This window comes from Aethalodelphis obliquidens, unplaced genomic scaffold, assembly GCF_003676395.1.
Source record: "Aethalodelphis obliquidens isolate GAN/ISIS:26980383/991018 unplaced genomic scaffold, ASM367639v1 scaffold4, whole genome shotgun sequence".
Taxonomy (NCBI): domain Eukaryota; kingdom Metazoa; phylum Chordata; class Mammalia; order Artiodactyla; family Delphinidae; genus Aethalodelphis; species Aethalodelphis obliquidens.
Genome location: NW_020837948.1, coordinates 12,933,442 through 13,077,620, shown reverse-complemented (window position 1 = coordinate 13,077,620; position 144,179 = coordinate 12,933,442). Strand labels below are relative to the sequence as shown.

The window sequence follows — 144,179 nt, the reverse complement described above, 5'->3', positions numbered from 1 at the left end:
TCCCCACTGAGGAACCTCTGAGGCAAAGTAAGTTCTGACTTGGTTGACTTTGAAAAGATGCTAATTGGTTTGGGGGAAGAAAGAGTCTGGGGACTGAATCACCAAGGGGAATAGGTTTCTGAAAGTCATGATGTAACAATAACACCGACCTCACTCAGCTTTCACCCAGCACCTTGAAAGATAAGGGAGTAGAATGGGAAAGTGACCTCCTCCATGTGATATGGAACCATCCAAGGGGATTCCAGAATGTCCTCGCCTTGCATACTCACTGCTGAAATGTGTTGTGATTGGATCGTGCTGAGATTTAAGATAATAAGACCAGAGCAAGAGAGGCCACTAGAAGAAGACAACACAGACCTAGGTGGACAGACATGTCAACCCCTGTGCTGTGCAGGGCTCAGTGGTCACACCTAAACACCTGGCCCAGCACGATGTTCAGCACCTGCTGCACTCCGCTGAACGCATCTGGGGCCCAGGGTTCCATTCCAGCTTCCCTCAGTACACAAATGCTTAGGCAGCATGCTGGCTTCCTCCCACCATCTCCAAACAGGAAGGTGTGGGTCATGTGTTCTCCCCACAGTGAGACCATCTATTTCAAAAGGAGTCATTAGTGACCATACCAGGGTAGAAAGGGCAGCAGTGCCAACATTAGCACAAGGATGACACATCTTCCCCACACCTTCCCAAAGAGAGGAGTTTGTTTTTTTTTTTTCCCGGTACGCGGGCCTCTCACTGTTGTGGCCTCTCCTGTTGCGGAGCACAGGCTCCGGATGCGCAGGCTCAGCGGCCATGGCTCACGGGCCCAGCCGCTCCGTGGCATGTGGGATCTTCCTGGACCGGGGCACGAACCCGTGTCCCCTGCATTGGCAGGCGGACTCTCAACCACTGCGCCACCAGGGAAGCCCCTTGCCTTTCCATTTTGATGTTTATACTGAAGTTTGTAAGACTTGGAATTAAAAAACAAACTCTCATCTCCATAGCTTTATTCCACTAAAGATGACTGAAAAAGAGGTGAGAGATCTTTTGAGCGTGTGAGTGTGTTATCTCTGCGCATCTCTGAGTCACCAACATATATACACAATTTTCATTTTAAATGGAAATTCTAACATGATGTTATACCTGTATATATTTTCCCAGGTTTTACCTGTGCTCTACAGAAAGAAATATTATACCAGGGGAAGCTCTTTGTATCAGAAAACTGGATTTGTTTTCATTCCAAGGTCTTTGGAAAAGACACTAAGGTTGGTATAATTTTTCAGAAAGAAAGCTAATCCTGCATTTCCTTATATATTGTGACTATTAATTGTTTTAAATGTAGCAAGTCTATAAATATTTGTGTCATTATTATTCCTTTAGACCAAGTTTCCTTTACTATAGTTCCAAATACTACAGGTTCTAAATGCCTCTAGATAACCCAAACTTCCCTTTTTCCCTAAACAGCACTCTCTCATTCATTTCCTTATATATATATATATATCTCCCACAATCCTACCTTAAATCCTTTTTACCAAGATGTCACCAGTACACTCTTAAAGGTTTTCATATGGAGAATGTGTCATAATTTGTTTCAAAGACATACATTAAACCCAAAACAATTCTTTAAAGAAATCTGAATTTTACACCATATTCACAGTTACCATCAGAAGTATCTAGGCAAACAGGCCTATAAGTAAGATACTTACTAGCACTTACTTTGTCACCAGCACAAAATGAGCAGGATTTGGAGCATTTTAGGCCTGGTCTGGGGGAGTCACATACCCTCAGTCCCCGGTGAACACGGACATCTTTTCCTTCTCACTAAACACAGATTTGGGGGAGCAGAGGCCCACTATACCTGAGCCTTTAAGGAGGATAGCCTGAAGAAGTTGGCAGTTTTCCCAGGGCACCGCCTTCTAAAACGAGGCCCTTGGGACTTTGGCATGAGAAGGGAAGAACTAATTCCACCCCACTGACATTCTTTCCCTTTGAGCTGTGATGTCACATCACACAGTTCAGTCAGGCCACCAGAACAAAGTGGCAGAGAAACACCTGGGGTTTGCGTGACCTCAGTGAGTTTTTGTTTGTTTGTTTGCGGTACGCGGGCCTCTCACTGTTGCGGCCTCCCCCGTCACGGAGCACAGGCTCCGGACGCGCATGCTCAGCGGCCATGGCTCACGGGCCCAGCCGCTCCGCGGCATGTGGGATCTTCCCGGACCGGGGCATGAACCCGCATCCCCTGCATCGGCAGGCGGACTCTCAACCACTGCGCCACCAGGGAAGCCCTCAGTAAGATTTTAATCATTCTGATTCGTGATTATGAATAAGCATCTTTTATACTCTTGAAGTTGCTGATTAAAAACTCCTTTTGTTTTGACTGGTAGATATATTTTATTTAAATATTCTCACTAAAGCCACTGGCAGTCTTATAAATAAAGACCACTTAACAAATATAATGGAAATTCTTTATTTTGGTTTTGAGTCAGCAGACTAACATCAAACATGTAATTTTTATTGTACAGAGTTATGTTTAGATAAACATAGTTGAGATTCACAGTATTATTTGAATCAGTATAATGCAAAGCAATATTGAATAGTATTGCACCATATTTCTAGATTTCTGGATTATAAGCAGTTGTTCATGAAGTGGGGAAGGGAACTGGGTGTTACTGATCTCCAATTCCATGGGATAAAGACAATTCTCAGGAATAGAGAGAGCCAACACCTCTGACCAAAGCAGCAGGGGTTGAAAACAGTAGTGAACAAAGAATTAGCCTTGGGCTTCCCTGGTGGCGCAGTGGTTAAGAACCCGCCTGCCAATGCAGGGGACACGGGTTCGAGCCCTGGACCAGGAAGATCCCACATGCCGTGGAGCAACTAAGACCGTGCGCCACAACTACTGAGCCTGAGCTCTAGAGCCCGCAAGCCACATCTACTGAGCCCGTGTGCTGCAACTACTGAAGCCCGCATGCCTACAGCCCATGCTCTGCAACAAGAGAAGCCCCGACAATGAGAAGCCCGTGCACCGCAACGAAGAGTAGCCTACACTCACTGCAACTAGAGAAAGCCCACACGCAGCAACGAAGACCCAACACAGCCAAAAAATAAATAAAATAATTTTTTTAAAAAATTAGCCTTTGTTAAAGGATGGGGAATTCACAAAGCCAGTAAGTGATTTCAAGCTAATATGATTCTAGCAATGGTTTCAAAATCCTATCTCTACCTAAGAAAGAACTGACCAAAAAAAGCTAAAAGGAGTGACCTGGTTTTTTAAAGACAAGGACATGTGGGATTGCTTTTGCATGTGCTGTCTCTAAGAGACAAGAGGAGGGTGGGAAGATAAGAACCATGATAGTGACTTGCACATTCCTTACCCACTGAGGATGGTGTCAAGGAGATGTGGGCTTCAGCTCTGCGGCAGAATTTGCTCACTGCCAGCAGACCTTGGTCCAACATGATCCAATGTGAACTAAAAACAAGCAAGCAATCTGCTCTAGGAAGGGGAATTTTCTAAGCACCCTAAAGTGTAACTTTAATCAGAACCTTTTCCTCAGCCTGTTTGTATTTTTATTTATTTTATTTTTTTATTTTATTATTTTTTTTGCGGTACGCGGGCCTCCCACTGCTGTGGCCTCTCCCGTTGTGGGGCACAGGCTCCGGACGCGCAGGCTCAGCAGCCATGGCTCACGGGCCCAGCCGCTCCACGGCATGTGGGATCTTCCCGGACCAGGGCACGAACCCGTGTCCCCTGCGTCGGCAGGCGGACTCCCAACCACTGCGCCACCAGGGAAGCCCTGTTTGTATTTTTAGATGCTAGTAAAATTAAAGGCATGTATCACATTGCATCTAGGCTCAAACAGAGAAGTGATTCATGCTTTATTTCTCAAATGTTATCTAGTTGTCACTTATACTCATGAAGCAATTGAGAGAAACTCCTTCTTAAGGGTGTTCCATGCCTTACATTCTGCAAAAATCCAAATTTATAGCCCCTTATCACTGTGTGTGTGTGTTGCTGCTGAGAAACGAAATTAGGCTCATTTTTATATCATCATCTGTCTTGGAAGATCTTACATTCTTTTCCCCAAAGTAATCCCAATTTATCACTTCTGAATTATCTCCCCAACTTCAAAAGTTTCGTGGGTAGAGTTCTTTGGCAAAATAGGTTTTTTTCTTTAGTGTTTAATTTAGATTAGCCCCTCATTCTTTTTTTTTTTTATTTAATTTATTTATTTTTGCTGTGTTGTAGCCCCTCATTCTTCATAGTCTTCCCATCAGGAACCTGGAGGGGCAGTAGAACAACTCCATCTCATAAACCTAATATGAACGCAAACGTTCTAAATTAAAATGTAAGAAAATTGAAAGCTTAGTTTTGGTCCTTCAAGCTGGCAGTACTAACATAAACCCCTCCTCTTCCCCACTGACCTTGTTGATCTCTTTCAGAATATGTGAAGCATTTTTACAAAATGTATGTTCATGTGAGTGTGTGCACCTGTGGAGGGATTCAGGCCCTTTTCTTTTTACCAGGAGTGGGGGTGACTCTCTTTTCAGGGATCAAAGTGATGTGATCCATTTTTCTTTGAGATCAAACCTGGTTGAAGGGCTGTAACATAAAAATATCAGGAACATCTACTATTCTTCGCAGCATCTGGTACATTCTTGCAGTACCTTGTATGAAAAAGAATCCCTATTTTGGATCAGATTGGTTCAAATTCTATCTTTGTAACTTATTTATGACCTTGAGAAAGTTATATACCTCTCTAAACAAACATCCTTCTCTCTTAGAATGTCTACATTATAGGACTGTCATATTTAAATGAAATTATCATCTGGTAAATAGGTATTGATAATGGTAGCTGCTGTAATTGTCATTGTTGTTATTCTTTATTGTTTGAGCCAGAAAAGAACTTAAGGGTGCTTGTATTTCACCCATCCTCTTTTTTATGAGACAGATGAGGAAATGAATGACATTTTTATTGAGTGCGAGGCATTTTCCATCTATTATCTCATTTAATCCACAGAAAATCCTGGGAAATAGGTAAGACTGTCTCTATTTTATAAGTCAGGAAACCAAGGCCAAGAAAGGATACCTTACAAGGTTGAATAAGTCATGTGGATAGTAATAGAACTGAGAATTCAGGCCCCAGACTCCCTGTTCAAAAATGGGCCTACTATATACCAGTGCTTTTCAGCCTTTTTCCCTAAGGACAGAAAAGAGGAGGGTGTGTAGAGATGAGCTCAAAGTAGATGACCACAAGCATGTAACTTCTTAAGAGCCTGGGGATTACCTTTAAAATGGCTGTACATTTTGCATTCTATTCGCATGTCCCAGGTTTCCCACCAAACCCTTCTGTAGACTTGATGATCCAGACGACCTCGGTGACACTCTTCTAAGATTCACTTTTCTTCATGGAGGCTGGAGAGCTTGCTGCTGGTTTTATCTTTTTTTATTTTTCCTTTAACATGAAGATTTGGAGTGCTGCTCTGTGAAGCCTGAACCCATGTTAACTCAGTGATTCTGTTTCAGATCTCTATTCCGGCTTTCTCGGTAACCCTGATAAAGAAAACCAAAACTGCCCTTCTGGTGCCAAATGCCCTGATTATAGCGACAGTCACAGACAGGGTGAGTACGCAGCAGGTGCGGGCACCCTGCTTTGTCCTACTCTGGGTTTCATTGCCTTAGGGGCTTCTTGCGGAGGACCAAGACCCTGAACCATAATGCCATGAATCAGGAGTTACTCTGTAAGACGAATTTTTGAAATCACAGCCTTTAGACATTTGTGTAGTGTTGTTTCCCCTGACAAGGTGATTTATTCTAATGTAATAGTTGCCAATTTTGAATTTCCTGCTGACTTCATTATACTTACTTGACCAAAGTCAAAAAAGTAAAATTCTTTCCCAACTTCCATTTCCCTAACATCTATTGGGTCAGGTCAGGCTACAGGGATATATTTCATTTCTTTATTATTATTTAAAACGCCACCATCACCACCACCTTATTCACAGGGTGCGGCAGGGCAATATGAGGGGTCCCTGGGGCGGGGTTGACCAGCCTCCCCATAACCTCCATTGGGTGCCTCCCCAGAGCCAACCTAAAGACGTAAAACTTGGGCTTGCTATTCAAGTTCAGCTTGAGGACCAGTTCCTAGGCCCTCTTTGCCTCCAGGTTGCCTTAACTACCCCTCTTCAGTACAGAAGTTCCGGAGCTGTCATTGACTGTTGGGCTACCCCAGACATGGGCAACCTGAAATATTTGCATGGAGAGCGATGTGTGTTTCACCTTGGCGAGAGAGAGAGTAGAATGGTTTGGTTACTCATGTTTCACTTGAAATTCTTTTTTAATATTTTACCTACTATTTTTATGAAAGCATAAAAGCTACAATTCATTTCTAATCATACTGAATAATTTAAAGGGGGAAGGAGAAAGAAGGAAAGATTAAAAGAGGCTATTCTGATGAGCTAGGAAATATGTTAATATGTTTCTAGATTATTATTATTTTTTAATACAAATGGCTACCAAGCATCAGGTACTTCTTGCCAGATGTACACAAAATGCTTTCCTTATATTTACACGTTTATTCCACACTACCATACCGTAAGGGGTGGGGATTGTTAAGAAAACTGAAACTAAGAGTTTGCCCAGTGTCACCCACTTGGTAGGTAACAGAGCCAAAATTTGCAACCCGGTCTGTCTAATGCCAGAACCCGTAATGTTAACTACTTTGGAATACAGTGTTTGCTCGGGAAGTGTATCGGTTTCTCTCATGGGAATGCAGGAGAGAGTAATCACAAACTTTGGAAAGGGGGTGTGAAAAGATGCTGTGGCTCAAATAGATGGAAAAAGTATGAACTTTTTTATTTCTCTACGTGTGGTTTATGGTAAAATCATTTTTCCTTGTGTTATTTGTCTCCAAATTACTTGTCTAGCTCTGACTTGACTTCTTTCCCATAACTTATTTATAAGCATTCACCAGAAAATCTCCATATTTGTACAAGAAAGAATCTGGAAGTGGCTTGAAAAAGAATGAGCCTTTTAGAGTGGCTGGGACATTTTCAATGGAAATCTAGGTCAGAGCAGAGAAAGCAGACCCTTGGGAATTGTTAAATACCTTCTAAAAGGGGGGCGGGGAAGGGAGGGAGAGGCTTAAAAGAGGACCTGGCGAATACAACTGGCCTTTCTTTACTATCCAGGTCTTTTCCATCCATGCTTGTTTGGGGCACCTATGTCAGAGCACCGGAGATTTCATTTTGCTCTACATTTCTGTATTATTTAAGTTGGGTTTGAGAGTTTTGTTGCTATTGTGGGAGAATATATTCACTTTATTCCAGGAATGGAATAAAAACTGAATGTGTGGCTGAGTGGAATGAGAATATAGACTTGGTATAGAATATAGTCTATGGTGTTTGAAAATGAAAAAATAGATAAATTTTTTAACTCTGAACACTCACTTCTAGTCGAGCAGTATCTGTTAATAATTAAATAATTATTATTTTGTTTTTCAGTACATATTTGTCTCCTTACTCTCCAGAGATTCAACTTACAAACTACTGAAGTCTGTGTGTGGACACTTAGAAGTGAGTACAACATCTCTGAGCCTCAATTGCTGTCTCTCTTCTGTATTTCTTATGGTTTTGTAGTTGATCTGGTTTTTTCATTTTGTAAAACTAATTTTGTTTTGATAATTTCAGAATACAAGTACCGGCAACAGTCCCAATCCATCTTCTCTTGAAAACAGTTTCCAGGCAGATCGCCCTTCATCTCTGCCTCTGGTGAGTTGCCTACATAACTATCTAAATGCAAAAGAAAGTGAGTAGGTCCCACAATCACACTTCTCCTTACACCATGACCAGGGTGCGGGAGGAACTTAGGACCACAGTATGGGAGGCAAAGTTGAAGAAACAGGGCATTTCTGTCCTGAAGAAGAGGGGACCATAGGAGGTCATCAACTTTTTCAGGTAATTAAAAGAGTCATCCTGCAAAAGAAAAGAAACACGATAGTGCGCTGTTTTAGCCAGTTACTGGTCCATGCAGGTATTCAGCAAATCTTGCTCTGTTTGTCTGTCAGCGTTGTTTTAGAGGGATTCACCAGTCTATTTAGGTAGGGCATGATTCATCCCACAAGTCGTTGAATGCCTTCTATGTTCAAGGCACCATGCTAGTGTACCCATAAGGACACCAGGAAAAATCAAAACTAGTTCTTGCCTTCAAAGTCTTTACAGCTTAGTAGAGAAGATGAGGGATACCCAGAAATAACTGTAAAAGAAGAAAGCTGTAATGCCCAAGAGGTAGAGATTCTTTGATTCCCTTAGACTTTCTGACTACAGAGTAAATCTCGAACGGGAAGTAGCTCCCCCAATTTGTACAAGATTTATACCTGTGATGGTATCATGCAAGCCCAAGAGAGTCCTAGCCGTGTTGTTCAAATGGTTGTTTCCAAATTGATAATCGTTAAACGTTTTAATACCTTTGGTGAAGCAGTATGAGCCCAGAATTTCAACATCTACAATTTTTTTTTTTAACTTTATTTATTTTTGGCCGCGTTGGGTCTTCGTCGCTGCGCACAGGCCTTGTCTAGTTGCGGTGAGCGGGGGCTACTCTTCGTTGCAGTGCGTGGGCTCCTCATTGTGGTGGCTTCTCTTGTTGCGGAGCACGGGCTCTAGGCGCGCAGGCTTCAGTAGTTGTGGCGCACGGGCTCTAGAGCGCAGGCTCAGTAGTTGTGGTGCACGGGCTTAGTTGCTCCGTGGCATGTGGGATCTTCCCGGACCAGGGCTCGAACCCGTGTCCCCCGCATTGGCAGGTGGATTCCTAACCACTGCGCCACCAGGGAAGCCCTACAAATCTTTTTTTTTTTGAGAGCTGTTAAAAAGTATAGGGATTGAAAACGTGTTCACACAAAAACTTAAACCAGAATGTTCATAGCTGCATTATACATCATAGCCAAAAAGTGGAAGCAACCCTGATAGCCATCAGCTGATAAATGGATAAATAAAATGTAATATATCCATACAGGGAAATATTCTTTGACCATAAAAATGAAGAACTACTGATACATAATACAACATGGACGAACCTTGAACACATTATGCTTAGTGGAAGAAGGCAGACGCAAAAGGCCACATGTTGCATGATTCCATGTATATGAAATGTCCAGAACAGACAAATCCATATGGGCAGAAAATGCATTCGTGGTTGCCAAGGGATGGGATTGGGAGTGAATGCTAACGGGTAAAGGGCTTCTTTCTGGGGGGAGATGGACGTATTGTGAAATAAGACAGTGGTGATGGTTGTACGACAATGTAATTATTCTAAAAACCACTACATTTGTATACTTAAACTGGTGAGTTTTATCTCAATTTTTTGAAAAAAAAATCTACCTTAAAAAATAGTGAGAAACAGTACAAAATAGAATGAAACACTTATGATTTGGAATCCCTCAAACATGGTTTTGAATCTGGGTTCCACCCAGCTGAGCTATGCCATGGGGCAAGCTCTTTAACTGCTCTGACTCAGCTTCCTCACCCAGTAAAATGCCAGGCTCCTGACGTGGCTGTGGAGATCAGGCACAGTCATATGTGTTTGGAGCTTTGCATACTGCCTGATCTGTAGTAGGTGTTCAATTAATTATTAAATTGAGGAGACTTGAATTTTAAAATTTTCCTTCCCCTATAAATTCTTGCATGACATTGAAATGACTATTGAAATGATCAAGAGACAGCTAGTTGAAGGTGAAAGGTTGGTAATTTGCTTACAAGATATGTCTCCTCTTCTTCACTTGGCAGCTAAATAAATTGTGAAAAGCTCGCCGAATTGTGCCTTCACCGCGAAATTTTAGTGACGCGTCTTGTCTCTTCATTTCCTAAGCACTTTGGGGAACAAGTGGGATACACAGTAAAAACATCCTGCTTTTTCCCCGACTCCTCACTCCTCTCTCACCCTTTTGTCATTTAGAAGTAATGTTACTGACCCTGTTTTGATTTGTTCGAGGGAAGAAAAAAGCTAAAACTTTCCTTTCGGTGTCTAATTTGCTAAAGCCATTTTCCCTTTTCTATTTCCAATATCTTTTTAAAACTATAATTTGAGAAAACCTTTCTCTGCATTTAGAACATGCATCTAGAACTTTCTAGCTACTTATTTGCCTTGTGTATGTCTGTTTTGGTCATGTTTTCTCATTACAAAATGCTAATGAGACTTCTCTAGCTTTACCCTAGAAGCTTTTCAAACAACAGCATCCCAGTTTTTTTCCTAGACATTTGTTATTTCAAACGAGTTGGCCACTGTTTGTTAACAGAATTCTAACTGCCCAAAAAAATCAGTAACCAGATACTCCGTGATCTGTTGAGGAAACCCAGTAGTATGGGGTAATCCTTCCTTCTTTTCCATTTTTTATAGGTCAGGCCTAAGTGAAAGGCCTGGAGGTTACAAAGTTCTGTCTGTTGAATAAAGGAAAATGGGCCTCTCTCTTCATTTCATTATTTCCCCTCAGGATTTCAACGACGAATTCTCAGATCTGGATGGAGTGGTACGGCAAAGAAGGCAGGACATGGAAGGATACAGCAGTTCTGGATCCCAGACTCCTGAATCTGAGAACTCTCGAGGTCTGGGAGATTTCTGTATCTTTACTGAAATTTAATTCTCCACAAAACATCCTTAGCTCAACCAAAAGCCAAAAACAACCAAAAAACAACACACCTTCTGAGCTAACAATTAGGAAGGGACTCTAAACAAAGGGTAGTTTGAAAGTTCAAGGAAAAGGAGTTGCCTATGTGGTAGTACGCATTCTCTTTGGGAATTCCCTGGCGGTCCAATGGTTAGGGCTCCACACTCTCACTGCCGAGGACCCAGGTTCAGTCCCTGGTCGTTGATCTAAAATCCCACAAGCCACATGGTGTGACAAAAAAGAAAAAAAAAAAAGTCTCTTAAATAGACATAATATTGGAGTGGTTGAAAGGCAGAAACATGCAGTATTTTCTTACCTCTTCTTTAGTAATATTATTATTATAGCTGAATCGTCCCCATGAGTCAGTGGGATAAGGACAGACTGCCCTTCTATCATTTTATTTTTTATTTGCTTGAACATTGGATTTCATCCCCAAACCACTCAACCAGCTCGTAAGAAGATCCATTTATATTCTTTGGCGATTATGCATATTAAGGGATTGATTTGCTTTGTGGTTGATCCTATGTGTTTAAACGCACTGGGGAGAAAGCTTACCCAGCCCCGTTTCATCTTGGTAGATTTCCATGTGACAGAATCCCAGACAGTTCTGAATGTCTCCAAGGGAGAAGCAAAACCAACTCGGGCAGATGCCCTTGTGAACAGAGTGCCTGACGGAAAAGCCAAGAGTCTCCCTGGGCATGGTGAGGAATGGATTATTTGGGGGGCAGGGGTGGGCATCTGCCTGTAATTTTTAAAGGGCCCTCATGTTTCACTTTATGACTGCCTTTGCTATTCCCTCCCCCTCCCTTCCTGCTGTAGGTCTTGGCATGTTAATTCATTTATTCACTCAACAAACTATACCCAGTTTCATGCTTTACTGTGGGGCATACAAAGGTGAACAGCCTTCGTGGAAGACCTTTCATTATTCTGAATACTTTGAGGTTGTGATTCAAAAATTACCAGTAAAACTCACGTTATTTTATTATTATTTACTGATGATTATAATAACTGCTTACCAGTTGTACTGGTAGGAGATCAAGGATGGGGTCTGTATTGTTCACCAGTCACTCCATCGCAATGCTTGGCACAGAGAAGGCTCTCAATAGATATGTATTGAATGCAACATGTGGGAAGGAATTGTAACTACTGGTTAAAATGAGAAGCAAAGGCTTTGGTTAGTATTTCCTCTGATTTTTATTACCTGGAAATAATTCTGTCTCTCAAGTACTTCTTCCCTATAGGGATACTGCTGCGCGAAGGAGATGTGTTATCATTTTTAAACAGAAGCTTTTTGTTTTCCACCCAACAGGTCAGTCAGAAACCATTGGAATCATACCCAGAGTAAAGTCTCAGAAATGTCCGACTCTCCACCATATTCTTATATTCTATGCAATTGTGTAAGTAAGTGTATTTATTATGAATGACTTAATGATTCATTTTACTACAGGAATAATGTCATCACGTTACCAAGAGCCATTGTGAATCTCAGTTGCCTCTAATATGACCCAAATCTTTTAGGGGGAAATTTTTGTCTCCTACTTCAATACCTTTTTTCTTAAACTTAGGTCACCTTTTCATATTCATCCCCTTCTTATTTAAATAAATAGTGGGAAGGAAGGAAGGAAAAGCAAAATATGCCAAATCCAGCAGAAGACTAAGTTCTAAGTAGATACTCTCAGTTAGGAAATGGTTTCCTGGATTATGCAGCATCTTCGTTCATGTTTATTTTTCCATCTATCCCGTGTCCTCTGGATAGAGACCAAAACAACTTGAAAATGTCATCCCCTTTATTGAAAACTTAGGCATTGACTTTTTTAAGTTCCCTCTCAGCTTCTAGCCTGTAACTAGCCTGTAGCTTCTAGCCAGTTGTTCTTCTGAAAATAACCTGACCCAGTTCTAGGCTGTTCCTCAGAACCAAGGAGGATCTGCAGTTTGGTTTCCAGATAAAGCAGAGAATGTGAGTCACAAGACTGGACACTCGCTGGCCAGGGCCTTCGACAGTACCTGGTGGGAGGAATGAGCACCAGCTCGGGAATCTCCATTGGCTGGCCTTGAGCGAGACTACTGAAATGCCATTATTTGTAAATTGAGGAAATAGAGAATTTTCAATATCCTTCTAGTTCTAAAGTTTAGTGCAAGCATCAGTCTGTTGAAAAAAGACCTTTGAAGTCTCTGTAGCCAAGTTATTTTGGAAAATACCTTGCCTCAAATGTACAGTGTTGCCTCTGAGGTTACTGTTTTATAAACATCAATCAGGTCCTGGCCACTAACCTATTGGGAATTTCTCTTTTATCCCTTTCCAGTGTCTGTGCACTAATCATCTCGACCTTCTACATGAGATACAGAATTAATTCTCTGGAGGAGCGGCTGGGGTCACTAACCTCCATTGTGGACACCCATCAGACTGAGTAAGACACTTCCCTCCAGTGCTGTCTTCTGCTTGCTGTTCACATTAGTATAATGTTTGACCTGAGCTTGGCATCCTTCTTAGCAAGCATTAATTGACGATACATTCTGTATGAGACATTTTGTTAAGTGTATATATGGAAAGAAATGACCTGACTCTTCATGTTCTTGAGTTGCTACAGTGTCGCCAGTGATAAGGCAAGAAACAAGCCTAATTTTACATTATCTTGTTCTCTTATCCTAAGACTCAGTTGTGACCTTGGCCCATTTATTAAGATAGTCAAGTTTATCTTCGTACAATGGCAATGAGTCAAAAGACATTCATAGAAAAGAAGCAATTTAAGTAACTCAGCACATTTCATCATATGTAACTCTTTGTATGAACTCACTTATTTACAAAACTCTTGACCACTATAAAGATCCATGTGACTAGTAATTAGTTGAATGTGTCTGTGAAGATTTTCTACCACGTATTTTCTACCATGTATTTTTAACATGCCTAACCTAATTAAATCTATTGCCATAGTGGTCTTTCCTTTAAACCCATTTACATGAGGATTTTGACACATTCTCTAAAAAGTAAAATAAAGTATTCCATGTTTAGAGCATACTTTTACCTGAAGTTTTAAAAGTAGAGATATTTCTTTACAGAGTAAGTACTGTGTGCTAGAGAGCTATTACAGTAGATCTTTTACACAGATACAGTTTCCTCTCATAACTTCACCATAACCTTATAAGATAGCTATTATTCCCATTTTACAGATGAAGAAACTGAGACTCAGAGAAATAATTTTAACAGAATCAGGTGTCAGGTCTATATGACTACAAAAACCTAGTCACCAGTGGTTGCTTACAAGGAACAGCGGAGAAGTGAGTCAGGATGTTTTCAGTGTGTATCAGAATCATCTGGATGGCTTGTTAAAACAGAATGCAGGGCCCGTTCTCCGAATTTCTGGTGCTGACCTGGGGTCTACACTTTGAGAACTATTACGCGATACAATTCTAGGGCCTTTCTTTACAGTCTTAACAGTCACCTAAAAGTCTTGTTCTATGGCTTATGCAATGCTGGTACACAGATTATTTCTGAACCATAAATATACATTTGAAACAGTAATAAGTCTAATGAATGGTTTGGGATAAATTCATACCCTGCCCTTACTCTCTCACGTGTTGTTCAAAATGTTAATAATACACTTAAAGCTAGGAGGTAGCTCTACATTATTGCAAACTATTAGTTCACTACCATATAAGGGGTTGATTTTATTAGGAAAATGTACCTCATGTCCTGTTATCATTTAATTAACGATGATGATGAGGGGGAAATTCCACTAATGGAAAGCAAATGGAATACTTATTCTACTATTTAAATAATCAATCCAGGAGGAGATACAATTTGAAAAACAACCATTTAAAGGGAAAATCACAAAGATCACATATTATATGAGGTCAGGGAATACCCATGACGGGAAGGTCTGGATTGTCAGAATTCTGTGTGGATAAATCAGTACTCTGGGTCTCAGATACCTCGTTTAGAAATCAGAAGGTTTAGATTCAGTTTCCTTTTTGGGATCTCAGATTTTGATACTATGGATCAAGGACAAAGAAAAAACCGTTTCAGAACTACTCAGTGAAAAACATCTGATTGCTTTCTAAATATTTAGATAATCATCGATAAGTTACCAAGTACCTATGTCTCAAAAAATGGATCCTATGTAAAATAAATTAGACCAGTCAATGCCATCTAAAAACTTCACATCTAAAATTAAATTACAACCAAGAAATAGAAAGGAGATACAGACCATGATTCTTAACCTTAACATGAAAATCTAATCAATGGTTTTAGAGCAGCTCTCTGGGAAAATGTACACACATCTCTAAATTTCCTACAGTTTTAGCTGGTATAGGACCCCAGTGGACCTCAGAGTAAGAGCCCATGCCTTTAACAGTCAAGTGGTAAATAGTGAATACATCGGTTATATTACTAGACAAGGGCAATTATGTTTGTACCACAGGTCTCAAAGAAGCCACTGCAAAAGTCACACATCAACAGAAGTTTGATTAAAGACATTCCTAAACATTATGAAAGTTCTAGTGTAAATGGTTGCTTCTCCTATAAACAGTACATACATGACTGAGAAGAGCAGTAAGCCTTGCAGATGCGTGCAGTTGTGGGCAGAGAGAGGGTATCGGGAGTCAGTAAAAGTAGTCTAAGAAACTGTGTGCTTGAGAATAATTGTCTGATTTGTGTTTGGAAGCTGAGGCGCAATGTAGCCACTTAAACAGAAATAGCTTAAGAGATTTCCAGCTAAGCTTTGAAGACTTAGTCCCCTAAACATCTAGTCTGAAGTTGAGGATTACTGCAGGGCCTTTCTGATGTGAACAAGGTACATGCACACTGTCTTCTATTATAACCTAGTCTTCTGGTCAGATAAATTTAAAATGTGTTCATTCCACTTCTTTCTTTGCCATCCCTGCCCACAGTAATTCTTCTCTGTGTTCTTACAGACAGACAGCACCATCCAGCCCGGGGTCACACGTACAGTTAAATGTGGAGGTCCTGTGCCGAGAGCTTACAGCCAACATAATGAGACTAGAAAAGGTGACAGGTCTCTTTCCTGGGTTGGGGGCGTCGCAGTAGTGCCTGTCCACTGCCACAGGGCAGGGGTTACACACGCATGGCTGTGCAACAGGCCACCTAAATGACCATACGCAGCCAGGGGATTTTCCACTGAGAAATAGGTTCCAACCCCATCTTCCTTGTTGGTTGACCTTGTGGTTTTCCCACTTGGTTAGAAATCATTCTCTGTGCCATAGGGCCCAATGGTAAGTGTCGGCTGACACAGGGCTCGGGGAGGGGCACGGTCAGGAGTGCCCGCAACCAGCGAGGGCAGCCCCCAGCTCCACCCACGTTAGTTGTCGCCATACAGAAAATATTTGCATTCAGTCTCTCTATGATACATGCCATTGTTCCCATCTGACAAAAGAAGTCAAGTTTCAAGTGAACTTGTTCCGGGAGACACACCCAGAGAGCTGGCAGGACTGGAATGTGAACCAGGTCTGACTTCAAAGTTGTGCTTCGAAGCCCTCTGCTTTTACTGCTCCTCAGAATCCAACCTTAGGCCTGGGGGATAAGCCCACTGAGTAGGGAGGTGAACAGGAGAAGGTAGGCACCCAGAAATATCCCCAGAGTTAAACCTAGTTAACATTTCTTATTTCTCCTTTCAGCATGTCTGTCCCTGTCTCATGCTTTATTTTGACCCTTATCCTTAAAGGAAAGGTTTAGAGTGAGTTGTTCAATTCAAATTGCTGCCACAAATGCCAAGTATTTGGTGGCTTTCCACAATGGTGCAGTTATGCTCACTTGGGGAGAAACATGAAATACAAATGAGTCAAATTATGCTTGTCTTGCAATACTAAATGGTATCTAGCATTTAACCACTGAAGTATGGAGAGCGAAGGAGTCTGCATACTTCTGTTCTAAACCAAGGCATGACAGATAATTCCCACTGAATCACTGTATCGGTGGGCAAGCTTGGAAATTTTCTTTTAAATCCACAATTAAGCTAGAGAAGGTATGGGATAGCAAAGAGAACTGTTTTCCCTTCTAAAATGTCAGTTGCTAAGAATTGAAGATAAAATTTTTTGGATGAAATGCTTAGAAATGTTTGGCTTCCGTGCTGACCTAGAGAACGGGATGGTAATTTTCTCTCTCGTTCACTCTGGCACACAGTGGTGTTCTTTGGACTGGAAACACACGGAACCCTGCTGCCCTCCCGTGCATTTCTTCCCACTCCCCTGCCGGGCCCAGCTGGGACACCACTTTCTGTAATGAGGGACAGGAAAACAGGAGAGCTCGTCCACAACAGGCAGACAGCTGGCCATGTCTTGTGCAGAGCCCAGCTACTTGGCTAGGAGGCCTATACTACCAACAGAAACCTGTGTCCCAAAGCAGAAGAAGGGAAGAGGGGATTTAGGGTCAAAAGGAATGTGTTGAAGTTGTAAAAAGTCATAAGTTGCACACATTGCTCATAGGAATCTTAGTATAAAAATAGCCACCAGGCCACACCCATGTGCTGTTGCTCGGTCTGCACCCCCAAGCCTAAGGGAAGCTAGTAGTAACGCAGCAGCGCATGGTCGGGGGACAGCAGCCGTGTGCTGCGGGAAAGTCAGAGCCAGGTCTCAGCTCTTTCTACTCAGTACCAGCAACTTCCTTCTACTCTCCTGCAGGGACTGGTCATGTCTCAGCCTCCTGATCTGCCCTCTTGTAACTTCCCCATTTCTGTTCATGGCATCACTGCCCTTTCAGTCATCCTTTTCACTTGACACTGACAGATTACGCAGGACTTTGTCAACTAATTAGCTTCAAATGTCTCCTCAGTTTCTCTAAGAGGGGCACCATTAGGCCATTCTGACCCCCTACTACCTCCTAGTCTAAGAGTATGAAGTCCAATCTCATTATGGTTTGTATTTGCATTTTCCTAACTACTACTGCGGTTGAGCATCTTTTCATATATATACTGGCCATATGGATTTCTTTCTGTAATATTCCTTCTGTAAATTGCCCATTTATCTCCTTTGTTTTACTTTTGGGGTTTTTGTCTTTGCAGGTGTTTTAAATATTTTGGATATCAGTCTTTTATTTCATTTCTTTCTCTACCTCCCCACTCCTGCTTTTCCATTCATCTTTGGTCCTGTGGGAAGCTAGGGGAGATATGAAGTAGGAATTTGGGGGATGAAGGCAATGCCTCTTACAGGTAAAGAAGTAAATACTTATTTTCTTAGTACTGGGAATGGCATTAATGGTGGAGCAGTGCAGAAGAAAGAGCATGAACTTTGGAGTCAGATGTCTGTTCTTTTCCCTACTCTGCCACTTACTGTGTGACTGGTCTTGTTACATAGCATCTCTGGCCCTTAGCTTGGTGTATAAAACCTCCCTGTGTGTGTGGTGGTGTGTGGTCAAGGTGAGCACACATGATGTTCCTGGCACATACTGATTAGATCTCTAGGACATCACAGAATGTTCTTCCAAAAGAAGACCGTTCTCTTTCTTTTGTTCCACAGGGTTCCCTACTCCCTCACAGTGTTGGCTCTTGAAAATCCCTTGCTCTGGATTCTTTAAAGTTCATTTACCCAACAAACATTTACCAAGCACATTTTCAATGCCCAACACTATACTGTGGTCTTAAGATCCACAGATAGGCAGGGTCCGTGGGAAATGTCATATCTAATAGGAGTGTTAAACATTATTTGTGGTGTTTGTCCGATTCAGACCATCACATGGGCTTTGTCAAACCCAGTTTCTTATTGTCTCTGAATGCATATGGGTCACACCTGGTGTTGCCAGGTCTTCTGTTCTGTTTCTCTTAGTCTCTACCGACATTTTCATCTTTGTGCCACTCTTTCAAAAATTTTTAGCCTGTCTTTTTTCATTTTAAAGTGGTTTGTCAAACAGAATTCTATGCCTCAATCATGCATTTATTTGCCTGATCTAAATTGAACCCATGTGTAGCTTTTTATTCAAGATAGAAGAGGTTAAGCTCAAGCATTATATAGACCATAGCAAATATGCCCTTAATATACTCCATTCTATGTAATAACAGGAGCTTTTCTCTTATTTCAAGATACAAAACAACTTACAAAAGCTACTTGAGAATGGTGACTGACCAGCCAGAAGCTTGGACCAATGCAAAAACCTCGCACTTCCCTTGAAGTAGGTGCTCCCCAGGCATTCTGGTGGAGTGCTCCCTGCTGGCCAGAGGAGCAAGCAGATGGGCAGCCCCAGCCGTGCTTGCCCTTGGAGGTCTCCAGCTCAGGAAATGGGGGAAGGGGAATAATTTTGGTTCCTGTGCAATAAAATTTGACCTTGACTCTCTGAGGAAGTTTTCAGGGCTGCTGCCTGAAAAAAACAGACCCATCTCTGGAGGTCTCAGGAAGGGCCTGGCAGACTTGGACGACTGTGGTTCAGTGGGTTATTGTGACTGTGTCAGCGGTACTGACATACTCCTCCACTCCATGCCTTTTCAGTCCTACCCACCTGCCTCTTCTCTCCTGTACACCCCTCTTAACCAACCTTCAAACTAAGGGATATATCGTGTGCCAACAAACTCGATAGGATCCTTTAAAGAATTTGCCATGACTCTCCCAAAAGACAAAAAGAAACAAAAAAGCCCTAATGGACAGACTTGCTTCAAACAAATAACATTTTAGTTTTTGGTTTTCTCCCTTCTGCTGTTATGTTCTGGTTTAAGTCACCTGTATATCATCTTAACTTCTGAGTTGAGTATTGGCAAGAGTATTGGACAAAGTGGATTAAACTATCTCATTTTATGTTTTGTTCCTCTAATAACTAATAGAACTGATTCTCACCCATCCCAGGTCAAGAATTTGTGAGACATGAGACTAAAGTACTAAATTAACTTATGTCGAAACCAAAACTAATCTTTAAACCAAAAAGTATGATAGTGATTTGATGCAGGATGAAAAACACTGCATTTTTAAGATTGTAGGTGGACTGTGTGTGTTTTGAAATAGGATGTCTGTAATTAATGCTGAAACCCATCTCAGCATGATGATAGCATGCTTTTCTCTTGCTGACTAAAATATTTAACTAGTGGTTTTGCTAACTTCTATTTACCATATGGGTTGGCTGGTTTTTATTCATAATTATTTAGGTACCCTAATATCTGTAATATAAAAGATATTCTGTTTATCTATGATGCATTTTATAATCATTTCTATGAAATGTATTTTGTTTAATCAGATAAGCTAATAAGTGAATTGGTTACATCATTTGTATTTGTTGGCCTACTGGACAAGAATTGTGCCTGGTGCACCCCTAGCTTTTAATAAATACTCATTGGTTAAAATGCCCTGCCAACGCTGTATTTTGTCAGTTTGTAAATTGTTTTAACAGAGACAATATGCTTTTTAATTGCTTCTCACCTCCTCTCTACTACTTCCAACTCACCCATACTTCTTTCCTCCCAAGTATTCACTTCCAAAAAACTGATTCAAGTTCTTGGGTTGAAATGATATAGGGGAAAGAAAAATTAACTGTGAAATCAGAAAACCAATGCTTGATTCCTGGGTCCTCATTTTATGAGTTATGTGACCGTAAGCAAAATATTTGGTCATTTCCCCCCATTTTATTGATAAGGATAAAAGTACCAGGGGAAAGTGTCATTGTGAGAATTAATGTTACAAAGTTTCTAAAGCACATCTGCCATGTGAGGCAAATTGTATACTCTCCTCTTAATAGGAACCATATTCATTATTTCTTAAAATGTTTGCATGTCTGACAGTCCAGTTTTATAAAAGTTCTATGTCAATGCTCTATAGTTAAAACTCATTAGAGATTCAAGAGTGGGTCAGCTACCTCTGGAGAGAAATTCTACAGCTGTGTGAAGAGCCTTTAAATGGTTCAAATTTCACTGAATTAGTAATCTTCTATCCAGGAATTTATACCAGAGCAATAAGCAGAGATCTAGTCAAGGATTTATATACAAGAATATTCTCTGAAGGCTTAACAGCAAAATATTAGAGACTATTCAATAGCAGAGCACTTAAATTATGACACTATTTAGAATAGTACTGTCAAAAAATGGCATAGAAAATAGCATTAAAAAGGTAAGCATATAGAGAGGATGTGGAAAAGGGAACCCTCCTACACTGTTGATGGGAATGTAAGTTGGTATAGCCACTATGCAAAACAGTATGAAGGTTCCTCAGAAAACTAAAGATAGAATTATGATATGATCCAGCAATCCCGCTCCTGGGCATATATCCAGACAAAACTATAATCCAAAAAGATACATGCACCCCAATGTTCATAGCAGCACTATTCACAATAGCCAAGACATGGAAACAACCTAAATGTCCATCGACAGATGAATGGATAGAGAAGACGTGGTACATATATACAATGGAATACTACTCAGCCTTAAAAAAAAAAAATGAAATAATGCCATTTGCAGCAACATGGATGCAACTAGAGATTATCATACTAAGTGAAGTAAGTCATAAAGAGAAAGACAAATACCATATGATATCACTTATATGTAGAATCTAAATTATGACACAAATGAACCTATCTGTGAAACAGACTCAGGCATAGAGAACAGACTTGTGGTTGCCATGGGGGAGGGGGTTGGGGGAGGGATGGAGTGGGAGGTTAGGGTTAGTAGCTAATAAGCTATTATATATGGAATGGATGGATAACAAGGCCCTACTGTATAGCACAGAGAACTATATTCAGTATCCTGTGATAAGCCATAATGGAAAAGAACATAAAAGAATTATATATATGTATAACAATCTCTTTGCTGTACAGCAGAAATTAATACAACATTGTAAATCAACTATACTCCAATTACAAAGAAAACTGTTAACTTGGTGTTGTAACTGAACAGGGCCCTATGGAGCCTTCCCATAAAAGAACCCCCACGTCCTCTGCCTGCCTCCTGCCTGTAGAAAAACCTTAGCCTCCTAGGCCTTCCCCGAGTTCCAAAGAGTAACTTTAATCAGAGAAGTGAGAAAATGCAGAAATAAGGGAAAACAGTCAAGCAAGACAATAACAGTTCAGCTATTAAACAAAGTCAAGGACCTTAGTTCCTCCTCACGGGCTATAGATAATATTCTGAGCCATGTCCTTTGAGCTGTTTTGCAGAGACTGAAACCCCCACCAGGTGGAAGAAGTTAACTGTGTGCTGCCCACGAGCACTTAGACCCCAGACCTGTTGGAACAGAAGGCTGATGACAGTGACTCCCAATTCACCTCACCACCAGCCAATCAGAAGAATGTCCAGGAGCTGATCACACATCCCATGACCCCCTCACTCACCCTGTCTTTAAAAACCTTTCCCTGAAAGCCTTCAAGGAGTTTGGGCCTTTTAAGCACTAGGTGCCTGGACTCCTTGCTTGGCCTGCAATAAACACTGCACTTTCCTTCACCACAATCCAGTGTGGTGTGTCAGTAGATTGGCTTTACTGCACGTGGGCAAGCAGACCCAAGTTTGGTTCGGTAACAGTGACAGTAAAGGGAATCAGAACACAAAGATAGCAGGGAAGTAGCAAACTCAGGTTTGGCGGGAACAAGAGCCAGGTGGCTGAAACTACCCAAGCTTAAAAGCTGGGGAGGGGCTGGGTGGAGCTGAAACTCTGCCCTCTGCAGCAGGGGCACGTCAGGTGGCGCTCATGTCTCAGAGGGGGCGTAATGAGCCTAGTTCTGCAAATGCTGGGTAAACTGCAAACTGGATCCAGCTGCTGCTCCATAAAGAAACTGCCAGTGCCAAGCCGAAGAAGTGAGCATAAGGCGACACTCACTGTAACAGGAAAAAGTTTAGCAGCTCTGAGGGAGTAAACAGAAAGGAGCAATCCCTTCTTCCCGTTCAGCGCAGTCTCTCTCTAGGGCCCCTTGTTAGCGGAATCTAACAGGGAACAGCTGGCAAAACATCAATACGGTTTGAAGTGTTGCAACCTTAGCATCACAAACTAGACACCCCGTGGGCTACGCAGCATCCATACACACCCTTTCTTGTCCTTTTTTTTTTTTTTTTTTGCGGTACGCAGGCCTCTCCCTGTTGTGGCCTCTCCCGTTGCGGAGCACAGGCTCCGGACGCGCAGGCCCAGCGGCCATGGCTCACGGGCCCAGCCGCTCCGCGGCATGTGGTTTCTTCCCGGACCAGGGCACGAACCTGCATTCCCTGCGTCAGCAGGCGGACTCTCAACCACTGCGCCACCAGGGAAGCCCCATACACACCCTTTCTATACATATTTAAACTCTCACGCAACAAGAAACACAACTCTGTTTCTAACGAGACACCACTCTACTTCATAGAAAGGAAGACAGTCTCATCCTTACCTGAAAATGATGAGATGCAAAGTCCCAACATTGGCTGTATCCATCTCTGCGATTCAGCAACTTCCACAAGCTGCTTGGAGACCCGGCCTACAACCTCCACCCAACCTCTTCCGCTTCCTCCACGAGTTCCCTGCTTCCCCCAGGTCCCGCCCCTCCCCGCGCACAGGTGTTTGGCGGTTCAAAGCTTCGGTGATCAAGAAGCCTCGAAAGGGGGCTGAGGATTTGGTTCGCTTCACGGTGCACATCTCCGCGCTCGACAGCCCCCAACTCAAGGAGTTCTTCGGGGGTGGGGAGGTGACACGGTCCTCCGAAGTGTCCAGGGACCTGCACATCCTGCCAGCCTCTCTGATCCCCATACCGCCCCCTCGATGAGCCCCGGCCCTGGGGCCATGATGTGTCCTGGTTGCACCAGCGGCTCCCCCGCAGAAAGGAGGGGCGTGGAGAGGAGGGGCCTCGACGTGTTGGAGGTGCCAACGGACCATCCCCCACGCCACGCCCTCACCATTCAGACCTGCCATCTTTAACTGTGGGAGCACCAAGGAGGCGTCCCGTGCCCCTGCGGAGCCCCGCACACCAAGGCTGAACTTGCCCTCTTGGACCCCTTTTCCAAGGAAGAAGTCTCAGGCCTCAGTCCTACCTGCATAAGTGAGTTGGTATTGATGCAGAGTCCTAAAGGCTGCACCAGGGACCCTGGGAAACAGGAAGGCAGGGAGAAGAAAAGGAAGGAGGGCCCACCACCACCTTTCTGAGCCAAGCTACAGAGCTCATCACCCAGGGCTGCGGGAGGAGAAGGCAAGCACCTACCCTGCAGCTCTGCAGGGTTACCGGGATGGGGTGCACATCCTGCTTCAGGGAGATCCCAGTGACCCATCCCCTGCCCTCAGGGAGGGTGTGAGGAAGGCAGCCAACTAGCTGAAGCGTCAGAGGCAATCCTGCACCTGTAACTGTCCTAACTCCTGCCTGAAGAAGGAGTGGCCCCTTCCCCAGGACTCCAGCACTGGCAGCTGCCTCCTTCTCCTCTCCCTGGTGCCTGGGCCTGTCTCCTCGTCTTATAATCTAGGGGCCATTTCTAGATGTAATTGGACCAAGAATGGGAAAAATAATGAATTCAAAGTTCCCCAAAGAGTTTTAATTAAAAATAAAATAATAATTAAAATAAATTAATAAAATTATTCCTCAAATTTGGTCACAGTGCCATCTGAATATTCTATCCTCTAGTGACTAAATTGTAAAGTTAGCCTCAAACAAAACTTGAGTAGAATATTAAAGGAAAGGAGGGACTTCCCTGGTGGCACAGTGGTTAAGAATCCGCCTGCCAATGCAGGGGACACGGGTTCGAGCCCTGGTCCGGGAAGGTCCCACATTCCGCAGAGCAACTAAGCCCGAGTACCACAACTACTGAGCCTGCGGTCTAGAGTCCACAAGCCATAACTAATGAGCACACGTGCCACAACTACTGAAGCCTGTGCGCCTAGAGACCGTGCTCCACAACAAGAGAAGCCACCGCAGTGAGAAGCCCGCGCACCTCAATGAAGAGTAGCCCTTTGGGCTTCCCTGGTGGCGCAGTGGTTGAGAGTCCGCCTGCCAATGCAGGGGACACGGGTTCGTGCCCCGGTCCGGGAAGATCCCACATGCCGCGGAGCGGCTGGGCCTGTGAGCCATGGCCGCTGAGCCTGCGCATCCGGAGCCTGTGCTCCGCAACGGGAGAGGCCACAACAGTGAGAGGCCCGCGTACCACACACACACAAAAAAAAGAGTAGCCCCCGCTTGCCACAACTACAGAAAGCCCGCACGCAGCAATGAAGACCCAACGTAGCCATAAATAAATAAATAAAATTTTAAAAAATAATAAAAAAGGGAAGGAAAAGAGAAAATTGTTACTATAAACAAATTTATAATACATATCATACAAATGCATACACAAAGAAAGGAAGAAAATATGCATAGCTGCTCTAGTCTTCATTCCTGTAACTAATCGCAAAGATATATTTATAATCTTCTTCCATCTTCCACTACCCATTTCATCTTTTCTTTGCCCTCAGAAAGAACCTCAGCTGGTCACAATTCTTTACCTAGTGAGGTGACCCAAATCTTTATTCCTGAAGGGTCTGAATTCCCAGAGCCTTTCTCTCTCTCTCTTCTTCCTCCCCACTCCCCTTTGTTGTTATTTGTGGTGGTGGTAGTGGTGGTGGTTTCATGTTGGTTCAATGGCTTTAATAAACCAAAAGAAATAGTTGGCAGTCTTAGCTTCCAATTCTATTGAAACATTTGTCCATTAGGAACCAACACCTCCAAACCAGCAGAGCTCAAAATGGCAGGGATGGGAAGCAAGACTCCCATAAGTAGATTATTAGCCATAATAGTGTAAGGAAGCTACTCTTAACTCCAACCTCGACTCTTGGACCCATGCCTATAGGAGAGGCACACATATGTTGGTTTCTCCATCCTGTAAAATAAAACCCCATGCTTTCAGGGTGTCTCTCCTAACTGGTAGCCTAACAGGGCCTTCATGAGGCCATGTCACTGTCTTATTAAGCCAGCAGCTGCTAAGCAAGGGAGTATGTGGTAAAAAACAGTGGATTCTGTGGGCACTAGCCCTCTACTGAAATTCTTGTGCTGTGAAATGAGCTTCTTGATCAGAAGCAATGTGGTGCATAGCGAAGTCACCATGATGGTAAGGCAGAAACATTATGGACAAGGAAGGCAGATCAATATCTAGGACACAAATCTATTCCAAAGAGAAATCTTTCCCCTCCATGCTAGAAGAGGTCCCAAGCAATAGTCTTGCCACCAAGTGGATGGCCACAGAGGAATGACACTCTATGGAAGGCTGTTGCCAGGTTACGCACTCAGCTGGGGCATCCTTGGTGAGGGGAAGTTTGTGAGGTTGAACCCAGAACAAAACTTCATGATAATATTTATTCTCTACTTAAAGATTAAAATCTGAATGGGCTCTTTTAGATTGAACAAGGACTCTAGTTCTTAGAGTTGCCCTTTGAAAAAATAGAGATATTCACAGTTTCTGGTCTGCCTCCCCATCAGCACTGGACTTGCTGTTTATTAAGTGGATGCCCAGTTAGGAAGTCAGTCCAAGCCAGTCAGCTGTCAGGGGGGTGTGAAGAAATTTCCTAGATTGCTTGGCATTGAATGGTTCTGCTGACCACTTTAGGGGAGAACAGTGGTGAGTGAGCAATGTGCATCCTTCCACTGCACATTCCCTCCTTTTTAAGGCTGTGGCAATTTCCATTCAAGGGTTAAAGCCGCCCATGGGGAAATTAAGCCATTTCTTGGTAAACAAAGAAATAAGTACAGCAGTCACATGATGATGCTGGGGCTCTGACACGGTTGATCTCCGTAACGTTGCGTGAAGGATGTGATCTGCTGTCAGCTTTACAGATAAGCATTTGTGACCCAATTATTTTGCTCCAGAGGTAGTTTACTGACAGAAGAAAAATGAAGGCACAGTACTGATTGCACAATCAAATCCGAGTGGCTGCTGAACAGAATAAAATGCTGTGTAAATCCAGAAGCCACCCTGGAGTAAAGAAAACTAAATAACAAGGAGGAAGAGGGATTCACTAGAAATGAAATACTGGGTGATTTCTACTTACATCTCCCCATAAATTTTTTTAAACTTTGGTAACTAAAATAGGTATGGGCTCTATCTTGTTAGTACTACTTAAGGTATATATTTAATTATCTTAAATGCGCTTTAATTTTATGGTTTTGATTTTAGGTTGCAAACATTTAAAACCTGCAGCAGTGAGTTCTGAGTTTTGCCAGTTCTTTCACTGTCATGTAATCATATAATCATGCCACTTGTATGACTGGTAGTCATATGAAGCAACTGTAAGCCTTTCTGAGCAATTGATTCATTTCTACATTTGAGAGGCAGAGTATTAAATTGGGTGGTAATCCAACTATGTCAAGTTGTAGTCTCCAGAAGAAGAATCTCTATATCAAATTGTACACTCCAGAAGAAGGATTTATCCAGGGAAGGAAAGAACATGACTGGCTCCAATCAGAACTAGATCTTCCATTTCTGCATGGAGCCTAAATGAAGGTTAAAAGTTTGCTAGCTTCAGATGAAATGGCAGAGTAGGAAGACCCTGAGCTCACCTCCTCCCATGGGTGCACCAAAATTACAACTATTTACAGAGCAACTATTGATGAAAACAACCTGAAGACTAGCAGAAAAGATTTTCCACAACCAAAGATATAAAAAAGGAACCACAATGATATTGGTAGGAGGGGTGGAGATGCAGTATAGTCAAGGTCCACATCCCTAGATAGGCAATCCACAAACAGAAGGACAATCACAATTGCAGAGGTTTTCCCAAAGGAGTAAGGGTCTTGAGCTCCCGCATTGGGCTCCCCAACCCAGGGTCCTGCGCCAGGAAGACAAGTCCCCAGAACCACTGGCTCTGAAGGCCAGATGGGCTTACTTTTGGGAGAGCCAGAGGGCTATAAGAAACAAACTCCACTTTTAAAGGGCTCATGCAAAATCTCACATGCTCAGAGGCCCAACACAGAGGCAGTAATCTGAAAGGAGCCTGATCAGACCCACTTGCTCATCTTGGAGAGCTTCCTAGAGCAGCGGGAGGCAAATGGGACTCCCCTTAGGGACATAAATACTGACAGCAGCATTTTGACAAGCCTGTTCTATGACAAGGACACTGGTCCTGGAAAGAGCCATTTTGGAGTCCTCTCCAGCCTATTAGCATCAGGGCTTATCTGCCCACCAGCTGGTCAGCACCTGTCCTGGAAACCCACTTGCCCCTGGACCCAGCCCTGTCCACCAATAGGCCAGCACCAACCCCAGGGCTCCCTGAGATGTGCAGCCAGCAATGCCATGACCCTGCCCCACCTGCAGGCCAGTGGCTTTTGTATGAGGCAGGGCCTGGCAGCCAACCAGACCAGGCGCCAGCCCTGCCTACCAGGGCACTAACAGTAGTCAGCCACACCATAACAGATGGGCCCATGCAGCCAACATAGGGGGCAACCCTAGAGCATATTAATCTGGTGACCCGAAGCGAGTGTGCTGCTGGGCCCCATAGGATGTCTCCTACATAAGGACATTGGTCTAGGATCAGGAAATGTAACTGATCCACCGAACACATAGAAATAAAAAGAGAAATAGGCAAAATGTGGTGACAGGGGCTTCCCTGGTGGCATGGTGGTTAAGAATCCGCCTGCCAGTGCAGGGGACATGGGTTAGAGCCCTGGTCCGGGAACTAGATCCCACATGCCGCGGAGCAACTAAGCCCGTGCGCCACAACTACTGAGCCTGCGCTCTAGAGCCCACAAGCCACAACTACTGAAGCCCACACACCTTAAAGCCTGTGCTCCGCAACAAGAGAAGCCACCGCAATGAGAAACCCGCACACCGCAACAAAGAGTAGCCCCCGCTCGCCACAACTAGAGAAAGCCCATGCACAGCAACAACGACCCAAGGCAGCCATAAATAAATAAATGAATGAATAAATGAATGAATGAATGGTGATAGAGGAGTGTGTTCCAAAAACAAAAGGAACAAGAAAAAGCCCCAGAAAAAGAACTAAGCAAAGTAATCTACCCAATAAAGAGATCAAGGTAATGATCATAAAGATGTTCAACAAACTCAGGAAAAGAAAGAATGAATACCGTGAGAAGTTTAACTAAGAGTTTGAAACTAAAAAGAAAAACTAAACAGAGCTTAAGAATACAGTAACTAAAATTAAAAATATACCAGAAAGAAAAACAGATTCAGTAGATTGGATGATTCAGAGGAACAGATCAGTGAACTGGAAGACAGAGTAGTGGAATCACTCAAGGTGAACAGAAAAAAGAAAAAATAATTTTTAAAAATGAGGATAGGGCTTCCCTGGTGGCACAGTAGTTAAGAATCCACCTGCCAATGCATGGGACATGGGTTCAAGCCCTGGTCTGGGAAGATCCCACATGCTGCAGAGCAACTAAGTCCATGCGCCACAACTGCAGAGCCTGTGCTCTAGAGCCCGCGAGCCACAGCTACTGAAGCCTGGGTGCTTAGACCCCATGCTCTGCAACTAGAGAAGCCACCACAATGAGAAGCCCGCACACAGCAACAAAGAATAGCCCCCTCTCACTGCAACTAGAGAAAAGCCTGCGCACAGCAACGAAGACCCAATGCAGCCAGAAATAAATTAATTAATTTAAAAAAAAATGAGGATAGTTGAAGAGACCTCTGGGACAACATCAAGTGTACTGACATTTGCATTATAGGGATCCCAGAAGGAAAAAAGAGAGAGAGAGGGGCAGAAAAGTTATTTAAACAAATAACAGGTGAAAACTTCCCTAACCTGGGAAAGGAAACAGAAGTCCAGATCCAGGAAGCACAGACAGTCCCAAATAAGCTGAACTCAAAGATATCCACACCAAGATACATTGCAATTAAAATGGCAAAAATTAAAGGTAAAGAATCTTAAAAGCAGCAAGGGAAAAGCAACTAGTTACATATAAAGGAACTCCCATAAGACTACCAGGTGACTTTTCAGCAGAAACTTAGCAGGCGCGAAGGGAGTGGCACAATACATTTAAAGTGATGAGAAGAAAAAACGTAAAACCAAGAATGCTCTACCTGGCAATCTACTCAGATTGTAAGGAGTGATAGAGTTTTATAGACAAGCAAAAGCTAAAAGAGTTCAGCACCACTAAATCAGCTTTACAAAAAAAGTTAAAGGGAGTTCTCTAACTGGAAAAGAAAAGACCACAACTAGAAATATGAAAATTATGAAAAGAAAAATCTCATTGATAAAGGCTAACATGTAGTAAAGGTAGTAGGTCAACCACTTATAAAGCTGGTTGGAAGGTTAAAAGACAAAAGTAGTAAAATCACCTCTATCCACAATAAGTAGTTAAGAGATATGCAGAACAAAAGGATGTAAAGAATGATGTCAAAAATATTAAGCATGGGAGACAGATACAATTGCAATGTTGTTAGAATGTGTTTGAACTTAAGAGATCATCAACTCAGTTTCCATTTCATTACTTGTGATTGGTCTGTTCATATTTTCTATTTCTTCCTGGTTCAGTCTTGGAAGGTTATACCTTTCTAAGAATTTGTCCATTTCTTCCAGGTTGTCCATTTAATTGGCATAGAGTTGCTTGTAGTAGTCTCTTAGGATGCTTTGTATTTCTGCAGTGTCTGTTGTAACTTCTCCTTTTTCATATCTAATTTTATTGATTTGAGTCCTCTCCCTCTTTTTCATGATGAATCTGGCTAAAGGTTTATTAATTTTGTTTATCTTCTCAAAGAACCAGCTTTTAGTTTTATTGATCTTTGCTATTGCTTTCTTTGTTTCTATTTCATTTATTTCTGCTCTGATCTTTATGATTTCTTTCCTTCTTCTAACTTTGGGTTTTGTTTTTTCTTCTTTCTCTAGTTCCTTTAGGTGTAAGTTTAGATTGCTTATTTGAGATTTTTCTTGTCTCTTGAGGTAGGATTGTACTGCTATAAACTTCCCACTTAGAACAGCTCTTGCTGCATCCCATAGGTTTTGGATGATCATGTTTTCATTGTCATTTGTCTCTAGGTTTTTTATTTTATAAATTTATTTATTTATTTATTTACGGTTGCACTGGGTCTTCATTGCTATGCACTGGCTATCTCTAGTTGTGGCGAGCAGGAGCTGCTCTTCATTGCGGTGCATGGACATCTCACTGCAGTGGCTTCTGCTGTTGCGGAGCAAGGGCTCTAGGCATGCGGGCTTCAGTAGTTGTGGCTTGCAGGCTCTAGAGCACAGGCTCAGTAGCTGTGGTGCACGGGCTTAGTTGCTCCATGGCATGTGGGATCTTCCCAGACCAGGGCTTGAACCCATGTCCCCTGCATTGGAAGGCAGATTCTTAACCACTGAGCCACCAGGGAAGTCCCTCTAGGTATTTTTTGATTTCCTCTTTGATTTCTTCAGTGATCTCTTGGTTATTTAGTAATGTATCGTTTAGTCTCCATGTATCTGTGTTTTTTATGTTTTTTTCCCTGTAATTTATTTCTAATCTCATAGCACTGTGGTCAGAAAAGATTAAAAAAATTCCAACAACAGAAGTCCAGGACCAGATGGCTTCACAGGTGAATTCTATCAAACATTTAGAGAATAGCTAACACTAATCCTTCTCAAACTCTTCCAAAAAATTGCAGAGGAAGGAACACTCCCAAACTCATTCTACGAGGCCACCATCACCCTGATACCAAAACCAGACAAAGATACTACAAAAAAAGAAAATTACAGACCAATATCACTGATGAATGTAGATGCAAAAATCCTCAACAAAATACTGGCAAACAGAATCCAACAATACATTAAAAGGATCATACACCATGATCAAGTGGGATTTATCCCAGGGATGCAAGGATCCTTCAATATATGCAAATCAATCAATGTGATACAAAATACTAACAAACTGAAGAATAAAAACCATATGATCATCTCAATAGATACAGAAAAAGCTTTTGACAAAATTCAACACCCATTTAGGACAAAAATTCTCTAGAAAGTAGGCATGGAGGGAACCTACCTCAACATAATAAAGGCCATATGCAACAAACCCACAGCAAACATCATTCTCAATGGCAAAAAACTGAAAGCATTTCCTCTAAGATCAGGAACAAGACAAGGATGTCCACTCTCACCACTATTATTCAACATAGTTTTGGAAGTCCGAGCCACGGCAATCAGAGAAGAACAAGAAATAAAAGGAATACAAATTGGAAAAGAAGAAGTAAAACTGTCACTGTTTGCAGATGACATGATACCATACATAGAAAATCCTAAAGACGCCACCAGAAAATTACTAGAGCTAATCAGTGAATTTGGTATAAAGTTGCAGGATACAAAATTAATGCACAGAAATCTCTCGCATTCCTATACACTAACAACGAATGATCAGAAAGAGAAATTAGGGAAACAATCCCATTCACCACTGCAAAATAAAAACCTAGGAATAAACCTACCTAAGGAGGTAAAAGACCTGTACTCAGAAAATGATAAGACACTGATGGAAGAAATCAAAGGTGACACAAACAGATGGAGAGATATACCATGTTCTTGGATTGGAAGAATCAATATTGTCAAAATGACTATACCACCCAAAGCAATCCACAGATTCAATGCAATCCCTATCAAATTACCAATGGCATTTTTTTACAGAAGTAGAACAAAAAATCTTAAAATTTGTATGGAGACCCAAAAGACCCCAAATAGCCAAAGCAATCTTGAGGGAAAAAAGTGGAGCCAGAAGAATCAGACTTCCAGACTTAAGACTGCAATACAAAGCTACAGTAATCAAGACAATGTGGTACTGGCACAACAAAAGAAATAGATCAATGAAACAGGATAGAAAGCCCAGAGATAAACCCACGCACCTATGATCAACTAATCTATGACAAAGGAGGCAACAGTATACAATGGAGAAAAGACAGCCTCTTCAATAAGTGGTGCTGGGAAAACTGGACAGCTACATATAAGAGAATGAAATTAGAACACTCCCTAACACCATACACAAAAATAAACTCAAACTGGATTAGAGACCTAAATGTAAAACTGGACACTATAAAACTCTTAGAGGAAAACACAGTAAGAACACTCTTTGACATAAATCACAACAAGATCTTTTTTAACCCACCTCCTAGAGTAATGGAAATAAAAACAAAAATAAACAAATGGGACCTAACGAAACTTAATAGCTTTTGCACAGCAAAGGAAACTATAAACAAGATGAAAAGACAACCCTCAGAATGGGAGAAAATATTTGCAAATGTATCAACAGACAAAAGATTAATCTCCAAAATACATAAACAGCTCATACAGCTCAATATTAAAAAAAACAAACAATCCAATCAAAAAATGGGCAGAAGACCTAAATAGACATTTCTCCAAAGAAGACATACAGATGGCCAAGAGGCACACGAATGTCACTAATCATATCACTAATTATCAGAGAAATGTAAATCAAAACTACAGTGAGGTATCACCTCACACCAGTCAGAATGGCCATCATCAGAAAATCTACAAACAACAAATGCTGGAGAGGGTGTGGAGAAAAGGGTACCCTCTTGCACTGTTGGTGGGAATGTAAATTGATACAGCCATTATGGAGAACAGTATGGAGGTTCCTTAAAAAACTAAAAATAGACTTACCATATGACCCAGCAATCCCACTACTGGGAATATACCCAGAGAAAACCATAATTCAAAAAGACACATGCACCCCAGTGTTTATTGCAGCACTATTTACAATAGCCAGGTCATGGAAGCAACCTAAATGCCCATTAATAGATGAATGGATAAAGAAGATGTGGCACATATATACAGTGGAATATTAGCCATGAAAAGGCATGAAATTGGGTCATTTGTAGAGACATGGGTGGACCTAGAGACTGTCATACAGAGTGAAGTAAGTCAGAAAAATAAATATCATATATTAACGCATATATGTGAAATCTAGAAAAATAGTACAGATGAACCAGTTTGCAAGGCAGAAATAGAGACAGAGATGTAGAGAACAAACGTATGGACACCAAGGGGGGACAGTCAGGGGGTGGGTGGGAAGAATTGGGAGATTGGGATTGACATATATACACTAATATGTATAAAATAGATAACTAATAAGAACCTGCTATATAAAAAATAAATTAAATTTAAAAAAAGAAAAAAAATGCTTCACAATTCACCTTTTTTTTCTTTTTACAATTGATAAGCCAGTATTGATACATTATTTTTAACTAAAGTTCATAGTTTATATTAGAGTTCATTCTTTGTGTTGTACAGTCTATTAGCTTTGAAAAATGTATCATGTTGTATATTCACCATTATAATACCATAAAAAATAATTTCACTGCCCTGAAAAATCCCCGTGCTTCATCTATTTGTCCTTTCCTCCCTCCCTCCCTCCCCAGCCCTTGGCTACCAATGATCTTTTTACTGTCTCCAGTTTTGCCTTTTCCAGAATGTCATATGGTTGGAATCATATAGTATTGTAGCTTTTTCAGACTGGTTCCTTTCACATAACAGTATGTATTTAAGATTCCCTCAAGTCTTTTCATGGCTTGAAGACTCATTAGATTTTATTGCTGAATAGTATTTCATTGTATATATGTACCACAATGTGTTTATCCATTCACTTATTGAAGGATGTCTTAGTTGTTTCCAATTTTTTTGTAATGATGAATAAAGCTGCTATAAACAACAAAAAAGAGATCATCGGGCTTCCCTGGTGGCGCAGTGGTTGAGAGTCTGCCTGCCGATGCAGGGGACACGGGTTCGTGCCCCGGTCCGGGAAGATCCCACATGCCGTGGAGCGGCTGGGCCCATGAGCCATGGCCACTGAGCCTGCATGTCCGGAGCCTGTGATCTGCAACAGGAGAGGCCACAACAGTAAGAGGCCCGTGTACCGCAAAAAAAAAAAAAAAAAAAGAGATCATCAACTTAAAATAATCACGTATATATGTGTATATTGCTATACATAAGCCTCATGGTAACCAAAACCAAACATCTGTAATAGAAACACACACAAAAAAGAGAAAGGAATCCAAACATAACACTAAAGATAGTCATCAAATTACTAGGGAAGAGAACAAAAGAAGAAGAAAGGAAAAATAACTACAAAAACAATCAGAAAACAATTAACGAAATGGCAATAAATACATACCTACCAATAATTACTTTAAATGTAAATGGACTAAATTCTCCAATCAAAAGACACAGAGTGGCTGAATGGCTACAAAAACAAGACCCATATATATGCTGCCTACAGGAGGCTCACTTCAGATCTAAAGACACACACAGACTGAAAGTGAGGGGAGGAAAAAGGGATTCCATGCAAATGAAAACAAAAAGAAAGCTGGGTAGCAATACTTATATCAGACAAAATAGACTTTAAAACAAAGACTGTAACAAGAGACAAAGAAGGACATTATATAATGACAAAAGGATCAATCCAACAAGAAGATATAATAATTGTACATATATAGGCAACAACATAAGAGCACCTAAATATATAAAGCAAATATTATCCAACATAAAGGGAGAAAGTGACAGTAACACAATAACCTTAGGGGACTTTAATATCCCAACTACATCAGTGGACAAATCATCCAGAAAGAAAATCAATAAGGAAACACTGGTCTTAAATGATACATTAGACCAAAAGACTTAATAGCTATATATAGAATATTCCATCCAAAAGTAGCAGAATACATTCTTTCCAAGTGCACACGTAACATTCTCCAGGATAGGTTGCATGCTAAGCAACAAAACAAGTCTCAATAAATTTAAAAATACTAAAATCATATCAAATGTAGTTTCCACCAACAGTATGAGACTAGAAATGAACTACAAGGAAAAAACTGCAAAAAACACAAACACGTGGAAGCTAAACAATACGCTACTAAACAACCAATGTGTCACTGAAGAAAACAAAGAGGAAATCAAAAAAATATCTGGAAACAAATGAAAACAGAAACACACAATCCAAAAATATATGGGATGCAGCAAAAGCAATTCTAAGAGGGAGGTTTATTGTGATACAAGCCTACCTCAGGAAACAAGAAAAATCTCAAGTAAAAAAATCTAACCTTGGGCTTCCCTGGTGGCGCAGTGGTTGAGAGTCCGCCTGCTGATGCAGGGGACATGGGTTTGTGCCTCAGTCCGGGAGGATCCCACATGCCACGGAGCGGCTGGGCCCGTGAGCCATGGCCACTGAGCCTGCGCGTCCGGAGCCTGTGCTCCGCAACGGGAGAGGCCACAACAGTGAGAGGCCCGCATACTGCCAAAAAAAAAAAAAAAAAAAACTAATCTGAAACCTAAAAGAACTAGAAAAAGGAGGATAAACAAAATCCAAAGTTAGTAGAAGAAATCATAAAGATCAGAGCAGAAATAAATGAAATAGAGACTAAAGAACAATAGAAAAGATTAATGAAATGCAGAGCTGATTCTTTGAAAAGATAAACAAAATTGATAAACCTTTATCCAGACTCATTAAAAAAAAGAGAGAGAGAGAGAGGGCCCAGGTAATAAAATCAGAAATGAAAGAGAAGTAACAACCAACACCACAGAAATACAAAGGATTATAAGACATTACTATGAATAATTACACACCATTAAAATGGACAATCTACAAGAAATGGATAAATTCCTAGAAATCTACAATGTCCCATGACTAAATCAGGAAGAAATAGAAAATATGAACAAACTGATTATCAGTAACGAAATTAAATCAGTACTAAAACTCCCAAGGAACAAAGTCCAGAATCAGACAGCCTCACAGTTGAATTCTACCAAATGTTTAAAGAAGAGTTAACACCTATCCTTCTCAAACTATCCCAAACAAATGAAGAAGAATAAATGCTTCTGAACTCATTGTACGAGGCCAGCATCACCCTGATACCAAAACCAGACAAAGACACCACAAAAAAAGAAAATCACAGGCCAATATCACTGATGAACATAAATGCAAAAATCTTAAGCAAAATATTAAAAACTAAATTCAACAGTACATTAAAAGAATCATACACCATGATCAAGTGGGATTCATCCCAGGGATGCAAGGATGGATCAATACCCACAAATCAATCAATGGGATACACCACATTTACAAACTGAAGAATAATGTTCATATGACTATCCCAATAGATGCAGGAAAAGCTTTTTTTTTATTTTTTAACATTTTATTTATTTATTTTTGGCTGTGTTGGGTCTTTGTTTCTACACTCAGGTTTTCTCTAGTTGTGGTGAGCGGGATCTACTCTTCATTGTGGTGTGTGGGTTTCTCACTGCGATGGCTTCTCTTGCTGTGGAGCACGAGCTCTAGGCATGCGGGCTTCAGCAGTTGCAGCAAACGGGCTCAATAGTTGTGGCTCGCAGGCTCTAGGGCACAGGCTCAGTAGTTGTGGCACATGGACTTAGTTGCTCCATGGCATGTGGGATCTTCCCAAACCAGGGCTCAAACCCATGTCCCCTGCATTGGCAGGCGGATTCTAAATCACTGCACCACCAGGGAAGTCCAGGAAAAGCTTCTGACAAAACTCAACATACATTTTTAAAAAATTTTTATTCGAGTATAGTTGATTTACAATGTTGTGTTAGTTTCACGTGTACAGCAAAGTGAATAGGTTATACATATACATATATCCACTTTTTTTTTTAAGATTCTTTTCCCATACAGGCCATTACAGAGTCAACATCCATTTAAAATAAAAATTCTCCACAAAGTGGTCATAGAGGGAACATACCTCAACATAGTAAAGGCCATATGGGATAAGCTCACAGCTAACATCATATTCAATAGTGAAAAGCTGAAAGCATTTCCTCTAAGATCAGGAACAAGACAAGAATGCCCACTCTTGCCACTTTTACTCAACATAATATTGAAAGTCCTAGCCACAGAAATCAGACAAGAAAAATAAATAAAAGGAATCCAAATGGGAAAGGAAGATGTAAAACTGTCACTGTTTGCAGATGACATGATACTATGTATAGAAAATCCTAAAGACACCACAAAAAAATTTGCGGAATTTTCTAACAGCAGGCCGATTCTAGTGTCCAGACACCTATGACAGTTCTGGCCTTCCTGCACCTCAGAAGTTTAGGTCAACCTGACTTCAGCCATGAGGGTTCCTATCTGTAACTGCCTCACCTCTCATGTCACTCAGTTCCAAATATTTCTTAATTTGGGCTTCTTTTTAAATTTATGAGTTTTTTTTTAAGCTAAGATTTCTTTAATAATATTTGGTTTCCAACATATGAGATGTTTAAGCTATTCTTCTGTTACTGGTTTCTGAGTTATTGACAATTATGGTCAGATAACATAGTCTGGATGATACTGTTCCTTTTGTAATCTATTAAGGTATATTATATGGCCTACTGCATTTTATTAGTCAGAGTTTTCCAGAGAAACAGAACCAATAGGATATATGCAGATATAAGAGATTTACTTTGTGGTCCTAGAGGTTAAGAAATCCCATCATATGCTGTCTGCAAACAGGAGAACCAGAAAAGCCAGTGATATAATTCAGTCTAAGTCCAAAGGCCTGAGAACCAAGAGCTCCAATGTCCAAGGGCAGGAGAGGAAGGATGTCACAGCTCAAAAACAGAGAGCAAATTTGCCTTTCCTCTGCCTTGTTATTCTATTGGGCCCCAAGGATTGGCTGCCCACCCACATTGGTGAGGGTGATCTACTTCACTCAGTCTACTGATTCAAATGCTCATCTCTTCCCAAGACTACCTCACAGACACACCCAGAAATAACGTTTTAGCAAGTACTTAGTCCAGTCAAGCTAACACATAAAATGAACCATCACATGAGTGGTTTATTATTTTTTTTAATATTTAGTTTTTGCTCAAAAGGATGTATTTTTCTGTTTGACATGTTTACTGCCCCCATTTTTTACTTCCTCTTGGTACCTGTATTGCCAATTCTCTGATTGTGGGTGCTGGTGACCTGGATACCACTGTCTTCATTGGTTTCCTCAAAAGATCCAGTACAAGTTTCTGGGCATATGAATGTACTGATATAAACGTGGTAATTTGAGGGGTCCCAGGGAAAGCATTCATCACGCACTGTCCAGACTTGTGGTATTGCACAGGTTTTCCTCCTCTCCCCTGATCTCTCAGAGTCTGCCCTTTGCAGAGGTCCTTGCTCACACCATGTGACCTTCCCAAGCACACACCACAGACAGCAGGGCCTCCAGCCAGCCAGCCTCTCCAGCCTGGAGGCCAACCTTCTGTCCCCAAGGGTGCTTCATGCATTGCCTCCACAAAGATGAAGTCCCCCCTACAAGGAATTTGCTTACCAGCTACAAAGTGAATAAGATCGTCTTCATAGATTGCACCAAATGATAATAACTCTAAATATCACTTTATTAGGTAACTTAAGAACTTCATTCTCAGTCAAACATACTAAAAGGGATCACAATATACCATGCCATTTGGGCATAAAAATTATTTTGCACTGAAGGCTTTTGAGTCCCTGAAATCCCTTATCTACCAAAAAGCAGAGCCTCCCAAAAGAACTCAATTGTCATAAATCCCCTCTCTGAGAAGAACTCTAATCTAATCACACCCAAACAGACATTGTTGCAAGACTAGCATACCTCCATCTAGTCTCCTAAGGGTCCCTTTATCTTTCCAAAACTTCATTTGTTTTCCCTGAATGCCTTTTCTCTCCCTCCCTTTCTCCTACTAAGCTAGGTATATAAGACTCCAAGTCTAACTGCTTCTTTGGGGTTTTCACTTTTTTTCTGTGAAGTTCCTCATACATGTAAAATTATTTACATCAGTAAAATCTGTATAGCTTTTCTCCTGTGAAGCTGCTGTTTATCAATTTAATTCGCAGGTCTCATAGACTAAACCTAAGAAGGTAGAGGAAAAGTTTTTCCCTCCTCTACAATGTCAAGTAAAGTCCATAGAAATTCATGCCATTCACCCAGTAGAACAACAGCAAGAAGAATTTTGCATTTTTAGAGCAGAACTGGCCCAGCCAAAGGGCACTGACCTTCTTGATATTCCCAGGAGTTCTTGGAAAAGAGAGATACCCATGATGACAATATTCCTAAACCCAGTGACTTGTGATCTCAAAGGCAGTTGTAAGTGTTAAAAGCATAGATTCTGGAACTCAAATCTCTACATTCAAATTTTTCTTCTGTGACTTACTAATAATGAGGTATGGCAAAGTTCCCTATCTTTTTGGCATTAGTTACATTGACTGCAATTGAGATAATGACTCACAATTCTGCAGGTTTGTTGGCAGCAGTCAGTGAGATAACGAGCACAATGTTTCAGTAACAGGGTCACCGAGTGTTTGGCATTGCTGCTGTTGATGGCATCATGGCAAGAGAGGCTGAGCCTCACCTACCAGGAATATAATATGCATAAGTCCCCCTTTATGATTTTTTTTTCCTTGATTAAGGATCACTTGTAAGAGCAGAATGACTGATGTGCCCTACCCTCCCCAAAAAAGATCAACTTCTGTTGGAATTGAGCACCTCATAATTGAATGTAATTAAAAACAAACCCGAGGTTTCTCCTTATGAGTGACAAATTATATGAACATTGTCTTCCTCACGCAAATAGTAACAGGAACTTGTTACAAAGCTCTTTTTTATATAATATGCCTTCAAGCCACAGAAAAATCTGGCCAAAAAAATTCATTCCCATACAGTATTAAAATTTTACAGATGAGGAATCTAAATTCTGAGAAGCTAGATGACTTTCCCAAGGGACTAAATGGCAGGGAAACACACTTGAATCCAGGTGTTCTGATTCAAAATCCCAGCCTCTGCCTCTACCATATGCCATGCCTCATGAGTTTATCCTAAATCCAGACTGTAAAGCCTTTTTTAAAAAATAAATGTATTTATATTTTTGGCTGCATTGGGTCTTCGTTGTTGAGCGTCGGCTTTCCTCTAGTTGCGGCGAGCGGGGACTACTCTTCCTTGCAGTGCACAGGCTTGTCATTGCAGCGGCTTCTCGTTGCAGAGCACGGGCTGTAGCACATGGGCTTCAGTAGTTGTGGCTCGCGGGCTCTAGAGCACATGCTCAGTAGTTGTAGTGCACGGGCTTAGTTGCTCCATGGCATGTGGGATCTTCCCGGTCTGGGGATCGAACCCGTGTCCCCTGCACTGGCAGGCGGATTCTTAACCACTGCGCCACCAGGGAACCCCCAGACTGCAAAGCTTTGAAAAATCTCATAACCACTAGGGAAAAAAAAACTAATTCCAAAAGACTCTCAAAATTAAAATTACTGTAGACTTCATGTTATATCATATCTCATTAAGCATCAAATATGTCACAAACCAACCATTATATGGACAAGATTAATACGACCACTCTTTAAATAACTCAGTTTGCATTTTTTGTTAAATAAGAATTTACATTTTGCGTCAAGTTATGCAAACGTCTTCCAGAAATTTTGAAATAAGTTTGATTTTGATCTTGTTGGGACAATTTGCCTTTGCAAAGTGTTGGGTCCAATAATCTTTCAAAATTCATTTAGTGCAATGATCCTATGATTTTACTGAGACCTGAAGTTTAAGCTCAATTGTATAAGCAGTATTTGTGATTATAGTGTTGCCACTGGTAACTTGCATCAGTATTATGAAGTTTAATGCACATCGAAGGCTGCTATTTTAAGGGGGGAGCAAATTCATTACAAAGTTATCTTTCATAAGAACTAACTGATGTCCACATAGTATTTTGAAATTATTATTTTCTGGATTTTAGGGAAATGTAAATCAATTCATGTATTACTGGTATCAAAAATCTCATATGAATCTGGTCCTAACACATAAGATTTAAATATCCAGATTCTATTCCAAGCATCCAGGACATTTTGTTTTGAGCTTAAAAGATTCTCTGCATCTCCCAGATAACAATGAAATTGTTCATTTGCTCCATTAGTTTCTACTCTTACATAATTCACTCATATCACCTCAGTTATCCGGATTTCAACCCTCCAAAATTCAAGCAACAAGACTATCGCAGACCCTGATAGTTCAAAGAAGGCAAGCAGTAGTGATAAAGAGGCAAAAATAAACCAAACAATTAAAAAGAGAAACAGCCCAGGGTGGGGGGAGGGGAAAGGGAGGAGGGATAAATTAGGATTTGGGGATTAAAATACACACACTACTATATATAAAATAGATAGCCAACAAGGATCTACTGTATAGCAGAGGGAACTATGTGCAATATCCAGTAATACCTGATAATGCAAGAGAATGTAAAAAAAGAATATATATAGGGCTTCCCTGGTGGCGCAGTGGTTGAGAGTCCGCCTGCCGATGCAGGGGACACGGGTTCGTGCCCCGGTCCGGGAAGATCCCACATGCCGCGGAGCGGCTGGGCCCGTGAGCCATGGCCGCTGAGCCTGCGCGTCTGGAACCTGTGCTCCGCAACGGGAGAGGCCCCAACAGTGAGAGGCCCACGTACCACACACACACACACACAAATATATATATATATATATATATATATATATATATATGTATAACTGAATCACTTTGCTGTACACCTGAAACACAACACTGTAAATCAACTATATTTCAATAAAAATTTTAAAAAATATATATAGATCAAAATCCAAAAAAAAAAAAGAGAGAGAGAGAAACAGCCTGAAGAATAACTAGAAATACAACTTTTGGAGGTTTATCAGAAGAGAAAGAGCATTCTGGTTTTCTGATGACCAGGCCTGGCTCTCTGTATAAAGGCCATAAAGCAGTGGGGAAACAGAAGATGATTAGACAAAAAGAGCAAAGGAAGTGAGAAATGGTGTTGCTGGAGAGGAAACAGTGAGGGCTGGGGAGCCAGGCAGTGTTCACTCAGCAGAAAAGAGAGCAGAGGCGCCCCACTGAGAGGGTCCCCCTCTCTGAGTGGATCACCCAGGCTTCTACCAGCCCTGTGGGTGCCAACACCAGAGCAGGGAGGTGCCCTGAACTTGGCACATAGCTTGGAGGCCAACCAGGCCCCACCTCACTTTGGGAGGAAGGCTGGGAGCCAGACCAGGCCAGGAGAGACCTCAGACCACAATGTAAGTCTGAGCCCAGAGAGGAAACGCAGAGAACATTGGCTGGAACCATCACAAAGGGTGGGTTAGGCAAAGCCATCAAAGAGACCTTAGTTCAAAGTGGCAAACAAAGGAGCTCCATGTGGCCCAGGATTGGGTCTGCCCCATAACCCTGCCACGCTCAGTAGGCCAGGAGCAGCCGTGGGCCCCTGGCCTCGGGAACCTCGGTGACGGATGTCAGAGCACAGTGGCTGGGGCCCTTGGTCCATTATGCTTTCTGCAGCTGGAGGTTTGCAAAGCACTTCCTAGTGGCCACCACGTCCCCCACCCCATTTGATAGGTAGTGAAACTGAGTCACAGAGAAATTAAGTAACTTCTCAAAGGTCAGGGCTAGTTAGTTAAAGGAGCCAGGGGTTTGACGCTCTGGTTCCAGAAGCCATGCTGCTGACCACTATGCTAGGCTGTCTCCTGTCTAAACTCACATTTTCTGCACCTTCAGAAACTGTCCAAAGTTCACAACACTGTCTTTAACAGACAACTACACATGCTTCACTGGGAAAACAGCATTCAAGGAAAAGAAGTTATAATAGTTTAAACAGACGTCCAGCAAAGCACAGTTAATAAGTTTACAAATGAACAAATTAGGAGATTATTTCCCAAGCCTAGATAGAGCAATCTAAAAAATTACACATCCAGAATGACTCCTGGGCCCATAATATGGGATAATTGAAATTACCACTCTCTCTTTTTTTTTTCCATCCCACCCTCTCTCCCCTGGCAACCACAAGTCTGTTCTCTGTCTGGTCACTATTCCTTTTTAAGAGCACAAAAACATTAGTAAACTCTACTATTTCATTAGGTTCCTCAAATCTTAGAATATCTGAAATACATTTTCATTATCTAGGACCAAATGAGACCAAACTCTGAATGACAAACCAGGTAAATAGTCCTGTATCACTGGACGAGGCTTTTCTTTGTAGGCTTGGAAACATGTCTCGCCACCCTAAGTTTACTTCCTAAAAGTAAACCTTTCTAGAAAAGGTTTCTTTTTCAGAGAAGGGACTACAGAATTGAAAGCCCTGGCAACAAATGCTGCACAAGGGCTGCCCGGGGCCTTCCATCTCATCTCGGGCTGAACTGTGTCCGCCTGCCACTTGCTGTCCGGCCCCAGCTCTGGAGGTCAGTGCGGGCACCCTTGGCTCCTGCAGCAGCACAGGGACCCTCATCTAATTCCCTCTGAGGCCGGGATTGCACAGCCAGCACCCAGTGCCCTGGAACCAAAGACGTAAGGAACCAAAGCTGCTCCTCATTTCAGCCTCACACACAGGAGTTCCAGGGGCCCAAACTTCCCATTTCTTTAGAGTCTCCTGGGAGTATAAATCCATTAAATTGTTCAAGAATCCATTAGAGTGTTCAAGTGAAAACTCCCTGGATTTTTCTAGTGGTGAGTTTCCTGTTATTGGGCGTTGCTTCTAAGTTATCCCAGCTAAGTAGAGTCTCCTGCATTTTTGGAAGCCACTCAGTGGAGAAAATCCACACTCTGGCTTCCATCCATCCATTCAGATTCTGCACCCAAGAGCGCCCACTTGGGAATTACCGCTTCCCGAGATTCTGAATCTTACAAATGGCAGGTTTCTTGTCCTCTTTCTGGGCCTCAGATTGCTTTAATAAAATATATTTCAAATGTCTTACTCCTTCCACATGGGATAGACAACCAGGAAGCTTAGGTTTTCTATAAAGAAAATGCACTAAAAGCAAAAACCTCTTTGTATTGATTTGATGGGTTTTTTTCCTTATGATAATTCAGGAAAATACCTGCCAAGAATACTGCTCCCAAATCCTCTAAATCGCAACCTGGGCTGAATCTGCAGTGCATGTGGCCACGCCCCGCCTGCCCCAACAAGTCCACACCAATCACGGAACGTACTGGGCTCCTGAGACTACAGCTGGAAACAGCTGTCCCATCTCAGATCTTAGGTTTCACCGAAAAGTGGATCAAGTGGGGAATTCCAGCTGGGTGGGGATTGTGAGTGGTTTTTCCCCTCAGACTGTGTGTGTGAGAATGTGGAGGTGTCTTTTTCTCACTATCAACCAAGCAAAGCTTTCCAACGCACAAACAAAACTGAAAAGAATTTCTCTTCTCTGACACCTGTGAAAACCCTGGGAAATCACCCACCTATTAAAAAAACATCCCTGGCTTATTTTGTTTGTTTGCTTTGTCTTGGGTAAACCTGCCATCAAGTACCACCCAAAATACGCCAGTCATTTTTGCTGTACTTGCCTCTCAAAACATTGTCTTTTTCACTTGAGTCTATGAAGTTTGACCAGTCAGGACTGGATATTGAGATTCTCAGTGCTGAAACTGAAAGCAACTCATGTCCCAGGCTGGCACATGCCATAATCCCTGTGTCCCTTTCGGTGATTATCAACTGACAATAGTGACAATGACAAAAAAAGAGCCTAGTGATGCAAAGCAAACAGACTATCTCCCCAAATGCCCCACTGATATACCAGCTGAAGGGCAGAGGGGCATATTAATTTCTCAGAGAAATCAGAGTATCACTCTGACTAAATACCGAGTTATGTGTGATTCTGAAGAAAATAAGAGCAGATAGATAATGTTATTTTAAGGTGTTACAATTTAACTAACGGTATTAATACTGTGTACAGGACTTCCCTGGTGGTGCAGTGGTTAAGAATCCGCCTGCCAATTCAGGGGACATGGGTTCGAGCCCTGGTCCGGGAAGATCCCACATGCACAGAGCAACTAAGCCCGTGTGCCACAACTACTGAGCCTGCGCTCTAGAGCCCGCAAGCCACAACTACTGAGCCTGCGAGCCACAACTACTGAACAGTAGCCCCCGCTCGCCACAACTAGAGAAAGCCAGCGCGCAGCAACGAAGACCCAACGTAGCCAAAAGTAAAAATTAAAAAAAATATACTGTGTACAAATTCAATTTTATCCTCTGTCTGGGCTTCAAAGAAGGCAGGAGACAGGCCAGTAACAAAAAAGAATCTTTTCCTATCAGGAAAATGCCCATTTGTGGGTTTTTACTCAGTTCCAGGGGAACTACTTTCATAGATGCATACACAGGAAAGTGGCAGCTTTTCTTTTTCCTAATTTGTTTTATATTGGTAGGAAAAGCTAGACTAGTTCTCTCTCTTACAAAGGCAGTAAGGGAGCAGGAAACAGGCTAGGGCTACCTAGGTAAGGACACTCGTGCATCAGAAAGACTATGGACCCAAAACACAGGTATAGATAATTTCAAAGAATAAGTCACAAATGATTATGGGTACAGAATTATTCCATTTTTGCTTTTAAAACTACATATATAATTAAAGTTCCATGGGACAGAATTCCAGCTCTCTTCCAAGTCCATGAAAGTGTGCACCACGGGTCTCAGTCCACACCCCCTGCCTCACTCCAGACCAACCACACTGGCCTCGCCTCCCTCCTCCTGGAAAGTCTGTCACATGTGCCAACCTCCTTCCTGCTGGAAGGGAGGAGGGCCTGGCTCCTCCACCATCTCAGCTTCTGTAGCTGGGGCGTATGAACCGAACAGACAAAAGAGAGATTAACAATAACAATTCCCAAAACGGCCAACCTGATGACCCAATCTGCTTTTGGGGCAGGGGCATGCAGAGGTAAAAGTTCTTATTTTAATGTTTCATGACTCCAATTAGATTGAGAAAGTTCCTAACTTCATGATTGTCTGAGCTTAATGGGGGGAAAAAACATATTACTCACTTAAAACTGAAGGGAAAGCATTTTCTCGTAGAGCCATGGCTCACAAACCTGTTCATCTAGAGGTATAGCTCACAGACTGCCCCCTCCACACTCTCTGCAAGTCACCATAGCCACCACTCCTTGAAAAACAACAGAATTTCCTTGTTCCTTTATGGTTAAGGTAAGTGAAACATAGTTTAGACAACCAGTCTATATAGGAAACAACTAGTTCACAAAATAAGGAAACCTACCATTGTCAAGAAATTCTTATTCATATGAGCTAAATTAGACTAGGCAGTAAAGAAATTCAAATCCTGTTAAGGACACCAGGAAACAGAAAATGCTTCCGATGACATAAATATAAAAGGGGAAAACCTTAAAAAAAAAAAAAAAAAAGGAATTGCTTGCTCTTTTCTTATGCCTAAGAGTGAAAAATACTAAGATGGGTATATCAGACTTCTTTGTTGCCAGTTGTCAGTGCACAGCTATTTTCAGCCTAATAGGACACATCAATATGTCAACATTTAATACACTAATTTGTTATTAATATTTCTAATCCAAAGGCTAAGAAGGAAAGAGGGGACATGATCCACATTGGTAAGTGGATAAATATGAAATAAATTACCAAAGAAAATAACCTCAGCTGAGGCTGTCATAAGATTCAGAACACCTCTAACTGGCATGGTTTTCTGTGATCATCCCAGGTAGATTTAGGTTTCTACTCCCAATCTTTCCCTCGGAAATGCAAATGTTAAACCAACATACCTGTTACAATTAGGTGTGGCTGCAAGTAATAAAATGCCAAAAATACAACAGCAGAAACAAGATAGAAGATTCTCTCTCTGTTTCAGAAGAGCCTAGGGGTTGGCCGTCCAGAGCTGCACCTAAAAGTCCTCAGGAACCCAAGCTATTTTCACACATGGCCACACCTTTTTGCAAGAGACTAGAAGATGCTGTCTGTCTTTATTCTAGGGAATCGTGCCACCACAAGAGGGAGAGGATGGATGTTGGATTAGGAAATGAGCCATCTCTACTACATCCAAATTCTACCAAAAACATGAAAGGGATCACAATATGCCACCCCAAAATATGCCACTTTGGCAGAAGGATTCTTTTGAGCTGAAGGCAGTTGAGAAAAAGTAGACAAAGGAAAAGCTCTCTGTCCATCCCCCATCTGCCTAAAAGCTTAACTTGACTTGTGAAGGTGTCCTCCTCTCTCATACCCGGAAGGAAAGAACAACTTTTATCACCAGAGGTAGAGACAGCACCCAGATGAGCCTGCATAAACTAAACCTTACTAGATAACCCTTGTCTTCCATGTTTCCCCCGTATACTTAGCATCCCACAATTTACTACGCCTAGAAGCCCAAACCCTTTTCCTTCATCTTGTCACTTCTCCACAATTTATTGCCCTTGGTTAAAATGGAATGTAGGGACTTCCCTGGTGGCACAGTGGTTGAGAATCCGCCCGCCACTGCAGGGGACACGAGTTCGAGCCCTGGTCCGGGAAGATCCCACATACCGCAGAGCAACTAAGCCCTCGAGCCACAACCACTGAGCCCACGTGCCACAGCTACTGAAGCCCGTGTGCCTAGAAACCATGCTCCACAATGAAGAGTAGCCCCCACTCGCCACAACTAGAGAAAGACCACGTGCAGCAACGAAGACCCAATGCAGCCAAAAGAATAAACAAACAAATAAATAAAAATTACAGGTACATCATAACCATGGGGGTGCAAAAAGAGGGAGCAGTCAATTTCACATTGGGGTGAGGATGATCATATAAAGTTTTCTGTAACCTTCCTTATGGTTGTTAAGGAACACAGAAGGAAAAGAAATAACAAACCAGAAGTAGACCTTATAAGTCCAATAATAACCCGGACGCGAATTTCCTGTAGTGATTCTTTGACTGTGAGCCACAGAGCGGCGGCCCTATGTTGCTTAATAGTAAACAAAGGCCAGCCAGTGAGATTTCGCTGGAGGAAATGGTCTGTCCAGTTAAAAAGCCCTTTTTGTTTCTGGAAGCTACTAAAAATCCAAGCCCTTCAAGTCATTTAGGCAATTTAGAGGGAACAATTGGGCTTTTCCCTTCTTCAGAGGATGTACTTTACAGAGATGAATCCTGCTGGGGGAGAAAGAGGACAACACACTGACTAGGTTCTTTATAAAGACCCAGGACTGAGGAGATGTCGTGACTCCAGTCACTCAGCCTGAGCAGCACATAGGCTGTGACATCTTGATGGGGGTGGGGACCCTCTGTGGTGGGGAAGCCCTGGGAGGCCAGGCGGAGAGTGCTGCCGGGAAGGCCATAGCAGCCGCAGCCAGCGTGGCTCTGAGCTTTTGTGAGAAAGAATAAAATGAAATCCCTCAAGGAGGAAAGGAGGCAGTGTGGTCACGAGAAAGTCCTTGGTAAATGTGTAGAGGTCAAACAATACAAATGGGGAATGCGGGCTCAGCTTACCGGTATTCACAGGAGATACTGGAATGAGTTGCCACTTACTTGGCAACTAAGGCCGACGGCAGAGGTAGGCAGAGGTGAGAAGACGTCTTCTCTTTGACTCCTTGCTCAGGGCAAACTGCGGGAATAAAAATTCACTGGGTCGTTCCCACAGAGTCTACGGCCCAGAAGCTGTAGAAAGCCTGGTACTTTTTCCTTAGAGGTTCTTTTCCATTTCAAGAGGTTAAAATCATTTGATCACTCTGTTTTGGATAGACAGAGTCTGGATTTAAAACACCACGAAATATTGCAATGATTATGCGTGATTTTTTTTAAGTTGGGGCAGATCATTACTTCAAGGCAAGAAAGAAAAACCTTCAATGAATTGTCTTGGTTATTCTTAACACAGTTTGTTATATTTTTTTAATGAAAGCTGTTAATTCTGAGGGAAGTAGTATAAAACTAACATCTGATTCTCCAAGTTGCAATTTGAAATAAGACAAGATGTATCCCTAAGACACTGGCCCCTCATGTTATCCCCAGAAAAGATAAGGCAATGTGTCATCTCCTCCCCAAAAAAGGACACGGGCAAAGCTTCTCACAGAACATAAGGCTCACAGGCTCTGTTTGAGATCATGAGTGAAGCGCATTTCCTGGCTCACAGCTGAATGTCCTCATGTTAATTGCATACTTAAATGATCCCTAAACTGGAGAAAATGTCTCCTCTTTCCACTCAGAAGATTTTCGCAGCTGAAAGCGGAACAATTTGAATAGGAGTTCACCAGCTCAAATCAGGTCAAAAGGAGAGAAATTCAGTGGTATGGTATTTGGCTCACTGCAATCCAAGATCAAACCAGTTCCAGTCATGGTTCTTGGGTTTCTCTCAAACGTCCTGGGCTAAGACTTCCTTAAAGAGACTCTGAGCTCATCAGAGAAAGCACTGGAGATCCCACCACAGCTACAGGAGCCCAGCCTAACATGCTTCTCTCTGACCATACACCTGAGTCATGCCCATCTGCCCCTCGTCCTTTCCAGATAGGTGTCTACTCTAATAGCCCAGGTCCTGGACCTGCCAAATAGGGGCTAACCCCCCAGACTATGTCATCTCCCCCAGACCCTATTTGCCAAAGGAATGACCTCTGAATCAGGGCTGACCCCCATCAGTCCCCCATCGGTCCAGACCACTAAGCCTCTCTTAATTAAATCAGAGCGCTTGGGCTGGCCCAGGCCTAGAACAGCTCCACACAGAACACAGGGAGCTCCATCATTTCAACCAATAATACCAGGTGTCTATTACACTTTACCCAGAAAGTTCTTGTATCCGATATTGCATTTGTATTTTACAATGGTTCTGGGAAAAGAAGTATGGTAGGAAGATTATGCCCATTTTACAGAGGAAGATGGGGGCCTTAGAAGAGATGTGGTTTTCCCAGTGTTACACGGTCCAGAGTTGGGAATCGAACCCAGCTCTTCTGACAGCCCCAATGTGGTAGATTAAGAATCCACTGAGTCAGAATAGAAAAATGGAGCAAAGAGGTAATGCAGAGGAAGCTCACATCTGGTTCCCACCCAGCCCCTCTCCCATTTCCCACTTCTCTTTTACCAGCACTGACTTTTCTAGGTCCCACTCTTTCCATTTGGCCTCTTGGCTCCCTACAGGATTGCCAATCTTTGCCAACCCTTCCTCCAACTGTCTCGTTTGTCCAAACGTATCTCTTCCACCTCCCACTCTGTCCTAATTTTGAAATTTCCCTGACTGGTTGCTTCTGGAAGCTGATTACTTCTATTTTTTTTACCAAAGGGATGAATAACGGATAGCCCTGGGAAATGATAGCAGAATCGAAATGAATTCTTAACTGGCTGATCATCAGATAGCATAAGGAAGTAAAAGGACATGTGACAGAGGATATTCCAGACAGTGGGAGGAGGAGAATATTTTTAACAAATACTGTGGTGGAAGCTGCTAATTTTCCCCCAGTATCCATTCTGTCCTCTCTCCCTCTCTCAACATAATAGAACACCCCAGTTTTGTCTGAGTACACGGCTCCCCAAAACAAAGGTTTGTTTCTCAACCTCCCATTTGGCTATATAGTATGTGCTATGTGACTAAGTTCTGCCAATGTGATGTGAGTGGAACTGAGGTATGCAACTTCTGGGTCACACCTGTAAGTGGAAGAGGGCCCTCCCCTAATTATGTAGGTGGTAGCAATGAGCCATCTTCACCAAGCAGAACAGCAACCAGAAGAAGCTTAAGGCCCAGACACCATGGGGTCACCAGTCCACCCTGGACTACTTACACCTGGACTGTTAAATAGGAGAGACAAACTACCTTGTTGAGCCTTCATTCTCTGTAGTCTGTTAGAGGAGATAAAATCATATCCTAAATAATAGCAGGGCCCTTATTGGAAGTCTATAAGCTGTTTCGCTCTTCGTGGTAGAAACACTGTCATTAGCCAAGAAGGGTTAGAGTTGGGCAAGCCTGATTCATCAGAGCCTAAAGAATAAAGCCATAGGATCCTTGGGCTGGAAGGAGATGTGTGAAACTGGAAAAGATCATCCAAGCTGTGGCCCACCTGTAGCTAACTGGCGTGCACAGCTTCCATCTGAAGAAATTTAAATTTGATTTTTTCTGAAAGCTAACTCCCAAGGATGACTCAACCACTTAACTGATTGTGGCCCATGGACACCAATTTTTTTACTTCAGATTTGGTCCAGACTATTCATTTTGCAGACAAGAGAGCTAGGGCACGGAGAGGTCAGATTACTCCTCTAAGAGCATCCAGCCCCTTAGAAGCAGAGCTGTGCCTAGAACTCAGGTGTTCCACCTCCCAGACCCGTGCCACCCATTTATCCGGCTGAACCCCTGGGCAGCTCAGCTCCCGGACAAACAAGCGAGGTGGGGGAGAGTCAAGTAACATTTTAATTCTGACTAAAAAATCTACATTTAAGGAAAGGCCAGTTCCTCTTTCTCTGCCTCATTTCTTCCAGAACAGTTCAGGCCTAAAGCCATTAGGTGGGTGAGGAGGACATCCATGCGGGAGATGAGACCAGCACCCTCAGAACCAGAAGGTGAGGGAGGTGTCCTCAGAAGGGTGGGAAACAGGTTATTCCAATGAGAAAGTACATCAAGGGTAATGAGAGGCAGTTTCTTACTATCAGAGATAAGAGCTGCAAATATTGAAAGGGAAAAAACCAAAATGAACCCTGTAATGTTGGGCTGGATGTGTAAGTTTTGATGTGAACTCCTGGCTCTCAGTATAATACAGCAGACAGATTCAGAGGTAAATATAGACACACTTGTGTGTACAGTTGACCCTTGAACAACACGGGCATTAGGGGTGCTGACCTTCTGCAGAGTGGAAAATCCACGCATAAACTTATAGTTGGCCCTCTGTAAATGAGGTTCCAATTCTGCAAGTTCAACCAACCATGGATTTTGCAGTACTGTCGTAATGACATTGAAAACAATCCCAGTGTAAGTGGCCCAGTGCAGTTCAAACCTCTGTTGTTCAAGAGTCAACCGTAGAGAGGCTTCCCTGGTAGAAAAGGGGTTAAGAATCTGCCTGCCAATGCAGGGAACACAGGTTAGAGCCCTGGTCCAGGAAGATCCCACATGCCGTGGAGCAACTAAGCCCATGTGCCACAACTACTGAGCCTGCGTTCTACAGCCCGCAAGCCACAACTACTGAGCCCATGCGCCACAACTACTGAAGCCTGAGTGCCTAGAGCCCGTGCTCCACAACAAGAGAAGCCACTGCAATGAGAAGCCCGCGCACAACAAAGAGTAGCCCCCAGTCGCCGCAACTAGAGAAAGCCCACAGGCAGCAACGAAGACCCAACACAGCCAAAAATAAATAAATTTTTTTTTTTAAAAAAAAGGAGACTCAGTTTAAAAATAAAAAAGAATGGGGCACTGAGTTTAGCACATCTGCCTGCTGAACGCAAAACCTTTTCCACGATGACTTCCTGGAGAGCAGAGTCCACACAACTCTCGGCCCTGCCCAACTGAGGCGCTTGCTCTGACCAACAGCACCACCTACAGGTCAACACCATGAGGACAATTTGATAGTATCTGATTCCTGGCCAGATTTCTAGAACCCTGGAATTGCCAGTGAAAAAGCCTTCAACCAGCAAACAGCAAACACTGAGGAATTATTGGATCTGTGTTCCTATGTTCATAGCTAATCTACCTTGGAAAATAAATGGCCTCTGCGATAATTTACACATGAGAGAAATCGAATTGACAATGACTAAAATTAAAAACCATATAGGAATAAACTTAAAATAATTTCGCTAAGCATCTTAAGTATTTGAATTCAACGTACATACCATATACCTAGATTTTAAAAAACATGAGTATTGTAAATTGATTCTTTCCTATTTATAAATCTGTGATCCCGATAAAAATCTCGAAGAACTTCACTTTTCAGAAACCTGAAAAATGCTTCTGAATTTCACTTAGGAAAATAGACAATATTTAAAAGTGCAAAATACCCCAATAACAACATTTATTGAGCTCTTACCACTGCCAGGCACTATATTACTTTTGTAATTTTTTCCTTTAATCTTTACAGTTGTTTGGGATGGGCGTTATTACCATCCCATACAGTGGGAACGCTAATCACAGCCACTCAGGTCCACTGTGGGAGCTGGGAACTCTGGCAGTAGGGCTATAACACCGGATGCAGGCAGGGCGGGGCAGACAGTCACAAGGGGCTCGGTGTAACCAGTAACCAGCAGTACAGGACTCCCGGCACCTTAAATCACATGGCCAGCAATAACACACACAAATGTAAATTTTAACTTCTGTGGTTAAAAATACTAATAAGTAACTTTCATTAAGTCAGTAAAAAACAGAGGGACATGTAAGGCCAAAATTTTTTAATAAACATCATGACAAAAAATGTCCTTGTTGCTAGAAACATTTGTAGAAAACTTGTGAATTAGTTTCAATGAAAGCTTTCAGAATCAGTTTAACTTGACTTCCATACCTAAGATTAGAGTTGCCGGTCCCCCTCTCACCAGTGTACTAGAGATTATTCCATATTGGCCACCACGGCATGGCTTTAGCAAATACACAGGAGGATGGAGAGCCTCCTCATTGGAGAGAATACATACCTGATTGGAGAGAAATTATAAATGTAAAAATTGAAAAAACACCAACACAGCTCGTGTTTCGAAATACTTGTTAAAAAATAATATGCTTGGAAAAAACAGGATATAAAAAAAATTTCAATCGAAATTAATCTCAATTTCACAAAATGAAAATAGCCAATTACTACATGGTTTCTAAAAACGTTTTAAATAGTGCTTTACTATTTTCTTCAGACATTATTATAGACACTAAAGACAGGGCTACAATACCTAACATTGTGACTTACAAAGAAAAACCACAGCAAGGTTTTTTTAAACAAGTGCCCAAACTGCGTAATTTTCTTAGGCAACTGCTTGTATTAACCTTGTATTGATACACATATACTTTTAATCTATTTTGTACTTCAACACATGGAAGGAAACTTGGCTTTCAGCACAATCCTTTCATGAGATATTTAAAGAGTCCCTAGTTGAATAAGGGGAAGCTCACAAGTGTGCAGTTTGTGTGTGCTGGGGAGAGGGGTGGTGGAAAGGGGGTTAGGAAGCCTAGGATTCCAAGCACCTGATTCTCCGACATCATTTTTTTGTTGGTTTGAATTTTTAATCAAAGTTATACATTCTCTTGATTTAAAGAGTCAAATAGCTCTATAAGACTTGTTATGGAAGATAATCCCTCCTGTCTCCATGCCCCACCCCCCATTTGCCCTCTCCTGAAGCAATGATATTTTCAGAATTTAGCTCCCTATCTTTTATAAGCCTATGTTTCTATTTCTTGCTTTTGTGATTTTAGGCATTATTGATTTTCCACTACAGAACATAAACTGCCTGCCTCTCTGACCTACCTCAAACCCTGAACTTTTCCTGCCAACATGCTCTCAGAAGGCCTATCGTCCACGTTTGGCTTAATATTCAAGGTTGACAACAGCATACCTGGGTGAACACTAGTCACAGCTGGGCCATGGAACATGTTATACCTTTCCTTCCCTGATAAATTTATAATTGCTTGGTTTTTTCATTTGCTTGCTTCTCTGCCATAACTCAACCCCAAATTCTTTGCCAGGTGTCTACATCTCTCCATATATCTTGACACATCAGGTCATCTACAGATGTCATCTTCTTGCAAGTCTTCTGTCCCAGTCCAGTCTGGCAGGAGTCGACGGGGTGGTGGCTGCTACCCATCAGGGGAGTGAAGGCTGCCAGGAAGACAGAACTGCAGGAGCCAGCGTGAGCTCGACAGGGCCCTGGGCTGAATCACTCCAGTAGCTCCCGGGCAGCTTCTGAAGAGAAGGACGTGGACTCCCAGGAAAGAAAAAGTGAACTATGCCGAGTCCACTGCGAACACATGCTGCTACACACTTGGTTATTCTGACAACAAACCTAAGGGCAACTAAGGAAGCCTAACAGCTAAAGAAGACGGTCTGAGGTTGCATAAGAAATCCAGATGTGCTCTGCATAGAATTCCACACAGTCGTCCGCAGGTGCAGGTTCTAGGTAGGGCAGGAGCAAAATCTCCATCCACCCCCCAAATTTCTTCTGTGGTGACACAAGCCATCCTGAGCGAGAGAAGCTGTGATAATGATGAATGCCCTCAGACATCTTAAACAGCAAGTTGTTCCACAGGGATACTGTGCTATGCTCCTCCATAAACAAGGGACACTCCCTTCAATCACACCCTTTCCAACACCTGCTGAGGAGGGTGACATGAATCAATACTTGCTACCGATTTCTTTACTTGCTCAGGAGACGTTCCTGCACCTCCTGACAAGGCTTCTATTTTTTCCCCTATTATGTTCTGTACTTTTCAAATTCCTACCATGGCATGCATTATATTTTTCTAAATTATAAAAATAATGCTAAAGTTTAAAAAAATCAGTAACTACTAGTAACATAAAAATCCATCGAATCTATCTTTTATTACTTAAGGCTATGTCATGAAAATTTTTATTTTTTAAAAAAGTCTCTTGATTTAGGCTTCAGAAGCATAAGGGATTAACCACTGTCAAATTCAAAATGATCCATTGATTCAAGGCAAATAGTAATTTTCTTCGTCTTCTTCAGAAGAAAGAGATGCAACAATGCCTGAAACACTTGAAATGTCAATTGAAAGCAACTTTACTGAAACTTGATTCCTTGGGCCAAAGGCAGTTCCTTACTGTAGTTGATGGTACTAAGGGGGGGAAAAATGAACAAAATTAAATGGATAGTATACACGTAATAGAGGAAATTTTATGCCATTAAAAAAATGTGTCTGATCTGCATATATTAACAAGGTCAAATATTCAAGTTATAAGTTAATGAAGAAAAAAATAAGGATACAAAAAAAATTAGTATAGATCCAGTTTTATAAAAGAAAAAATAAGAGAAATACAAAATTCTGGAAAGACACACAGCATATGTGTTAGTAATGGTTTTTAGGGCACAAGAATATGGGGATTATAACTTCATCTTCTTTATGTCTCTCAATAACTTGTACTGAATTAGGAGGAAAAATACAGATATTCCCATTCTGATAGAAATAAAATAAAACTATAATAATTTGGAAAATAAAAGATTCCCTCTTAGTCAGTCATCTGGCTTTTCTCCTGAGAGGAAGTGTCTCCGTCAGATGGATACCAAAAAGGCTGCAGCTACATGCTTGGTCCCCTAGATCTCAAGTACACAAGAAAAGTAAAAGGAACATAACGGACTTCAACAAATGGGAATCAGACAAAGAGCATGCATGTGTCTGAGAGTAAACGAGCCACAGCCAAAGCAACTCAGAAACTCCTGATATATACTTGAAATTTGCTAAGAGTAGATCTTAAGCTCGCTCGCTCTCTCTCGCTCGCTCTCTCACTCTGACTCACACACTCACACACACACACACACTGTTGTGAGGTAAAGGATGTGCTAACTTGATTGTGGGAATCTTTTCACAATGTATGTGTATGTCAAATCATCATGCTGCACACTTTAAATATATTACAATTTAATTTGTCAATTATACCTCAATAAAGCTGGAGGGGAAAAAAAAATTCCTAACAGACATGAAGTTGCTGAGGAGACAATGAGCGAAGGTGTAGGAAACCCCCCTCCCCAGGAGGTTCCAGAGCCAGTGAGAAGCAGTAAATGAGACAGATGGTGTCCTGGGTTCCTCACCCTGTGCTCTTTCTACAACCTAACACGACATGGGCCTGACCCCACACACCATTTTACTGCTCTTGGATAAAGTGATTTCTACCCAAGAGGGAGGGAAAACAGAAAACAAATAAAAAGCAGCTCCTAGCCAGAACGTCCCAGCAACAGGTTCCCTTGCCAGCTACCCTTGGGCTGGGTGAACGTGCTAATCCACTTTCAAAGCTTGTGCTCACTATTCCCAGAGCTGTATCCCCCAGCTCGCTAGCCAGGCCCGCAGCCCACCTGCCCACCTCCATGTCCTACTGCCCTGGCAGCCTGCAGGGGTGGTAACTGTACCCAAGGAAAAAAACTGAAAGGACAGCCTCTTCCACTTTCTCCTGCTGGTTGACCCCAATTGTCCTGCTCCTGTGCTGTCTCTAGACAGGAACCACTACCGAGACGGTTTCACAGTCAGGCGCTGGGCACTAGCTGAAGCTGGAAAGATGGGTAGGAAAATAATAGCACCAAATAGATGCTCTGGGAGGGGAGAGCTGTGGAATGTTAGAAACATAAAATCAAGAGAAACTGCACGAACAGAACAGACAGTAGGAGACTGTAGAAGCACATTCCAGAGGCTGTAAAGCCAAACCATTTTCCCAAAGCCTTTCCTTACCAAGTAGATCTTCTCATGTACTGTTTCCAGGCATCACTACCAGACTCCCTGCCACCGCCAGTGTGCTTCTCTCCTCCTAGAGAAATATACAAGCAGCTCATGAATCTTGCGCAGTGCCTCTGCGTGGGCTCCTACTCAGGATCACAGAAATGAAGACACCAGGAGACCAGAGCCACCTGACCAACAGGTAGCCAGAGTATCCCCTTTGCAAACAAATAGATAAAAGACAGAGACCAAACCAAATGGGAAAAAGGGAACTAGGTTGGAAAATAAAGTAAAAGGAATTAACCAAAAAAACAGAAATGTCAGGAAGCACCTTAAAAAAAAACTTACCATTAGACCAAGGTGTTACGAGTGGAAACCTCTGAATAGTGGAAATGTAATTTTATTTTCCCATTTATGCTTATCTGTATATTATTTTCTACGTTATACATAAACTGATTTTATAATAAAAATGTTTAAATGTCATTATTTTTAAAGGTTACAAAAAGGATAATGATTCCATAAAACAAGAAAAGGGTACTGTTTAAAAGCGTGCCTTCAAAGCACACTTAGTATCGTTTTTAGTAAGAGCAGAGGAGAAAAAAACAAAGAAGTGTTTTGAAGAAAAATTTGAGGAAATCTCCCCAAAAGACTAACGAGATGGAAAATAAAAGGGGAAAAAATAACACAATTAGATAATTCTTCAACAGATAACATTCAAATACTAGTTCTATAAATTAAAATACAGAAAAATCAAAGGGAAAAAATTGTCAAAGAAACACTATCAAAACAAAATAAAACTATCAAAAACTTCCCAGAACTAAAAACTGTGAGTCCCAATGTTAAGGCCAATTACTGGCCCATTGACTGTCCAACAAAAATGTTTACCAAGATCTCCATTGAGGCATATTACTGAAGAATTTCAGAACATCAGACATAAATAACAGACCCCAAATTTTTTGAAATGGGGGAAAAAAAGACCAGAAATCAAAGTGGATTGGGCTTTTCAACCACAGTAATGGAAACCAGAAGACAAGTAAGTTATAGCTTCCAAAGGCTGAGAAAAACTTACAATCTGTGCAGAAAAGACATAGCAGGTCTGCTTACAATGTTGCTAGCATCTGGAAACTTGTAGGCTTAACAGTCCCCTACACTGTCTCATTGAGCAAACAATGTGGTTTATGTTAAATACCTGCTTTCCTTCAGGGAGTCTGGAATTTGGGTGCTTAGGCAGAGGTTGCCTGTGTGACCGACCCCCAATAAAAGCCTTGGGTACTGAGTCTCTATGCTTTGCTGGTAGACAATGTTTCACATATGTTGTCACAATCCGATGCAGGAAGAATTAAGCACATCTTCTGTGACTACACTGGGAGAAGACTTAGGAGCCAGACACTTAGTATCTCGTCTTCTCTAGACCTCACCCTGTGCAATAACGGCTCACAGGAAAAGAGAGAGAGGGTTTAAGAAAGTTAATCTATGATAACAAAGGGTCAGTACATAATGTCTAAAGTTGTGAAAGAGCAGTTAAAGCACATTACTTAGAAAAACTGAAGTAAATTCAAAGGTCAATTTCCTTTTTCCTTCAGTAAGAATCTCAAAGTAGCTGCCTCCGGGAAAGGAGGAGGAAAAGCAAAGTATGGGGCAGAACTGCCTTTTCCATTAATGAGACTTTTTAAAAACTTTAGAAATGAAGTGTAAAGGCTGAAATAAAAGAGTCAATTGGAGAGAGAAGGCATGGGCGGAAAACAGGGATTGAGGGCCTACAGAAGGAGCAGACACTCACTTAATAGTGGAGCACAGAGATAAACGGCTAAGCTGAAATCAGGAACGTTTATCACTGTCTGTACGCTGAATAGTAATTGCCCTCTGCTTTAAAATGTATAAAAGAATGCTTCAAAAAAAAATGCTTCTAATTATTTAAATTTTACAGGTATTAATGTATGTTTGTTTTACTTCTCTGTGTGTGTATATATATATATATAAATAATGCAATCTGTTTTTACTATATTTTGGATAATTTTTAATAAGTTAATATATGATTGTTGGGAAGGCCTCTTTTAAAAAAAAAAACAAAAAAACTTTTACTGTTAGTACTAAGTTTAAGCATCAAGAGCCCCAGGCTCATTAAGAGAAAAGAGGAGCTGGGCCTAATGAAAAGAAACAACTCAATATTTTATCTAAGATAAAAGATAGTGTATAATATTTACTATGCCCACTTTGCAAATAAAAACCAAAAATTTTCATGTGAAATTTTCTGGCTTTGAAGCAGAGGTTCTTAATCTTTTTGGGGTCTTCAAGCATCTCCCAAGAAAACAGATGCCATTTCAGGAGTTCACATAATTCAGGTGAAGGGCCCCTGTTCTAACATGATGCTGCATCTGAGAATAAAATGTAGGACCTTGGACAATAACTCTGAATATAGAGCATAAGCTCTCTCGAGCATGTCAGACCAGATAAGATTATTATTTCAGTGTTTTGGTCAAACTTTTCTAAAAGACTAGTGCTTTTTCTTTGCCACCTGTTATGGACTAAATTGTGTTCCTCTGCCCCAATTTCATAGGTCGAAGCCCCAACCTCCAATTCCTTAGAACGTGGCTAGCTGTATTTGGCAACAGGGCCCTTAAGGAGGTAATTAAGGTTAAATGAAGTCATAAAGGTGGGGTTTTAAGCCAATAGGACTAATGTCCTTATAAGAAGATAAAGAGACACCAGGGACGTACATGCACAGAGAACAGGCCATGCAAGGACACAGGAGGAAGACGGCCATCTACAAGCCAGAAGAGAGGCCTCAGGAAAAACCAAACCTGCCAACACCTTGATTTTGGACTTCCAGCCTCCAAGAATGTGAGAAAACACATTTCTATTGTTTGACCCACCCAGTCTGGTATTTTGTTATGGCAGCCCCGGCAGACTAATAAACTGGCCAACATGAAAAAGGAGAAAGGATTCTCTACGTACCAAATGCACCTCCAATCTCAGCCCCACTCGTTGGAATGTTGACGTTTACAATGCCACAGTCTGATCCTTTTGGGCTGTGTGTAAAAAGGGAGGCAAAGTGAAAGCAAAATATGTGAAAGGTAAAAATAAATAAATAAATAAAAAGGAAAAACACACACACACACATACAAAACAAATATACAGAAACGAATAAATAATCCAAACAAAACCTCTAAGACTCTCAATGCTAAACAATAAATAAATAAATAAATAAAATAGGGGACTTCCCTGGTGGCGCAGTGGTTAAGAATCCGCCTGCCAATGCAGGGGATATGGGTTGGATCCTTGGTCCAGGAAGATCCCACATGCCACGGAGCAACTAAGCCCGTGCACAACTACTGAGGCTACGCTCTAGAGTCCACGAGCCACAACTACTGAGCCCACGTGCGCCTAGAGCCCGTGCTCCACAACAAGAGAAGCCACCGCAATGAAAAGCCCATGCACAACCGCTATGAAGGGTAGCCCCCGCGCGCTGCAACCAGAGAAAGCCCACGTGCAGCAACGAAGACCCAACACAGCCAAAATTTAAAAATATAAATAAATAAATTTATTTAAAAAAATATTTTCACCTATGATGGTTTCATTTTCTTTTTTTATAGTCCATTCACCACATAAATCAGACTTACGTAAGTTTTCAAAATAGACAAAGTTATACCCAAGCCAGCGAAAGATTCTGCCCAAATCCTTGGTAAAGATGCTACTTGAAAGTCCCTGTTTTACTTCATTATTCCATGCAAAGACCTCGTCTTCATTCTAAAAGGACAGGCGTTGGAAGCTGTTAGATGATACACACTGTTCTGGTCCAAACTGACTAATAGTAAACTCATTTCTGGTAAATTTCACTCATTTCGTGAAATTTACCAGTATAATTTTAGTGCACAAAAGGAAACTAAGGAGTCAACATCTTCCTAATTCTGTTTATCTTGTACAGTGCTTTGTGGGATTTTCCCCTTACCTGAACTTTGAGAAAAACATGAGTACATTCTTCCATTCAAGCCACTACGTATAAGAGCTGTTATTTACTGAGCTCTTACTATGTGCAACACACTGACGTAGGCACTGAGCATGCATTTATACATTTAATCCTCACCCAATGACACAGGCTCTGTATTATCCCTAATGTACAGATTAGGCAAGAGAGGCTAAATGATTTGCTCAGGAACTCACAGTCAAACACACAGACACAAGGCAAAACATGAAATTACACTCTGTAGTCACATTATGTGAAACAATAATAGACAACTTAAAGCAAGATTTTAATTAGTGCAATCATATAATTGCAACAAGGTATAAATCTCATCATCCTTCAACTGTTAATCATGGCACAGCCAAGCCTTGATTCAATCTCTAGACATCTGCTGGCATGGTAGGGCCTGTCACGGGCTGGGAAGGAGACCCTCTAGTTACCTTTATCTGTTAAAACCTCCACAGCCTGTCCTCTGATACAAGTTGTAATTGTATGTCTACAAATTGCCCTTGTATCTTCTCATTTTGTCCACTGATACTTAGCACTCAGACTATCAAACTACCTCGTCCCTTTTGTGCAGAAGCTGACTTCATAGTCTATCAACACAGCTGATACAGGTGATGAGGGCAATGTTCTCCATAAATTTCAATGTTGGCCCTCTACTTGTCTTAATTCCCCTGGCAGCTAGCTTATGCTCTATTGTTGAAAGTGTTCGTCTCATCATAGTTTGTCCTTAACCTTCAAATCTTTACTAATCGGAGTGACTTTCTAAAACCTCCCTAAAGTCCGACAGAAATTTAACATACTTTTATTTTCTCCTAGTCTTCTCACTTGTTTCAATGTTGAACTAGAGAAAAGAGAGAAGGAATCCAGTTTTTTACCTTGAATTTAAAGACATAAATAATTGGGGCAAAAGTCTCTGTGTGTACAATGGACGCGTTGTGGTCAAGGCCTGTCACAATTGTCGGTTCTACATAATTTCCAGGGCGATCCATAACCTGCAGTAGAGAAAGGAAATAAAAACAAGAGCATTTTGTTTTCTGGTTCCTGAAGTCAGAGGATACCATCTTTGTTTATAATTTTGAGAAAAAAAAAATAAACACCATTTATAAGTGAATTATTTCTCCAAAATAACCTCCCATCATGAATGAAAATTTTCTCTGCCCCTTATTGGTTCTAACTTAGTTGGTTAGAAAAAAAATAGAATAAAGGAGTCAAGGATAGAGAGCTGTGCCGTGCATCATGACCAAGTTACAGGGAAAAAATGCTGGTGGTTATTTTTTAACTTCACATAATTTTAAAAGAGGTAATCTATACCTGTTCTGTTACAAACTGTATTGTGCCCATACCCACACCCCCAAATTCTTATGTTGAAGCCTTAAACCCACCCCACTCCCATTACGACTAAATTTGGAGACAGGACCTTTAAGGAGGTAAAGTTAAATGAGGTCATGTGGGTGAGGCCCTAATCAGATAGAAATAATTCCTCATAAGAAGAGGAAGAGACACCAGGGACCTCCTCTCTCCAGGCAGGGAGGAAAGGCCATGTGAGGACATGGAGAGAAGGTGGCCGTCTGCAAGCCAGGGACAGAGGCCTCACCAGGAAGGATCAACCCGGCCAGCACCGTGATTTGGGACTCAGCTTCCAGAACTGTGAGACAAATTTGTTGTTTAAGCCACCCAGTCTGTGATATTTTGCTATGGCAGCCCTAGCAAACTAACATATTAATACAGAAATCAAAAGCTCTAAAAGGGTATACTATAGACACTCTCCTAACTAACCTCCACATAATCAAATTACTAGTTCATCTCCACTTAACTTCTATAAAATATTCTGATGCCTGCAGCAAGCTGCTTGGCTGGCGGTCAGCTCTCCAGGGTGACTGTGTAATTCTGCTCTCACCCTCTGAGCTGTACGTTTACCAAGAGTCATCTGTATTTACTCCCAACCCTGTATGTGGCAGCTGTATTTGTTATTACAATACCATATTGCATTATGTAACTTAAGTAAATATTACACAAAGGGGAAAAAAGAGCTACTTCTAAAGATTAAGTTAAAATGCTTAAAAAAACTCAAGGTAAGTAACAAAAAGTACACATACACATCTCTATCCAATGAGATGTGGGTATGTCAACATTGAGAGACTAGGGAGAAGGATTCTGCTTCTCAGAGAGCTTTGCCAAGAGACTCAGTTTTCAGTGATTTTAAAGAAGTGAAAATAAATTGTAGATAATAAATTACATGTATAGCTTATTCAAGGATGAAGACAAATTCCTATCATACACGAAGAAAACGCCTTGAATCTACATCTCAAGAATCAAACAAATATGGTGTGAAATGAAATTCATATTTTATGGGAAGACAAGAAAAATTTAAACATCAAAAACTTTCTCTGCCCTATGACCTCCTCTCTCCCCTCAACTGTGCACTGTGTATCTGTATCATGCATCAACCAAACCTCCCCATTGGCAGAAATACCTGCTCAACCATAAACAGCAACATTCTCCTAGCACCACCAAGACAACTCCTTAAAAGACAACATTCCTTATATTGTAAGGGGCCATGATGACGCTTAGATGCTTAGATCTAGATTGTGTAAACTGTCAAAGATACGTCATTCAATGTACAGCCCTCTGTCTAAAAAACCTATATAACTGCCTTGACTTCTAGCAGGTAGAACGGTTCTCGGAGCTTTCTGAGGTGCTGTTCCCGGGTTATAATCCTCGATTTGGCTCAAATAAAAATTTCCATTTCTTTCTTAAATCAACTAATTTTTCATCGACAACAGTAATATGTGTTAAAAATGCTTTTGGTATGTTTTTTTTTTTGATTCCCTGCCTTAAATGACTTAATAATCACTACTAAATGTGGATTTTTTTTTTTTTTTGCAGTACGCGGGCCTCTCACCGCTGCGGCCTCTCCCGTTGTGGAGCACAGGCTCAGTGGCCATGGCCCACGGTGTGGGATCCTCCTGGACCGGGGCACGAACCCATGTCCCATGCATCGGCAGGCGGACCCTCAACCACTGCACCACCAGGGAAGCCCTAAATGCGGATTTTAAATTGCACTAAATACAGTCTTCCATACCATGAAAAAGAGGTCTCCCTTCCATACAAATTCCCAGGGACTCAATTCATAGGCAACCCTGGCTCTGAGTTGTGTCTTTCCAGAAATTTTCCATTCATGTTACATTGTGATTCTTTAAAGTATGTATTTCCCCGTTATAAAAGGGATGGAGAAAAGAAAAGTGGCAGTCAGGCACCCTTCATCAATTTACCCAGAGCCCTGCTTGTGCGAAAGGAAAACAAAGAACCTGTCACTCCTGATCTCAAGTTGCCATTACCTTGCCACCATAGACCACGGTGCCACCTTCTTTCTTTGCTTCCTCCACTGCTCCAAGAAACATGCTCACTGCCTGTTTGGTGTGGAGTGGCCCATAGAGAACATTAGCTGGAAAGAAAAAGGAATGCTCTTCATTTCACCCTAACTGGCATCATTTTATAATTAAACAGCTTTCCCAATGAACAGACCAATCCCTTCATATATCCCCTCAGTTGAGAGCAGGAGTCAGCAACCTTTCTCTGCTAAGAGCCGGACAGTAACTATTTAATACTTTGCATGTCATGTGGTCTCTGCCACGACTACTCAATTCCACCAATTGGTATGTTTTGGTATGTTTTGTAGTGCAAAAGCAGCCACAGAAGATATGCACAAAAGAAGGTATGGCTGGGTCCTCATAAGCTTTCTATACAGAAGCACGGAGGGCCAAATCTAGGGAAAGAGCTATCAATTCATCAGAGTCCTGCAGTAAAAATATAGGCTCTGCTTATTACAGGGTGATCATTCTCTAAGAACCTCACAGAACCAGCAGTCGGTGAACAATTTAAGGGGAAGAGGCTGATGCTCCCTCTGTATGGCTGTCAGAAACCAGAGCATTAAAGGTGACCGTGAGACAGAGTAAGAAGGAAGATATAGGTAGGCCTCAGTGAGGAGGCGGGAAGGACTGGGCAAAGAGCAGTTCCAGCAGGGCAGAGCCTGGAATGTCCAGAGCACTGAAAGAAGGCTGGAGAAGCTGGAGCTCCGGGAGCAACGGGGCAAATGGCGCACAGCGGGTCCAGAAGGGGACACAGCCGGGGTCAGATCACAAAAGACTGTGGGCTTGCAAAAAGGGTCTCAAAAGGCATCCAAGTTTTAGTCAAACAGTGATGAGTGTTTTTAGCAAGAGAGTGAATTATTTAATTACATGTTTAAAAATTACTTTGGTTATGGTGGAAGACAGAAGTGGAAGCAGAAAAGTCAGGCAGGTGACTCTTGCAACCTTGCATGAGGGAGGATGGTGGTATCTGGGAGGAGGGAAGTGAAGAGGGAAAAGCTTCTCAAACTCATCCCATCTCAATACCATCTCCCAAGCTCACCCACCGGCCCACGTCAAGCACTGAGATCCTAAACTAGGAGCAGACGTGTCACCCCAAATGCAAAATACACTGCTTTGTATTCCCTCGGGCCTCTCAGGAAAGGGAAAAAAATAAAAGTAGAAAATCAGAAACTCTTATAACACCATCTGTCAAAAAGGAACATCTTTGGAATCAACCAGATACTCACAGTCCCATGGGTTCCCAACACGGATCTGTGCATAGGCCTTTTTAAGTCTATTAACAACTTCATCATGAATGCTTTCATGTAAAAACTAAATGAAAAAAGAAACATTCAAGGGATTAGTACATATAAATGAACTATTAAATAGCACAAATAAATGTACGAAATTGTTAAAAATGCACAAATTTTTTTTTCCCCCAACCTTTTTTTTTTTTTTTTTTTGGCCGTGGTGCACAGCTTGTAGGTCTTAGTTCCCCAACCAGGAATTGAACCTGCACCCTCAGCAGTGAAAGCGCGGAGTCCTAACCACTGGACAAGCAGGGAATTCCCTCAATTTTTCTTAACAGTACTGATTTATACAGTTGACCCTTGGACAACATGGGTTTGAACTGCACGGGTCCACCTGTATAAAAATATTTTTCGACAGTAAATGTTACAGGACTACATGGTTCCCAATTGGTTGGATCTGCAGATTTGGAAGAACCATGGATACAGAGGACCAACGATAAATCACAGAGAGGTCCATAGTACTGGAATGGATTTTTCTGTACAGCACTACAGTCCCTACAAAAATTGATTTGGGTTATGACTAACAGGATCCTCCAATATTTGACACTAAATATAAAGCCTGGCTATGTATATTTGCTCCAGAACACAAAGGAAAAATAAAGGTTGACCAAATAAAGAAATGCTTGACTTTAATGTCATTTCATAGTTTACCATGTAATTAAGATTATAATCTTTTGGAGTACCCCTGTTTCCTTCTTAGCCTTAAGGTAATAAATGTTTAAGGTGAACAAATTCAATAAATTGTAAATACTTTACAAACATCGTAGCTTAGATATTCTATCGTAGTAGGCAGACAAGGTACTTTATTAACTGGTATAAGATGATGCCTTTAGAAAGTGCAGGCTCTGGGTTTCTGCCGGTGAAATCCGCAGAGCAACATTTAAATAAACAAATAAATAGAAAAAAGAAAAAAGTGCAGTAAGAGAACGTTAGAACTATCCCTGTAAAACAAGCAAGTTCATACCGCAATTCATACCACGTCAACTGAGTAATATAAAAACAAAGGAAAGATACTCATTCATTGTAAAATACAGGAAAAAGTGAATATGAAAAGTTATGGCAAAGGTAAAGGCTTAATTTCCCTATATTTTTTATCTATTCTAATTAATTTAGATTATGTCAACCTTATAAAGAATTTGTTCATACTCATTGTGGGTAAGAGAAAAAACCCAAAGCCAATTCCTCCATAATTCAATTGTAAACTGTTTATTTTTTTTTAATTACAGGAGGAAAACTCAACAATAATAATTTAAAAAGGCAATTGTAGCCAAATTTTTCTACCTAATCAAAACTGGTTTGGCCCAGTTTTTCAATAGTATGAGTCATGAAAATCAAGGTTGTACCTCATACAAAAACATTTTAAAATCCAGCTCAAATCTAAGTGTGGAGATTAAACTTCCCAAACCCCGAACACTGAAGCGAAACCACTCTCCTCACATGCACTTAATATTAATGTGTCCTATATATATGCATGCAGACTTATACACTTATATAGAGAACACACATATATTTACTTTCCAATAAACTACGTCACATCAAGTCAAATCTAAGACTTGACCTATAAGCCAAAAATTTTTAATTTTTTAAAATATTTTACTACTTAAAATGTTTTTACATGACAGCTAAGACTGTCTACCTTTTAGCAAATAGTTGTGAATGTTTCAAATGTTTATCTTGTTTTATTCTCTAAGTGACAAGGGACTTTGTCCACATTGTTCTAGGTGTAGGACTGAAAGCAGGTCTCATCACCCACGTCCAACTCCAGTCAATGAGGACTGGACCACGTTCAGCTTGGGGAGGTAAGGCAGAGTCCCTCTCTGACCAGCAGCAACTGCCAGGAGCACAGAACAGAGCAGCAGGGCCACGTGCTTGCCAACCACATCCAGGGAATACACGTTTCTAGCAGTGTTTCTACTACACCTCCTTAACAGTACAATGTGTTGAAAAGCAGCACTGGAAGAGGAGGACACTCTCATGTGCCCACGCAGAAACACTCACCAGGCGCCTCGCAGTGGTACACCTCTGGCCGGCTGTCCCCACGGCTGCAAAGAGAGCTGAGGGAACGACTAAGCTGAGGTCCGAATCCTCAAAAGCTTAGGGAAGCAGAAACACATCCATCAGTGTTGTGAGGTAGGCAGACAAGGTACTTTACTAACTGGTATAAGATGATGCCTTTAGAAAGTGCAGTGAGAGAACGCCAGAACTATCCTTGTAAAATAAGCAAGTTCATACCGCAGAGGCAACTTTTCTCCCAAAGAAAATGATATGAGAAGAGAGCAATGAGCTCCCCCTCCTCTGACCTCTTCATCTTTCACCTCTCTGAAGTTTCTGGTGCTGACTAAGCCTTCTCTGCACCTTCATGTGGTCTCTTCTCTAAAAGCACCACTGTCTTTGTCAGTCTTACTTGCCTCCAGTCTCAACCCCACCACCCATTTAGATGGCAGCTTCCCTGGGCCCACAGAAGTCAGTGGGATCCTTCTGATTTATTACCGCCATCAAACCAAGCTCTCCAACAACCTCTGCACCCTCATCTGCATCAGTCCATTCCCTAAAATGCCTCTTGTTCTCCCCGCTACAGAAGCTTTTTCAAATGTCTCAAACCCCTCCAGCCCTTTAGTCCTGCTCCAGATGACTTCACCCTTTACTTCGAGGAAAATCTCAAAGTGATCACACCCAAGGCCCTTTCCTGCTTCCTCTGCATCTCTGAAGAGATCAGTGCAAAATCACTTTCAGACTGCTCTCTACTTTTGTCTATTCCTTCCTGCTCCTCTTCTGCCCTCCGAAGAAAAAACTAGCATAGTCCTTACAAGGTTACCCGTCCATCGATCCATTGTATTACTTATAATTCCTTCCTTTCTATCCCTTCCAGAAACTTACAGTCCCAATTCCCTCTTACATCTTCAATTTTCCCCTGTCCAGTCTAAGAGCATTCTCAGACTAGCATGATGGTTAAGAAGGTGGATTACACAACCAAACAGACCGAAGCTCTTATCCATCACCACCACTTTTTCATCGTGTTATTTTAACTTTTTAAGCCTCAGTTTCCTCATCCATAAAATGGGATAACATTATCTGGGGTACTAACGGACGATAGTAAGGAGTTTTAGGAAGACAGCTATGCTCTGGGGTCTGATTGCGAGGATACAAATGCTGGCTCTGTCACTCAGGCACATAATCATTTTAAGCCTCAGGGTGTAACCTTCAAATGAGATTAATAAAGGTATCTACCTCATGGGATTACTGTGGGGATTAAATGACATATTGCACATGAAAAAACTGAGCACAGTGCCTGACACATACCCACTGATCAATAAACGCTAACTATATTTTCTAATCAACTCTCTCTTTTACGAAATCAGAAGTTCATCCAAAACAAACCCCTCACCATATAATTTTTATATTTCTGGTGTACCCCACAAACACATAAGCACTTAAACATGATGATAATGATGGCAATATACAATTAGCAAGTTTTTAGCATAAAATTCATGATTCTATGAAGTCTCAACCAACTGATGTTCATTATATTATCCAGAAGTTAGGCTGGTAGACTATTTCCTTTTGTGTCAAACCAGTGAAAAAGAGAATTAAATAATCTCCAAGACTATAGGTAAATGATAAAATGCCTTAAGGAAGTGTTCCTTCCCAATGTAAAAGCACTCAGTACCCCACTGAATACGAACTAATGTTTCTGGAAACAGCAGGTCACATAGAGTTACTTACTTATTTATTCTAGAGAAACATGTGGCCAGTTTTCAAAAAACAGAAGGAAAACAAGAAACAATGACACATTAGAAACTCTCATACACAGATTCTAAGCCCCAGGTAACATTTTCCAAACATGAACGCCTTTCCCTCCTAGTTATTTCCGCCTGCAAACCATGTGTCCTGTCTCACAAGGAAAGTTCCTAAGCATGGGACACACAACATAAAAGGGATGAGTTCTTACACAAGTTCTATACATTCAGGATGGCTACTGAAGATATTCTAAACAGAAAGCACGCAAACAAAGAAGAAAAGGCAGCCTTACCTATAATTGCATTGTTTCCTCCAAGTTCTAATAAACTTCTCCCTTTAAAATATATAAACACAAATTAATTCCTATTTCATTGTTTAATGCACACAGCTACACGGCCTCAAATCATAGCCTATCCCAATTGTTTTAATTTATTTTCTGATTTAAAACATAGCATGACAATAAATAAACTGTAACTCTTAAAAAATTTTCAAGGGAAAAAAAAAGCATGAGCATCGCATCAATGTCTAGATTCCTGATTTTAATAATTGTATCATGGTTATATGATCGAATGTCCTTGTTCTTAGGAAACACACAAAACACATTTAGTGGTAAAGGAATACAATGTCTTCAATTTTCTCAAAAGGTTCAAAAATATGCTCTCACAATATATATGTTTGTGTGTGTGTGTGTGTGTGTGTGTGTGTGTGTGTGTGCATGCTGGTAGAGAGAAAGTGATTTTAAAAATGGTACAATTGGTAAAACTCATTAAAGGGAATATGGGAATTCCTTGAGTTAGTCTTGGAATTTCTCCAAGTTTAAAATTATATCCCCCAAAACTCCAGTTAGTATAAAATGGTGCAGTCACTTTGGAAAATTGTATGACAATTTCCCAACACAGTATAACCATAAGATCTGACAATTCCATCTGTACCTTCCATATCCTTCCAATTCTCTATGTGCTCCCTAACCATGTTCAAAACCACCAACCCCCTCCAGGAAAAGCACCTACAACTTAAGACAGGCAGATGCATCATTTAAAAATTGTAATCCTACTAATGGTACTACTTATCAGAGAACTACAAACTACCGCTTTGAGTTAAAAGGAGGCATAGGGAGGAGGACAGTATCTTCCAGTGGGAGAAGCAGGATTAACGATCTTAAGCACCACTGCACATACTTACTGGACATTTGTTTATCTTTGAAGAAATCATCTAATCAAATGCTTGCCCATTTTTTAATTGGGTTGTCTTTTATATTACTGAATTGTAACAATTCTTTATATATTCTAGACATAAATCCCTTATCAGATAAAGGATTTCTAAATATTTTCTCCCATTCTATAGGTTGTTCTTTTCACTTTTTTTTTTTTTTGGGGGGGGTACGCGGGCCTCTCACCGCTGTGGCCCCTCCCGCCGCGGAGCACAGGCTCCCGACGCGCAGGCCCAGCGGCCATGGCTCATGGGCCCAGCCGCTCTGTGGCATGTAGGATCCTCCCAGACCGGGGCACGAACCTGCGTCCCCTGCATCGGCAGGCGGACTCTCAACCACTGCGCCACCAGGGAAGCCCTCTTTTCATTTTTTTGATGGTGTGCCCTTTTTAAGTTTTTTTTTTTTTTTTTTAATGTGGACCATTTTTAAAGTCTTTATTGAATTTGTTACAATATTGCTTCTGTTTTATGTTTTGGTTTTTTGGCTGCGACGCATGTGGGATCTCAGCTCCCCGACCAGGGATCAAACCCGTGCCCCCTGCATTGGAAGGCGAAGTCTCAACCGCTGGACCGCCAGCAAAGTCCTGATCTTTTGAAACAGAAAAGTTTTTAATTTTGATGAAGTCTAATTTATCTATTCTTTCTTTTGTTGCTTCTGCTTTAGGTGTCATATCTAAGAAACCACTGCCTAACCCAAGGTCACAAAGACCTATTCCTATGTTTCCTTCAAGCATTTTATAGTTCTAGCTCTCACCTTTAGGTCTTTGATAGATTTTAAATTAATTTTTGTGTATAGGGGTAGGTTGGGGTCCAACTTCATACATACCTTATGGTTATCTAGTTGTCCCAGCACTATTTGTTGAAGACTATTTTCCTCATTGAAATGTATTGGCATCCTTGACCATAAGTGTAAGCGTGCATTTCTGGGCTCTCAATCTATTCCATTGATTTTTCTATATTTATGCCAGGACACAATCTGGATTACTATACTTCTGTAATAAATTCTGAAATTGGGAAGTGTGAGTCCTCTGACTTTGTTCTTTCCAAGATTGTTTTGGCTATTTGGGGTCCCTTGCATTTCATATGAACTTTAGAATCAGCTCGTCATTTCTACAAAGAAGCCAAGTGACATTTTCAAAAGGATTGCATTCAATCTGCAAATCACTTGGACAGTACTGATCTTGGGCAGTAATAATATTAAATTGTTTCCAAACAGTGAAAATGGGAGGTATTTACATTTATTTAGGTCTTTTAAAATTTCTTTCAGTGATGCTTTGTGGTACTCTGTGTGAAAGACTTATACTTCTTTTGTTAAATTTATTCCTAAGAATTTTATTCTTTCTGATGCTACTGTAAATGAAAGTTTTATGAATTTCATTTTCAGATTGCTCGTTGTTAATGTATAGAAATACAACTGATTTTTGTATCCTGCAACCTTGCCAACCATGTTTATTAGCTCTAATAGTTTGTAAACTTCCTTTATAAAAGCAATGCCCATATAGCAAAATAGCTGACAGATTAACTATTCGAATCTCACCTTATGCTAGGGTTAGTCTAAATCAGCAAAATAGGCAAAAATTGACCATAAATATTATCCTAGAAAACCTCTTTAATGAGCCATAAAGTAGAGATACAAAGCTATGTCTTACAGCCCTTTTCAGTCATATATGCATGAAACAGAAATGAGAGAAAAACAGATGTAAGTCTTCTACACAACATTCATTCTAGGTCCTGTACTCTCACTGGTCCTGTTTAAATGTCAGTTTTCTTTTTTATTTGCCAAACCAGTCTGATAGAAATTGATAAGTACATTTGATATGATTCTACTATGGTCATTTAGGGAGGGAATGACATCCTTTTCCAAATTATGCTATTAAATCTGCTATCTCCCTGATATTAAGCCACTATTAACTGTACCCTTCCTTTCACTTGGACATTCAAATAAACACAGCTGGTGCCTCCATGGAAAGAGACAAGGAAAAAAACCCAACCTTTATTTCATATCCATACCTGAGGGAATTAAAAGCTCGATATAAAGCCAACACTTACCAAACCTCTCCTGCACCATAAGAGCCACTTGTTTTCCCACCCGAGTGCTCCCAGTGAAGGACAGCAGGTTCATTCGCTCATCTTTGGCCATGGCTGTGCTGCAAGGGGAAGAGACACGGTCACCCAAGCAGAGAAACCCAGCAATGGTGGCACTCGACGGTGCCAAGCCAGAAAACTCTGAAACCCCTGTCACGGAAAGACGTCAGTGAAAGACACAAGGATCGAAGCAGAAACTAACACACCATTGTAAAGCAATTATACTCCAATAAAGATGTTAAAAAAAAAAAAAGACACAAGGATCTATCCCAAGGGAGCAAGGGAAGGTCTTCATGAAAATGATTTTCACAAGGAGAACCATACAGCAGGACAGACTAACCCGTTCTGGGAGCTCTCCGTAAACAGAAATCACAAGGATGTTGCTAAGGAAGATATTCCTTCTTGTACTGATGGGTGACTGGACAATACAACCGTAGCAGTTCCTTGACGAGCATCCCAGTTATTTTGCAGTCTCTTAAAACTGATTCCTTTAAGAACTAAAAGTTTAGGGACTTCCCCGGTGGTCCAGTAGTAAAGAAGCCGCCTTCCAATGCAGGGGATGTATGTGGGTTCAATCCTTGGTTGGGGAACTAAGATCCCACATGCCGCGGGGCAACTAAGCCCACGTGCCACAACTACTAAGCTCATGTGCCTCAACGAGAGAGCCCATGTGCCACAACTACGGAGCCCACACGCTACAACTAGAGAGAGAACACTGCACGCCACAACTAGAGAGAATCCATGTGCCGCGATGAACAGCCTGCATGCCGTGACGAAGACCCAATGCGGCCAAAGATAAAAAATAAATTTTTAAAAAATATGCAAAAAAAGAAGACAATTTTAAAGACTGTAGGGAAATATCCTAAGTATCCTTCTTGGAAGCTGACTCAGAAAGGCTGTGCTATTTCCAGTTTCTAAGGAATGCAGACCAGACACTACTGATCTGAACCTTCTTGCTCATAGTGCAGGGTTTCAAAGGGCTTGGTGTGGGCCAAGCAAGGCAGCCACAGCATCAGACCAATGCAGGGCTGGAACTGTGTGATCAGACAGTGCATGTGGGCTTCCCAGGTCAGCCCAGCACATGTGAGCACTGACACTCAAGGGGGTTGCTGTGTAAAGCCCTTCTGCACACATTATTGTTATTATCCGAGCTATTCCAAGGCCAATGTGAAGGACTGCATGCCCAAAGTACAAGAAAAGAGCGGGTCAAAGGATAGACTATTTGTTTTAAATGACAATTTAGATAACACTTCACTATGCACTCTTTATGTGGGAGTTGTATTTTCTAAATAAAATTTTCTCACTTACCTAAAAAAAAGGAGTCATGTATTACAACTTTTTGAGACTGCCCATGAAGTACAATAGTGCGGTCAAAGTGCTAGAGGGGGACTAACACGTTCATCACACCTGTAAGGGTTCTAAGACCTGACTCCTATGAAATGCCATCTAATCAGTCAAGGCTACTAGAACCAGCTTCACCATGGTTCAGAGACAGTACAGTCCGTTCCAGCTGAAAAGATGCTATGACATTCTGCCAAGTGAAAGCAGCCGGATATAAAGGCCGCATGATTCCATTTACCTGAAGCACCCCGAAGAGGCAAACCAACAGGCGTGAAGTCGATGAGGGGCTGCGAGGGGAAGGGGAGGGGGAAATGACTGCTAATGGGTACCAGGTCCCTTTGGGGGTAACAAAAATGTCTGGAATGAGGTAATGGGGATGGTTGCACAACACTGTGACTTACTATTCTAAAAACCACTGAATTGTACATTTTTAAGGAGAGAACTTTATGGTATGTGAATTACATGATGATTTTTAAAAAACAATAAATTAGAAGCTGTGTCTCCAGGGTTCCCTTTTTTGGTCAGCTGAAGAACCCAGAGAAGAGGCTAGGTCCTTGGTGGGGAGTGAGAAACCAGAGCACAATTCCACAGCTTTGCTCTGTAAGTGAGCACGTTGATAAGTCAAGCGTTAGGAAGCCATGGGCTGCACAGTGGTACGGCAGGGTGTTATTTTAGGATATAAACACCTTACAGTAGTAGCCCTGGGCAATGAAAAAGACAGTTCTCACTCATCCTCCAACAGACGCTACACAGTAATGAAGTAAAGCCCAATGAGATCCGTAACAATAATGATTCCAAAAAACCACTCACCTCCTGAGCTATACCGAGTTTCGAAATTCTAGTAAAGATGATTCTAGTTGATCAACCCAAGCCCTTCAGCAGAAAGACACTCCGGGCCTACTATTGACCTACCCAATATCCGCTCCACCACAAGTCAAGGAACAAATCGCACCAGGCAGCTTGTTGTCCTCCAGAACCTTGGCTATTATCCTAGGGGAAAAAAGCAATTACTAAGGAAGGGAGTGATTTAATTTCTTACCATTTTTTGAAAAATGACAATAAATTCCAACTACGTGACTACTTTCTTTTTTCAACTTTCTCTCCCATCCCTCAAATATCTAGGCCTAGATTTCTCCTCACATACTACAAATGAGGTTTTCAAACACTTAAAAAGCAGGACTCTTGGGCTTCCCTGGTGGCGCAGTGGTTGGGAGTCCGCCTGCCGATGCAGGGGACACGGGTTCGTGCCCCAGTCCGGGAAGATCCCACATGCCACGGAGCGGCTGGGCCCGTGAGCCATGGTCGCTGAGCCTGCGCATCCGGAGCCTGTGCTCCGCAACGGGAGAGGCCACAACAGTGAGAGGCCCGCATACCGCAAAAAAAAAAAAGAAGACATGCGAAATAAACAAAACACCTAAAGCACTGGTCAGGAAGTTCAAGTGATCACTGTTCTCAAGTATTTTCTGCCAAACTATGAAGACATATCTGGTTCAAGATGGTAGCCTGATTGCAGGGCTTGTTTTGGCTTCTCACCACAAATCCACTAAAATGATGTTAAAGAAATAAAAAGGGAAATATGGAATAAAACCCACAAAGATGAAGAAAATGAAAGATAGCTCCCATTAGCAAATGAGAGGTTTTGACGCATCTCTCCCAAGCAGAGCCAGCCAAATAAGTGGTAAAGGGTGAAAAGGGAAAGAGGTTCGCCAAATCTAGACAGTATGCTGAGAAGACAGAGCAGAAGGCACTGGACCTGCCTGCAGAACCCCAGAGAAGTTCAGGACTAGTTTCCACTGGCTTCGCGCCAACCTCTTAGTCAGGAAATTGTGCCCTCCAGGCTAAAGTAAGGTGGACAAGCACAGCTTTTTCTCAATTAGTCTGCTTACAACTTAGGCTGTTAGAGTCAAAATGAGAAACACAGTTCAATGCTACTTAAATCTGATTTTAAGTTGTAAAAAATGGCTCCAGTAATTCTGATTTCTCTGGAACAGGGTTCTTTCATTGATTTTGAGCTTCCTGAGGAGCATGGGCCTAAATAGAGCAGAAGTTCTTTCGATCAATCATCCCAAGCTACTGGCTACTTCCTAATTTGCTTAACTTAAATTTCAAAAGGATCCAAATTCTGTACCCACTTCCATAAAAAAGATACCATTGTCATACCTAAATAAATTCTCCAATTGTCCCCAAAAATGTCCTTTACAGCAGTTTTCTTTCCTCCACCCAATCAAGGACCACATACTGCAGTTGTCATGTCTGAGAGCAGGTGTCAGGCTGTACAATTCTCTCCAGGGACTCAAGGTGTATCTACTATCTGTACAAGTAGCTGACTGCTCCTGAAGGGCAGGTATTTTGCTTTGGCCTGTGGGTAAAGGTTAACCAAAACCTCTTCCCCTAATGCATGAGAATCTGACCTTGGGTTAACTCTTTAGTTTTGCTCCTCAAGTTACCTGATAAATGCCAGAGTATCAACAATGCTACCTAGACAATACGGCTCATGGTAAAGATGACCCCTGACTGGTCAACTCAATCTAAACTGGAATAACGACCTGAGAACTACAACTGGAAACCTCATGCTTTTGCCCTTATCTGAGCGCAGTGACTCCTATAACTGTATGTCCCTGGTGGGTGGTTGAAAGCCACGTGGATAGAATTGTTACAAGACATTTTAGCTCATGTGGGGCATTAGGCTTTTAAACCAGGGCAACCTCCACACCTGTCCAGTATAGATCTCATCTCCTTTGCCCTGAATAAACTGCTACAAAGACACTGAATCAAGAGGAATACCTGATGCTATCCTCCTAGCAAACTATGTTCCTGTCCTATATCCTTCTGAACATATAGAGGTACAATATGTGGTCATTTTATGAGTCTGAATATTAGCTGAATTTTAAAAAATTCCCAGTGGACGTTGCAGCACCCTTGGTTAATTCCAGCACAATTTAGCATCATTTTACTTATTGTCTTACATTACAAAATCAGATAATATTCTCAATTACCTAAAAAAAATCATCCATGTTCCTATGAACACCTCAAACCCTTCAAAGGTTTAATAAAGCAAATATTTAAAAGCACAAGGCAAAAATAACTTAGAACAAATATCAAAATTAATAATAATTTAACCAGCTACTAATAACAATTGGCAAGTCAGTTCACTATGTCTACATTAATTTTTTTTTTTGAGGATTTTTTTTTTTTTTTTTTTGCGGTACGCGGGCCTCTCACTGTTGTGGCCTCTCCCATTGCGGAGCACAGGCTCTGGACGTGCAGGCTCAGCGGCCATGGCTCACGGGCCCAGCCGCTCCGCGGCATGTGGGATCTTCCTGGACCGGGGCACGAACCCGTGTCCCCTGCACTGGCAGGCGGACTCTCAACCACTGCGCCACCAGGGAAGCCCAAGGATTATTTTTAAAAATTGCCTGGGGAATCTCATCATTTTTATGTGCTTTGTATGTCAGTGTTCTTAATATTTAATTTGAACAACATTGCCTTGAAAGATATTGTTTTCTCAATATCACATATTCCTTTCAAGTAAACACTTAATACACGCTACTCTTTTTTTAGCCGACTTTTCACTTCCTAAGCCAGTGTTCCTAAAATGACCTTCCAACATTAAGGACCCTCTTATGTATAGAATCCATCACAAACTCTCTACCAGCAATTCTTTAAATCAGAGAATGTAGACCACACAAACGATGGAACATCAAGGGCCCACCGTCACCCTACATGGGAAGGCACTCTCTTCTATACATTCTCTAAATTCTGGAATGATAAATTAGTAACACTGATTTTATGACCTAATCAGAGTTGTCATGTTTCCAAATAGGAATAAATAAAACAGTAATTTTTTTAACCGAAAGAAGAATCAGTGGAATAATATAATAACCCTTTCTTTCTGCTTTGCTAACTGTCTATTAAACAAAAGCAGTAAAAGTATCAGGTGAGTAGAAATCAAGACCATTAACATGCTGAATAGTTGTAGCATAAAGCCCCTAAATTGCAAGGCTATTTCCTCTCTACTGGATTTGTTTTTATTTTGCAAGTGACAAAAAAAAAATGTTTTAAGAGTTCAAGTTCAGGCTTCCCTGGTGGCGCAGTGGTTGAGAGTCCGCCTGCCGATGCAGGGGACACGGGTTCGTGCCCCGGTCCGGGAAGATCCCACATGCCGCAGAGCAGCTGGGCCCGTGAGCCATGGACGCTGGGCCTGTGCATCCGGAGCCTGTGCTCCGTAGCGGGAGAGGCCACAACAGTGAGAGGCCCAAAAACACCAAAAAAAAAAAAAAAAAAAAAAAAAGAGTTCAAGTTCAACATTTATATCAGTATCTGGCATGTTTCCCAAGACTTAAATGTATGGCTCTGAAAAAGCTCTGTAAACGGCCTAACAATACAAAAATGTTATTACAACCAAAGAAGAAAGAGTTTATCCAAACTCCATGCTAAAATAAATATGACACTTTCATGTCATATTAAAAATTCAGTGCCTATCAATCACCCTTTTAAGATTCTTCCATACCCAGAAAGAATACAGTCATACATACTTACTTTGTGACAGCTACACTAATGAGGGAAGTTGTTGGAGCTCCTTTCCTTATAAGGGTAAAAAAACAAAACAAAAAAAAGGCAGTTTAATTTGGTGGAAATCATAAATACCTTTTATTTTCAAGCAGAAGTCTTTGTGAGAAAAAGTTCTCTCCAATTAAGCAACTAAGCCTAGTAACTAAAAGAGAAATCTATCCTTCAGCTTGGTGCCTCTGGGACCTAAAGAACTATAAAACTTTTATAAATAGAAAAATGGCACCAAGCAATTCTGGACCTGCCTGCTGCACTGATCACAGGAACTGTTACATTAACCTCTGCCAATTAAGGAAACTGAGTAAAACAGAAAATCAATCAACATGAACTTCCATTGGAAGGCTCAGAGGGCTGAGGAAGACTATACAACTAGCCTTTGGTAACATGGTGCCAGATCATTAATCCTCCCAACTATGCCCTTGCTTTCATAGTCTTTGAATACCTTCAACTGAAAACAACACTAAGATCAGTACATATTAGCAGGACAGACAGAAAAGGAGCAAAGACAATTCTCCTGGTTTTCCCATCTAAGTTCCTCCATTGAACAGGAAAGCTAAAAACAAGCAACCGTTTTGTCATCTATAAATACTGACATTGTCCCAGCTAATTTTTACTATCACATATTTTATAGTGATGTAACATTTAATGCATCAATGGGAATACGGCCAAGTGCCTCAGAATCACTTGGGAATTCACCATCAAATTTTATTGAGTTAAAAAAAGAATCGAATTTTTAAAAGAAGGTTGTGACGTATCACAAGTTATTTTCTTCCCTCCTATTTGTTCACTTAGTTTTCTGTTTGTTAGTATAGTATAATAAAGACTATCTGGTTTTCACTCCCAGTTTTCTGGCATACCCTGTTATCAACACCCCTTGGAATTTCCCGAGTGAGAGAAGTCTTTGTTATGCTAATTAGGTGACTAGTGGGCCCGCCCCCAAGATGGCGTCAGGATGGGTGCTGGTCATTGTTCACCAGAAAGATCAACCATGGGGAGGGGAGGAGGGATGAAGACTAAAGTCCAATCACTTGTACAGTGATTTACTCAGTCATGCCAACGTACTAAAACCCCCATAAAAATTCTGGACTCCAAAGCTCAGTGGAGCCTCTTGGTTGGGAAGGTGACGTGTCCTCCCCTCACAGGGAGAGAGCAGGGAAGGTCTGAGTCTAGGACCCTTCTAGACCATGCCCTATATGTATCCTTTAAAATAAAACTGCAATCATTAAATATTGCGCTCTCTTGAGTTTTGTAGGCCATTCTAATGTATTACTGAAACCAATGGTTCACAGGAACCTCCAGATTTGTAGATGGCTGGTCAGAACTACAGATGTCCCGGGGACTGGGAACATCTGCAGCTTGCATCTTAAGTAGGGGCAGTATTGTGGAAGACTGAGCCCTTAAACAGGTGGAGCCTGACACTGAGTACAGATAGTGTCAGAATTGAATTACAGTACACCTGCTTGGGGTGGAAATAACTGGAAGGAACAGGGGACAAGGCTGTGTCAAAAAAAAGGAGGTCAAAAAAAATAAATTTTACCAATGGTAAAATTTGTAATAATTAAAAATCAGCATTTCACAAATACCAGGTGTGACTTAGCTATGTTACTTGAAAGAGTAGTAGAAAACATTTCAATACATTTGCAATACTTTCAGTAGTACTTGAAAATAGCTAATTTTACTATCTAACTACTGGATAAGAAAATGAGCCATTCTTACCAAAGGCAGGCGTTCCCACAGATCATGGCGATGGCGTTGTTCCAGCCATACACCGCCACAGGGAAGTTGAACGCAGTTATGATTCCAACCAGGCCTACAGGATTCCACTGTTCAATGAGCGCATGGCCAGGTCCTGAGGAGAGGGAAAGCATGCAACATGCTTAAGCATGTTAATTTCATGCCTGTCAAGGTAATAAGAACAAAGTCTGCAATCTTTCATTTTCAGAACAAAGGTGCACCACACCAGGTGGCGACTCCAGATGCCTTGCAGCGGATCACTTAAACAGCTGTGGGATGTTGGTACATTAATGAGCATACAACAAAAGCTGTTATTACTACCACATTATCTTATAAACCATGAGGATATCCATTACGCCTCTGCTCATAGGAACTCGGTGTAGATCAGGGCAGTTTCAGTCCCATCTGGGAGACAACGAAACTTCAGAGAGTAGATGAGACGTGTCCTAGGTGATGTGATTGCCAAAGTCAGGGCATGACCACAACACAGGAGTCATGACTCTCAGGGCCGTGTTCTTGATGTTCTGATGAAGCCCTCAGCTAACCTCTCTAAATTCAAAACAAAGTGGCTCATGTACAGGGAAAAAAGTTATAATCATTATAAAAATGCTGAACGAATGAAGTGCACAAATAAAGCTTTACATACATACAGGAAAACTGAAAATACAAATTGAACCATTTGCATTTTATAGACAAACTTTAAAGACACCATAATCCCACAAGGGCCTTATTTTAATCAAAGGCAGCTGGAGCAGTGAAGAAGCAGAGCAAGGAGTGTGAAGGTTCACAAAACCTAGTGTTAAAAGCACTAGGAAGGTCACGCTCCCAGCCATCCACCTTTCTGGCCACGCTCAAGCTGCTAGCAAAAACAGGGAACCCACCACTTGCTGCACCTCATTCCCAGGCCCTTCCTTAGTCTAGGAACCCTAATCTCCCTGGAGATGATGTGCTGGTACAGCCTCACAGGGCCTCTTCCTGCAGGGCCTGCCTTCCTCTTCTCTGCCCCTCCCGTCTTTATCCTCCCCTCAAGTAGGCCAGGGGAGCTCTTATAACATCCCTCCGTAGCTTGCCACACTTTGGTGTCTGGATCAGTACTGCAGCTGCCCTCAGGGTAAAGTCCAAACTCCATGAAAAGTCCCTACCCAAGGTTCCCTCTCCACCCATCTCTCCCCCTCACACTGTGCCCTCCAGCAGTGCTGAAGTTAACACAGTTACTAATGGCTAAAGGCAATCGCTATTATGTGTCTAATTAAAGACAGTAACTGTACATTTGAAAAGAATCCCCTAACTTCCTACATATCAGAATTTGCCCGATATTCTAAGAAAATACAGGAAAATACGATTTTTTTTTTTTTTTCTGGTACGCAGGCCTCTCACCGTTGTGGCCTCTCCCATTGCGGAGCACAGCCTCCGGACACACAGGCTCAGCGGCCGTGGCTCACAGGCCCAGTCACTCCGCAGCATGTGGGATCTTCCCAGACCGGGGCACGATCCCGTGTCCCCTGCATCGGCAGGCGGACTCTCAACCACTACACCACCAGGGAAGCCCAGGAAAACACGATTTTTTAAAAAATTTCTTTTCCTGATTATAAATGTAACACAATTCCCATTGTGGAAACTTTGGAAAATATAGAAAAATATAAAGAAGACAATAACAACCATCAATAATTCTGCCGTGACTACTTTGGCAGACTTCCACCCTGGTACTTTTCCTTGTTCTCATCATTAAGTACAAGGTTGGTCCCCGCGGCACAGTTTAACAACCAAAGACTGAAAAGACCCTAAATATCCATCTTTTAGGAACTGGCCATCCTTACAACAAACAGACAACCATAAAAAAAAGATGAAGGAAGTACCTTATTGGAATAATATGAAACAATTTCTAAGACACATTAAGTAGTAAAAAAGTAGAGAACAGAACATACAGTTTGCTAACGTTTATGTTCCTAAAAGACATGTATTTGCCTGCACGTGAATAAAAGCTCTAAAAAGATACACAAGAAACCAGAAACATTCGATACTTCCATGGAAATACTATGGAGTATCCCGTGGGGAGGACAAAATCTTTTCATCCTTTACCCTTTTATTCCTTTTTAATTTTGTGATATGAATATATTACCTCTTCAAAAAAATAAAAATAATTCAAAAATAAGTAAATACAACTTTCCTATAAAATTTGGGGTTGGGGAAAGCAAACTTCATGATTTTTTTAATGCCTGCTAATAGACTACCAAAATTATTTACTCAACTTTTGTCATATGATTTGACATGTAGGCCATTTCTAATGTTTCCTATGAATAGGACAATGAACATCTTCACACATGAACCTCAGTCACATTTCAGATTATTTACTTCAATTAGATTCTGGAAACTGGTATTAAGTATTTAAGGCTCTTTGGATAGATATTTTTCCAAATTGTTCCCCAGACAGACTGGTGATCCACATTGCCAAAAGTCCCCATAAAAGAGTGTCTGTCTCACCCATGGACTTGCCAATTTAAAAAATTTTTTTTTAAAGTTCAAGCATTTTAATCTGATGTCTTCATCTGTTTTAAATTGCCTTTCTTAGTAAAGAGATTAAAGTTATTATCATATCTATGTATTACCTGAAATTCCTTTTTTGCAAACTGTTCACAGCCAGAGAAATTTTTGGAGCTCTCTGTATTAGAGTATGAAACTCTTAAAAATAAATAAAATAAAATAAAAAATCTCTTAGCTGAACTGACTTCATTGCTTACTTTCAGAAGGCAGGATGGGTCCTCCAATCATCCGAGATAAGCCAACAGCATAATCACAAATATCCACGTACTCTTGAACTTCTCCCACACCTTCCACTAAGATCTTCCCCATCTCCAAAGACACCTAAAAATACAAAAGACCAAGCCGTATTTTTCCAAGAGAATTCATACTTTAAAGATTAAATTTATGGTGGGGAAATCAAAACATATTGTTTGTTTTGTGATGCTCATAAACTTCATCAAGTGTGTTCTTATTTTTCTGAAGAATTTTAAAACCCAAGAATTGTCTTCACTTTTTCCTGTCCATCTTGTTAATCTTCCCTCTAAAGAAAAGATTTTTGAAATATATAAATTACTCTTCTTAAAAATCACAATCTTATACACAGGAGGACAAGACAGCCTTATTCCTCACTCGAAGGATTGTATATTTACTACAAAAATACTTTACCAAGCTTCCTAGTACTTGGATCTTCTCCCGCAAGGCATCACCAATCTGTCTCACTACTTCTCCTCGCTTTGGAGCAGGAATCTAAGAAAATAGTGGAATTTTAGTGTCTGATTCAAAGTGTAAGCTTGTGTCTATAACACAGTAAGTATTAGATAAATGTGCAATAAGAGAACAAAGTACAAGCACATCAAAGACAACTGTTTTGATCCCATCAAGACTGTGACATGGCAGGCCCCAAAACCCATACCACAGACCAAAAAAATATCCAGATGATACGTTCTTGGTGAGGCAAGGACTGTGCTAAGTACATAGAGATATTCAGACTGAACACAACTTTTGGGGATGGCTCCAGAAAGCTCAGAATGCCTTACATACCTGTAACCCTTTATGATTCGCAGAGGTATTTTCATATGGGTCAAACTGACTGCATGCCCAGACCCTAAATTCAGCTTACTTACAAAGCTGGTATTCCATAATCCATTCAAATAGTACCACTCACTCACCAAATACTTCTAAGCACCTACATACTATGTGACAACAGCAGTACTAGGCACCGGGGCTAAAATAAGTGAGGCACTCATGGAGCTAATAATTATTATCTAGCAGCAGTCATGGTACTAATAACAGGCGGGGGGAGGCAACAAATAATTACGAAGTGCCACAAGGGCTATAAAGACCAAGGAAATAAAGAGGGTTCTAAGACAGAGAAAACAGCAGGCTTGGAGGATAAACGGGTACATTACTTTACCTAAAAGGCCGTCAACCCAAATCTCCAAGGTGAGACTTAAGCTGAAACCTAAGGTTGGGAAAAGTCAACCATAGGAATATTCTTCCCAAGGAAAAGAAAAACGTGTAAGAGACCCATGGAAAATAAAAGCCTATCATATATGAGGGGCTGACTGAGGAGGACACTACGCCTACAGCTAGAAGGAGCTTTAAGGAGTCTGAATTTTACTCCAGGTGCAATGGGAAGTCTTTAACGGTTTTTAAGAGGCAGAATAAGATGATTCGCTTGAACTTTTCTAAGATCAGTGCCTCGATGGGTGTAGAATAAGTTGGAGGGGAAAAGAGTAGAAGCAGGGAGACCAACTAAGAACATGTTCTACTAGCCTAGGCAAAAAATACTGGTGACTGAGCCTTAAGATAGAAGCAAGGGAGACAAAAAGTGGATTCAGAATCTATTTTGGAAGTAGAATGGACAGAACACACTAATGGAACAGGTATGGGAAATGAAAGCACTAAGGATGACTCCCAGGTCTCTGGCTTGAATAGCTGGGTAGATGGAAGTAGAATTACAGGGATGAAGATAACTCAGAAGAAGCATCAGGATTTTCTTTTGGAGGTGGAGTACAGGTTGGGCCATATTAAGTTTGAGATGTGATGCATGAATGGAGACATACTTTCGCCACCTACGATGTCACCCCTTCTCTCCCTTCCAGCTCTTCCTGATTTATTCCACCTCTCCCTTGAAAGGCAACTAACAGGACCATTCCCATCCCCCCAGGCTGCTGCCAGTCCCCCCATGCCCTCCTCACAGAGAGGCCTCCCAGAGCTTGACCGTGAGCTCAGGGCTCTTCTTCGCTCTCTCTCCTTCCCAGATGTACCCCAAATGTCTTAGTATAGCTTTTCTCAAGGGTAGCTTGGTATTCTATTAACATTTAAAATGTCCCCTGCTTTGAATAGGCAGTTCTACTTCTGGAAATTGAGTATACACATAAGTGTGCAAAAGTAGAGGTACAACAGCATTTACTGCAGTGCTGTTTCCAGTAGAGAAAACAGAAACCAGCTAAATGTCCATCGGTATATGATTGGTTTATTATGGAATAGCCATAAAATGGAATGCTTGACACTCTCTAAGAAGAATAGATTTATAAGGAAAAACTTTTAAAAGCCATAAAAATAGCAAGATAAGCAAAAGTTTACTTACCATATGCATTAAGTTTGAAGGAATATAAAAGATATTAACAGTTGTAATTTCTGGGAAATGGAATCATAAGAGACTTTCATTCTCCACATTTTGTATGTGGATATTTGCCACTTTTACGATACCTGCACACTTTCAGAAACAGTAAACAAAAATTATAACATTAAATGAAGTAGCACAGATCCTTTGTATTTTCTAAGGCATGGAATGGGTTTAATAATGTTTTGATCGAATTTAGCCCACACATTTATAAACTTAGCAAATTGGTTAATTTCAACTCAGAATGGCCAACTCAGTACACATAGCTATTCTAAGCACATTTATTCTATCAGTCTTTCGACCACCACTTACTGCACACGTTCTATGTGCCAGATATTGTGCTAACCCCCGGGATACTAGGGAAACAAGTCAGCTACGATTCATGCCCCCTAGAGCCAATGGTCGAGTGAGGGTGGTAGAAACAAAACAGGAGATTACAATTTCATGTGGTAAGCACCGTGATGGAGCTAGACTGCACAACTGGACCACCTATGAGTGTTAACCTAGCATTACTTGCGGGCAAGGAGGTGGGGAGGAAGGAGGCTTTTTAAAGAAGTTTAGAGGGCTTCCCTGGTGGCGCAGTGGTTGAGAGTCTGCCTGCCGATGCAGGGGACGCGGGTTCATGCCCTGGTCCGGGAAGATCCCACATGCCGCGGAGCGGCTGGGCCCGTGAGCCATGGCCGCTGGACCTGCGCATCCAGAGCCTGTGCTCCGCAACAGGAGAGGCCACAACAGTGAGAGGCCCGTGTACCGCAAAAAAAAAAAAAAGAATAAGTTTAGAGTTGAGACCTAAGACCTAAAGCATGACTGGTGTTCACCAGCTGAAGAGGCAGAGAAAGTATGGGGGACAGGGAGCATAACATACGCAAAGGCTAAAAGACAAAAGAACACGGTGATTCTGGAAAACTATAAAGACTTCAAAGAGGTAGGAGAGGAATGTAGGGGCCACACTGCCAAGGACTATGTAAAGGATCCAAAGAGCAGTGGGGAAATCACTAGAGGGTTTTATATGGTGGGGAGAAAAATCACAGTGCTTTTAAAATACCACTCTAAATGTGGTATAGAAAATGGATTGGAGGGAGAAAAGACTCAGGCAGGAAATGAGGCCAGACAAGAGATGGTGGCTGTCTGGACCACAAAAATAGCAATAGAGAGAAATATAATTCAAAGTGTTTAAGGCTTGGTAATTGATCAAGTCTCAACCCTGGCTACATATTAGAACCACCACCCACGCTTTAAACTACATTCCATCCCAGACCACTCAAACCTGGCTTTTTTTTTTTTTTTCTTTTTCCTCCAGCTTCCAAGATGATTAGTAGGAGCAGCAAGAGATGAGAAGAAAGGCAGGATTAGGTATGAGGTGAGGGATGTGAGGCGGGAGCGGGAAACCAGGAATACAGCCATATTCCCCGTGTGGGCTTGATCAGTCCCAGCGTGACGGGGCATCAATAACCTCAGACCCTCCTGAGATGGCAAATGAGAGCCCTTGTCCCTACACACCTCACCGTGAAGTTAGATTTAGAATGAGCGTCAAAGGCAGCCATAGGAGACAACTATGACCACTGAGGAAGTACCAGCTGAGCCCTTGGGGAAGTACTACAAAGACACCCACCCATGTTAAAGAGTTACCAAGTATCTGGCATCCTTTTATTCAGCTAGAGGAGCCCCATTCACAGCTCCTGTCATCTCTGGCACCTCCTCACCAGAAATGGAGAAAATGATGACACACACAGCGGATGGAGAGAGGCAGAAACAGGTGGCATTCAGACTAAACAGCTCATGAAAGAAAGCAAGAGTGAGAAGTCCCAACCAGGTTCCCTGCGGTTAGTTTTAGTTAAGAGAAAGAAATGTTTTGATAACTACTTTTTCATATTTTCATACTTTTTTTTTTTTAAGGAAAAAGGAGACAAAGTTCCCTTTGAAAAATTCCAGGTTTAACACAAATGAACTAAACGAAACCGTGGTTTGTCCTCACAGGCAAGGCCATCCAGAAAGGTCAGGACCAAGCAGAAGTAGCCCCACATGAGTGAGCATCCAAGAGGAAAAGTGTATATACCAGGAGGGGATCAAGCTTTGGTCTGTTCTTGTTTGAGAACCAGCAGCCCTGCTGGCAGGAGTCCAGAGGCACAGTTAGGAAAGGCTCTGCTTCTTCCCTAAACTTTGGACTCAATTGCTTAACTCAAATTCTAACAAGTGGGATTCCCAACTGATTTTACCATCACCCAGGAAAGCCACCTGTTCCCACTTCGCACCCCGACTCTACTGAGAGGTCTAACAAGTAAAAGCAGAAATAGTAAGAATGTTAGGTGCAGAGGCTGGCCCAGTTGAGTAAAGGGCAGGCACCAAGTAAGAACCTGAATTCAAAAAGTAGCAACAACAACAAAGTACAGCACGATTTTAAAGAAAGAATCACAATGCCAGCTGCCACCCCCTCGGGCAAAGCCAAGACTAACCTAAAAGCCAGTTCAGGGAAAGAAAAGACCCTGAATTCACACAAATCTTTTTTCAAACAAGATTGTATTTACTGTGGGTAAAGACACACATATAATGGAAGTTTCTGGTCAAAAGTTTCACTAGCATTCAAAATAGTACATGCAAAGAGTGAATCCTAATGTGAATTATGGACTTGTTAATACTAATGTGTCCATATTGGCTCACCAATTAACACGTACCACACTAATGCAGGGTATTAATACAGGAAACTTGCAGAAGTGATGGAGAGTAAGGAACTCTACACTTACTGATCATCCTTCCGTTGAAGGGGTTCAAACCACCCCACAATGGGCCCGTCTGGCATGTTCTTTGGCATTATTTTGAGCTAAAGGCAGTCAAAGCACAGTAGACTCGGAAAAGATTTCCAACACCTCCTTAACCGCCTACAAGAACTTAGAAAGTGGACCTATACCAGGAGCCATCGCCAGAGGTAACTTTTTATATCTGACTTATCTGCATGAGGGAAAACATTTGTTACCAAACACTTGCTCTTCTCACGTTCCTGAGATTTGTCCTCCTCTTCTTTGAAGCCCCAGGGCCCCCACCCCTTTCCTTAGATCAGGATGGTATATAAGCCTCAACTGCCTAACTGCCTTTGGGTCTCATATCTTTGTGTCTCCCCCTCACACAAAATTAAAATTTGTTTTTCTCCTGTCAATCTGCTGTATGCTGATTTAATTATTAGAACAGCCAAAGAACCTAGCAGAGAATAAAAAATTTTCCTCCCCTATAGTTTCACCCTAAAACTGCTCTAAAATATAAAGTCTATTAAAAAAAAAAAAGTACAATTGTCCTTCAGTATCCACAGGAGATTGGTTCCAGGACCCCCACGGATTCCAAAACTTGCGGATGCTCAAATCCCTTACATAGAGTGGCTGAGAACAGTCAGCACTCCGTATCTGCAGATGTGAGGCCCGCAGAGGTGGAACCGGCTGACTTAAAATAATTTGACACAGCTTTGGTCACAATTCTCTAACCTGCTAAGGCGAACTTTACTCAGCACACTGCTTACTTCTGGAAGTGGTATTTTCTTTGTTGAAGGATATTTTTGATTGTATATAATGGAACTCTGAGCATAACTTAGCCAGAATTAAAGAGATGTTCTTCCTACTTTGCACAGAGGTGGTCTCTTGGCTGACAATAACCCTGCATCCAACCCAGGGCTCTCCTGGAGAGTCTGCCCTTCCCCAACTCCCCACAGCAATCACAGATTCAGGAGAAAAACAAAAAACCACTGAGGCTCAGCAGTCACAAACCCAGCAGCACATGGTTCTAGAAATCAAGCTCACGGGTACGGAGGTTTGCCCCTATCTGCAAGCACTTTAAATGATTAATTCATTTAACCCTCACAATAACTCAAGAGGTAAGCACACCTGGTCTCCCCTTTTTACAAGACAAAGCACACTAAGGTGAAGTAAAATACCCAGGGGCAGAGCTGGGTTAACCGACCGGATATTCCTGCTGCTTCGGGCCTTCAGCTGAAGACCAAAAGGGATATTCAGGGTGGGGGAGGTGAGGGAGGCCTGAGAGATCCAGACTAGGCCAGTTCTTTACTCTCCCCTCCTCCAGACCTAGGCCCTTATCTAGTGATAGCTCACTGTGGCCCGGCCCAGCTCCAGTCAAAATCCCTACACCAGCTCACAGAACTCCTGGTGGAGACAGACAAAGAAGGCAGAACCGGCCTCAAAGCCTCATCAGACTGTTGAGGAACTGGAGCCTAGGCCCGGTAAGAGGGGACACTGCCACCACTGCCATTTGAGCCAGGAATGTCGACCTATTGCTAAGATACCCTCACTCCCGAAAAAACTGGCAGGGAGAAGGAGCATACAGGTATTTTTAGGATAGATATTCCTTTCTCTTTGCTTAATTATAAATTCAAGTAACTTCAGTTGGAGAGTAAAGTGTTCATAGATCAAATTTGTGCTACATTAGTAGAGTTCTATTCCCTTTAAAATCACCAAATTACTGAAGGCAGAGGAGATAGTTGCAGCCCCCAGGGGCTCCTGTTTCAGCAAGGGGGCACTGGCCTGCTCATCAGATGTCTCTTATCTCACCGTCATTACAGTAGGTAATCGTGCCATGGCCTCCATACTTACATCCGCCCAGATTCTCCATGCTTCTCTTGCTTTCTTTACAGTTTCTTCATAGTCAGCCATGCTGGCCTAAATAAAGATTTGGAGGGAGACAAAGGGTAAAGGAAAGGGCAGTGATGATCTTCTAAGAACACAGATTTTTGGAAAAGAATTGTAAAATCTCTGGTTGACCCTAAGATTTGTGGTTTAAAATGATTTTCACAGCCTACACTTCCAAAAACTTGCTGGAATTCAGTAAGTCAGAATCTGTGCTTTTTAAAACCTTGCTTCTCAAAGCAAGGTCCAGGAGCCTCATCTGTGAGCAATACCTGACGTGTATTAGAAATTCAGAACCTCAGGCTCCAACCCAGATTCAAGAGGTCAAAACATTCATTCTAACAAAAGTACCCAGGTGATCCAGAAGCATGGCCTTCAATGGACCCCCTCCCGAGTCCTCTCTAGGGTTCACCTTTTCTGGGGCACACACACCCCCATCGACAGTCTCCCTCAGATATTCTTAAATGTTACATTAAAAAGAAACGTTATTCTTTGACTTTGAAAAGTTGTATTGCTCGTCGTCACTGGCACAAACTCCCAGTGGGCATTCTGCATTTAAAAAAAAAACAAACCCACTTACCTGTCGGACTCTCGCTATCGGCTCATTGTTAGCAGGACAATAGGTGGTGATAACCTTAAAACAAAAAGACGACCACCATAAATAGAAAATGTAATCCCAAACTGGGGGAGCAGATCAAATGGGGGAAGAAAAAAAGGGGAAAAAAGAGGCTAAGACACAATATTCAAATTCAGAACCTTTACACTAACTTGTTACAAATAAGCGACTCTACAGAGCTTTCATTTCTGACCTGAACATTCAGAACAACCTTTTCTGCAAAACCCACCTTCACCATTCTAAATACTAGGTATTTAAACAAAAGCCTAAATGTAATCCATTATTTTGCCTCTATTTCCATTAACAACAGAGCAAAGTTACAAGTTTAACTTATTCCCTCTCTCCCTTACTCTGCCCACCCTCTGGTAAGGGGTGAAATGGCCAAAGCTAGACAACCATGGGAAAGGCCTGTGTCCACACAAACTGGAGAGGTCAATTATAAAGAAAGAACCCAGGTGTAGCTTTAAAAAAGGCTTTCAGGAGAGGGTATTTATCCATGAATCTAATGATTGGATACCACAGGAAAAACAGGCTGAAACCACCAATGGGGGAGGGGGGATTTGGGGAACAATTAAAACCGCCTGCATCTCCTACAGTCACAGATAACTAAAAGATGTGTTTCCTCTAACAAAGCAGGTTCATTCAACAAACTATCAGAATGTTACATAACATTTTCTTATAAAAGCCTTCTTCTGTATGCAGCTCTCAAAAAAATCTAGGTGATAATAACCTAACCTTTCCATACTACTCTATAAAACATTTTATTGAACATTAACTGGGTGTCAAGCACGGTGTCAGGCTCTGGAAATAGAGAAACGCTGAAAACCCAGCCCTCAAGGAAGCTCAGAGCCCAATGAAAACATGATAGGATTTCAGCAAGTCCGAGCTTGCATTCCAAAGGATTTCAGAAAAGACAAGACAAAACTATACTGTAAAACAGTACCTGTGGCGCACCTCACATGTGAGGAGCCACAGTCAAGCACAAAATTCCGATAATTTCCACCGCTAAGCGTGTGGCAGTTCTCACTAGAGTGCCGAACTCTGCCGGCACGGTTTCAAGTATGCGGGGGAACTTCAACCCCAACCAGCTCCAAAATGAACTCGATTCTCCATAACACACGGGACCTAAAATCTAACGGTATTTTTAAGACATTCTACGTGAGGAAACTTTTACTGTGGACTTCAAAACTTCCCACCCAGTACAACCGCCGACGGCGTCCGTGGGGACTCGAGCTGGGCAGTGCGTGTCCGGCCTCCCGGGGCGAAGTGAGGCCGCAGAGATTGCCCGGGACACCCGCATACCTCTCCCCGGCCTCCCCAGCTTCCATTATACACGCCCTCGTTGTCCTCGCGGAGCCCCAGCTCCTTCAGCCAAGCATACTGGGGCTGATTGATGAGCAGAGTGGACATGAAGGCGGCAGGCCTGTTCAAAGGTCCCGTGAGCTTGCTCTTCCTTGGAACGTACACGCAGAGCAGACGGGGAACTCGCCACATACTGAACCAGGGAGGCGCACTGCGCCTGCGTTCGGAGGAGCAGCTGAAATAGGGCCCCGCCCCCCACCCGGAGGAACCCATTGGGCAGGTCCGGTCCCGCCCACAGGGTCCGCCCCCTCCCTCGGCGTCTCCCTGCCTATTTGGATCTTCCGCAAGAGCCCGGAGCTGTAACCTGGAGCTTAACACCGGCCTGAAACAGTGGGGCTGGGAGGAAGTGAACGGGCTACTGCCATCTGGTGAAAGAGACTGGGAACAGCGGCAGCAGCTAGAATTTTTTTTCAGCAAAATATTGGCTCTACAATACAGTAGGTTAGAGCAGGCCTTGTCAGACTGAAATGTGCGAGTAATCACCTGGCCATCGTGTTAAATGAACATTTTGATCTGGTGGGTCCAGACTGGGGTCTGAGAGTCGGTATTTCTTTTTTTTTTCCTGCTGTATTTTTTTAATCTTTATTGGAGTATAATTGCTTTACAATAGTGTGTTAGTTTCTGCTTTATAACAAACTGAATCAGCTATACATATACATATATCCCCATGCACCGAGCTGATCTCCCTGTGCTATGCGGCTGCATCCCACTAGCTATCTGTTTTACATTTGGTAGTGTATACATGTCCATGCCACTCTCTCACTTCGTCCCAGCATACCTTTCCCCCTTCCCATGTCCTCAAGTCCATTCTCTAGTCTGTGTCTTTATTCCTGTCCTGCCCCTAAGTTCTTCAGAACCTTTTTTTTTTTTTAGATTCCATATATATGTGTTAGCATACGGTATTTTTTTTTCTCTTTCTGACTTACTTCACTCTGTATGACAGACCCTAGGTCCATCCGCCTCACTACAAATAACTCGATTTCATTTCTTTTTATGGATGAGTAATATTCCATTGTATATATGTGCCACATCTTCTTTTTTTTTGTGGTATGCGGGCTTCCCACTGTTGTGGCCTCTCCCGTTGCAGAGCACAGGCTCCAGACGCGCAGGCTCAGTGGCCATGGCTTACGGGCCCAGCTGCTCCGCGGCATGTGAGATCTTCCCGGACCAGGGCACGAACCCGTGTCTCCTACATCGGCAGGCAGACTCTCAACCACTGCGCCACCAGGGAAGCCCCACATCTTCTTTATCCATTCACCTGTCCATGGGCATTTAGGTTGTTTCCATGTCCTGGCTATTGTAAATAGAGCTACAATGAACATTGTGGTACATGACTCTTTTTGAATTACGGTTTTCTCAGGGTATATGCCCAGTAGTGGGATTGCTGAGTCGTATGATAGTTCTATTTTTAGTTTTTGAAGGAACCTCCATACTGTTCTCCATAGTGGCTGTATCAATTTACATTCGCACCAACAGTGCAAGAGGGTTCTCTTTTTTCCATACCCTCTCCAGCATTTATTGTTTGTAAATTTTTGATGATGGCCATTCTGACTGGTGTGAGGTGATAACTCATTGTAGTTTTGACTTGCATTGCTCTAATGATTAGTGATGTTGAGCATTCTTTCATGTGTTTGTTGGCAATCTGTATATCTTCTTTAGAGAAATGTCTATTTAGGTCTTCTGCCCATGTTTGGATTGGGTTGTTTATTTTTTTGATATTGAGCTGCATGAGCTGCTTATATATTTTGGAGGTTAATCCTTTGTCAGTTGCTTCATTTGCAAATATTTTCTCCCATTCTGAGGGTTGTCTTTTTGTCTTGTTCATGGTTTCCTTTGCTGTGCAAAAGCTTTTAAGTTTCGACGTGACCAGATTGGGTGGGGCGTTGGAGTTGAGATCTCAGTGTCCTTTATACCTACTTCCTTTTTGTCCCTTTCCGGCGTTCAAGATGTCGAAGTGAGGACGTGGTGGGTCCTCTGGTGCGAAATTCCGGATTTCCTTGGGTCTTCCAGTTGGAGCCATGATCAACTGTGCTGACAACACAGGAGCCAAAAATCTGTATATCATCTCTGTGAAGGGGATCAAGGGACGACTGAATAGACTTCCTGCTGTTGGTGTGGGTAACATGGTGATGGCCACAGTCAAGAAAGGCAAACCAGAGCTCAGAAAGAAGGTACATCCAGCAGTGGTAATTCGACAACGAAAGTCATACCAGAGAATAGATGGTGTGTTTCTTTATTTTGAAGATAACGCAGGGGTCATAGTAAACAATAAAGGCGAGATGAAATGTTCTGCCATCACAGGACCAGTTGCAAAGGAATGTGCAGACTTGTGGCCCAGGATTGAGTCCAATGCTGACAGCATTGCATGACTCTTCGGTGTATTTGTAAAAGAAAAAAATGATAATAAAAATTATTTTCTCCAAAAAAAAAAAAAAGCTTTTAAGTTTCATTAGGTCCCATTTGTTTATTTTTATTTCAATTTCTCTAGGAGGTGGGTCAGGAAGGATTCTGCTGTGAATCTCAACCACCGTAGTGCTCTCAACCACTGCGCCACCAGGGAAGCCCCCTCCCTGCTGTGATTTATGTCATAGAGTGTTCTGCCTATGTTTTCCTCTAAGAGTTTTATAGTGTCGGGCCTTACATTAAGGTCTTTAATCCATTTGGAGTTTATTTTTGTGTATGGTGTTAGGAAGTGTTCTAATTTAATTCTTTTTTTTTTTTAAGGGAATTCCTTTTATTTTTATTATTTATTTTTGGCTGTGTTGGGTCTTTGTTTCTGTGCAAGGGCTTTCTCTAGTTGCAGCAAGTGGGGGCCACTCTTCATCACGGTGCGTGGGCCTCTCACTATCGCGGCCTCTCTTGTTGCGGAGCACAGGCTCCAGATGCGCAGGCTCAGTAGTTGTGGCTCACGGGCCTAGTTGCTCCGTGGCATGTGGGATCTTCCCAGACCAGGGCTTGAACCCGTGTGCCCTGCATTGGCAGGCAGATTCTCAACCACTGCACCACCAGGGTAGCCCCTAATTTCATTCTTTTACATGTAGCTTTCCAGTTTTCCTAGCACCACTTATTGAAGAGGATGTCTTTTCTCCACTGTATATTCTTGCCTCCTTTATAAAAAATAAGGTGACCATATGTGTGTGGGTTTATCTCTGGGCTTTCTATCCTGTTCCATTGATCTACATTTCTGTTTGCGTACCAGTACCACACTGTCTCGATTACTGTAGCTTTGTAGTATAGTCTGACGTCTGGGAGCCTGATTCCTCCAGCTCCATTTTTCTTCCTCAAGATTGCTTTAGCTGGGCTTCCCTGGTGGCGCAGTGGTTGAGAGTCTGCCTGCTGATGCAGGGGACATGGGTTTGTGCCCTGGTCCAGGAGGATCCCACATGCCGCGGAGCGGCTAGGCCCGTGAGCCATGGCTGCTGAGCCTGCACGCGTCCGGAGCCTGTGCTCCACAACGGGAGAGGCTACAACAGTGAGAGGCCCGCGTACCGCAAAAAACAAAAAAAATTGCTTTGGCTATTTGGGGTCTTTGTGTTTCCAAACAAATTGTGAAATTTTTTTGCTCTAGCTCTGTGAAAAATGCCATTGGTAGTTTGATAGGGATTGCATTGAATCTGTAGATTGCTTTGGGTACTTTAGTCATTTTCACAATGTTGATTCTTCCAATCCAAGAACATCTGTTTGTATCATCTTTAATTTCTTCCGTCAGTGTCTTATAGTTTTCTGCATACAGGTCTTTTGTCTCCTTTGGTAGGTTTATTCCCAGGTATTTTATTCTTTTTGTTGCAATGGTAAATGGGAGAGTTTCCTTAATTTCTCTTTCAGATTTTTCATCATTAGTGTATAGGAATGCAAGAGATTTCTGTGCATTAATTTTGTATCCTGCTACTTTACCAAATTCATTGATTAGCTCTAGTAGTTTTCTGGTAGCAGCTTTAGGATTCTCTATGTATAGTATCATGTCATCTGCAAACAGTGACAGCTTTACTTCTTTTCTGATTTGGATTCATTTCTTTTTCTTCTCTGATTGCTGTGGCTAAAACTTCCAGAAGTATGTTGAATAATAGTGGTGAGAGTGGGCAACTTTTTCTTCTTCCTGATCTTAGTGGAAATGGTTTCAGTTTTTCACCATTGAGAACGATGTTGGCTGTGGGTTTGTCATATATCGCCTTTATTATGTTGAGGTAAGTTGAGAGTCGGTATTTCTAACCAGTTCCCAAAGTGATGGTGACTGCTGTTTCCTGGAGTAGCCAAAGGAGGAGGGTTTTGGTGGAGGAGAGAGGATTTTTTGTTTTCGCCACTTTGTTAAATTATAAATTAGAGTTTTCTAAAGAATGAAAAATATTAAATTGTGGCATTTCCCTTTAAATATCCTGCCTGGGCATATTCTTGCTTTTGAAGAACAAAGACAGTTTTGATCAATTTCCTTTATTCTCCATTTCTTCTATCTTCCTGCAACTTTTTTTTGGGGGGGGGGTTACTTTTTTTTTTTTTAACAGCAGGTTCTTATTAGCTATCCATTTTATATATATTAGTGTATATATGTCAATCCCAATCTCCCAATTCATCCCACCTCTTCCTGCAATATTCTTTCCACCCCAACCCCACCCCTCCACCATCCCATCTTCCATCTAATTCCACAATAACTGGGCTTACTCTATATAAGGGAAATAGCACCATCTCAGTCAGCATGATTTAGGCATGAGTTAAAAATATACACACACTCTCAAATCAATTGAATTAATAAGGTGTCTCAGTGATTCCAAGTGGACTTGCCTTGTGGCCTTCCACACTGCAACCAGACAGTCATTGTATGTTTCTATACAAAGCCTGTGTTTTCCTCTCAGTGTCTTTGCCCTTGCTGTTCTCTCTACCTGTAAAACCCTTCCTTCCATCCCTGCATTCATGCTTGAGCTTTATCTGTTCCATCCTTATGACACAAATGATTTCAACAAACCATGTTGAAATCGGCATGTATCAAGCACCTATCAGAAACTGTAGTTAAGTGCTGGAGATACCTGAATGATGCTTCCATTTGAAAATGTTATATTTTTCCCCATTAAGGCAAGGACCATCTCTGACTCATCCTTGCATGGCTCCACAATTCCCAGCATCCTACCAGGCTCACATACATTTACATCAACGAAAAAATGAAACTATAAACACACCTCTGTGGTACAAAGCAAGGATACCCTGTCCAGCACTGGTAACCTCTATCAACAACCCAGCTACTGTTTTCCATCCACCCCTAGGACTGAAGAACTAATTTCCTTCATTTTAATTCCCAAACATTTTAATGGAGAATTTAATTCTCCTCACTTTCTGGGCTGCCAGTAAGATTCTTTGTACACGTATCCTAACACCACATCCTTCCATTCTCTTCCCCTCCATTTGATTCAAAAAATGAAAAGGCATTTACAGATGCACTAAATTTTAGAAGCAACACATAAATGCTCTCAAGGAATGTTAACTTCCTTCTCTTCACTAAGAAGAGAGGTTCATGGCTGTCTCTCTAAACCAGTTCTGGGATGATAGACACCAGCAACTGCCTATATGGAAAATAGGGATTGCATCTCTCTTCTACCTTCTTTTTTCAAAACTCACTTAGCCTGCCAATAAGAGGTCAGGAAAAATCACCATCGATGAATTTTGATGGGGCAAAGCACGAAGAGATAGAATTAAATGAATCATATGAAAGCATATTTCCTACTTGAAAAAGAATTAAATGGATCGTACATGAAAGTATATGTAAAAACTGCAAAGCCCTATAGAAATTTAAATGTACTGACTAAACTCAGGACACCTTGATCCAATTCTCTATGAAAAGTGGAGAAGTTAGCAAATGGCCAATTCTGCTTTTCAAATGACTTATCAAAGGCATCATAGGGTGGTTATAACAAAGACTTTGGAGTCACAGCATAAGTACAAATGACCTGTGCTTGGGAAGTCTTCATGAATACTAGCTGTCTTTGTTCTTCAACAATAGCTGGCCAGAAGGCGGAGGGATTTGATCTGATAATGCATGCTTGCCCCAAGGCAGCAGTAAAGTGGAGAAATCACATAAAATTTCATTATTGTAAACTCAGAATCTGATTTAACAGAGCATGAGTGAATGACACTAACTATTGCTCTGGGCAGGCTCATATTAATCAAGCTAACCAAAAAATGATGCTGCAACTAAAATGCTGGCTTATTACTTGATGGGGAAAATTATTCTCAGAAAGGACCAACCATTCACATCCTCTAATCACTGCATTCTCTCCCAGGGTATATACTACCTATCTAGTGGTTTAGGAGCCCAGAATTTAGAAGAAGAAGAGTTATTGATTAGCAGTATATGATTCCTGCATTCAATGGCATCAGGCTAAGATAGTCTCCCCAATGTCCAAATTAAACTGTAGATTCAATGCAATCCCAACCAAGATGCCAGAATCGGCAAGCAGAGTCTAAAGTTTAAATGGAATGGCAAAGGATCTAGAATAGCCAAAACAGTTCTGGAAAAAAAAAGAACAAATTTACATTACCTAATTTTAACAACTATTATAACAATTTTACAATTGTTATAAAGCTACAGTAATCAAGAAAGTGTCACATTGGTGTAAAGATAGACATAAAGATCAATGGAACAGAATAGGGTACTCAAAAATAAACCTTCATATATATAGTCGATTTTCAATGAAGGTGTCAAAGAAATTCCAGGGAGAAAGAACAGTCTTTTCAACAGATAGTGCTATATTATTTGGATATTCAGGCACACACACACAAAAAGGAACCTTGACTTTTACTTCCCGCTAGATAATAAGAATTAAGTCAAAATGGACCATAGGCCTAAAGGTAAGAACTAAAACTCTTCTGGTGGAAAACACTGGAGAAAGTCTCTAGTGTGAGGGGCTGGCTATTGTATGCATTCTACGGTATTTAGCTGCCTCCCATACCACATAGTAAAATGTTAATAATAACATGAAAATGTACTCCTACCTCACACCACGCACAAAAATCAGTTGTAGGGGGATTGTAATTCTATGCAGAAAAGGTAAAATAATAAAGTTGTCTAAGAATTAGGAGACCTGGAATCAAGACGCAGGTCTTCACTAGCTTAGCTGTGTAAACTCTCTTCAGTTGTCAAAATAAATTGGACCAGGTGACTTCTAAATTCCTTTATAGGTATTAAATTCACATTTCAAAAATCTAAATTCATTTTTTTCCATACAGTCTAGAGACATATCCTAAGGAAATAATAAAACAAGTTTGTAAAAAGACACGTTCATTGCAAAACACAACCATCAGAGACTAAAAAATGAGGCTACCTTCATGCAATGGAAAACTAGGGAGTCATTAAAATGAAGGAGCTAGATCTTTATATTCTGGTATAGAAAGGTGTCCAGATAAACTTCTATATTGTTTTTTTTGGCCGCGCCTCGCGACTTGCAGGATTTTATCTCCAGACCGGAGATCGAACCCAGCCTCCAGCAGTGGAAGCGCGGAGTCCCAACCTCTGGACCCCAATATTGTTTCTTTTTTAAAGTAGATAGCAGAATAGGAAAAGGTACAAATAACAAGATCCCCTTTACGCAAAAAAAAAAAAAAAAAAAAAAAAAAAATCAAATATTTCTTGACCATCTTTACGTACAAGAAGTCATGTATGTTCGCAGGTAGAAACAACAGCGAATAAAACTGACATTTTAGTGGGGAGCTCAGACAAAAATTTTTTAAAATACACATATGACTATTGATGCCATGAGGGAAAAAAAACGGTTTGAGAGTGACAGGAGAGACCCTGTTTTAGTGAGGGTGGTTGAAGAAGACCTCTCTGAGAAGGTAGCATTTAATCAGAATCCTGAATCATGAGACAGCATAACCTGTGCAACAACGGGGTGTCGGGTGTTGGAGAGTCAGCCAGGCAGAGGGAACAGCAACTGCAAAGCCCTTGGGCCGGGAAAGGACAAAGGGTGCCAGAGGAACAACGTGAGCAGCGCCAGCGTGGCTGGAGAGCCGGAGGGGGACACCAGACAGGCACACACCCGCAGCTCTGCTGGCAGTGCTGAGAACTCTAGCCTTATCGTGCGGAGGAAAGCCCTGGAAAGTCTGAGCAAGGCGGTGACCTCACGTCCCGTCTGGAAGGTTCCCCGGGAAGCTACATGCACGGTGGATCACAGAGGAGCAAGAATGGAAGCAGGAAGGCCTGCCCAGAGCATCCAGGCGAGGGTTGTGAGGCCGAGGGAGAAACCCCTCATGGCTGCCATCCATGCGCATCTTTAGGTTTGCCGGAAACAGGTCGGTAGGGAACGCGCCAGAGTGCTGCAGCAGAAGAGGACTCATTCTCCCAGAATAGCGTTAAGCGAGCGGGTTGCAATGATGACGCAACATCTGCGAGCCTCGACCCAGGCGTCTGGGTCCACCGGCCGCCGGGGCGGGAGCAGCCCCCCTCGCGGGGGCGCCCGACCAGTCAGAGCCAGCCGGACCAGCCCGCCGCCCCGCCGGAAGTGCCCTCTCGGCCCGCTGCACCGCGCCGCGGGAAGATGGCGCAGGAGGCAGGCGACATGGAAGATGGGCAACTTTCTGACTCGGATTCCGACATGACGGTGGCACCCAGCGACAGGCCGCTGCAGGTGCCGGTGAGTGCAGGGGGGGGAGGCGGGTGACTCTGGGCCGGGAGCGCGGAGCGCGGGCTGCGATGAGGGGTGGTCGTCCCCGGGCCCGGCGCGCGAGCTGGTGCGGTGGGGAGGGTGAGGGGCGGGCGGGCGTCCCGCGGCCCGGCGCGCGGAGCGAGGGAGGTTGCGGGGATAGGAGGCCGTACGAACCTAGCCCGGCGTCTCGCTGCGAAGCGGGTTCCGCGAGGCGGGCTGTCTCCCGGAGGCGGGCTTGCGGCTGCCTCTTCCCCGCCTCCAGTGCTCCGCTCCTCGTTTTCTAAACCTACGGGCTTCCCCACTTCGGCGCCGCTAGGTTGTCTCGGAAGGGCATTTTTTTGCCGAAAATGTAGAACCTGGGGACCTCTGCCCGCAAACAGCCTGTGGCGCTCATGTGCACGCTGAGCAGAAAGGGAGTGAGGACCAGGGATGAAGTTCATCACTTGCTCAGAGGCCTGGTCTTCCATATTCCCCTGGAACCTAGCTTCGTCATGCCATAACGTGGCACTGGGTTTTGTGTTAGCTTCCCAGGTTTCTAAGTAGGCGTTTGTCTTGGCCGCCCTACTGAGTAGCAAGCTCTTTTGAGAAGGCTTTAGTGCCAGTCTACCCGCGTTCGAATCCTGGCGCCGCCACTGTGTGACCTCTGACAGGTCATTTAGCCTGGTGTCCCCATCTTAGAATAGGAATGATAATAGTACGACAGTAATAGGGTGGCTGTCAGGATTCAGTGGAGCCTGAGTAATGGCTGACAAGTGTTAGTGCCATTATTATTTCAAAATAGGAAGACTTACCTTCTAGACTTAAAATACCCCACCCCCATTTCTAGCACATATTAGGGACTTAACAAATACTTTGTTTAATGTTTAGTTGAAAAAGCAAAGGTGATTCCTTTTGCATAGAAATTTCTTAGGAAATCGGTACCAAAATATTTTGTTTTTCAGTCTCTTTCAGTTTGTTTTATATAGATTGACCCATGACTTGGTAAACTTAATGCCACGGACTCTGCAGTTTTAAAAGTAATTTGTCGGAGATTCTTACACATAGGAGTTTACTGTCTAGTCTAAAAGGAACATAGTCACAAAGCCATATAAAGGCAGTTGATGTAATCAAATGCATGGCAGGCATCTTTGGAAAGGAAGAAAACAAGTTCTGTTTTAACTGCTAGTAACATCGTGTATGTCATTTTCAAACATTCTGACAATAACTTAAAAGATTGAAAATCTTCTAAAGGTGAGAATTAAAAGCTTTGGAAATTTTTTAAAAGGGGTCTTAGAACTAAGTGCTGTATTAGCTATATAGAAATATGAATTTGTGGCTTTTAAAATGGAAATTCCAGGGAGTTCCCTGGTGGTCTAGTGGTTAGAATTTGGCGCTTTCACTGCCCGCCCGGGTTCGATCCCTGGTCAGGGAACAGGGATCCTGTAAGACGCACGGCGCAGGCAAAAAAAAAAAGGAAATTCCATGTAGACCTTTAGAAATGCAGGGCCTCAGTTGGTTTCAGAGATCTTTGAAGATCATTTCTCCTTCAAAATGGTCCAGCTGAATCCCTAAATAATTTTTTAAAAAGCACATGGTGGGGCTTCCCTGGTGGCGCAGTGGTTGAGAGTCCGCCTGTCGATGCGGGGGACACGGGTTCGTGCCCCGGTTTGGGAAGATCCCACGTGCCGCGGAGCAGCTAGGCCCGTCAGCCATGGCTGCTGAGCCTGCGCATCCGGAGCCTGTGCTCCGCAACGGGAGAGGCCACAACAGTGAGAGGCCCGCGTACCGCAAAAAAAAAAAAGCACATGATGTGTGGAGTTAATATGTTTTATGGAATTGATTGTATTTTCTTTCACTTGCAGAAAGCACTAGGTGGGGACTGTGCAGTGAGGCCCTTCCAGAGTACTGCAACAGTGTGTGCTCCAGTATCACATTATCGGACTGTTAAAAGTGTGGATTCAAGTGAGGAGAGTTTTTCGGATTCAGATGATGATAGCTCTCTCTGGAAGCGCAAACGACAAAAATGTTTTAACACTCCTCCCAAACCAGAGCCTTTTCAGTTTGACCAGAGCAGCCAGAAACCGCCTATTGCTGGAGGGAAGAAGGTTAACAACATATGGGGTGCTGTGCTGCAGGAACAGAATCAAGATGCAGTGGCCACTGAACTTGGTATCTTGGGAATGGAGGGCACTATTGACAGAAGCAGAGAATCCGAGACGTACAATTATTTGCTTGCTAAGAAACTTAAGAGGGAATCCCAAGAGCACACAAAAGAATTAGACAAAGAGCTAGATGAATATATGCATGGTGGCAAAAAAACGGGATCAAAGGAGGAGGAAAATGGGCAAGGTCATCTCAAAAGGAAACGACCTGTCAAAGACAGACTAGGAGACAGACTAGAAATGAACTATAAAGGCCGATATGAGATCACAGAGGACGATTCTCAAGAGAAAGTGGCTGATGAAATTTCTTTTAGGTGAGTATTTAAATTTGTCTACAAGTGAGCGCTTGACCAATTGTCTTCCATTTATGAGAAATAACACAGATTCCAAATACACTGACAATGGTATTCCTTTTTGAAATTTTTAAATTCAAGGCATGAACTCTAGGCTTATGTGGTTATATGAATATAGCTGGATGTTCTTAAATTTGGGCAGACCTGGTAGGATAATTTTGCAGATTTTTATGAACTTTTGAGCAACTCTTTCCATTTAGTGCTATAGAACTCTTTAGGTAAAAACATATCCTTTTAAATCATGTAGGTTTTTTGGAGTGCTTTCAAGCATTCGTGAATTTTTTTTTTTTACAATTTTATTGAGGCATGGTATACATGTGGTAAAATTCATCCATTTCAAGTGTTGATTTTTTTAGTAAGTTTATCAGTTGTACAACGATTACCATAAAGCACTTTTAAAACATTTCCATCACCCTATAAGATCCCTCATACCATGTGCCCATTTGAAGTTAGTTCCTGTTCCTATTCCCAGGTAACTGCTAATCTACTTTCTGTTGCTATCAATTTGCATTTTTGGAAATTTCATGTTAATGGAATCACAGTATGGGGTCTCTTGTGCCTGGCTATTTTCACTTACTGCAGTGTTTTTCAGATTCGTCCATGTTGTAGCAGGAATCAACAGTTTGTTTATTTACACGCACACGCATATGCACGCACACATCCATATCGGCTGTTACCCTTTTGGGAAATTATGAATAATGCTGTTATGAACTTTCACGTGCACATCTTTGGACACAGATTTTCATTTCTTTTGGGTAAATAGGAGTAGAGTTGCTTGATGTATGGTAAATTTACATTTCATGTATTTTTTATTTATTTATTTATTTTTGGCGGTACACGGGCCTCTCACTGCTGTGGCCTCTCCCACTGCGGAGCACAGGCTCCGGACGCGCAGGCTCAGCGGCCATGGCTCACGGGCCCAGCTGCTCCGCGGCACGTGGGATTTTCCTGGACCGGGGCACGAACCCGTGTCCCCTGCATCAGTAGACGGACTCTCAACCACTGCGCTACCAGGGAAGCCCATTTCATGTATTTTTAACAAGAAATACTAAAAGTTAAAATTTTGGGAATTCCCTGGCAGTACAGTGGTTAGGACTTGGCACTTTCATTGCCATGGGCCCGGGTTTGATCCCTGGTCGGTGAACTAAGATCCTGCAAGCCGCCCGGGGAGGTCAATAAATAAATAAAAAGTTGAAATTTTGCTTACTTTTTTATTAGCTCTAAATCACTAGTGAACAGTGTCACAAATCTGAAAACAGGTAAGGTTCAAGAGTAATATAGCTAGTAGGAAAACAAGTATTTACTTTCCAGGCAAGCCTGTCAATACTCATACTGGATTTTTTTAAAATACTGAGGGAGTTTGGAATTTGAGTTCTGGAAAGGAACTTCGAGATTTTGTAAACCAAAGCCTTTACTTTACAAATAGGAAACTGAGGCCCGGTAGTTGTGTGGCTTGCTCAAAGTCACAAATTTAATAAGTGTCAGACCTAGAACTAAAGTCTAGCCCCTTTGTTCCTAGTCTACTGCTCTTTCCACAGCAGAAGAAACAAAAGAAGCCAGGGCTGGTTAGGGAACTGGTAAGACTTCTGTAATATTAATGCTCCTTCATCTCTATGGAGTATGGGCTCTGATGTCAGAAGTGCTACCTACTTAGGCTCCCTGAGTTTTTACCTCTCAGTGGTAAAATGAAAATAATAATATCTGCTTCATAAGGTTGTTGAGAGAGTTAACTGAGATATAATGCATGTATAGTTCTTAGGATTGTGCTTATCCCATAATAAGCCTTTGGTAAATATTAGCTATTTCCTTGTTCTGAGGCAGGGAGCCCATGAGGGAAAAATCCAATCCATTTTAAAGCTTTTAGACATCTCTAGAGTTAGGAGAGCTAACTTTGAGAAAGCATGGTATATGTTTGCTATTTGTTTTGATGAGAGTAGACGGGTTGTATCTTCTTTTGCTTTTAGGCTTGCATTCCCCTTGCTATGTGTGCATGTTTCTTTTGAAATATGCCATAATCCAATAAGGCAAAGTGAAGATGCCAGTTATGAGACTTGAGGTGGATCCTGGAGGTTATGATCTCCTTGGGTGACCCAAGATAGGAATGTTTCCATGTCAGTGATTCCAAGGTTAAATATTGGGGATTTTGGAAAGCAAATGTTATTAGAATGAGAAGTTAATTCTAGCTAGGAACTAAATTGATTCCTAGCTAAATCAACTAAAAAAGTTGATTTCCTCAACTTTTTGCAACAAATAAAAAGTTTAATATTACTTCATTTGTTCCTCATCAGGTTGCAGGAACCAAAGAAAGATTTGATAGCCCGAGTAGTGAGGATAATTGGGAACAAAAAGGCAATTGAACTTCTGATGGAAACTGCTGAAGTTGAACAAAATGGTGGCCTTTTTATAATGGTAAGACTAACTGCTTCATTCTTTCTGCTTTTGTATTATTCCATGTGATTTTTTAATAAAATGCCCTTGTCTCTGATTGTTGGTTCTCTTATTTATAAATTATTACAGTGTGTTTCAGACTTTAAAAAACCTTCATTAATAATTTAAAAATTCAGGGCTTCCCTGGTGGCGCAGTGGTTAAGGATCCACCTGCCAATGCAGGGGGCAAGGGTTCGAGCCCTGGTCGGGGAAGATCTCACATGCTGCAGAGCAACTAAGACTGTGCGCCACAACTACTGAAGCCCGCGTGCCTAGAGCCTGTGCTCCGCAGCAAGAGAAGCCACCACAATGAGAAGCCTGTGCACCACAGCAAAGAGTAGCCCCCGCTCACTGCAACTAGAGAAAGCCCGCACACAGCAGCAAAGACCCAACACAGCCAAAAATAAAAATAAATAAAAAACAAATAAATGTATAAAAAAAATTTAAAAATTCAGTATGGTCAGTTTTTGCAATTAATACTTTACTTATAAAAAATATACCTAAATTGTAGCCTGTTAGTGTGCAGTCAACAACAGATCTCTTATAGGATTCATTAAGGCTGAAATTTTAAGAAAGGTCTGGAGGGGGGAACTGGAAGCTCAGATTTTGAGAATATGGGTTTTGGAATTTGGGGTACCTGGTTTTGAATTTTGGGTGTGCAGCTTACTAGATGTGACATTTGGCTAAATTATCGATACTTCTCAGACCTCAGTCTCAGCTATAAAATGGGATTAATCCTCTATTATAAGGATTAAATGAGATAATGCATACACTTACCACAGTGCCCAGAATTTAGTTAGTGGTGGTGAGCAGAAATGTTACTTTTGGGGCTTCCCTGGTGGCTCAGTGGTTAAGAATCTGCCTGGTAATGCAAGGGACACGGGTTCGAGCCCTGGTCCGGGAAGATCCCACATGCTGCAGAGCAACTAAGCCCATGCACCACAACTACTGAAGCCCACGTGCCCTAGAGCCCGTGCTTTGCAACAAGAGAAGCCACCACAATGAGAAGCCTGTGTACCACCACAAAGAGTAGCCCCCGCTTGCCACAACTAGAGAAAGCCCGCACGCAGGAACGAAGACCCAATGCAGCCATAAATAAATAAATTTACTTTGTTTTTTTAAAAAGAAATGTTACTTTTGGCTCATTTAATTCATGCTTGGTTTTTTTTTTTTTTTTTTTTTAAAATTTATGGCTGTGTTGGGTCTTCGTTTCTGTGTGAGGGCTTTCTCTAGTTGCAGCAAGTGGGGGCCACTCTTCTTTGCAGTGCGTGGGCCTCTCACCATCGCGGCCTCTCTTGTTGCAGAGCACAGGCTCCAGACGCGCAGGCTCAGTAATTGTGGCTCAGGGGCCTAGTTGCTCCACGGCATGGGGGATCTTCCCAGACCAGGGCTTGAACCCATGTCCCCTGCATTGGCAGGCAGATTCTCAACCACTGCACCACCAGTGAAGCCCAATTCATGCATTCTTGGAAACTGGTTCTTGGGGGTAAAAAAACCAAAAATCTTGTTATGTAAAAAGGACAGATAAATATAAAGTATATCTGTGAGTATTAAAATCTCATGGGTGGTAGGAGTGAATAGGAAACAAAATGTCTAAAGAGGCTTCTGGGGCTGAGGAAGCAAAAATGAAAAAACAGTTAAAAAATACTTCATTGCTCCAGAATGGCATAAAGAGCACTTCTCTGGTTGGGGCCAGATCACAAGCAGTAGCAGTTTATCCCATAGAATGAATGGTTTTGCAGATCTCATTTAATTGAGCTTTCAGCACAGGGTGAGGATGAAGATTGAATGGCTTCCTTCTTATTTGTTTCTCATGAATTTGAATAATAACATCACAAGAGACTAAATATTATGCTGTGGAAATAGAGAGAAAAGAAACCAGTTAGAAGTGATAGCACTGGGTGAGGAAACAGCTTGTGAACATAGGTTCCAGAAGTTAACAACAAAACAAATTATAATAATCATGAATGTACTGGCATCCCTGTTTGTGTCACTGTTTAAGGTACCTAGATTTTCATTCAGTTGAGCACGAAGTTATAGATTATATCAATATTTTACTTTAAAAAAATTTTTTTTTTAATTTCTTGCTGTGCCACACAGCTTGTGGAATACTAGTTCACCAACCAGGGATCAAATCCAGGCCCCCTGCAGTGAAACCACCAAGTCCTAACCACTGGACTGCCAGGGAATTCCCTATATCAAAATTTTAATACTGTAGTAATAATACAGTAGTAATAAAACCAGTGAGCTAATGGAAATCTACTGAATGTTGGGAAGATGCAAGTCCAAATTCACTTTCTTTTGGTGCATGCATTCTTTCCTTGTACAGTTCTCTATTGCTGTGTGCCAGGCACTGTTCTAGACACAGGAAGCTTATGTTGTAGTAGGGGGTGGGAGGGAAACAGTCTGTAAAGAATAAATGTAGTATCTTCAAGTATGCCAAGAAGTGATACATGCCATGGGAAAAGAAATAGAGCAAATGGAAGTCTGGAGAGGAGAGAAGGACACTGCAGTTAAACTGGAGTGGTACTGTAGACCTTAATATCTCCTTAGGAATGTCTCTAAAAGTTGCTTTGACCATTCATTGGAAGAGTCTTCACAGGATCATTTTTCTGTTCCTTTTTGTAGAATGGTAGTCGAAGAAGAACACCAGGTGGAGTTTTCCTGAATCTCCTGAAGAACACTCCTAGTATCAGTGAGGAACAAATTAAGGTAGAAACAATAACGTCCTTGACTTTTGAGATCCATCATAATTTAACTCCCACTCAGCCTCTAGCTTCATTTTCTACTGATCTCTGTTACCTTCTCTGCCTTGTACTGACCAATTTTTCATTGTCTCTTTTCAAGTAAACCTTGTGCCTTTGGTAAAGCTCTGCCTCCTCATTTTCTTCCCTTTCAGAGCCAAGGTCAAGATTTCTTTTATGGCAATTTTTCCTGGTCTCTTAGCATGTAATTTTTTTTTTCTACTCCTACAACTTTTTATTAATGAAAAATTTCAAACGTGGAATAGATGAAAAAGCAACAGGATGAATACCTATATATCCTTCACCTAGGTTCAGGGGTGGTTAACATGTTGACATTCTTACTTTACCTATACAGTTTTTTTTCTGTACCATTGGGAAATAAGGAGCAAACATCATGACATTCAGCCCTGATTACTTCAACAAGCATCTCCCAATATCCTACAGAGCCACACCTAAGAAAAATAAGAACAGTTTCATAGCATCATCCCAGTATCTATCTAGCCCTTATTCCAATTTCCTGAATTGTCCCAAGAATGTATTTTCTAGCTTTTTTCCTCCCCAAATCAGGATCCTATCTAGATTTCCACATCCCATTTGTTACATGTCTTTTGATCTGTTTAATCCTACATTTTTCTCCATGATTTAGACCTTTTGATGAGTCCATTATGGCTTTCTTATAGAAATACTACATTCTGTTGTCTGCTCACACATTTGTTTTGTTCATTCCTCACAAACTGGAAGCCAGGCATTTTAGTATCATTTTTGTATTACCAGAATGTCATATGGGAAATCTTATACACTGTGGGTTTTTCATAGCTCAGAATTCAGTTACCTTTTAATTTATTAATTAAGGAACATGACTCGCATTTAGCACATGTGATCAAAATTGAGAACTGTCTTCTTGCATAGGAAGGAGATGGTACACGTGTGCAACACAGCTACAATATTTGAGAAATTTTGTATTCTCTTTATTATAACAGTGGGTGATAAAGGTCATAGGAATGTGCTTTAGCCGTACTAATGTAATGCTGATGATGACAGAAAAATAAAAACCTTTTCTCTTGAGCTGATGCTGCATGTGAGCATATTTTGCATCTGCTCAATGTTTTTTTCTTTTTTCTGGCTATTCACTTTTAGTCATTTTTTTAAAAATCTGTTACTGAAATTCCTACAGGAAATGTTACTGTTGTTGCACATTTGAAATCTCTACTCTGTAACTACTTTTTTCCTCATTGGAACAATTATTTTGATAATAAATTTATAACAATGTGAATTTCCTTGGGAACACAACTTTTGAGTGGTAGAACAGAGCTTATACCTTAATGATGTTCTCCCTCCTCCCCCAGTATAACCCCTGATCAGAGTGTGTACTTAGAAGGAACATTCTTCTTGGGTCTTTGTTAGATAGCAAAATGTGACTCTTTTCAAAGATATAGCATGATGTGATGAAAAGAATTCTCTAAGATTCAAAATCTAGGTTTTAATCTTAATTTTGCCACTTAGTGATTATATGACTATGAGCAGATTGCTTATTCTCCCTCAGCCTTGATTTTCTCATCTATAAAGTGAGGACTTTAATATGTGTCCTGCCTATTTAATATTGCTATAAAGGAGTTAAATAAAGTGATGTCTAGAAAAGCTGTTTGTCAACTAAACTTGGACAATTTCCAGAAGCGGGAGAGAAGAAAATAACATTTATTCACCATCAGCCTGGCACTGTCTGTCATTGGGTATTACCCTGATATGCAAATGCAGGGCAATAAAAAGGATAGGTCTGAGATCACACAGGAAGGACTCTGACTTCAAACCCATGCTGTTTTCATTGAATCACCTATCTTTTTTTTTTTTTTTTTTTTTTTTTTTGTGGTACGCGGGCCTCTCACTGCTGTGGCCTCTCCCTGTTGCGGAGCACAGGCTCCGGACGCGCAGGCTTAGCGGCCATGGCTCACAGGCCCAGCCGCTCCGCGGCATGTGGGATCCTCCCGGACTGGGCACGAACCCCTGTCCCCTGCATCGGCAGGCAGACCCTCAGCCACGGCGCCACCAGGGAAGACCTGAATCACCTATCTTTGAAATTCATTTCTTCTAACACATTGTGGAGAAGGAGATTTAATGTTAGTAGATTTTTATCTTGAACAACCAGAAACATTGCATTATAATAAACAGAAACGTTTGTAGTATCTAATAATAGGGGAATGTTGACTAATAGGGACATTCATAAAACAACTATCCTGTAGCCTCTATTTTTGTGAAACAATTTTAAGAAAATTAGAAAATGCAATAATAACTGAATTTTTTAAAACGACAAGGTACAAATTTATAGAGAAAAAGAGGCATGGGACAATAGACTGGCAGTTAAAGCACCAAAATATTACCAATGATTTGGTCTGTTGTGAGGGATTATAAATGTTTTGTCTTTTAAGATTTTTCTGGGTTTTTTTTTACCAAATTTTCTGTATGTGCGTGGATTGACTATCTTTGTTACTAGAGGAAAAAGCCTAAGACAGATATAATTTTATTATAGGTAATTTCATGTGCCATCCAAATAATGGTGTTATAATTATTCTTTTAGTCACTGTATTGCTAACAATCACAGTCTGTAGAACTTGGAAGCCAAAACTGAACTGAGTGGGCTTGTTTTCAACTTTTTCTCATTTGATTTTGTTTCGGTATATGGCCTTATAATTTGTTTTAGACAATACAAAGTTGGTGAAGAAAGAAAAAGTAAGAATAGTTAGAAGTTAATTTGCGAAGCGGGGACCCCTGGGGTGCCTGGCCAAGGCCCCCTCGCCCACGCCCACCCCATCACCGACCCCCTGGGAAGACCTCAGCCCCCAGACGAGCACCTCTCCGGGACGCTTGTCCCCAGATTTTGCTGAGGAGCTGAGGTCCTCAGAGCCATCTCTGAGCCCCGGTCTTCTGGAGGAGGATGGAGAGGTGGCCGTGGTGCTTCTGGGCAGGCCCTCTGCCGGCGCCGCAGACCCTGAGGAGGTGGTGCTGTGCAGCAGCTGCTGCGCCGTGCGGCTGCGGCGCCGGGGCCTGGCCCAGTGCCCTCCTAGAGGGTCGGGGTGCTTCCCCCGACTTGGTGTGGGGGCCCTGCCACCTGGCTGTCAGCATTTTAAAGAGGTCCCTCCCTCAGGAGTTCTGGCTGCCAGCTAACTGCCCCCTCCCCAGCCAGGACCTCCTGGCAAGACTGTAGCTAGTGGTGTTTTTACAACCAAAGACTCTATTTTGTGGTTTAAGGAGAATAAAATTGACTATGTTTAAAAGAAAAAAAAAAAAGTTAATAAGTCCACCTATAACGTTCTCCCTCTGAAAATAGTATGCACTTCAGGTTCTTAACTTGCAGAGTTAATTATACAAAGAGATGGATGGGAGAAAAAAGTTGCTCTCAGATTATCTGTTGTCTGCATTTGTTGTAACAACATTAATAATATGCTACAAAGACATTTCTTTGGGTCATCCCAGTTCTGTTTAAATTCGTAACCCATGAGAATGACATTCCTTTTTAATAAGGATTGCCATATTTGGAGGGAAAAGGGGAACTTCGTAATTTTATTTAGTGTTGCCAAGCATTGTACTAGTTAGAATTGTTTTTATCAAGATGTTTGGATGTGCTTCCATATAAAATGAAAATACTTCTACTATTGCTCCACTTGAAGGTAAGTAGACTCTTGAAAAAATTGTGAATTATCACACTCTTGCGAAGGTTTAAGGTTTAAGAATATGGATTTGAAGAAATCATTTATGAGTTTAGACTTTATACCTTTACCTGTTGGCTCTAATCTTGAGCCTCACTTTCCTCATCTGAAAACAAGTATAATCCCCACCTCATAAGGTTCTTGTGTGAATGAAAAGAGTTCACACCTGTGTCAAGTTCTCAGCGTAATGCCTGGCACATAAAAGTACTCATTCAGGAATTGGTAGCTGGCCTCATTTTCCTCTGAATTCACCCTTTTTGTCCTTCCTGCGCTTTTTTCTCACATATGTACCCTCCTTCTCCACCCCCATCCTCATTTCTTTAGCAAACACTTTCATTCCTTCTCTTCATCAAAGCTCTCATATTCTGACGCTTTCCCTTATTGCATTCATTTCGGGGTTCCTTACTCCTTCCTCTGCTAATTCCATGTGCTGCTTTTACTATTTAGCGAAGCAGAGGGCCCCCTTTATCTCACCATCCTCCATAATGTTTTTTATAAACAAGAAGGGATTTACACTTTATGCACTTTAAGAATGTAATAGGAACTGACTTGGCTACAGCTTCTTTTTTTTACGGTACGCAGGCCTCTCACTGTTGTGGCCTCTCTCGTTGCGGATCACAGGCTCCGGACGCGCAGGCTCAGCGGCCATGGCTCACAGGCCCAGCCGCTCCGCGGCATGTGGGATCTTCCCGGACCGGGGCATGAACCCGTGTCCCCTGCATCGGCAGGCGGACTCTCAACCACTGCGCCACCAGGGAAGCCCTTGGCTACAGCTTTTAAGAGTCACTTCCTAGAATATAATAGGATGTCGAAAAGTGTGTCCTGCCTGTACTAGCTTCTCTTTTAAATCTTTGAATCTTTTTTGTATTAGCATCATCATTTTTGCCTTCTCTTTAGATCCCTGCCCTTTTTTTTTGTACCCTCTAAAATTATATTTATCTATCTGTATCAAGGTTCCCAGAAGTTATTTTGTTTTTCCATGTAGTGTTTTAATGGAAATGTATTTTCTACTTGAACTGTTCTCATTCACTGGCAGTTTTGCCTCTCAGAGGATATTTGGCAATGTCTAGGGGTATTTTTGGTTGTCACCGTTTGGTGGTGGGGTGGGTGTGCTAGTGGGTAGAGGCCAGGTAGGCTGCTGAACATCCTGCAATGCACACAGCAGACTGCTACACAAAGAATTCCTTGGTTTGCAGTTTTAGTAGTGCCATACTTGAAAAACCCTGTAGTAGAAGATTCTCATATTTTCATACTATAAAATCCTTTTTCTGGCACCCTGGAATCCAAGTGCTGACTATATCATTTTTATGCCTTGTGATAAAAGTTTTTGGCAGAGAGTTACAGTCTCACATGTTAATTACAGCAGTGTTTAAGGGCTGGAATTTTTCTTGTGTTGTGTAGGTTACATGATCATATTTAGTCACACAGTTCGGGCCTGGCCAGTTTCTTAGCATATAACATGTGGTTATGATGACATTTCAGAGTTAGTAAATTATTATACCAAAGACTTTGTTTTGTTGTGATAAAATATATTTTATTTAAATCCTAAACAATATGATTTTTCTACTGTATATTTCTATTTAGAAAACCTTTATAGATTGATGTATATGGTATAATAAGCATGGACCCTAGACCTAACACTAGGCTGAGTTTGAATCATAGCTTCATCCTCTCAACTTGCAATGAGGATTTATTAAATATCTTGGACTCTGTGTTCAATTATGAATCTAATATTTTTTGTGTGTGGAAAATGGAGATAATATAAAGAGTCTGCCTTACAACAGGCTTTCAATAAATGGTAGTTCTTGTTTACTAAAGTTGTTCCTTTATTGTAGGACATTTTCTACATTGAAAATCAAAAGGAATATGAAAATAAAAAAGCTGCTAAGAAGAGAAGAACACAAGTGTTGGGAAAAAAGATGAAACAAGCTATTAAAAGCCTAAATTTTCTAGAAGATGATGATACATCACGAGAGACTTTTGCAAGTGACACAAATGAGGCCCTGGCCTCTCTTGATGAATCACAGGAAGGACACGGAGAAACAAAGTTGGATGCAGAGGAGGCCATTGAGGTTGATCATTCTCATGATTTGGACATCTTTTAGGACATTTTGAGAAATAAGCCTTTCTAAGATAACATTGTAATAAACCATTTCTACTGAGATTGCTTTATTTTACTTTGCACTGATAAACCCAAAAATCTGGAGAGAACTGTTGTCTTAAATAAAATTGAATATGTGGGAGATGAATGCAATAAGAACATTTAAAACTTTCTCATGTCTGACAAAAGTATATAGCAGAGGATTTAATTTCTCAGTCTATTGCATGTGCTAATCATTACTAGTTGATAATCAGTTTTGTCCAGGTCATTATAACATAGCATTCAAAAGTTTGTTTTCTTTTTCTGATTTATCTTTGCAGTGAATTATGATTGGTTTCAAACATTCCATTAAAAGATCCTAAGACCTAAATTGTTAAGCTATTACAAATGCATTCAAATTTAGTTTTTCTGTGTTCTAAGAACTCTTAAGCAGTTTTAATAATAGAGACTAAAAATAGGTTTATACTAGTGGCTCTTCCCACTTAAGTTGTTTGTGCAGAAGTAAATAAACATCAGAAGCTTTTCAAAGAAGTATCTGTGCTTAACTTTAACTTTGTTTTTGACCTCTTATTAGTTACCTTGGTCATATGTTAAATACTGAATATGATCCATACCTGCATAATTATCATGACATTTAAAAAATTCCCAGTGACAGCCTGCCTAAGACTGTTTTACCTTATGTTAAGGAAGTTAGGTATTAAAAATGTTTCATCTGCATGATGTTTAAAATTATTCATTTTTATTTAAGGAAATAAAGGTAGTTTACTTAAGATGTTCCAGGAGTTGACTACAGTTTACAAAATAGATTAAGCAAAAATATGTAGGGAGCAATTATTAGCTATTCTTTGCAGCAGTGTACTTGAAGTCTTTCAGTAGTTTCTGAAATACATGATCATTGATGTTGAAGCTAAGTAAGCAGGGAAAGAAAAGGAAATGGTAATTGGTTACGTTTTTTTCATAAAGAATGCAAAAATAAAAGTGGAGTTCTGGCAGTCCTTAATGAGTTTCAAGTGATTTTATTTTTTAATCTCAAATGTTCTTTCATAAAATTGCTATAACCTAGGAAAGAAACATTTTAAATAGGTAAGTATTTAAACATTATCCCTGAGATTTTTTAACCATTTATTTATTTATTTAAAGAATTTTTTTAAATTGAAGTATAATTGATTTACAATATTACATTAGTTTCAGGTATACAACATAGTGATTCAGTATTTTTATGCCTTGTAAAATGATCACCACAGTCCCTGAGATTATTTTATGTAAGGTGATTTTAAAGGTATAGTAGGGCTTCCCTGATGGCCCAGTGGTTGGGAGTCTGCCTGCCAATTCAGGGGACGTGGGTTCGTGCCCCGGTCCGGGAAGATCCCACATGCCCATGCCGCGGAGCAGCTGGTCCCGTGAACCATGGCCGCTGAGCCTGCGCGTCCAGAGCCTGTGCTCCGCAGCAGGAGAGGCCAAAACAGTGAGAGGCCCGCGTACCGCAAAAAAAAAAAAAAAAAAAAAGGTATAGTATATCAGGAAAGATAATCAACATTCAGAAATCTAAATGCCACTTACTCATGTAAATACTGCTAATTTTTCTAGTGAAAGTTACAGTTTTTGAGGGACATTAATGCCTCAGGCTACTTCATCTTCAATGGATTGCTCCTCCCTCATTCCCCCCTTCCCGGATTGTTTTCATCAATTGTTATTTCCTTAACATTTGCAAACCAGATTTCTGGATTGTAGTACATCCTAATGTTATATATAGAAACCAGTGCTTCAGTTTTTAAGGTTCTGTAAAGTTTTGTGTATTAACATTACTCTTCTCTAAACCTTTCTGACTATCCAGATCTAGAAAGTTCTCTCCAGACTATTGCCGGATGTGTATTCAGTTAATACTCTCACCAAGGCAGTGTACATTGCAGTCATTCTTCCTGCTCAGCCTAACATTTTTCCTCCTTCTGGCTAGGAGTATTAGCAGTAATAACCCTCCATGTCTCTGGCCTAGTAATTTAGGTGCTCATCCTCACTCATAACCTTTCTTTATTAAAATGAGTTTTGTTACCTAAAATACTCTGCGATATAACTCAAATCTTAGGAGATAAAATGGGTTGGATTGGTTTGGCTTTAGGCAAGTTTGATTTACACCTTGAAGTGTGTCTAAGTAATGGTGAAACAAATGGGACACATATCAACCACGTGCAGTATGTAAAGAGGAAAATCAGCTAAGGGTAAATAGTGTTAATTTGAAGTGATTATTTGTGAATAATAATTCTTTAGTCCAGTATATTTTCTAGTATCTGTCAAATTTGTAATATATCTGCAAGCATCCTTATTTTTTAAGTGTTCGTGATAAGAATGATGGTGTACTCAAGGTGTACTAAAACACCGAAAATAGCTCTAAGTGCCACACTCTTAACTTCTAAAGTAACTGCGATGGGTTGCTATGAAATTAGCAAAACATTGTTAGATCTGAGGCAGCAATGACATCATAATTAGACTGGTAGACTAGTGAAGTTCTAGATGAGAATTCCTGTCACTACTGGCAGTGATGGCTTCAGGCAAAGACACTTGTCCTATCTTACCTAAACTCACCAACAACTGTTCTAATGAGAATTCATCTAAGCCTGCTAATAAGTGAGGATTTAAGGGTTCTGGGTTTTGGGGTGGTTTCTTTGTTTGTTTTTTGTTTCTTTGTCTTCAATCTGGGAGCTACATAGATGAGGACGCTAATTCTGTGCTTCCCCTTGGCATCTATATAGAAAGCTTTATGTTCCAGAACAAAACAATGTGTGTGCAGAGAAAGCAAGTCTGACCTGAGTGTAGGGCATGTACTAAATTCAGAAGCTAAATTCGTTACTGGTTTTTGTGAGTGGCCAGTGATTCCTTTAGGTAATGAGTAGGCCTGAGGTAGGTCATGGTGTGCTGTCTTCCCCCATAAAGTCAGGCCAAAATGAACATCATGAGCAAATTGTAAAGGACAGCGTGCAGTTAGAGCTACAGATACCCAGGCCAGACTCTTGATCTTGGTGATACTCGGGGATTTAATGGCTTGGTTATCTACTAGGTGAGCCTCAAACAGTGACACAGCTCTGTGCTGCATCTGCGAGGGTCCAAACCTCACAGACACAGCTGCTTCCATTCCGTAAAATGAAGCTAAAATAATTGAATTTAGCTCACAATATATCCTTTCTTCTTGCTTTTTCCTAATCTTCAGGTGTGGTGAGATTCATTTGCCACGGTTTTCATTAAAGCATGGGATGATCCCAAGACGTTATGTAATGCCTTGGAAACAGAACATGAAATTCAGGAATGTGAATCTGAAGGTATTTTCCTATAGGTATTTATAATAAAAAACCTATACTATTTAATATATCTGTGAATAGACATATATAACTCTACAAAAGCTGCTTTGAAATTTATTTTTCATTTTTTCAGCTTTATTGAGGAATAATAGACAAATATGATTGTGTACCTTTAAAGTATACAACGTGATGCTTTGCTATACATTGTGGAGTGATTACCAAGATCAAGATAACACATTCATCACTTTACATTGTTGACTCTTTTTTTCTTGCAGTGAGAATGCTTCAGGTCTACTCTCAGCAGCTTTCAAGTATATAATACCGTATTATTAACTATAGTTACTGTGCTGAACATTAGACCGTTAGAACTTATTCTTCTTAAAACTGAAAATTTGTACCCTTTGTCTCATTTCTTCCTTCTCCCAGGCCCCGACAACCACCATTCTGTTCTGACAAAAACTATTTGATGCGCCTTCACATAAACTTGCAAACAAAAGTTAAATAGCAATATCTATTCAAATAACCCAATTACAAACTTAAAATAGATAAACCAAAAGATTTCATAAATATGTGTCTACCTCTTTCTCACATAATGGCAACTCACAGCTGTTAAGTTCATCAGAAGTAGGCGCCGTTAACATTAAAGCTACCGTACAGAGCATGTATTTTTTTTTAATTGAAGTATAGTTGATTTACAGTGTGTTAATTTCTGCTGTACAGCAAAGTGATTCAGTTATACATATATATATGTATATTTTATATTCTTTTCCATTGTGGTTTATCACAGGATATTGAATATAGTTCCCTGTGCTATATGGTAGGACCGTGTTTATCAATTCTATATATAATAGTTTGTATCTGCTAACCCCAAACTCCCAATCCAACTCTCCCCCATCCACCCTCCTCCTTGACAACCACAAGTCTGTTCTTTACAGAGCGTGTATTTTTACAGTTGTACTGCACACTCAGGTTGAGAGCTATGGGAACACTTTGGCTAGATTTACAGATAAGACTCCTTGCTCACTCAATGCTCTGATTCAGTAGTCAATAGTTTCAAAACATTTTCCAAATTCAGATTGATTGACCATTCACTTGTGAAAAGGTAAGTTGTTTCTTTAAAGGAGATTATAATATTTTGTAAGAATCAGTAAGAAGAGATTTCATGTTAGGATTCCTAGGAAGAAATGTGTTTATATAACTAATTTCCAAATTTCTAAAGGATAAGCAATTAATGTTGAATAAGAATGTACTTTGTGAAGACAGAGATATTACAAAATATGAATATTATATGATATACAAAATACAAAAATATGGCTCAATTATTTTCTTATAAAATGCATACATACAGTGTAATAAATGAGGCTGCCATTTGCCTTGAGATGATTATTTTATATGTATTTTTATCTGATATTTTGAAAACAAATATGAAACTAAGGAAATCACGATTCAAATACCAGACTTAAACATCAAATTTGTATGGTTATTAAGACTTTCTAATATCTTAATATTGGGCTGTATTTCATGTAACTTAGTGGCTTATCAAGTCATTTTCAATGTCCTAAGTAGCTTTAGCATGGTGACAATATTAGTACTGACTTTATATTTTTCATTTACTAGAACTATTGGGTATAAACTTAGAGTTGAAGTCAATAATGAAGAACTGTTTTGAATGCATCAAAGCATTTCTGTTAGTCTTGCCCTTACTCTTTAGAGCTATAAGTCAGCATAATTCTTTCATTGTTATTTCACTTCTCCAATTTAGTTGACAGTGTTCCTAACAACTTAAAAAATATAATTAGCGACTGGTGTATGGAATATTCTACCATACAGAGTAAAAGTGAAAATTAAATGAGAATTACAGTGAAGTGAATGTGCACTGAATAAATGCTAGCTATGCTTTCTTTTCATTTTACCATTTTTCCCGATGATATAGCTCTTTAACAACATAAAAACAAGAACACAGCATAGGAGAGAGGGAGCGGCACCCCAAGACCAGGCCAGACTGCTGTTCAGCAGTATCAAAGAATCAGAAATAGATGTACAACTAAGAGAATCTTTTTTTTTTTTTTTTAAGAGAATCTTAAGTAGCTGTTATCTATCCAGCAGCAGGGTGCAGCAGCAGCTGCATACTGTGTAGCTCTTTTACTTAGTAGTTGGCGAAAGTTTTTTCATTCACATAGAATGTTTTATTCAACACTCAAAGAATCCTTTAATAATTCCCATTTTATGTTTGAGGAAACTGAGTCTCATGGTAGGTAAATGACTTGTACAAGAACACAAAACTAGTGAAGTTAAAAGTCAGTGATCTGACTCCAAGTTTATAGTCTGCAGCCCACACCACTGGCTCTTCCTGTTGGTCGGAAGACACAAGTGAGAGAGCACTGCTTTTGAAAAAGGGATATTGCTCTGCCCACTAGACCTTCCTTCTCAACAGGAACAGTTAGAAAAACTATTGGGCAACTTCCATCTCAATCTAATAAAGTGGGTTTTTAAAAAATTAATTAATTTATTTTTCTCTGCGTTGGGTCCTCATCGTCGCACGAGGGTCCTCTCCATTTGCAGCAAGTGAATGGGGGCCACTCTTTGCTGTGGTGCGCGGGCTTCTCATTGCGGTGGCTTCTCTTGTTGCGGAGCGCGGGCCTCAGCAGTTGTGGCACGCGGGCTCTAGAGCGCAGGCTCAGTAGTTGTGGTGCACAGGGCCAGTTGCTCCGCGGCATGTGGGATCTTCCTGGACCAGGAATTGAACCCGTGTCCCCTGCATTGGCAGGCGGATTCTTAACCACTGCACCACCAGGGAAGTCCCTAATAAAGTGATTTTTGGTGTGATATACAGCATATTTTTTTTTCTTTTAGCATGCAGAAGCATGTGGGATCCATGCTGGCCCTTTGGAAGACTCTCTGTTTTTGAATCACAGTGAAAGGCTTTGCCATGGGGAAGATCGTAAAGTTGTCTTGAAGAAAATCCCACCAGAAATAAAAATTGCAGATATGCCTCTGCATTCACCTCTCTCCAAGTACCAAAGCACTGTGATTTCCCATGGCTTCAGGAGGCGACTGATCTGATGAAAGAAGAATAAAATGATAAAGTATTTCAGTCTCTCCCTCTCTCTCTCTCCCATAATGTTTAAGTCCTTGTACATTTGTATTTTGCCTATAGGTTCAATTTGTTCAAAGGCTATAAGTCAACTGCATACTCTTTAAATTATACTAGCTTAGAAAGGAAATAGGCTGTGAGAATATCTGAGGTGACGTGGGGGAACAAGGAAAACTGTCTCACTGAAATTAATTTCACACCAAGTAGTTAAGAAACAGCAGACGGATCCAGTCCTACCATCTAACCTTACCACACTCCTCTACCTTTCTCTCCTTCTTATTCCACCCTTATTATTCATTCCCTCCAAAACTCAGTGTCAAGAAAGCCAAACTGAAATAGAGTTGCAGGATGTGGAATTATTTTTGCTTCTTTTCTGACTGCTCCAACACCCTTCCTTCCGCTCCACTACACCACACACACACCCCTAAGGCTATAGAGACCGGCAGCTAATCAGCATGGTTATTAGAAGTGTTAGTAGACAACTCTGTGATACATCATACAATTTTAGCTGAGACATATGTTTCCATATTGGTTCAGTGTATCCAAGTATCAATTTCCTATAGTGAAGGATTGATTCACATAACTTAAGACATAATAATCACTGTATGCAAAAATGATGCACCACTGTGGAAGACAGTATGGTGGTTTCTCAAACAATTACACTCAGAATTACCTTATGATCCAGCAATTTCACTTCTAGGCATATGCCCAGAAGAATTGAAAGCAGGGATTTGAACAGATATTTGTACACCAATGTTCATAGCAGCATTATTTATAATATCCAAATGGTGGAAACAAGTCAAATGTCCATCAACAGATGAATGGATTGTTGGGGAGGAAGAAATTTTCCTCTACCCTTCTAGGTTCTTCTGACTGGCTTAAGAATTGAATTGACATGAGACAGATTAACAGGAGAAAGTCAAACAAAAGTTAAATAACATGTATACATGGGAGAGGCCCAGGAAAACTGAGTAACTCACCCAAATGACTGAAACCCTCACTTTGTTTTTAAATTGTATTTATTTATTTATGGCTGCGTTGGGTCTTCCTTGCTGCGTGCGGGCTTTTCTCTGGTTGTGTGGTGAGCGGGGGCTACTGTTTGTTGCGGTGTGTGGGCTTCTCATTGCAATGGCTTCTCTTATTGCAGAGCAAGGGCTCTAGGAGCACGGGCTCAGTAGTTGTGACACACAGGCTCAGTAGTTGTGGAGCACGGGCTTAGTTGCTCTGCAGCACGTGGGATCTTCCTGGACCAAGGCTCGAACCTGTCTCCCCTGCATTGGCAGGCGGATTCCCAAGCACTGAGCCATCAGGGAAGTCCCTGAAACCCTCACTTTAAATACCACCTTCAGCTAAAGACAGAAGAGGATTTGGGAATAGTGATTTGGGACTTCAAAGGGAGGAAGGCAATTGACATGGAGATGGAAAAGTAAACGTTTGGTAAATGTTTTCTGAGCCTGCAGAGACAGTGGGACACAGGGTGGCCTGTGATCTCTAAGAGGTTCCCCCACCACATCTAGCTCATGTTCTTTGCAGACATCTCTGGTGATAGCTCTATTCCAGTAATCGGCCCTCTATCTAAATTCCTTTAGGCCCTTAGGGGGAAGGTCAAAAATTCTTCCTGAGTCTTCTGGGCCTTGATTGTTTTCAGCTTGAAATAATCCACATGCCAGAGACATTTTAGGGTGGCAAATTTTGTTTCCCTACAGATAAACAAAATATGGTATATGAATGTAATGGAGTGGATTATTAGTCAGCCATAAAATGAAGTTCTGTTACATGTTCTAACATGGGGAACCTTGACAACAGGCTAAGTGAATAAATAAGACATAAAAAGACAAATATTGTGTGATTTCACTTATATGAGATACCTAGAGTAGTCAAATTCTTAGAGATAGAAAATAGAATGGTAGTTAGTTACCAAGGGCTACAGAAGAGGGGAGAATGGGGAGTTATCATTTAAAGGGTAAAGAGTTTCAGTTTGACATGAAAAGTTCTGTAGATGGATGGTTACACGACAGGGTGAATGTATTTAACGCCACTGAATTGTACACTCAAAAAGGGTAAAAATCATTAATTTTATGTCATATATATTTTACCAGAATTTCTTTTTTTAAAAAGACCGTAGTGGGTCTAAGCTATGCTTCATTCAGCCAAGTGTTCATATCTGATAACAGCACCGAGGAAACTATTACAGAAAAAGATAGAGCTGTCCATCTAATAACAACTTAAAAATCAGCAAAGAAAGCATAAATAAATTATTAAGGAAGATAATTTAAGTGATACTGAACTGAAGCAGGGTCCACTTGACAATTTACTGACACTGGGTTGTGGTGAAGGAAAATACAGCGTTTATTGTAGGCACCAAGCAAGGAGAATGGGCAGCTCATGCTCAAAAGAACCAAACTCCCCGATAGCTTTCAGGGAAAGGTTTTTAAAGGCAACATTCAGGGTGAGGGTTGCAGTGGGTATGACTTTCTTCTGATTGGTTGGTGGTTGTTAACAGGGTGGTGTTTCAGGAATCTTATTCACCAACCTGGTTCCAACCAGTATGGGGTCTCTATGCTTGTGGACAGCATGTAGTCACCATCCTCAGCCTGGGTGGGAGCCTTTGTCCCTGCAGAACAACTCAAAGATATGTGTCAGATTGTTGTATATATCCCTTGAGGAGGAAGTAGGCCTCTGTTTTACTGCTGAACTATTGTTTCTTGACTGCTTTTCCTGTGTTTCTGCATTCCCTCACTTCCCTAATTAATAACTGCTTGTGCCTGCTCTCTGGAACTTTGGGAAGGCCTAGGAGACCAAAGCCTTTTTCTACAAACAAGAAATGGGAGACACAGAGGGGCTTTTGTACCTAGGAAGGCTCTGCAGGGTCCTGCTTGGTTTCAGCTTCAGGTCTTCTCAGCTTGTCTCTCCCAGTGTGGAACCACCACCTTATGATCTGGGACAAGGAGAATTAGGGCCCCAGTATTCTCAGAGCCTCTATGCCCAAGGCAGAGCTTCCATCCCATGAATTGGGGCTGAGCAGAAAAAAAAAGGAGTCCCCCACCTTTTGGCCACACTTGCATAGAACTTAGCTTCAGAATCAGGTAGCCGGGGTCAGGATGAGAAATGCTGATATCCTGCCCTGCCTAGGAAGACAGCCCTCTACCTGGGATCTGTGGGGAGAGGAACCCTGTGCTCTTGGCTGCACCAGTCTGCAGTAGAGTTTCCACTATGGTGAGCTGGGAGGGGAGAGGGGAGAAGTGGGTCCTGGATCAAACACCTCAGGGTTCACTGAGCTTTAGGAGATTTCATTAAATAAATATTTCTTCATTTGCTGTATGCACCCAGGACCACGTCCAGAGACTTTAAATGGCTGTCCTTTTGTAATTATTACTGATTTTTTTTTGGTAGTGAGTCTGAAGAGCTCCTCACATTGTCATGCTGGAAGTGAAACTCTAGCCTTTTAAAAATTGTTCTAAGGAATCCCGTAGTCCTTTAGATCCAAGTTCTCAAGAGAACATAAAGCCCAGTCCGAAGAACTAGAAGAGATACTAGAATATATCTGTCTTGGACTTCCCTGGTGCACAGTGCTTAAGAATTCGCCTACCAATGCAGGGGACACAGGTTCGATCTCTGGTCCGGGAAGATCCCACATGCCGTGGAGCAACTAAGCCTGGGTGCCATAAGTACCGAGCTTGCGCAATAGAGCCCATGAGCCATAACTACTGAGCCTGCATGCCACAACTACTGAAATCCACGTACTAGAGCCCATGCTCTGCAACAAGAGAAGCCATCGAAATGAGAAGCCCGTGCACCACAACGAAGAGTAGCCCCCACTCACCGCAACTAGAGAAAGCCCGCAGGCAGCAACGAAGACCCAACACAGCCAAAAATAAATAAGCAAATAAATTGAAAACAAAAACAAAACAAAAAGAATATATCTGTCTCCTCAACTGACAAGTACTAGAGCCTAAATAAAGGTATGTGAGGAAGAAAACTGAAATATAATTTATATAATTATGTCATTCTACCCACACTTCAGTCCAAACTTAAGAAATTGCCAGGAGGACAATTTATACGTCTAATTTAAGAAAAAAAGAAAAAAGCAGTTCTGAATTTTAAAAGCTATTTAGGATAAATTGAAGATTTTTGCTTCCTGTAATTCCCTACTTTGCCTCTAAAATAGACCTGAGCCAACTAACCCACTTCTTCTCAAGAGTAAGCATTGACAGGACTATGTTCCTGTCAAGTATTTCTCCATTATTTTCTCTTCCATTGAAAACAAAACAAAATTTGGCTGGTGGTGGGATAATTATCAGCAAGATCTTTAAGTTAAAATTCGAGATACTTCTCTGTGTTTATACCACTCAACTAGAATTTAAAATCCAAGGTGACACCTGAGGCTCAATTTCACAGCAATGAGGAATAGGAATGCTGCAGGACATCCTGAAGAGGTTCACCTCTCTATGAAGGGGTGCCTAGAACTGCAGAAGCTCATTTGAGTAGGGTCTTTGTACATCTCTAGGAATAAACTGAAAAAAAAAACCCTTCAACAAAAGAGTTGCACTGAGCAACGTACAGTGCTTGGTTCTTGCCTCATGAAAACACCTGAGTATATTGTTCTCATCCAATTGTGCTAATTGTGAGGTCCGGCCCAGTGACAGTCTCCTCACCCTATGGTATCAATTATTCTGTCCTACTTAATTTTCTCTAATTTTGTGTGACCCCTAAGTTATGTCCCAGGAAGTGATTCTCTTTCAGATTATTCCTCATCTAATGTCACTCTCTTAAATGTAAATTCTAATTTGTACCTTTGGCTTCCTCCTTTCAAAACTCCCCATTCCACTGTGGTTTAGTTTAAGACTGTAAATTTCCCTGCAAGAGAGCAGATTATGATGCTGCATCTTGGCCCAGGTGGGTTAGTCCCAGTGACTGGGAAATCTCTGGGATTTCCAGGGTCAAAAATGCCAATAGGTGAATATAGGTGATCATATTTGGCCTTTACTGATTAGCTTCCGTCAGCCTGAGGGGCCACCAAGAGCAGGTGAATAGGTGTACCCCACACAGGGGCGTCTGGCAGAGAAGGTGAGCAGCGGCTAGAATGGAGCCAGCACTACACTCCCCAAGCTGTGTGCATCTCAGTGCATAACTGGGACCCCAGCAACATGGGGACCAGTACAAAAGTCTTCACTGAAACTTCTCTGACTTTTATGTGATTTACCAATAAAAGCCTTGCTGTCAGAAAACATCTTTCTTCTTTTAAGAATGTGACCAAAACAGTGACCATTGCTGAAGTACCAGCAGCCAGGATGAAGTTCAATCCCTTTGTGGCTTCTGATCAAAGCAAGAACCAGAAAAGGCACATCAATGTACCTTCCCACATTCACAGGAAGATTATGTCTTCCCCCTCTTTCCAAAGAGCTGAGACAGAAGTACAGTATTCGATCCATGCGTACCCAAAAGGATGAGGAAGTTCAGATTACGCGAGGGCACTGCAAAGGGCAGCAAATTGGCAATGTAGCCCAGGCTTACGGGAAGAAGTATGTCACCTATACTGACTGAGTGCAGCGAGAGGAGGCTAATGGCACGACTGTCCATGTGGGCATTCGCCCCAGCAAGGTGCTTGTCACTAGACTAAAACTGGACAAAGACCACAAAAAGATCCTTGAACGTAAAGTCAAATCTCTCCAGGTAGGAAAGGAAAAGGGCAGACATAAGAAAGAAACAATTGAGAAGATGCAAGAATAAAGTAATCTTATATATAACTTTCATTAAAAACTGTTAAAATGAAAAAAAGGAGAATGTGGCAAAATGTGTGTGATAGAACACTAGATGAAAAGTCAAGGTGTACCCAGTGTGAATAAAAAGAATGCATGTGACCAGAAAACAGTGCTGGAAGCCAGTGCATCAAAATGTTTACAATATTAGTTTTGGATGGTGGAGTTATAAATGATTCTTAATTACATCCTCGTATCTTTGTAAATTACAGCAAACATGTATTTTTCTCCACATGTGTGGAAAGCACTCGTCTCTGTTCTGCTGTCAGAGTTTTATATCCAACATAACTATCAACTCTTCTATGAAACCTATTTCATATCCTATTTTCTCCTGTACCAGTTCTCTCCACCTTAACCTTTTCCAAGTTGGTTCTCTGCCTAAGACTTCTCCTTCTTGACCAGAAGAGGTCTCTGCTGCGTCACTCAAAAAAAGACAAAGCTTGCTTTCTTTTTTTTTTCTTTTTTTAAAATGTTTTGTTGGTTTGCGCTTTTTTAAAAAGATAAAAATTCTTCAGTGCCTCTGAAACTAACAAAATTTTCAAAGAGAGCATTTTATCAACGAAGGGGAGCTTAAACCCTTTGGGTACCGTCATCAGTGCCTTGCATTTTACTGAGCCACAGAGCAATTTCATCTGATATGTAAAAATTTGAAAACTAAAAAAGAGAAAACAAGGGAGAACACATTTAAACAGGAAAACATATCTTTTCTAGGGACAAATTAAAAGCCATCAGTAAAGCACTTCCGAGAGCATGGACTTCAGTGAGCCTGACCTGGCTTTGAATTCTGACGTCACTACTAACTGTGTGACTTCAAGCAGTTCCACGCACCATATTCCTCTCTCTCGGTTTGTCATCTGGAAAAGGAGGCTACAGATAGCTCATTCATAGAGTTGTAAATAGTCTGTTAGGGAACAGAAAAGCGCTTAGCGTGACACTAAATAACGATGTTTAGATTCTTATTAGGCCTGTGGATAGACATATGGATTGGGTTGGGAGTTAAATTTTAGCCATACCATGGCTAACTCAGTTGCAAAGTAGCTTTTTCCCGAGAGGAAGAATATAGGAATAGCAGGAAATAGGAAATCCCCTCAAATGGGAAGAGGAACGCTTTTCATCAACCATCTTTGCTTCAAATATCACCCCTAAGGAAAAAACCCAAAAATTCATATCTCTAATTTCTTTTAGGGGCTAGGCTAGAATTTCTGTTCCAAGCTGCATCTTTCAAATAATTGTCTCACCAGGAGCCTCACATTCATCAGATGAGCTCCTCATCTTCCCCACTCTTCTTTTCAGGCCTACTGTTTTCTCCTGACTTAACTATTTGTACAAGTTATCTAACATTGGTAAATACCATCACCTAATAACGTCCTATGTTCTGGGTGCTCTGGGTCTCAGAAATCACATTAGATCCCGTCTGCTCCCCTTTCCCCTTCCCCACAAAGCCATTCAATCATACCTGTTCCTTGTAGGTAGATGGTAGTATCTTTAAGAGCTGTCTCCTCTTTCATTGCCCGTGAAGAGCTACTCTCCTCCTTGAACCACATTTCTTACGGTTCTGAGCTGGGGCCCCCAGATTTGCATTTTTAACAAGCTTCCAGGTGAGGCTTATGTGTGGACCACACTCTAAGTACTGTCAACATGTCTAGAAAGTGCCGCTATGCAAGAAGCATATATAGAACTTGCTTAAACATTATAGTTTGTCCAAAGGTAATCAAAGCCACAGCCCATGTAGCTGATACAGATTAAAGAATTTGGATCACAGGTAAATGGTTTTCACCACCTATAAGCCGCTTTGGTGCTGCTGCTATTTCATCAATTCAGGCTTTTCCTTTTTATTGCTGAATAGTATTTCATTGTATGAATGTACCACAATTTATTTGTTTATTTATTTATTTATTTATTGGCTGCATTGGGTTTTCGTTGCTGCGCAGGGGCTTTCTCTAGTTGCGGTGAGCGGGGGTTACTCTTGGTTGAGGTGAGCGGGCTTCTCATTGCGGTGGCTTCTCTTGTTGCGGAGCACGGGCTCTAGGCACGTGGGCTTCAGTAGTTGTGGCTCACGGGCTCAGTAGTTGTGGCTCACAGGCTCTAGAGCGCAGGTTCGATAGTTGTGACACACAGGCTTAGTTGCTCCACGGCATGTGGGATCTTCCTGGACCAGGGATCGAACCCGTGTCCCCTGCGTTGGCAGGTGGATTCTTAACCACTGCACCACCAGGGAAGTCCCCACAATTTGTTTATTCATTCACTCATTGAAGCTCATTTGCCTTTTGTGTTAGAGGTCCCCAAGACCACTTCCAGTTTCAATAATTCACTAGGAGGACACGCAAGACTCAGCATGTAGTCATACTCATGGCTATGATTTATTACAACAAATGGATATGTTACCAGATCAAACTTGGATCCACTTGCTGGCCAATCTACTGACAGGCCAATCTACTGACACTGGGTTGTGATGAAGGAAAGTGCAGCGTTTACTGCAGGCCAACCAAAGAGTTCAGGCAGCTGGTGTTTAAAAGTCCCAAACTCCTTGAAGGCTTTCAGGGAAATGTTTTTAAAGACAGGGTGAGGGCCAGGGTCGTGGGGTGTGTGATCAGTTTGCTGACATTCTTCTGATTGTTTCATGGTGAGGTAACAGGGAGTCAACATCATCAACATTCTGGTTCCAACAAGTCTGGGGTCTACATGCTTGTGGGCAGCACACAGTTAACTTCTTCCACCTGGTGGAGGTTTCAGGCTCTGCAAAACAGCTCAAAGGACATGGCTCAGAATATTATCTATAGCCCTTGTCCTTGGTTTAATGGCTAAAATATTATTGTTTTTTCTTGCTTGACTCTTTTCCTTTCTTTCTGCATTTTCTCACTTCTCTGGTTAAATTTACTCTTTAGAATTTGGGGAAGGCCTAAGAGGCTAAAGTTTTTCTACAGACAAGAGGAAGGCAGGGGACATGTCGGGGTGGGCGGGTTCTGTTCTGGAAGGGCCCCCTAGGGTTCTCCTCCGTTACAGATACAGAGCAAAATCAGCAAAGGAAAAAGGCACATGAAGTCCAAGGGACAGAGAGCACTAATTTCCAAGAGTCCTCTCTCAGTGGGAGTCGAGCAGGGCAGACAGACTTAATTCCCCCAACAATGAGCTGTGACAACTCTGTTTTTAATTTGATCAGGAAACATAACTTGTTCATCCTTTGGTCTTTCTGGAGATTTAAGAGAATACTTTGCAGGTACAGCAAGGTTCATTGTCATCCAGGTATTGGAAGACAAAAGTCATGTTTGCATTACAGTTTTCTCAAGCAATCGCAGGTGCATTTTATCCTAAGTGATTATTAGAAGATCAGTCCTCGACTGATGCTACCTTCCAGAAGAGAGCTAAGCTTTAGAGAGTCAACGAAGTCACGGTGGTTTCCAGGAGGATGCAGATCTGAGCGACGGGTACGATGTGAGCCAATGAGAACTAGAAAGGACTTTCTACACACGGGAAAAGCATAAATAGAGGAAATGAGGAAGGGAAAAGCCACTGCATTTACAGAATGGTGAGAATATCCTGGGCAGAGAAAAGTTTCCTGGTGGGAAATAAAAGAAGGTAATCTTAGGAAAAGGGATCCAGCTTATCGAGGACTTTCAATCCCCAAATTAGTGATCGAAATAGATTACTATATAAAGAGTTATGTTAATGATCATGACAGAGTTTGAGAAAAATTAATCTGGCAACACTTCAAAGGATGGATTGGAGATTAAGCCATGAATAAACTTGTTTGAAAATAAACCCAGGTGAGAAGCCCGGATTAGGATCAAAGATATGTGGATGGGGAACAGAGGGCTCCCTCGAGACAGTTTATATTGGGGTGAATGAAGCACACAAGCAAGGCTTGAGCACATGGAAATAAGGTCAACCTATCCTGGAGAGGAGTTTAGTTGCACTTGGTAAGTTACCTTTATAAATGAGGTCAGTAAGGCACTATAGAGCCTTTTTTTTTTTTTTTTTTTTGCTGAGGCTGCTTGTGGGATCTTAGTTCCCTGACCAGGGATTGAACCCCGGCCCTCGGCAGTGAAAGCACAGAGTCCTAACCACTGGACAGCCAGGGAATTACCTATTAGAGCCATTTTAACCTCCAAGAAAAGGTATAAAACACTTTCTACTAGAAAGACAGATGATAATGCAGAGGGGGAAAAATCAATGTGTGGTATAGAAGTAGCAAGAGGTGCAGTGTTTTTTTTTATCGTGAAGTATTTTAAGAAAGCCATTTAGTGTGACTAATCTGTTTTCCCTTTCAAAGGTAGTTCATTTCAGTATAGCCTAATTAGGAAGGAATAAATAAGGCACCCGAGGTCAAGATTGGACCTCCTTTGTTAACTTATAAAAATTCAAGAAAGCAGTAATATCTAAGAGCTCATACATTCATATCTGAGATCTGATACATTCGGAATGAGCTATGAGCTGATGTGGGGCTGTATATTTTTAACAAAAGCTGAAATGACATTTTTAAAAAATTTTTATTTTATTGAAGTATAGTTGATTTACAATGTTGTGTTAATTTCTGCTATACAGCAAAGTGATTCAGTTATACATATATACACATCCTTTTTCATATTCTTTTCCATTATGGTTTATCACAGGATATTGAATACAGTTCCCTGTGTTATACAGTAGGGCCTTGTTGTTTATCCATCCTCTATACAATAGTTTGCATCTGCTAACCCCAAGTTCCCAATCCATCCCACTCCCTCCCCGCTCCTCCTTGGCAACCACAAGTCTGTTCACTATGTCTGTGAGTCTGTTTCTGTTTTGTAAATAAGTTCATTTGTGTCATGCTTTAGATTCCACATATAAGTGATATCATATGGTATTTGTCTTTCTTTTCCTGACTTTGCTTAGTATGATAATCTCTAGGTCCATCCATATTGCTGAAAATGGCATTTCATTCTTTTTTATGACTAAGTAGTAAGGAATAACATTTCTAATCATGCCACCAACTCAAATTTTCTCAGTGCAAAAACAACATTAACATGCTTTGAAGATGTACAGTGTCTTGAGGAAGTGGTAGAGTAGAAGCCAGCTGCTGCCTGTGTCATGCTGCTCTGTCAGATTCACAAGCTCAGTTTCTCCCTTCCTCTCCTCCTTCACCCCATTCCCCTGGCAATGGCCTTCCTTCTGCACTTCAAACATGCTAAGTTAGTCCCCATCTCAGAACTACCTGCAGTGTTCCTCCCAAGATTTTCCCGTGGCTGCCTCCTTCTCATCGTTCAGTTTTGTTTGTTTTTTTAAATAAATTTATTTATTTTTGGCTGTGTTGGATCTTCGTTGCTGCGCGCGGGCTTCTCCCTAGTTGCGGAGAGTGGGGGCTACTCTTGGTTGCGGTGCATGGGCTTCTCATTGTGGTGGCTTCTCTTGTTGCGGGGCACAGGCTCTAGGCGCGTGGGCTCAGTAGTTGTGGGTCGTGGGCTCAGTAGTTGTGGCTCACAGGCTCTAGAGCGCAGGCTCAGTAGTTGTGGCACATGGGTTTAGCTGCTCCGCGGCATGTGGGATCTTCCCGGACCAGGGCTCGAAGCCGTGTCCCCTGCATTGGCAGGCAGATTCTTAACCACTACGCCACCAGGGAAGCCCCATCATTCAGTTTTTAAATGGTATCCTCTCCTCAGGGAGGGATAGCAGATGCTGTTGGGAGCCCTGCCCATAGGCTCTTCACAGGCTGTGCATTCGTCCCCCAGATGCTGTGGGTATTGGCTGCTCATGACTCAGGCCTTTGTCCTTTTATGGGGAATTGCTCTTGGCCGGCAGGAGCCTCCTCACCTGGCAGTGGTCCCGGAGATAATGGCGGTAAGTTACCTCCCCCACCCAGGGGAGGGCGGTGGACAAAGGCTAAGTGATGAAAGGATGTAGCAGCCTCCTCACCTCTGGGTGGCACAACTTCTGTGGTGCAATTCACGATTCAGGGCTTCCCATGGGATCAGGCTGAGACTAGACTCTTCCTAAAGCCATATCTTTGCTGAACTTCATCCCCTGCTGTCCCCTACTTTTTTCACCTAATAGGTTTCTCTTTAAGATCATTTAAGCAGGAATTCCTATCTTAGGTTCTGTTCACAAGAAAGACAGCTGGTGAGAGAAGTGGTCCTAGGAAGCCAGCTGGATCTAGATTTGGCGTTGGATAACTCATCCACTAGATGGCAATGAGAACCCTGTCATTGGTAGTGAGTGAACTATTGTTAGTGCTTGACTTGCTGTAGGGGTGCAGTTGCTAAGATTTTCACCTGCAGAGAACTAGGACAAAATATAGGTAGAAGAAGCTGCATTAAATTGTGCAATGGCTCTGATATTTAACATGTATCAGGAAAACAGGGGAAAGCTTGGTACACAGGAATGCTTGGACTATTTTTGCCACTTCTTGGGAGTCTGTAGTTATTTCAAAACAAAAAGTTAAAAATGAAAACCAACAAACAGCAATAATGTAAAAATAATATTATATCCTAGGTGGAATGGTAAACATTACTACCGTCATTAAGGACTTCAGGGATACAGAAACAATGGTTCCCATATACCCCCATTTGATTCAATAGCTTGACCTCTTCAAAAACCAAATTAATTGTGGCAGATGACATGGACTACCTGAAACTCAACCAAATAACCCCAACTGATGCCACTTCATTGAATGTGGTACCTTTATTAGAATAGATTAACATAGACTTTGGTATGTGGTGTAAAGCCCTAACTGACATCTATATCCTTTTCTATACCCATCAGAAAGGTGAATCAGTAAAAGTTTGCATTCACAAGGAATGGATAATAGTATATACAGTCACAACTTTGCCTTAGGGCTACTTTAACTCTCCTACTCTCTGTCATAATGTAGTCCAAAGGGATCTGGATCATGTGGACATTCCACAGAATTTTACATTGGTCAACTATATTGATAGCATGATGTTAAGTGAACCTGATAAGAAGGAAACGGCAAGTGCTCTGGGATGCTGAAGTACACTTCAGAAGGTGGAAAAAAAATCCTAAAAAAAATAAAGGAGACTACCACATTGGCAAGGTTTCTAAGGGCACAGTGTTCTGGTACATCCTAGAACATCTCCTCTCTGGTAAAGGACAAGTCACTGCACCTTGTGACTCCTGCCACCAAGAGAAAAGCACAGAGAATGGTAGGCATTTTGGAGACAGTATTTATGACATTTGGGAACACTGCTCCAAGCTATTTAGTGGGTGATGAGGAAGTTTACCAGTTTAAGTGGGACTCAGAGTAGAAAAGGGCTCTGTAGTGGATCTAGGTTATGGTATAAGAAACACTGCCTCTTGGGCCATATGACCCCAAAGATTCTAGGGTACTCGATGTATCTCTGGTAGATAAAGATGCTGTGTGAAATACTTGGGAAGCCCAAATATGAGAATTGCAGGGCAGATGTCTAGGGTTCTTGGGCAAGGCCTTGTTACTTGTAGGAGAGAACTATACACCATTCACACAACAGCTTCTGACACACTATTGGGACCTGGAAGAGACTATCTGATTAGGAGACATCAAATGACTACGAAACTAGAGTTGCTCGCCACAAGCTGGGTTTGGTCAGACCTACCAAGTCATAAGATTGGGTACACCAGCAACATCCATCATAAGCTGGGTATATCTGAAGCTGGGCTCAAGCAGATCCCCAAAGCATAATAAAGCTGTCAAACAAGTAGATCAGAACAACTACTACTTTCATTGCTCTTAACATAAACACTTCCTTCAGCTCATAGCTGTAGCCTCTTAAAGTTTTCCTAGGACCAGCTGATAGAGGAGGAAAAGTCTTCTTCTTGGTATATGAATACACGTTGAAAATAGACTACTCGTACGCTACAGCCCACTCGTGCTGAAAGACGGTGGTGGAGGAAAATTATCTCAGTGGGTAGAGTTTCAGATGGTTCTCCTGGTTATCTACTTTGTGTGGAGAGAAAACGGGCCCCCAGAAAAGTTATTCACAGATTCATGGGCCCTAGCAAATGGCCTGGCTGGTCAGTCAGTGGCTGGGAAAGAGCAAGACTGGAAAATCATAGAGCAAGTGTGGAGAGAACTTGTGAGTGGATCAGTGGGAGTGAGCAAGAAGCCCTGGTTAATGTCCACCAGGGAGTGTCGGCTGCAGGTGAGGCACTAGCCAACCAAGGCACAGGAAGAGCCACCCAGCAGACGTCAGCCAGCTTCTATCCTCAGCCCCACCAGTCCTTTCACAGTTGGCTTATGAACAGAACAGGCATCGATGTGGGTTATGCATGAGTTCACCAGCATGGGCTCTTGCTCCACAAAGCTGATCTAGCTACTGCTGCTGCTGCATATCCAACCACCAGTAACGAAGAGCAATGCCGAGTCCCCCAGACAGCCCAACCTCTTGAGAAAGCCAGCGAGCTATATCAGACACCCTTCATGCTGGGAAAGAACAACAATTCATGGTGGTATTATCATACCCTGAGGACCACCTGCAACAGTCAGAGTTCTAATTTGTTCCAGTAACCCTTCTCTTATAAATACCAGAAATTGCACCAACCAGAATTTTGGAGGACCTGCGACCAGATGGAGTGACATTACCATGAAAAACAAGTGGCTCTGAGTGGTACAAAGTGTAGACTGTAGCAGATGCAGCTGGTGCCTTCCTAAATCCCCCTTACAGGCTGGTGTGCCAGTATTGGCTGCTAATGGCTCACACCTGCGCTCTGCCCCAGGGGCTTGCATTTGGCTGAAGGGAGGTGCCTAAGTCAGAGATGACTCTTCCTTCCACAGTGTACAGAGACATCTGTCTAGCCATGACTACATTTCCCAGCTTCTCTTGCAACTAGATGGGGACATGTGAATAGTTCTCACTGAGAACTATTGAGGTGAATTCTCTCAAGGCCAAGATTGAGAAGCTTTCTCCATTTGTTCTTTCCCCTTCCTCCTCCTGCATGAAAGGGCATGAAAACCCTGGCAAGAGGAGGCCACACGATAAAAGGAACCTGGGTTCCTGAGTCACCATGTGGAAGCTGCCACCAATCAGGAACACATGTATTGTTAAATGACTGTGGGTTCTTTTGTTACAGCAGCTGCATTACTCTAATATCCTCTACCTGTGAACTCTAACGGGATTCCTGACATACTATGAAGTGGGACTGGATGCTTCTGAAGGACCCTTCTGATACAGATTCTCTGATACATTTCTTCTGAAATTTATGAATTATTGTACTTGAAGGTTATGTTGTTAAATAGTATCATTTAATTATCCTATAGTAAACATAGTAAAGTTTAAAACTACTGAGTCAGAAGAACTGGATTCCAGCTCTGGCTCCTCTACCAGCCTGTTATAGAGTCTGGAAAATATAACCTTACCTCTCTGAGCCTCAGTTCATCAACTGTAAAATGCAAATAAAATGCAATGTGAATGAGGACAATATGACCTCTAAGGTCCTTTCTAGCTCTTGTAGTCCTTGCTTCTCTGTATAGTATTAAAATAAATCTCTTCAAAGAATGTACAGCAACAGCTCTTTACAGCCTGGGAGAAGTGGGAGCACAGAACTTTAGGGCATTATATATTGCACTAAACTTAACCTATAATAAACCCTTTAATCACAGAGTTATCTTTTATTATTGGACTTCAAAATTTGGAGGTGAGTCAAAGACACTGGGTTCTTTGCTTTTGGCTCTAGGTATAGTCAAATTGTCTCGAACAGCTCAAATACTCCATTCAATTGGGGCAGTAATTGGGGATGATTTGTATCAGAAGTAGGAAATAGGGCCAAGTGAGTCCAGTGGGAAATGGCTTGTTTGGCAATGCCAAGGAAACACTCCAGGGCACTGGGCCATGACCATGTCAGTGACACATAGCCCACACTGACAATGAATCCAACAGTAAACCGTAAGCTGATTGAAGTTTTGTTTCCTTTATAAACAAATAGGCGTGGCTGTGTTCCAATAAAACATTGTTTACTGGTTTCGGTTATTATTATTTTTTAATTAACAAACATAAAGAAGTCATTTAGAACAGGGGTCCCCAACCCCCGGGGGGCGGACCGGTACCAGTCTGCAGCCTGTTAGGCACTGGGCTGCACACACAGCAGGAGGTGAGCGGCAGGCGAGCAAGTAAAGCTTCATCTGCCGCTCCCCATCCCTCTCCATCACTGGCATTACCGCCTGAACCATCTGCCCCCCAACCCCCATCCGTGGAAAAATTGCCTTCCACGAAACTGGTCCCTGGTGCCAAAAAGGTTGGGGACAACTGATTTATTTATTTAAATTAAAAAAATTTTTTTTAAATTTATTTTTTTAATTTATTTATTTTAATTTTTAAAAAAATTTTTAAAAATTTATTTATTTTACTTCTGGCTGCGTTGGGTCTTCATTGCTGCACGTGGGCTTTCTCTAGTTGCAGAGAGCGGGGGCTACCCTTCATTGCGGTGTGCAGGCTTCTCTTGTTGCAGAGCACAGGCTCTAAGCACACGGGCTTCAGTAGTTGTGGCTCGCGGGCTCTAGAGCGCAGACTCAGTAGTTGTGGCACACAGGCTTAGTTGCTCCATGGCATGTGGGATCTTCCCGGACCAGGGCTCAAACCCGTGTCCCCTGCATTGGCGGGTGGATTCTTAACCACTGCTCCACCAGGGAAGTCCCAGGACCACTGATTTAGAAGGCACAAAATTATTAAAGAAAAAGTTCTGGAAGCTACTACAGATAAATCTGTTTCCTTAGTAACTATCAAGTCTTCTGACATTCTGTGTCTCTGAACCACATAGTTTTGTTTTGTTTGTACTAGAAGGAGCATTTAACTAATCTCCTGGTGTTTGCGTAAGGAGCCTGGGCCAAGTGTAGATAAAGAAGGGATTGGAAAATATCTGGGGCTTTCTCTGACCTTTTTCTGGGCTGCCTTGCGTCTTACCCACTGTAGAATATGCTGATTTCCTCACACGTGAGGATGATGAGCAATTCTCAGAGGTTGAAAGAGCTGCTGCATTTAATCTAGGTTGTTGGATTATATCTCCCTGAATGGCCATGCACATTTTTGTCAACTTCTAGGGGTAAGATGCAGCTCCAGCAGTGATATCTGGTAAAGCACCTCAAGGGACAGAAAAGGCAGATGATCTCCTCAGCCGCTTCACCAAGCATCTGGCTCTGTTCAGCTCCGCCACAAGCCTGGCTCCCAGTGTTGGGCTGTCCTTGCACTTCTAATATTAGTGTAAAGAGGATGGCAATTTCCTTAAGCACTGAGAGCTAAGGCGTTGCTGGCTTTCACTGCTGAGGATCTGTGGACAAGTCTGATGTCTCCTTACATACAAATACATCAGACCACGAGAGGACATATTGAAGGATCCATAAGGTGTCTCGGACATGCTGTAAGGACAACCCAGACTTAAAATCTGAGCACCGTCAGTCCCCACCCCGTGACCGCCTTTTACCTTCTATAGCTAATCATTTGCCAATTTATGTTTATTCAACATACACAAGGTTTTTCATTCCTTTCTAGGGCTACTCTCACTTACTTCAGGCCCTCTCACTGACACTGTAATATTAAATTCTAAACTGCATTTCCAGCCCCAATACATCTTAGACATGCTAGCGGACTAAGCATTTGAAACCCGATTCCCATCATGTTAATTTCTGCTCAATCTTTCTCAGTGGTTTCCTGTTGTATATATAATTATGGGTAACCTCAGCCTGGCATCTCTTAAAATTAAGCTCAAATTTGCATTTTCCAGCCTTAATTTCCTAGTACCTATTTCACACATCCAACTCTAACGTAACTACCCGGAAAAGCTGAAACTTTCTTACATGTGCACCGTTTTTCATATTATGCCTCAGTTCTCCTTTGAAACTTTCTCCATGTGAGTAGGAGCTAGTTTTGTTTTCCTTCACAACCTCCACTACTCCAAGTGCAGAGCCATTTACATAGCTAGTTTTCAGTACACTTTTGTGGAACTGAATTAGAAAATGAAGTTCTTCAGGTACAATCCAAGATCCATTCTCTCATAGTTATGTGTCAGGTATTGTTCTAGGGCTAGGGATAGAAAAACTGAACACAACAACGGGAGTAAATTTATGCACTCATGAAGCTCAAATGGGGGAAGCAGGGGTAGGAAATGAAGACATTAAACAAATAAATAAGCAACATGCTTAAAATGTCATGTGAAATGTGAGCTATAGAGAAAAGTGGAGTTGGGAGGGCGATGGGAAGTACCAGAAGTAGCTGGGTTGGGGGGAGAAATTTTAAATGATGGTGATCACAGAGGGTCTTTCTGAGAAAGTGACATTTGAACAAAATACTTAAAGGGTAGGAACTCGTGGCTACTGAGGGAAAAAAGCATTCTAAAGATAGACACAAGACAGGCAGAGGCCCTGAGGCAGGAACTTTTGGTGTTCTAGTAATAGGTAGCAAGGAGAGCGGAGTGAGCCCGGAAGCGTGTGGTAGATGAGGGTGAGGGTATCAGTGGGCTGTAAGTTATTATGAAGACTTTGACTTTTACCCTAAGTCAAATGCAGAGACTTTGCTGGGCACTGAGCAGAGGAGTTCCCTGATCTAAACTGATAGGCCAGGGTAGAAGCAGAAAAACCACTTAGGAGCATCTATGATAAGCTAAGATGGTGGCTTGGACTAGGGTGGTGGTGAAGGGTTTGAAAGGAGGTCAGATTCTAGAGGCATTTTTAAAATAGAGCTGATAAGAACTGCTGATGGTTTGAATATGGGATGTGAGAGAAAGAGAGAACCAAGGATAATTCCAACATTATCCCTGAGTAAGTAGAAAGAAGTTGGCATTATCGATATGGAATAAACTATGAAAGGAACAAATTTTAGAGTAGGATGGAGGGCAGATCAAGATTTTTCTTAGTTTATCAGTGATAATTTAAGGTAGTTCTGGTCTTATCCAAAGTTTTAATTAGAATGTTCCTTTCTAGCACACCCTGAATTTTATCTCAAAACCTTTTTTTCCTAGTACTCTTATAACACAAATTCCAAAAACCATAGTTGACTGACAAATTAAATTACGTTTTAAAAGTTAGTATGGCAAAAACTACCAAGAGCAAAGTCTACATAAAAATGACAAACCATGAAACAATATTTGTAGCTCATATTATAATCCTAGGTTTCCTAATATATAAAGAACTCCTACAAGTATATAAGAAACAACAATAACAACCCCAAAGGAAAAATGGACAACGGATATGAACAGATAATTCATGGAAAAAAATGCCTTTTAAGCATAAGATACTCAATGTCACTCATTTAAAGCTATAATTAGATAACTTCTTCCCTATAAGATTGATAAAGATCAAAAAGGTTAATAACTCAAGATATTGGTTAGTGTATAAGCAAATAAGCGTTCTCGTATATCAGCTTCTATGGAGGACAATTTGGCAACATCTGTCAATTTTTTAAATGCATATACTCCGACTAAGCAATCTGACTTCTAGCTAGGCATGATAGAGGTGTAGTCACATATTTCTGAAAATATACACACATGAGGTTATGAATTACAACATAGTATGTAATTTTAAAAGATTCAACACAACTTACATATACAATAATAATAGAGTAATGGTTAAATAAACTGTGATATATCCATTGTAAACATCCATTAAAAATAATAAGGCAGCTTTGCAAAACATATTATTAAGAGATAAATATACAATTAAAAGACAAGAGCAAAGTAAAGAATGGTTTGTGTAGTAAGCTACCATAGGTTTTCAAAAATACGAGTGGGACAGAATGTACACACGTATGTTTATAACGGCATGGAATATCTCTGCACATATATATGGCAAACTGATAAATATGATTGCTCCTGGAAAGCAACTGGGGGGCTGGACAATAAAGGTGGGAAGAAAGTTACTTTTTTAACCAGCTGTTTTAGATCAAGTTTTTTGGAAACAGACATAGACAACAATGAGCAGAGAAGGTTTATTGGGGAGTGAGCTCAAGAGTTACACCGGCAAGGGAGACATTGACCCACAATGCAGTTGCAGCGGGGATCTCCGCCCGTCCTACAGTCTTGGGGTGAACTCTGGAGCCGGATGGTCCTTACTCATTGTCCCAAACCGAAGCAAGGAAACCAGGACTTTGCACCCCTGCCTCAGCCAGTCGTTGGCCTAGGGCTGCCCTCTGGGAGGGATGGAGTCTTGGGAAAGCAACTCCCAGCAGCTTGTGCCAGTTCCCACCAATATTGCCAGCAGCAGAACCATGGGTTCCTGAGCCTTGACGACAGGATTGGGGTAAAGTATATTTGAATTTCTTCCAAAATAACTAGATAGAATAGCTTGGGTGGGGCAAGCAAGGAGCCAGTACTCTACTCTGAAATTATAGGAGGCTAGCACTGCAAGTCCCCCACTGAAACTGTCTTTGGAGGCTGGCAGCACTCTTTTTATTTTTTATTTATTTATTTTTATTTTATTTATTTATTTTTTTGCGGTATGCGGGCCTCTCACTGTTGTGGCCTCTCCTGTTGCGGAGCACAGGTTCCGGACGTGCAGGCTCAGCGGCCGTGGCTCACGGGCCCAGCCGCTCCGCGGCATGTGGGATCTTCCCGGACAGGGACACAAACCCGTGTCCCCTGCATCGGCAGGTGGACTCTCAACCACTGCGCCACCAGGGAAGCCCGGCAGCACTCTTTTTAAATTGATGACTCTGACATCTGTTTGACCTCCTAATCCTCCCATCTCATCCAAGAGGGTCCTTATGTTCCTTTAGTGCACGCATCCTCCTTCAGGTGACAGCGGAGGAAAGAGAAATAAGCAAAGTAATCGTGACTTGAGAAAGTAATTTACAACTCTATTTTAAATGAAAAATGCCATATTTTATCTCCCTGTCTAATTTTAGACAGAGATTCTTAGCTACATCTAATTTGAAACCATTACATTTTAAAATAGGTTTGGCATCGGACTTCCCTGGTGGTCCAGTGGTTAAGATTCCACACTTCCCATGCAAAGGGGCACAGGTTCGATGCCTGGTCGGGGAACTAAGATCCTACATGCCCTGTGGCATGGCCAGAAAATTAAAAGTAGGTTTGGCATCCTTATCTTTTTCTTGTGCCGCTTTATTATGAAATTAAAATATTCATATATTACCTAAGTTTGTCAAAAAAAAAAGAGAGATTGAAAGAGACTTAAGAGATAAAATCAGTGGAACTTATTTCAATCTTGAGGGAGATAAAAAAAAGACCAGTGCAAATGAATAGTTTTGAGACAATCAGGGCAAGTTGTACATGGACTGGATATTAGATTATACCAAGAAATTATTGACAATTGCGTATAATTTTAAGAGTCTTTATTATCAATTCATGTTGAATTATTTGTGAGTGAAATAATGTCTGGGATTTGTTTTAAATACTGCAGCTAAAACGAGGGGCAGAAAGGTGATGGGATAGATGAAAAAATATTGGTAGAACATTAGTAATTGTTGAAACCAAGCATGGGCACCTGGGGTTTAATGTGCTACACTTTTTACTTTTGTTTTATTTGACGATTTCCATAATGAAAATGACAAAAATTCATGTATCTAAATACACATATGAACTGTGTCATCTCCCTAAACTGTATCATTTAAAAAAAGGAAACCAACACCTATAAAAATGATAATTCTCCTTTGGGTTGACGTAATTGGTGGAATCATCAGGCCTTTCATTGTTCACACGTCACTGGCTGTATTAGGCTATAACCTGACCATTCCACCATTGTAATTTCCTGCACACAAGCATTACATAGATGACAGTCTAGTCTAATGATTGTAGCTGTGAAAAACAAGACAAAAGATAGGTTAGTGTTTCCCAGTACTTGTCAGAGTGAAGCCATATCATATGCTTTTTATTCTATGGCAGAGTCCCATGTACTGACATATAAATTTGTCCCACTGAATTAATTTATTAATTAATTTGGGCGAGTTTCAGCTGCAGGAATGTGTGCCCATTCTCTACTGGTCTGTATTTTCCATGAACAAAACAAAACATTGCTTGAAGCTCATTGCTAAATTATTTCTAACAATAATTATGTTCAGGTATTAAGTCCTCTGTGGTTTCTGACTTCAGGTCAGTTATACTATTAAATGGTGCTTCTCAAACTGTTTGTCTTTTGGAACCCTTTACATTCTTAAAAATTATTTTTTAATTTTATTTTAAAATTTATTTTATTTTTTAGTTTATTATTATATATATTTTTTGGCTGCATTTGGTCTTTGTTGCTGCACGTGGGCTTTTCCCTAGTTGCGGCAAGTGGGGGCTATTCTTCGTTGCAGTGCAGGCTTCTCATTGCAGTGGCTTCTCTTGTTGCAGAGCACGGGCTCTAGGCATGCGGGCTTCAGTAGTTGTGGCTCACAGGCTCAGTAGTTGTGGCTCGCAGGATCTAGAGTGCAGGCTCAGTAGTTGTGGCACATGGGCTTAGTTGCTCCGTGGCATGTGGGATCTTCCCAGACCAGGGATCGAACCTGTGTCCCCTGCATTTGCAGGCGGATTCTTAACCACTGCGCCACCAGGGAAGTCCCTTAAAAATTATTGAGGACCTCAAAAGAGTTTTTGTTTATGTGGGTTTTATCTATTGATATTTACTATGTTAGACATTGGAACCAAAATGAAAAATTAATTAAATAATAATAAACTCATATGTTAACATAATGTTTTTAAGAAAAATAACTATTTTTCTTAAATATGAGATAGGGACCAAATCTGCACATCTTGTTAATGTCTTGTTTAATTGAAGGCAGCTGGAGTCTCATTACTTCTGCATTGACACTGTTACCATATCTCCTAACACGCAGCCTTCAGAAAACTCCATGGTACACTAGTGCAAAAATGAGAAGGAAAAAGTCAAAGAATGTCTTATTATTATGCAAATAGATTTGACTTCCTACATCCTCCCCAAAAGGTCTTAGGGAGCCTCAGGTGGCCCAGGATCCCACTTTGAGAACGGCTGCCAGATAATGTGTGTGTATTTGGGAAAGCTTGCCCACATGTGAAAGTGAGAGAGTGGACCCACCTGACTCAGAAGCATGGAGACGCAGTGACCTCAGGCGACTGGCCAGTACTACAACCCACAAAGTTTACAACTACCCCAGAAAGGGTTCCTCAGAAACTGATCTAAAGAGAAAAATTTTACCCTTGCCATCTTAGTCTGTTCAGGCTGCTCTAACAGAATTCCATTGATTGGGTGAGTTAGAAACAAGAGAAATTTATTTCCCACTGTTCTGGAGGCTGAGAAGACCAAGATCAAGGCACCGGCAGATTTGGTATCTGGTGAGAGCCTGCTTCCTGCTTCACGTCAGAAGTCTTTTCCCTGTGTCCTCACACTGAGAAAGGGGTAGGGAGCTCTCTGGGGTCTCTTTTATAAAGGCACTAATCTCACTCATGAGGGCTCCCCCCCAAGGCCTAATCACCTCCCCAAACCTGCCCCCCACCCCACCCGGCCAAATGCCTTCCACATTGGTTAATTCACATTTAGCACATCCATTGGGGCTGGGGGACACAAACATTCAGTCTATAGACCTTACCTAAAAAAATATTCTACCTG

At 41.6% G+C, this 144,179-nt stretch overlaps 4 protein-coding genes and 3 pseudogenes across 9 annotated transcripts in view; 6 read left to right on the top strand and 1 right to left on the bottom strand.

Annotated features, from left to right (window-relative positions):
* The window catches only part of GRAMD2B (GRAM domain containing 2B), a 67,922-nt gene extending 48,008 nt beyond the window's left edge, over positions 1-19,914 (top strand). For 3 of the 5 annotated variants that reach the window (XM_027099011.1, XM_027098990.1, XM_027099030.1), the window contains 11 exons: positions 1-27; positions 1,138-1,241; positions 5,501-5,596; positions 7,477-7,548; positions 7,663-7,743; positions 10,458-10,569; positions 11,210-11,332; positions 11,941-12,028; positions 12,935-13,039; positions 15,543-15,636; positions 18,659-19,914. The exon at positions 1-27 is cut by the window's left edge and continues 40 nt beyond it. In XM_027099011.1, the coding sequence (XP_026954812.1) occupies positions 1-27; positions 1,138-1,241; positions 5,501-5,596; positions 7,477-7,548; positions 7,663-7,743; positions 10,458-10,569; positions 11,210-11,332; positions 11,941-12,028; positions 12,935-13,039; positions 15,543-15,636; positions 18,659-18,700 (944 nt within the window). In that variant the 3' untranslated portion in view covers positions 18,701-19,914. Of the gene's footprint in view, positions 28-1,137; positions 1,242-5,500; positions 5,597-7,476; positions 7,549-7,662; positions 7,744-10,457; positions 10,570-11,209; positions 11,333-11,940; positions 12,033-12,934; positions 13,040-15,542; positions 15,637-18,658 lie in introns of those variants that run through there. The other 2 variants (XM_027099001.1, XM_027099019.1) reach the window with 2 other exon arrangements.
* A 2,334-nt stretch (positions 19,915-22,248) lies between these two features.
* Positions 22,249-23,849, top strand: LOC113617636 (sorting nexin-15 pseudogene; annotated as a pseudogene).
* Positions 23,850-53,436: 29,587 nt separating this feature from the next.
* ALDH7A1 (aldehyde dehydrogenase 7 family member A1) lies at positions 53,437-92,617 on the bottom strand. Of its 2 annotated transcripts, XM_027098958.1 has the most exons (18): positions 92,413-92,617; positions 91,075-91,128; positions 90,462-90,527; positions 83,910-83,990; positions 83,462-83,585; positions 80,706-80,838; positions 78,960-79,004; positions 75,333-75,410; positions 73,044-73,141; positions 70,078-70,119; positions 68,046-68,140; positions 65,985-66,069; positions 64,726-64,832; positions 62,263-62,379; positions 61,070-61,167; positions 60,376-60,449; positions 57,436-57,511; positions 53,437-55,833 (listed from the first exon to the last, which is right to left on the bottom strand). In XM_027098958.1, exons 1-18 carry the CDS (start codon positions 92,602-92,604, stop codon positions 55,779-55,781), a joined length of 1,620 nt encoding a protein of 539 aa, XP_026954759.1. In that variant the 5' UTR covers positions 92,605-92,617; the 3' UTR covers positions 53,437-55,778. The 2 variants fall into 2 exon arrangements, 1 of the variants encoding a protein (XP_026954759.1); XR_003431160.1 differs by lacking the exon at positions 61,070-61,167 and having other exon boundaries at positions 55,792-55,833.
* A 1,786-nt stretch (positions 92,618-94,403) lies between these two features.
* LOC113615926 (60S ribosomal protein L23-like) lies at positions 94,404-94,907 on the top strand (annotated as a pseudogene).
* A 5,616-nt stretch (positions 94,908-100,523) lies between these two features.
* Positions 100,524-115,566, top strand: PHAX (phosphorylated adaptor for RNA export). Its single transcript, XM_027098946.1, has 5 exons — positions 100,524-101,087; positions 102,941-103,554; positions 105,882-106,002; positions 108,649-108,732; positions 114,301-115,566. The coding sequence occupies exons 1-5, from the start codon at positions 100,992-100,994 to the stop codon at positions 114,568-114,570; spliced, it is 1,185 nt and encodes a 394-aa protein (XP_026954747.1). The 5' UTR covers positions 100,524-100,991; the 3' UTR covers positions 114,571-115,566.
* Positions 115,567-116,968: 1,402 nt separating this feature from the next.
* SPMIP10 (sperm microtubule inner protein 10) lies at positions 116,969-120,956 on the top strand. The gene is made up of 3 exons (XM_027094417.1): positions 116,969-117,188; positions 117,769-117,877; positions 120,710-120,956. Exons 1-3 carry the CDS (start codon positions 117,103-117,105, stop codon positions 120,917-120,919), a joined length of 405 nt encoding a protein of 134 aa, XP_026950218.1. The 5' UTR covers positions 116,969-117,102; the 3' UTR covers positions 120,920-120,956.
* Positions 120,957-126,241: 5,285 nt separating this feature from the next.
* On the top strand, positions 126,242-126,680 carry LOC113613589 (60S ribosomal protein L26 pseudogene; annotated as a pseudogene).
* The last annotated feature ends 17,499 nt before the right edge of the window (positions 126,681-144,179 follow it).

Bases quoted from the DNA above. Each gene is read 5' to 3' on its own strand.
- ALDH7A1 (XM_027098958.1), bottom strand. From the start codon at position 92,604: ATGTGGCGAGTTCCCCGTCTGCTCTGCGTGTACGTTCCAAGGAAGAGC. The intron at 68,141-70,077 runs GTAAGGCTGCCT...TGCTTCCCTAAG, and splicing joins AGGAAACAATGCAATTATAG to CTTTTGAGGATTCGGACCTC. The intron at 55,834-57,435 runs GTAAGGAAAGGC...TCCCCCCCTTAG, and splicing joins TACATGAGAAGATCTACTTG to TACCATCAACTACAGTAAGG.
- SPMIP10 (XM_027094417.1), top strand. From the start codon at position 117,103: ATGGCTTCAGGCAAAGACACTTGTCCTATCTTACCTAAACTCACCAAC. The intron at 117,189-117,768 runs GTGAGGATTTAA...CCTAATCTTCAG, and splicing joins TCATCTAAGCCTGCTAATAA to GTGTGGTGAGATTCATTTGC. The intron at 117,878-120,709 runs GTATTTTCCTAT...TTTTTCTTTTAG, and splicing joins TCAGGAATGTGAATCTGAAG to CATGCAGAAGCATGTGGGAT.
- PHAX (XM_027098946.1), top strand. From the start codon at position 100,992: ATGGCGCAGGAGGCAGGCGACATGGAAGATGGGCAACTTTCTGACTCG. The intron at 101,088-102,940 runs GTGAGTGCAGGG...TTTCACTTGCAG, and splicing joins ACAGGCCGCTGCAGGTGCCG to AAAGCACTAGGTGGGGACTG. The intron at 106,003-108,648 runs GTAAGACTAACT...TCCTTTTTGTAG, and splicing joins ATGGTGGCCTTTTTATAATG to AATGGTAGTCGAAGAAGAAC.